General features: G+C 46.1%; 2 protein-coding genes across 4 annotated transcripts in view; both read left to right on the forward strand.

Moving 5' to 3' along the window:
- The first annotated feature begins 8,363 nt into the window (after positions 1–8,363).
- On the forward strand, positions 8,364–110,595 carry LOC123757996 (partner of Y14 and mago). 2 transcript variants are annotated; one of them, XM_045742099.2, is made up of 6 exons: positions 8,401–8,454; positions 41,699–41,806; positions 67,714–67,810; positions 76,293–76,435; positions 87,228–87,338; positions 98,966–110,595. In XM_045742099.2, the coding sequence occupies exons 1-6, from the start codon at positions 8,421–8,423 to the stop codon at positions 99,169–99,171; spliced, it is 699 nt and encodes a 232-aa protein (XP_045598055.1). In that variant the 5' UTR covers positions 8,401–8,420; the 3' UTR covers positions 99,172–110,595. The 2 variants fall into 2 exon arrangements, with proteins under 2 accessions (XP_069195019.1, XP_045598055.1); XM_069338918.1 differs by lacking the exon at positions 41,699–41,806 and having other exon boundaries at positions 8,364–8,454.
- A 9,186-nt stretch (positions 110,596–119,781) lies between these two features.
- Positions 119,782–144,179, forward strand: part of LOC123757995 (uncharacterized) — a 208,387-nt gene continuing 183,989 nt past the window's right edge. For both annotated transcript variants that reach the window (XM_069338920.1, XM_069338921.1), the window contains exon 1: positions 119,782–119,908. The gene's annotated coding sequence lies outside the window, so the exon portion shown is untranslated. The remainder of the gene's footprint in view (positions 119,909–144,179) is intronic.

Genomic DNA, 144,179 nt, shown 5'->3' on the forward strand with positions numbered 1-144,179 from the left:
CTTGAGAAAAAGTATAGGTTAGCGATTGTCTCCAAAGAATTCTCAAAGAATTACTCATTATTGCTATCTAAGATAATTAGACGAGCCAAAACTAAATACTACGAAGATAAATTTACCCAAATAAAGAGCAACATTAAACAAACTTGGAGAACAATTTCACAAATATTGGGATCAAAGAAGTCTTTAAATAACAAACCGACTCTCCTGTCTAATAACGATGGTCAGCTTTCAGCCTCTGATTCTGCTATTGAGTTCAATAGGTTCTTCTCTTCCATTGGTTCATCCCTTGCTAATGATATTCCATCTTCCAGTACTGACATTAAGGACTATCTTACAGGGAACTATCCCCAGTCTCTGTACCTAAAGTCTATTAATTCCATTGACGTCAATGAGATAATCCTTTCCCTTAAAACCAAGTCTGGTGCCCTTGAGGAGATACCAACTTTAATCTACAAAAAAGCCTCCAGATCTTTAGCCCCTGCTATTGCTTTGCTCTTCAACAAGTCACTTGAACTCCAAACCTTTCCAGATATTCTAAAAAAAAGCGAGAGTAACGCCTGTCCACAAATGTGGTGATCTCACAGATGTTAACAACTACAGACCTATATCAATCCTGCCAAACTTGTCAAAAATTTTTGAAAAACTAATCTATAAGCAGCTTTACTCATATCTAGCCAAACTCAATATACTTAGCCCTTGCCAATATGGCTTCAGGCCCAAAAAAAGCACTAACGATGCACTTATTAGTATGCTTAACTCGATTCATACAGCTCTTGATAAAAATGAGTTCCCTGTTGGGTTATTTGTGGACCTGCGTAAAGCTTTCGATACTGTCAACCACCAAAACCTTCTTCTTAAATTACATCATTATGGTGTCAGAGGACACTCCCTACAATACCTCAAATCCTACCTTACTGACAGGCTCCAATGTGTTTCTGTGAATAATACAATTTCTCCCACCCTACCCATCAACATTGGTGTTCCCCAGGGCAGCATACTTGGCCCTCTCCTCTTTCTCATCTACATTAATGACCTTCCAAATGCCTCCCAACACCTCAAACCAATCCTATTTGCTGACGACACAACCTTCATTTACTCCAGTCCTGATCCCCTTGCTCTAAATGCCACAGTAAATACTGAGCTAAATAAAGTCCATCTGTGGCTAACTGCCAACAAACTCACCCTTAACATTGACAAAACTTTCTATATTCTGTTTGGCAATAAATCCTCTAATCAAATAAATCTCAAAATAAACAATACCCAAATTTGTAACAAATTAGATGGCAAATTCCTTGGCATTCTCATTGACCACAAGCTGAATTTCCAGGGACACATTCTAAACATATCAAAAAAAGTTTCAAAAACTGTGGGCATTCTTTCTAAGATCAGATATTATGTACCACGCCCTGCCCTGCATGGTGACTCTCTATTACTCCCTTATCTATCCACATCTCAACTATGGTATTTGTGCTTGGGGCTCTACTACCCAAAATCACTTACGTCCTCTAATTACTCAACACAAAGCTGCTATTAGGACAATATCCAATTCTGGCCCCAGACATCACTCGGTACCCCTACTCAAATCCCTGAATATGTTAGACATTAAGTCACTGCACATTCTCTCATGTGTACTATACATATACAAAACGCTAAATTGTAATGCCAATCCTGATCTCAAAAGCTTCATAGAAGGTTGTAACAGAACCCATGAGCACCACACCAGAAATAAATACAGAAATAAATACAGTTTTGATATTCCTAGAGTACGACTTAATCAAACCAGAAATGCTCTACAAATCAAGGGGCCCAGTGTAACAAACTAGGCTGTTGTAAGAATTATCCAGAGTGGTTTATCGACAAAAGAGAATGGGAAGCTGAGCCGCATGGTGACCTGACCCCCAGGGGAATTCGCGGTGGAAATAACCGACGCTTTGTTCAAAGCTGCGTATAATGACTCATCCTATAGTATTCAGTAATTTAGAGAAAATTAGCCTTTATTCATTTTGCATTAAAATTGTATTGTATAATAGTACCGGATACAATATCAAGAGTATTCTAATTATTGAGTTTAAGTCACCATCAGTGACGTCACGAATCAGATCTAACTTTTGAGGCGGAGTGACCGGCGGTCATAGGTCATCAGGGGTTGACAGGTCTACTATTTCTCAAAGTTTTAATAACCATTTTTGTGATCGGGAACAGCTCTGCCGTTAGATGTTTGTAATTTAATTCAGTAAAATAATTCAACCAGTCTGGATCAATTAAGTACAACAGAGGTTAATTGTTATAACTTAAACCTTGCTAGTAACTGGGTAGAACTTTGACTAGGCGGAAGGATACAATGTTCTGTCTGGGGGAGACCAGACAAGGAAGAGATCAGTGTGGTCACGGAAGCAGCTAGGAGAGGTCAAACATCTTACCTCTCCCCTAGACCAGCCAAGACATCTAGCTGGTCGCCCAAGGTATAGTTGCTATTGTTAATTATAGAAATAGTCTTCTCATTTGCCACTCAGGTCAAGTAGGGAGTGTTAAAGTAATAGGGAGTGAACATATTTAGATTTTGTTTTAGTTTTCTTTTAATAAATTAAATTTGTTATTAATTTGCATTTTATTGTTTCCATGTGTTTTATGTGTATACTTGTCCTGGTCACGTGGTCCACACGAGGCAGAGTTGCATTGGGCGCCGATTCTAACATCGAATCGGAATGATCATTACCGTGTAATTTATTCCACACTCAAGGTCATCGTTTATAGTGGGGATCAAGCCCCTAGGTTGATTAATTAGCGTGATCGATCCAGACCTCGATCATTGCTCTTGTATTACTGGTCTGGTGGTGGCAGCAGAGGTGACTCTAGGGTTTTGTTCAGAGCTTAGGTCACGTCATACTGGGTGTAGAATCCTAAGTCGGTCAATCGTCTTAGGACCACGTGGCGTGGAGTTGGCTTTGGTAAAAGTTTTGGAGTCCCTTGGTAGAGAATAATAAGTAAGAATACGGGTAGAGGGAGTAGAAAGAAGGAAGTAAAGAGAGAGGAACCGAACCCGTGTTACACCAGAATGTGGAATGACCTTCCCAACCATGTTAAAGACAGTACCTCTCTCAACCAGAAGTTAAAAACGAAGCTATACCTAATAAATTCCCTGTAACCTACCTTACCTCTCTATTGTCAACCCATGTATGTTTTTTTTTTTTTCAAATCAACGCTGTTTTAATGTAATTTTCTGTAATAATTTGTAATTGTATTTGTGCTGTTTTTTCAACAATGTTCCCCCCTCTTTTACCTCTATTTTTATTTGTACTCAACGCATTTTTTTCTTTTTACCCATTAGTTTTAAGCTTTAGTCAGTAGTGTTTTTTCCTGCCCGAAACGCTTTGCGTAAACGCTTTGCGGCTTTAGGCATTGTATGTACTAGCTTTTATCTATAAAGCCAACAAACTTTGTAAAATCTCTTTATGTATGTACCTTTGCCTAAATAAAAATTATTATTATTATTATTATTATTATTATTATTAGATTTCTAAGGGCAGGGAGCACCAGTGAAATTCTGTTCATTGTATACAAGAGCGCCTCCCATGCCCTTGCGCCACCCATAGCTCTACTGTTCAACAAATCTATAGAGTGTCACACCTTCCCTGATATCCTTAAAAAAGCAAGAGTAACGCCAGTCCATAAAGGAGGCAATCCGGCGGACATATAGACACTGCTGCTCAAGCTAGCGGTGATGTTTCTGTGGGGAAGAAAGCGTATTACCATAAGTTTGTGTCTAAGATGACTTATATTGATGACTTATATTGAATTTTGTAACTAGCTCATCAAGATTGTAACTTGCTTAGCTAAATGAATTGTGGGGTTCAGTCCCTGAGCCCATTATGTGCCTCTGTAACCCTTTCCACTACCGCCCACAAGATGGGTATGGGGTGCATAATAAATGAACTAAACTAAAAAAAAACTAACCGACTAAAGTTGTGCGCGCATCAAGCGGGGTACTTAAAGCGTGCCCGGGGACTCTGCGACCTCTTGACCGCCTCCTCCCCAGACGACACACTACAAAACGCTCCGCCGCCTACAAGCCACGGGACTCCTGTTTGAGTGAAGTCGTTGTTAGCCCATGGCGTTTCAGAGCAGCCTGCACATCGCAATTACCCTAAGGTACAGTCCTGCCAGTGTTTCCCCACCACGCTCTGCGTGGAGGGCGCCCTTGTTAGTTAGGGACGTCCCCAGTGATCGGCCTGTGCCCAGCGCCGTGCCCCTTGTCGTGCGTGTTGCGACACAGTAGCTAGCTGCTTGTCAGGTTTACTTGCCCTCTCTAGGGAGCTAGCCATGCGGGCTGTCCCTTCACGCCTCCGCGCCGTGCCCGGGCGTGCGTGTCGTGCCGCCTTCGCCTTAGTGGGCGCCTGGGCCTTGTGGCCTGCACGTGCGGGCTCCTCTACGCACGTGGGCCGGGGCGCCCACGCCTGGTGGCGTGGCCCATGCGGTCAGCCTTACTGGGTTCCATTCCCTAGGGGGCGCCCCTAGGGGCTCGGAGGTGCACGGCGTGCCCTGGTGCCCGTGCCCGGGGTACGGCGTGGGCCACATGGCCAGGCTCCTTACAGCTTTCTTCCCTCTGGAGGCTACCCTGGGGGCCTTGGCTCGCCTCGCGCCCGGGCTGAGAGCCGCATGGTGTGGGCGTGAGTTTCGTGCCATGCATGTGTGGGTCTCCCAGCCGCGCGAGGGCGGCCGGGCGGCCAGGCTAGGCGTGGTCCCTGGGGCCACTGCCTCGCCCGTGGCCCTAGTGGGCACCTGGGCCACGAGGCGTGCACGTGCGGGCTCCTTAATGCCCGGGGGCTGGCGGCGCCCACGCCCACGGTGTTGCCGCGTGGCCAGGCTCAGTTTATTTATTTCGTTATTCATTTATTTTATTTATACATATACAAGAAGGTACTTTGGGATTGTGAGGATACTTAGCTTAGTAATAACATTCTAGTAAAGCCACTATGTATGCGCAGCGCTGCTGGCTAGCTTGCCCTAGGCGTGCCGAATACCCCGGCACCGTGAAGGAAAGATATCGCTTGTTAGCCAAGTCTCACAGAGTCCCACGATCAACGGTGGTGCGCTGGCGATAAAATTGCGTAGATATTGCGTCTTCTTAAAAAGGGAGCGGGCATTCCAAAACACCACAGTATTCTCAGGATGGGGCGCCATTATCCCTGAAATACAACAGCTAACTTTTTAACCACCAGTGCACAGACGTCTCCAAAGGGGGAACCACTAGAAAAAGCCATAAAACCCTCATACAAAGTAAGTAAAATGTGTGGTATCAATGACTACCAGTCCAGAGGATGTTGATCTATGCTTCTCTCTGCCTGACGGAAGCGGTGATCGGCTCACAAACTCTCTTGACGGCGTCTGCGACTGGTGGGAGCCTCACTCTGGGCCTCATGTTTCCCCGGTGTCACAATTCCTTGGGAAAGTGCCTGGGGGACCAGAGGACCATCAGGACTGTCTGTTAGAGCAGTACCTCCTGATCGATGGGTGTGTCGACGACGCCGGTGTTGGCTTCTTTGAGGAGAGGCAGGAGGGTGACGAGTGCCAGGCTCCGGCCGAGACTGAGCGTCCATGTCTGTATCCGTGGATGAGTTTCCGTCAATGTGAAGGCTATACCCAGGAGGGAAAATCGATTAGCAACCTGGGCGTATGAGGCATGTGACTGGGACAGGCAAGAGCGTCTGCTAGTTCCTACTTGTGAAGAGGCCCGACCAGGGGGAACCTGGAGGCGAGAAGAAGCGATAGGCTGATTGAGGGCGCGCAACTTCTGGAACAGCTCATGTCGAGGTGTCCCCGCTGTTTTATGATCGATGTCCAACTGGAGGGCCTCAAGATATACAGGGCAACTCTTGGACGTAACCTTATGATGGCCATGGCATAAAACTTACCACTACACCAGTCTCCGTGGTGTAGTGGTAAGACACTCACCTGGCGTTCCGCGAGCGCTTTGTCATGGGTTCGTATCCTGGCAGGGGAGGATTTACTGGGCGCAAATCCTTAACTGTAGCCTCTGTTTAACTCAACAGTAAAATGGGTACTTGGTTGTAAAAACGATTCTTCGCGGTGGGGATCGTATTCCAGGGACCTGCCTGAAACGCTATGCGTACTAGTGGCTGTACAAGAATGTAACAACTTTTGTATATATATCTCAAAAAAGCAGCGAGGTGCAGCAGAGCACCCACCGTTATCTCTGTCTGTATGGTCTGTTTTGCCGCAGTTTGCACAACGTGCTGCATTACGGCAGGTCAGGCGACTGTGGCCCAGTAGATGACAAGCGTAACATCGTAACACAGGGAAATTGTAGGGCTGAACCTGATACGAGGTCCTGTGTAGTGCTACTCGGTCAGGGAGGTGCCCATCGAACTTTACACGGACCATGGATGTCGGCCCTGCTGCTCCGCGAATCCTGGTAACTTCCAATAATCTCGCTGATGCACCCCCTAATACCTGCAGAGCGGCCTGGATGTCATCTACATCTACACTCTGGTCAATTGGGCCAATCTTCCCATACCGGGCTCGAGACTCCTCCTCCTGCGACAATACCTGTCGGCACCTGACAGGCCAGTCCCCCAACTTAATAATGTCAGATACACAGATGTGTGATAGAGCCTCCTTTCTGATATGTAGCTTCAGTGCTGCACCCCTACCCAGGGTACGTATGGTCTCAGGCAGGCAATGTGGCCACAATACGGAAGCCTCGATTGTTGCACCTAAGGTACGAGGATTTGCAAAGAGGCACTGACCTGATTCTGACTGGATTAGGACTACCACAAACGAGGAACGGGGTACCACAAGACTAAGGTCTTCTGAAGGGGAAGACATCCTCTTAGCATCTCACTCTGGGGCAGCATCAGCCGACTCATTTTCCAGCAGACGTTTTCCTCTCTGGGACTTGATGTCAACATCCATGGCGCCCCCGCTCAGGGAGGCGTCCATTAGGGAGGCTCCGGCCTCCTCCGGTCCTGTGAGCCCCTGGGTAGCTGCAGTGAGCACACACTGGCCCAAAGAAGCCAGCTGAATTCAAAGATGAGTTCCAGGTAAGGTGTGGAAAGAAAGTCCAGCCAAGAGCGTTCAATCCGCGCGCCAAGATGGCCGACCTTCGGGCGGGAATCGGACGGCAAGGGAGTTAATATTTAGCAAGTTTAGGGATTTAAACAAGGGAGCTGATTGATTGATGAAGATTAAGCCACCCAAAAGGTGGCACGGGCATGAATAGCCCGTAAGTGGTGGCCCTTTTGAGCCATTACCAGTATCAAGAGCTGATACTGGAGATCTGTGGAGGTGCGAATGCACCCTGCATGACGGGAGATGTCTCCTTTGTGAATGTGTTAAGATGAAGATGAAGCCACCCAAGAGGTGGCACGGGCATGAATAGCCCGTAAGTGGTAGCCCTTTTGAGCCATTACCAGTATCAAGAGCTGATACTGGAGATCTGTGGAGGTGCGACTGCACCCTGCGTGACGGGAGATGTCTCCCGTGACAAGGGAGCTGAGTTTGTGTAGCGAGTTAATCTTATACACGCTTCATTATCTCATTATCTTAATAGCATAACTAATTACAGAAGCTACAATCCTTTCCCCAATTACAGGTAATACTCTTCTCACCTTGTTGAAGGAAGCTGAGGTGTAATCACCATATAAGCAACGATTTGATGAATAGAAGACAGTTCAATTTCCACAGTCAACAATGTAGCACTTGGCGTGTACAGTCCTAATCGACCCAAGACGCTACAGCTTCGACACAGAGCAGACAGCAGACTACGACCGCATCGAGCCGCCACGCTCTCGCCCCCCGAGTTCAGACACTCACAATTCTCAATCGAGCCGCCACGCTCTCCCACATAGAGCTCCACGACTCCGGCCTCACTCAGCTCTCTCCTCTGCTCCAGGCTTCGTCTCAACGTCTACGACACTGCTGTATCCAGGACTACTAAATAAATATGAAACTCACTAAACACTATGTATCTAATCAACCCAACAACATAACATAAACGTACGTTACAGTTGTCTGAAAACAGAGTTAGTTATTATTCTATTATGCTTTATTATGCTACAAATGTTGATAACCCTCAAATTTGAGATTAATGTACCAATTGATCTTTGTCAAATTTTCTTACTATGTACCTGTAAGCATTTTTTAAATTTTGCTAGAAATTACCTTCTTAAAATTGTTAGATTAAGGACCTGCCCGAAACGGTATGCATGCTAGTGGCTTTACAAGAATGTAATAACATTTAATGTTATATACTCTCATAAACCCAATCTTGTATATATATAGATAAATAAATAAATAAATAAATAAGGTTTCAGAGCCACGCATTGCGAGAGTCACCTCGGCAGGGAACGACCTGGACGACCACCGGGGTGTAAACGACCCCTAGGCCATGGTAAACAAAAATGTCTACTGCAGAGTACGTGAAGGATGAGTCGGGCAAGTTATCATTTAATAATGGCATTCCAAGTAGTGAGAAAGTGTCGGTGTTATCGTAATGGTTATTGGAGGAGGATGACTGGTGTTGTTAAGTTGTTATTTATATATATTTATGGTATGAGTAAAGTGCCGTTGACGTGCTGTGGGCATGCTGCCGTAAACGGGTGCTGTGAGCAGGCTGCAGTAGATATAAGGTAAGGTAATTATCGTGGTAGCATATTGCTATTGACATATTGTTGGCATGATGCCATAAGCATGGTGATGTGGGCAAGCTGCCATAAACATGGTAGTATTGAGCAAGGTATCCTAGACATAATGGCATGGGTAAGCTACTTTAGATATGGTGTGAGCACTGTATACACTCACCATTCAACATGTGAATTTTTCCACCTAATATTTTATTCCATTTTTAAATGTTTGCCATATTGAAGAAGAGCAAAACACTTTTTGAGCAACTTGAGAATCGTCTAAATGGGCAACTCGACTCCCCTGAGAAAGGATATGTCTATGTTGAATACAGATCAATAGAGACATAGCTTGTTTGGTTACAGGCTCATTGGGTGCTGTGATACTTGGATATAGAAAGAACATTTATTAGTGTCCCCCTGCTTGCATAATGCTATATTCAAATAGTAATTATTGAAGTGTAATTACAGAATGAGAGCTATGCTCGTGGTGTCCCATCTTCCCAGTACCCTGTCATATGATGCTTCAAAAATATTGATGGTTTTGGCCTACACCACCACCTCACTTGTTCCAACTGTCTACTACTCTGTCTGGAAACAAACTTTCTAATTTAATTTTTTTGGTAGCTTTATTTCCTTAGTTTGAACCTATGTCCTCTTGTTCTTGAAATTGCAGTTTTCAAAATTTGTGTCAATTTTGTCGATTTCTGTTTTCTATTTTGTATGTAGCGATCATATCATCTCTTTCTCTTCTATATTATAGCTTTGGTATATTTAATGCCACTAATGTCTCTTGCAGTTCTTGTTTTTCAGTTCTGGAAGCCATTTAGTTGCATGTCTGCACCTTTTCCATTTAACTGATGTGTTTCTTAAGATGCGGGCACCATACAACTGCTATATATTCCAACTTTGGTTTCACAAAGGTTGTGAATAATTTCTTTAATATTTCTTTATCCATGTATGTATGTAAAAGTAATTTTTTCTAAAGTTGAAAAGTGCAGTATACACACCTTGAACAATGTTGTTAATGTGTTCCTCAGGTGACAGTTTTCTATCCATAACCATCCCTAGATCTCTCTCTTTATCAGAATTCTTTAAATCTTTTTCACATAAGTTCTAGGTTGTATGTGGCTGATTTTCTCCTATTCAACATTCCATAATGTGATATTTATCCACATTAAATTCCATTTGCCAAGTGTTGTTCCATACACTTATTTTGTTCATCTTCTTACAGGGCAAGACAATCGTTTAAATTTCTTATTTTCTTTAGTAACTTGGCACCACCAGCAAACATGTTCATATAATTTTGCATTCCTTCTAGTTGAACGTTTATATAGACAATGGACATTACTGGTACTAGAACTGAACCCTGTCTTCTCCACTAGTAACATTTCTCTAGTTTGATATATTGCCTCTGATTTCTGCCCTCATTTTTCTGTCAGAAAATTTTTCATCCATGGCAAATGTTCCCCATAGTGTCCTCTCCTGAAATCAGATTTTTCAAGGGTTCATTTTCCTCATTTTCTTCTAGATTTTAATGTATTGCATAGTTTATTTCCAAGAGGATATGGTCACTTATCCAAGGGAGGAAGGTACTGAATGTCAAAATCTCCTCCTCTTTCCTGGGGAATATCAAATCCAGCATTGATGAAACATCACTTCCTCATTCTCATATCCTTATTAATGTATTGATACATAAATATCTCCAGGATGAGGTTTATGAATCCGTCAGTCCAAAAGCCCTCTGTTCTTGCTTCGTAGACCTCCCAGTCTATTGATTTCAAGTTGAAGTCACCAAGTGTTAACAATTGTGATTTATTTTTATCTGCTCTTTCGTACTATAATTTCTCACATGATCATTATGAGGCCCTCTCGTTTGTCATCCTGTTCCTCCTATGTCCGTGTGTGTTTTTGCTGGTGAATTGTAGGCATTTATGATTACTGTATTAGTTTTAGTGCTGTTCCCCATTGGCTAGTATCCAACACATCTACAATCCTTCAATTTCGGTTTAAGTTCATAACCCTTAACCCGCACATATTTAGAGCCCAGAAGCAAAAAATATTCAAATTGTGTAAAAAAAAAAAGTTAAACTCCAATTTATTGGCTTCAGCGTCGTGAAACTTTCATCAAAATATTTTCAGAAATTGATTTTAGGCAATTTTTTTTTAAAAGAAGAATGTTTTGTTGATAAGGAGAACAGTTCCTATTAACTGGAACTAAGAGTTAATGCAATAATAGAGAGATTCAAGCATCTGTCTGACGCTCAGAGAAGAATAGTAGTAAGAAGTGTCCACAAAATGGATATGCAGCTGGTGCGTTTATAGCATTGCTGAATAATACATAATACCACAAATAATAATGAGTAAGTATGCTATTATGCTCTATTTTGTTATATATCATATAAATACATTGCCCAATGTTAATATATGTTACTTTCATTGATGTCCAAAAAATATTTTTTCTTAGGGGATTTTTTTTTTATGATTTTAGTTTTTTCTCCTTTGTTTATTATCTGATTTTCTTGTAACCTTTACATTCTGGAGAGTACATACCCGTCCCTAACTATGTGAAGATAGAATGAAATTGATCAGCAAATAAATCAATCACAACACTCAGAACTTGGGATTTAGAATTTTTTTGGCTAATTTTTTCACAGATTTCAAACTCTATTTTCTTTGTCTCTTTAGGTTGTTTTGATGATTAGGAACCAGATTAGGGCTTTTTCACTTATATAAACTATACCTTAAATATATCCCCTAAATCATTATAATTATCCCCATATTTAGTTTTTTTGGGGGGTTATTTTTTCCTGACTTCATTTCAACACATATTGACCTACAACTTTCATATATTCAAGTACGAATGCCAAACAATGTTAACTAAATTGTATAATTAACTTAACGAATTAGAACTACCTCTATTCATTGTCGAGAACTTCAACTTCAATTATCTCTGAAACTAGAGTTTCAACTTTGAGTGGCTTCTAAAATTCTAGTTTCTGACCGATTCTCACCATTTTGACATATTGTGTGCTCAGCTGTCTGTTTTACAATCATTTCAGAATGGATTTTTCATAAACCCTATAAGTTTGGAGTTATAATTTATTTTTGTCTAAATTTGCCGCATATTTCAAATGCCATATTGACGATTTTTTTTACAGTAAACTATACTGAAGACCTATATTCTAAGTGGATAAAAAAGAAAATCATACACTATTCTGAGAGCATAAATAACACCAAATGAACAATTGGTGATAGCTTATATTTTTTAATCTGATTTGAAAATCTGAAGTTTTCGATATTCAATTTTAAATTTTTTTTATTTTCTTGTTTTTCAAGTTACACTGTGATCATTTAGACAAAGTTGGAGCATTTGTCTAGTTGATTATGCACAAAAAATTGGAAAGTGTTTGTGCAAGTTTGAAAAACTTATGTCAAATCGTATATGTATGTTTTGTGCGGTTTAAGGGTTAAGCAGGCACCTCTTCTGTTGCTTCTTGGAAAGCACTGCATATTTTCCAATAATAACCTGTTTAGTGTTAAGTTGCCCCACTTCCAAATCATTCTGCAATTAATACTTTTTTCCTACCTTACTCTATCCTTCCCTTCCATACCTACCCTCAGGCAAAATTTTACTCCAAATTAAAAACAGAATATGTACAATACAACCTCCAAGTAGATTGGATTGTCCTAAATCCACAATTTGAGTTTGGGAGGAATTTGAGCTTTGGAATATTTTAGTTTTTGGCTATTTAGGTCTACAGTACAGTATCTGTATCACTAAATATTTGAACAATTTTGTATAGCAAATTATAGAACACATCTCTATGCATATAGTAGTGTATATGTAAACAATTATTTTATTATATACAATTATTTATTATATTCAGTATGATAAAAACTTGCTTTTCTGGAGGGACCCTTCAGTAGGTCCTCGACCTTAACTGGTTTCACCAAGCTTTGGCTCAAGACACTAGGCCACTCATACCCAATTATCACATACTGGAAGCCAATACCTGAGTTTAACTTGAACTGAGGTAAGGGAAACTATGTATCAGTGGCAGGCTGGCTGGATCTCAGGTGACTTGGCCTGCCATCTGGTGGCAGATGGGTGAATCAGGATTAGGATAGTTACCCTGCAGCAATAATAATTTGCAAATTGTGTAAACCCCACCAGAAACCAGAAACTTGGCAAAACAAATGACTGCTTGGAAGAAATGAGGCACACTAAGGGAAACAATTATCAAAAGAAAGCACCAAGCCAGGAAGACTGTAGCAATTGCTTCATTTGAAGAATTTGTGCTGCCAGGTACATTTTCCCTAGTTTGCAAATGATTATTGCTGCAGGGTAACAACCCCATTCCTGATTCACCCATCTGCCACCATATGGCAGCCCAAGTCACCTGAGGATCCAGCCAGCTAACCACTGCACTCGTCTGCCCTGTGTCACTGGCCTAATGTTGGTAGTCTCTCTTGGTCACTTTGTCTACTGCTTGCTTTATAACTAAGTGGTGCTTGTTTTTCCTGTAACATTAGTTCTGTTGGGAGCTATTGCCTTGTTTCATTTTATTGCTTCTTAATTATGTATATGTCACCCACATTGAGTGTGACGTAGCATTTCATTTCACTCCCTCCATGGCCAAGGATCTTCTTTGGGATCATCTTATTTTCCTATTTCTCACTGGGGTTACTTGCTTTGAGGGATTCCTGTGTTTCCTCTATGAATTCCTGCCTCTCGAGGCCCCTTATTTCTTGGCAGTGCATGGAACGTGTGCTCATCTGTTAATCCTGTTAATAGAGACAGTCTTTTGACTGTGTACTGGATGCTTATTCTTCACAAGCCTAACAGGCTGGCCCTGCTCCTGTGGGTATTAGGAGCTTTGCACTTTAACTGAAGGTGCACTTGAATTGTGTATTATATGTGCCTCTTTTGGATCTGTGGCTGCTTATGGCATCCATTGTCAAGAGTCTGAGGTTAGGATTTGGTGTTTTGCTTTATGCAGATGCTTTCCCTGTGCCTGGCTCACCAGAGTGTGGTGGTCCTGGTGGCCATTGTCCCTCGTACCTGTTGAGTTTATTGTCTTGTATGGTTTTAGCTGTTTTTCTTTACAGCCTCCCTATCTCATTCTAGTCCTGATTGTTGTTTGCAGTTTCTCAGGTGATTGATTGATAAAGATTAAGCCACCCAAGAGGTGGCACGGGCATGAATAGCCCGTAAGTGGTACAGTTTCTCAGGGTGTGCCTTTGTTTTTTTTTAAATTCCAATGGTTATTCCTATTGCTTCTGCAGTGTGACTGCTGGGATCAGGGGTACTTTCACCCATGGTTATGTGCCATTTATTTTAAATGTATAACTAGATAAGGCAAAAGTAAACAAAATATAATCAGTTTACAGTACAGTGTATTTTAATCAGTCTCATCCTTATGACTCGGTGCATACGTAATGTGATTACATAGTACTGTGCATTACACAGATTTTCATACAGTGCTGTAGTTGATACTTGTCAATATTTAAAGAATGTACCTTTAACCCTTTAACTGCGCGACTTATAAATATGACACCCCCTCCCCCCCAGTGCGCAAGAAATAAGTTCTTGGGAAAAAATTCTGTTTAGTTCTGAAAGTGTCAAAAACCCCTCCCTGTATATGGGTATAGCAACGGAATTTCGAAATTGTACTTACTTTGGCTGCTGTGGGGTCCATAAGGTGGCGCTTGATGTCATCATTCCCCGTGCGCCCGTGCCGTAAGCTCCCGGGGCCGGTGGGGCGTGTGAGTTGCTGCGAATATATTTTTGTTCATTTTTTGCGCACAGTTCCAAATACATTTTATTTGTTTTTATGCGCTAATCCTATGTATAATGAACACGTACACTATATTATGGCAGTAAAACATCCGTACTGTCCAAGGACACTGTGTTACGTGCATGACACTTGTGTACACACACGTTGCACATATTTACCATGTATCATGCTAATTTATGTATATATACAATCTATTTACACACTATACACTGTCACACACTATATACATTCACCATCATCACATTCAGAACACCGCGAGTGAGAGCTGTCACACCCAGCCAGCCCTCCCTCACTTCTCCAACACTGTATTCGCCAACTTTGCCCCTCCCATCATACAGTTATTCACACCAATGTTTCATGTTCATTTATGTATATTTACAACATATGTACACACTATACACTGTCACACACTATATACATTTACCATCAACACATTCAGAACATCGCGTAGCAGCTGCCTCGTATGGGCCAATAGCAGCTGCCTCGTATGGGCCAATAGCAACTGCCTCGTATGGACCAATAGGAGCTGCCTCGTATGGACCAGACAGAACACGAAACAATGGGTATAAATTGGATAAGTTTAGATTTAGGAAAGACTTGGGTAAATACTGGTTCAGTAACAGGGTTGTTGATTTGAGGAACCAATTGCCACGTAACGTGGTGGAGGTGGGGTCCCTTGATTGTTTCAAGCGTGGGTTGGACATGTATATGAGTGGGATTGGGTGGTTAAAATAGGAGATGCCTCGTACGGCCAATAGGCCTTCTGCAGTTACCTTTGTTCTTATGTTCTTAGCTCCTCTCAACGTACTCCTGTTGCTGTTATTACACTATATACATACACACACTGTATATACCCATGTACATGTGTGTTCCCCATAGCGAACCATGAGGCTAGTATGGTGAGCAAAACAAGAGTGGCTGCCACACAGTGAGGGTACCTCAATTCTCTCCCTCCCTCACCAAAATTCCTCCTTCCACAATACTACGCTCAACGCTAATTATAATCACAATCCTGATAACTAATTCCTGTAAATGAATAATTGACCACAAGTTTATTTTGAAAAGGAACCTAAAAAGTCGTTTGAAGATTCCTAGATGGACAAAATAATGCTGTGGTGCTGTGGCTAGCACTGTGAACATCATGAACAGCATTGAATCACTGATATTTGAACATTGTACCCCCAGTCATTATCACACTCAGGCTCTTCTATAATACTATCATGGCTAAATAATACAAGTTATATATATATAGTATGACATTATTAGGAGATGCTGTGGTCACACGCTGAACAGCAGTGCTGTGCGCTCATGCTGCGAGCGCCAGCGTTGGTTGCTCACTACTGAGGCTCCCACACCCGGGAATGTAGACCATGATTTTTTTTAAAGATGGCGTCTGTTTACAAGAGCCCTGAGGAAGCTGATGTGAACCCCATGTAGCCGCGGGAGTTTTGAATGGAACGTGAAAAATACAAATACCCGGAGGCGCGTTACGCACCTGAAGCCTGGGCCTGTAGGCGAGTTGCGCAGTTAAAGGGTTAACAGTTTTTTTTTACATTGATACATAACATTTGATTTATAAAAAAGAAAAAACTTAGCAGTGTAATCAGACTAACTATTACTGTACATTTTAGAATTTATACAGTGTTATTGATGTGAACTGAGAGAATCTGTATACAGTATCCACTCAATTTAACGACCTATATGGGGCTGTACCCTAGTCGTTATTTCCGGAGCTCCGTTATTTCCGAAGTTAAGTCGGGTCAGGTAATTTTTCAAGTAACATTCAGGTAGGATATATTTTATACTGTATAACTAAAATTAAGTAAAGTTCATTGTGTAATTGCATTCCAATTTAGTGCCACGCCGACGATTAAGCCAGTTGTTGGCTGCTGCATGGATGATGTGTGAACACGGTCTGATCAAGTCCAGATGGGTGGGAAAAAATTGATTCATTCCTTTGTATTGCAAAATATTTCATGTATCAATCAGTGATTGTTAATATTTTCTCAATAAAATTTTAGAGATGTGTTTTGATTTACCCTGAACAGTGCAGGTAATGTATTTTTAATGTTACGACACAGGCTGTGGCGGCCATGCCATAACAATGGCGATCGAGCCTTGTCACTGAGAGCTAGCCAAGACGAAATATTTTGAGCTCACCTTTTCTCTGCTAACGATAGAATATACATTTGCAGAGACTAATATGTAGCTTTTTTTGAAAAAAAAAAACAATTATCTTGTAATACTATAATAAAATTGGTAAATTGACTTACTTTTAACCCTTAACATGCTCGGGGTTTAATATCCTGTCATCCCCACAGGCGCATGTCATTTTGAAAAAAAATAATTTTTTTTTTTCTTTCTAACCTGTTAATTTGTGTTCACTGATCATGGGAAAAATAATAAAAAAATCGTAAGTGGCATATATTGCCCGCTATAGGGCGGGGAAGTCTGGCAAATTATAGGCGCTGACTCAGCGTGCGTCCCAGGCGGTCTGTTGCTCGCAAGCTGTCAGGCCGGAGTTGCCACAAAGAGATAATTACCGAATTATTTCAATGTCTCTGATTGATTTTTCATACTTTTTTTGCTGTAATATTATTCAATAGTGTGTACAGTGGTACCTCGGAATGCGATTGTCCCTGTATGCGAGGTTTTCGGAAGGCGAGGTGTATTTACTCCAAAAATTTGTCTCGGAAGGCGATGGTTACTTCGGGAGGCGAGTTTGGACGCGAGTTTGTTGATACGCGTACAGCCGACCTAGTGCGTGGTGGTTCGGCAATCGTCGCCCCTCCGCCCCGCCGCCCCTCAGTTTATTATTGTCTCGCGCTCAGTGACTACCCCCACATCAATTCTTCTCGCGGATTTTCAGTGTTTTGTTGGATTTTTGGTGATTTGTCTATACAATTTGTTATTATATATCTCACCATGGGTCCCAAGAAAGCCAGTGGTAAGGATAAAGGCCAGAAAGCTCATGTGAGGATGACAATAGAGGAGAAACAAGAGATCATTCGGAAGCATGAGAACGGTACACGTGTTGTTGAACTTTGTAGGCAGTACAACAAAGCCACATCAACAATATGCACTATACTTAAGAAGAAAAATAAGATTATGGGTGCTAAAGTGGCAAAAGGAGTAAGAACATTAACGGCACAAAGACCACAAATACTTGAAGTGGAAAAGTTGTTATTAATTTGGATACACGACAAGGAGTTGAGGGGTGATAGTGTTTCGGAGGCCATTATTTGTGAGAAAGCCAGGGTGTTGCACGAAGACCTTCTAAAGAATACCCCTGCAACGAGTGATGCAGATAAGAAAGAGTTTAAGGCAAGCAGGGGCTGGTTTGAAAAATTTAGAAAGAGAAGTGGTATCCATAGTGTTACAAGGCATGGGGTTATGTGATGTGATTATGGAAGGGGACTCCCCTTCCAAACAGTAACTCCTCTCCTCCTCCCCCCTCCTCACCATCTTCCATACGCCTACAGCACTCGACAGCAAGGTAAGTAATAACTGGAACACAGTTTTGTAGGTTTATTTAGATGAATTAGGTAAATTAGGTATAAAAATTTAGTTTGATGTGGGGTTTTTGGGGTAGTCAGGAACGGATTAATTCATTTCCCTTTATTTCTTATGGGGAAATTAACTTCGGAATGCGAGTTTTCGGAAGGCGAGGCGTCTCCAGGAACGGATTAAACTCTTATTCTTAGGTATGCCTGTAGTTTGATATATAATAAAATGAGTGAATCATTGCTGTACTCAAAAATATGGTGTGCATATTGTTGATTCAATTATGTTCATCAATCAGTGAACAAATACTTTGTCGGTTATTACATTATAAGCACAAGTTATATATAAGTATCTGCATGTTTTGTTCACTATAACGAACCACTAAGTAGCTATTATGAGTCAAAAAGTAACGAGGAGTGACCGCCGTTTACCAGCCAGCCACTCCCGCCCTCCCTCCAGTCATCTGACTCACCCACATTCTCCTCCCACAATAATGTTTTTGCTATAATTCACTATATACAGACGTTATATATAAGTATCTACATGTTTTGTTCACCATAACTGTACATCTAAGCTTGTTTGGTGAGTAAAGGCACAGAGATGTGGCTACTCACACAGTCAGCTGATCGGCGGCTGCCCTCAAGGCCAGACGCACTAATATTTCTCCTCCAACAATACTGTGTGGTGTTATTACGCTATATACACACATTATATATAAATATCTACCTGTTTTATTCATCATACTTGTACAAATAAACTGGTATGGTGCCCAAAGACCATCGTGGTAACCAGTAAACAACACCGTCGTCGCCACCGTGCAGACGACGCCACCGCCCTCACCAAAATGGCGGCTCTAAACCTTCTCTTGCTGTTTATACCCTCTATACGCACGTTATATATAAGTATCTACATTTGTGTTCACCATAGCGAACCACTAAGCTGGTATGCTGAGTGCAGTCAATAAAAGGTGGCCACACACAGTCAAAAGACATCGCCACCACCCTCTCTCCCACAGCATTACACCTCCTTCCATGGCGCACAGCGCTAAATATCACCACAATCCTGCTATTATCAGAACCCTGGTCAGTTTGATCACAGTCAGGGGTCTTCTGTAATAATATCGCTACATAATAGCATGAACAAGTATAATTTGGCATTTTTAGGCGATGCTGTGGTCACAAGCTGAACAGCAGTGCTGTTAGCTCATGCTGCGTGCATCAGGCTTGGTTGCTCACTCAATACTGAGGCCAATAACACCCGGGAGTTTGGCCCACGATTTTTTAAAAAAATGGCGTCTGTTTACAAGAGCCCTGGTGAAGGTGTGGTGAACCCCGTGTATCCGCGGGCTGTTTAAATCTTGCTTAGTACTCCAACACATCATATGACGTGATGCGCAGTTGACTGGAACAACGTCCAGCACGTCATATGACGTGATGCGCACTTTAAGGGTTAATGAAGCTGAAGATTACGAAGCTGTGAAGATTACGTCATCCTCTGCAGCGCTTGTTTTATATTGTTTATATTGTATACAGGGTACATACTGTATGTACACTTATTTTCAGGCACTCACTTCACACAACAGTTAGGCTTACTACTAATTCACATGAGTTCTAATTCTACTTCACTATTGACAATTATTTCTACTGTATATTTACACTGTACAGTATCTTTTTGTCTAGGCTTAATTAATCATTAACACTTACAATACTGTACTCTATCAACACTTTTTACACTAATTTATATGCCTTTCAATCATATTTTATATCGTCAGTGGATGACTTGTCACAACTTGTTGGTGGGAATTCAGCATCGGCGGGTGCAACATGGCTTGTAGAGCATTCGTTGCCGGCGGATGCTCCACGACTTGTTGGTGGGAATTCAGCATCGGCGGGTGCAACATGGCTTGCAGAGCATTCGTTGCCGGCGGATGCTCCACGACTTGTCGATGGTAATTCTGCATCGGCGGGTGCAGCAGGGCTTGTCGACGAAGATTTTTCACGAACCGTTAAAATCATGAATTTATCTACTTTTGTCTGAATCTGATTTTCTCTGGCTAACGTTCTGAGACATTGCTTTAAGGCTGTAAGGTGTACATAAAAATTTCCAACAACCTCATGTTTACTTTTTCTTGAATATTCAATGAGTTCCTCAACTTGTTCCAATCTTTTCTGATATCCGACACCTCTCGGCAGAGCCTCACCAACATCGTCCGAGTCATCATCAGAGTCATCAGTCATTTCTGAGAACACTTTGCGCAATCTGTTCTTCAGTTAACAATTCATAACCAGGATCATAATCATTTTCTAACCATTCATTGATATCATTCACTTGTACACCCTGACCAGCTTGGAGCAACATTGTTCGGAATCGTTTCTTCAAACCCTTCAAAATCATTGGCTTCATTTTCAAAACCTTCGAATTCACTATCAGATACTGCTGCATCACATCTAGGCCTCTCTGTTAACAGTTTCTTCCATGAATTTGTTAGTGTGGTTTCTTTCACTTTATTCCAAAGCCTAGCCCAGTGGAATATTGCTTCCCTGATTGTGTACTTTTTTAGGTTTTCTAGTGTTTTTTGAGCCCTTGTATCCTTTCCTGTCAATTCATCTTCCTCGCTAGATAAAACAACTAAAACATCTTCAAGCATTGCTGTTTGGTACATACGTTTAGCAGCAAGGATAACACCTTGGTCCATGGGCTGGATCAAGGATGTTGTGTTTGGTGGAAGTGCCATGCATTTTATTCTGCAATCCCTCGAAATTAACTTGCTAATGGGATGAGCAGGGGCATTATCTAGCAACAACAATGCCTTAACCTCACTGGCCTTTATTCCACATTTGTTGATCTGGAATTCTCTGACTTCTTTGCAAAAGTGGTTTTCAAACCAGTCCGTAAATATTGTTTGATTAAACCATGATTTCTTAGAACTGTAATATATTACGGGTAATGCCTGCATTATATTTTTTAAGGCTCGAGGATTTTTAGACTTGCCTACCACGGCACATTTTGTCCTGTGAGAGGCATCAGCATTAGCACAGAGCAAGACTGAGTCGTTCCTTGCTTATCTTTCGTCCAGGAATATTTTCCTGCATCCTACTGGTTAAGGATGTACTTGGTACAGCTCGCCACATAAACCCAGTTTCATCAGCATTATATACTTGATATTTGCTTAAATTATTACTGACAATGTACTCGTTTAATTTAGCCTTGAATGAATCAACATTAGTGGGATGAGCACTTGACACCTCACCAGAAATTTTTTTGGTGTTTGAAATGTTATGCTGAGCCTTAAATCTTCCAACCCACCCATCACTTGCATTGAAATCTTTTATACCTAATTGAATGGCAAGTTTACTTGTTGCAACTTTAAGCTCTTCAAATCTTATTGCCATGCCAATTGTGCGGTGCTGAATAAACCACTTATACACTGCAGCATCCAATTGTGGATACTGACCAGACTTTACTGTTTTTCTCGAACATGCAGCACCAGAAGTAGCACACTCTAGCACACACAGAAGTAGCACACACCAGGAAGGAGGAAGAGATATTTGACATTCAGTACCTTCCTCCCTTGGGTAAAAGTGACCATGTCTTTTTGGGAATAAAGTATGCAATGCATTATAAGCTGGAAGAAAATAAGGAGGTTGAAGCAGTTGAAAAACCAGACTTCAGGAGAGGACATTATGGTGACCTTAGAAATTTTTTTAGTGAGTATAATTGGACAGACTTGATGCTAGGCAAGGAAGTGAATGAGATGTATGGCAAGTTTTGTGAAATATATGATAAAGGCACAAAAAAATTTATACCAAAACAGAGATGCAGAACTAGGAAACAGGATTGGTTCAATAGAAATTGCGAGAGGGCTAGAGACCGAAAGACACAAAAATGGAATCAATACAGGAAGAGGCCGAACCCCCAAACATACCAGCGATACAAAGATGCGAGAAACAACTACACGGCAGTGAGGAGAGAGGCAGAAAGAAATTTTGAAAAAGGGATTGCGGACAAATGTAAAACAGAACCAGGTCTATTCTATAAATTCATAAACAACAAATTGCAGGTAAAGGATAATATTCAGAGGTTGAAAATGGGAAATAGATTCACGGAAGATGAAAAGGAAATGTGTGAAACACTAAACGAAAAGTTCCAAAGTGTGTTTGTACAAAATGAAATCTTTAGGGAACCAGATACAATAAGAATTCCAGAGAACAACATAGAACACATAGAGGTGTCTAGAGACGAAGTGGAAAAAATGCTCAAGGAGCTCGGTAAGAACAAAGCAGCTGGCCCAGATGGCGTTTCACCATGGGTTCTGAGAGAATGTGCATCTGAGCTCAGCATTCCACTTCACCTGATCTTTCAGGCATCCCTGTGTACAGGAATCGTAGCAGACGGGTGGAAACAGGCTAACATAGTTCCAATCTACAAAAGTGGCAGCAGGGAAGACCCCCTCAATTATAGACCTGTATCATTGACAAGTGTAATAGTGAAAGTATTGGAAAAACTAATCAAAACTAAATGGGTAGAACACCTAGAGAGAAATGATATAATATCAGACAGACAGTATGGTTTTCGATCTGGAAGATCCTGTGTATCGAATTTACTCAGTTTCTATGATCGAGCCACAGAGATATTACAGGAAAGAGATGGTTGGGTTGACTGCATCTATCTGGACCTAAAAAAGGCTTTCGACAGAGTTCCACATAAGAGGTTGTTCTGGAAACTGGAAAATATTGGAGGGGTGACAGGTAAGCTTCTATCATGGATGAAAAATTTTCTGACTGATAGAAAAATGAGGGCAGTAATCAGAGGCAATGTATCAGAATGGAGAAATGTCACAAGTGGAGTACCACAGGGTTCAGTTCTTGCACCAGTGATGTTTATTGTGTACATAAATGATCTACCAGTTGGTATACAGAATTATATGAACATGTTTGCTGATGATGCTAAGATAATAGGAAGGATAAGAAATTTAGATGACTGTCATGCCCTTCAAGAAGACCTGGACAAAATAAGTATATGGAGCACCACTTGGCAAATGGAATTTAATGTTAATAAATGTCATGTTATGGAATGTGGAATAGGAGAACATAGACCCCACACAACCTATATATTATGTGAGAAATCTTTAAAGAATTCTGATAAAGAAAGAGATCTAGGAGTGGTTCTAGATAGAAAACTATCACCTGAGGACCACATAAAGAATATTGTGCAAGGAGCCTATGCTATGCTTTCTAACTTCAGAATTGCATTTAAATACATGGATGGCGATATACTAAAGAAATTGTTCATGACTTTTGTTAGGCCAAAGCTAGAATATGCAGCTGTTGTGTGGTGCCCATATCTTAAGAAGCACATCAACAAACTGGAAAAGGTGCAAAGACATGCTACTAAGTGGCTCCCAGAACTGAAGGGCAAGAGCTACGAGGAGAGGTTAGAAGCATTAAATATGCCAAAACTAGAAGACAGAAGAAAAAGAGGTGATATGATCACTACATACAAAATAGTTACAGGAATTGATAAAATCGACAGGGAAGACTTCCTGAGACCTGGAATTTCAAGAACAAGAGGTCATAGATTTAAACTAGCTAAACACAGATGCCGAAGAAATATAAGAAAATTCACCTTCGCAAATAGAGTGGTAGACGGTTGGAACAAGTTAAGTGAGAAGGTGGTGGAGGCCAAGACCGTCAGTAGTTTCAAAGCGTTATATGACAAAGAGTGCTGGGAAGACGGGACACCACGAGCGTAGCTCTCATCCTGTAACTACACTTAGGTAATTACACTTAGGTAATTACTCTGTTGTGCTCACATATTTTAATAGAGTATCCTTCTGTTTCTTGATGTCACTTACTGTACTTTTCCCGATGTTAAACTCTGCTGCTGCTCGTGCATGAGAATATCCTTTATCGAGTTTCTTAATTAACTCCAGCTTCTGTGCAACTGTCAGGCGCTTCCTTTGGGTAACTTTTGGCATTTTGTAAATTAAAAAGAAGATCACAATTAACAGTACAGTACTACTGTAATATCCTTCACAATTGAAGCTAGCCGCGCGAGTTCACAGTAAACAATGGGAACACATGGCCCGGCGGAGTACATTCTAGGTCCGTGGGAAAAAAAATATCTAGTGCCTATACTGTACTATAAAAGGTATTTAATAAGAAAACAAAGACTTTTGCTTAATAAAAACTGTTTCAATATATTTTATTAATAATAATTTAGAATTTTCTTCATTAAACTGAATCATTTTAAAAGAAAATTAAGATGTAATATATGACTGGACGATCCAGGTCGGTGGCCTGGTCGCCATGTGAGGGGACGCCGATGCCACAATAAGCCCAGTACCGACCATCGGTAATATCGACCGCCAGACCGGTATAGCAGGCTCCAGATACCGGTCTCCCAAACCGGTCGTTAATACCGGCAGATCGGTATAAAAGAGGCCGTTAAATTGAGTGGATACTGTACATGGCATAAGGACTGGGAAAGCTGTACAGTACCTGTCTTGATTTACTATTATCAAAACATTGTTAATTTAGCTGTACATTATTATTATTATCATTATTATTATTATTATTATTATTCACAGAGATAAATCACATTAACACGATGTATCAATGAGAAAATCCATAGGAGCCATGATGGAAATTGGAACTTATGCGCTGGGTATTCCCAGGCACACGCCCTAGTCAACTAGTAGATCACGGCTCCTACGGATTGTTTCATTGATGTGATTTCTTTCTGTGTATTGAAAAAGGAGCATAAGAGATAGATTTCCAGAGATTAGATTTACATTTCTAGATGACCGAGCCAGAGGGCACAGGGTAACTGTGTGAAATCCTGGCTGGTTCAGCTTCAATGGAAGCTTCAGTAACCCTCATGGGTTCAGTAGATCAAAAGGTTACAATCCTTTTGACCATGTCATGGCCTAGTTGTCGGGTGTGTGCCATGGAATACCTAGTGCATAGGTTCGAATCCTCATCACGGCTCCTACGGAATTTCTCATTATTATTATTATTACAGGTACAGTATTACAGTATTATTACAGTATTATCATTGTTATTATTATTATTATTATTATTATTATTATTATTATTATTATTATTATTATTATTGCACAAAAAAATCACATTAACGTGATGTATCAGTGAGAAAATCAGTAGGAGCCATGAGGAGGATTTGCACTTATGATCTGGTACTGGAGGACCAAGTACAGTATCAAATCTACACAGTAAAATAACAACGTACTGGAGTGAGCGATATGGAAGAAAAATGCAGAATAGAACCAGTGAAGAGCAGAGGTGCCATAGGCACAATCAGAGAACACTGTATAAACATCAGAGGTCCACGGTTGTTCAACACCCTCTCAGCGAGCATAAGAAATATTGTCGGGACAACCGTGGACATCTTCAAGAGGAAACTAGATTGTTTCCTCCAAGGAGTGCCGGACCAACCGGGCCGTGGTGGGTATGTGGGCCTGCGGGCTGCTGCAAGCAACAGCCTAGTGAACCAAGCTCTCACAAGTCAAGCCTGGCCTCGGGCCGGGCTTGGGGAGTACAGTGTAGAAGAACTCCCAGAACTCCATCAACCAGGTATCAACCAGGTACTTGCAACCACATGCCTTTGACCACTACACCATGATATGGTCAGTTGAATCCCAGGTTGCATTGCTTTTGGCAAGTCATGGTATAGTGTGTTATGAGTGTGCTTGGGGGTACCCTGAGCATAGATACAAATTATCCTCATGGCTCCTACTGATTTTCTCATTATTATTATTATTATTATTATTATTATCACATATGCTATTATTATTATTATTATCACATATGCTATTATTATTATTTTTAATTACTAATACAATATTTTTGTTTGTTTACAATTCACATAAAAGATCCTTGCATTGTTATACACTTCATTCACATATTGTACTGTATTTATATATTTGGTATGAGGCATGTTCCTAATTGTTTTAGTAAAGCTAGGTGAGGTTAAATGACAAGAGCACATTATTATTGTCCCACATCCCTCATATGAATGGAGCCACTCACTTGGAAAAGATGGTTAAAAGAAATAGAAACCATTCAATAAATAATATATGACAGCAATAACATGATATTTTATACTGTAGAACATTAAGAGGAGAGAGAATTTTTTTTTTTTTTACCAGGAATGTTAAAGAATTAACAAGTTTGAGTTTATTCAGGTTTTCTTTTGGCAAAAATCTCAATAACTAATTTCTGTTAAAGATGAAAAGTCATGAACTTGAATTTATTCAGGTTTTCATTCAGCAGAAATCTTGGTAATCTGAATACCATAATCATTCAGGCTAAAAGGTTAAAAAAAGGTAAAAAACTCAAATAGGAATTCATTTGGATTACCTGTATTTGAATTACTAAACTCTTACAGTACCTGTACAGTACTTAACCCTTAAACTGCGCATGGCGTATATATACGCCCTGAGTAACATGTCCCATGGTGCGCATGGCGTATATATACGCCATAGGGTGCCAGGCCTGATTCAAATGGCCCGCGGCTACACGGGGTTCACAGTAGCTTCCTCAGGGCTCTTGTAAACAGATGCCATTTTAAAAAAAAATCGTGGGCAATATTCTCAGGTGTGAGAGGCACAGTACTGTTGGAGCAACCAAGGCCGGCGCACGCAGCATGAGCGAACAGCATTGATGTTCAGCTTGTGACCACAGCATCGCCGAAAAATGTCAAAATAAATATATAATTGTTATTATTTAGCGATGACAATATTACAGATGACCAATGACTGTGATATAAATAACCAGGGTTGTGATAATAGCAGGATTGTTGTAATAATTAGCGCTGTGGGAGGAGTGATGCTGAGAGACGGAGGAAGACAGCATCGTTTACTGACTGTGTGGCCACCTGTTATTGTTTGCGTTCACCATACCAGGTCAGTGGTTCTCTATGGTGAACACAAATGTAGATACTTATATATAATGTGTGTATTAGTGTAATAACAGCAAAAGGATTATGCTGGGAGGAGCCATATGGGTGACGGAGGTGACGTCGTCTGCACGATTTGTCTAGCTGTTTAGAGGGTGGCCACTATGCTCTTTGGGCGCACTACAAGCTTAGGTGTACAGTTACGGTGCATACAACATGTAGATATTTATATATAATATGTGTATATAGGGTAATAACACTGCAAAAGGTATTGTTGGGGGAGAAAGTTTAGTGCGTGTGACCTTGAAAGAGTGAGGGAGCCGCCATCTGTGAATAGCGACGACTCTTAGTGCCTGAACTAACTATATCAGCTTAGCTGTACAGTTGTGGTGAACAAAATATACACATACTTATATATAACGTCTGTATATAGTGTAATAACACCACAACTGGTATTGTTGGGGGAGATAGTTTAGTGCGTGTGTTGAGGGAGTGGCAGCGAGTGGCTGGCTGGTGTGTGGCGGTAACTCCTCGTTGCTTTTCGACTCTCAATACCAACTTAGTGGTTCGTTATGGTGACCAAAACATGCCAATACTTATATATAACCTGTGTATAGAGTGTAATAGCAGCAAAACTATTTGTTCATTGTTTTATAAACATAATAATTGAATCACTAATATGCACATCATACTTTTGAGTATAGCGATTATTAACCACTTTTATTATATAAATATATTACAATACACACTATTGAATAATATTACTGCAAAAAAAACTAAGAAAAAATAAATCGGAGACATTGAAACAATTAGGTAATAATATCTTTGTGGCAACTCCCATCTGTCAACGCGGGTGACGCTGACCGGGTCTGACGACCGCTCCGTCAACGCCCACTTTTTGCCAGACTTCCTCGGTCAATTGCGCCCAAAATATGTCACCTACGATTTTTTCTTTATTTTTTCCGTGCTCAGGTGGACACAAATTAACATGTTTAGAAGACGAAAAAAAAATTTTGAATTTTTTTTTTTCTTGCGCACAGGGGTGTAAATGTCCATATGACCCCTGAGCAGTGTAAGGGTTAATAATTCCCATTGTCAGTGACAAAGCCTGTGACGTCACCTCAATAAGCTTCGGTGACGAAGCTTATTGAGGTCCCCCTAGGCCAGCTACTGATCCCTCCCAGGATGCAACACACAACAGTCACCTGACCCTCGGGCATCTATTTTACTGCTAAGCGAACAGTGGCATCAGGTTAAAGGAAGCGTACCCAACTATTTCTGTCCCACCCTGGGACTGAATCGAGGATGTAGATTAATGCACTACAGGACCCCCATGTAATATTGAACAAGGTTATATGGGTCCAGAAGATAACCATACTAGGAAGGCAACCTTCCACAAACAGTTTCCAGATATGTTTAGGTTGACCTTGAAAAGCATCATACAGACAAGATTTCAAATTATTGTTAAATTAGTCACTGATTATACAAAAACAAGTCATATCCAGTACAGTGGTACCTCGGAACACGAGTGTCCCTGTATGCGAGTTTTTCAGAATACGAGCAGGATTTCCTCGGAAAATATGTCTCGGAAGGCAAGGGTTACCTCGGAACGCGAGTTTGTTGATACGCGTTCAGGGCGACCTAGCTCGTGGTGGTACGGCGATCGTCGCCCCTCCGCCCCTCAGTTTACCATTGTCTCCCGCCCAGTGACTATCCCTCCTGAATTCTTCACAAGGATTTACAGTTTTGTCGTTTTTTTGGCCATTTGAGCATAAAAGTTATTATATATCTCGCCATGGGTCTCAAGAAAGCCATTGATAAGGTTCAACCTAAGAAAATAGCTGTGAGTAGAGGTAGTAGAGGATGTCCCTTCTTGATTAACCACTGCACTGCGCAAAGCGCCTTTAGGCGCTCAGAGAGTTGTGCTTTTTGTTTTTTAATTTGGCTATATTTTAATGTTTTTTAATGTTTTCATTACTATTTGTGTTTTGAAATGGAAATAGTTGACTTTGGAAACATTTTGACATTAAATTTACCTGAACATTTGTAAAAATAACAAAAATATGTCCTTGACAATTGCACCAAGACGTTTTTGCCAAAAGTAGGTGAGCAGTGCAAGGGTTAAGAAAATGTGTGAATTATGGGAAGAACTACAAAGTTGAAAATCGAGCAGTGAGCCTCAACCAGGACCTAGTGGCACTCAGATAAAACGTGCCAGGGAGAGCACACCAGAAAGGTCCTCACTGCCTGATGTGATAATGGAAGGGGACTCCCCTTCCAAACAGAAACTCCTCTCCTCTTCCCCCCTCCTCACCATCTTCCATACGCCTACAGCATTCAACAGCAAGTTAAGTAATAACTTGAACATAGTTTTGTAGGTTTATTTAGATGAATTAGGTATAAAAATTTAGTTTGATGTGGGGTTTTTGGGGTAGTTAGGAACGGATTAATTCATTTCCCATTATTTCTTATGGGGAAATTAGCTTTGGAATACGAGTTTTTGGAATACGAGCCGTCTCCAGGAACGAATTAAGCTCTTAAACTGAGGTACCCCTGTACTACTATTCAGTAGTATACTATATAATGCAGTAAAATTATTATTTCAGGCTTAAGTTATGAGACTTTAGCCATATTTGGCTTAAGTCTCATGTTTGTGACCTGATTGGTTTGATTTATGGGTACGATCAACCTGATCATGCACATGATCTGCATCTATAAAGTTGATGTTGACCTTACAATGTGACATTTCCCCCCTACTATTCAATTTCTCAGTTAGGTTTGCATTCTTTCAATCATTCATGCCATGCACTATACTTATGGCACAACCATGTGTTGATATTATAAGTCAAGTCTCAACAAGTGATGAGGCTTGAGGCATTATAGAAAAGTTCCAAGATTTAATATGCTGTACTCATATTGTACAAACTAAATGTAAAATGCATTCTATTAATGCATGCCCAGTGTCTCGAATCTTGGACCCCTTCCCCCTCAGATGGCATTGAATCATATATCTCATTCCAGTGCTGCATAGTAGGCAGGAAAGTGTAGCTATTCCTATGATGTCTGACATATAAGGTCTAACAGTTAATCTGAGTTTGCACAATGAAATCATAAGAGCGTGAGATGTGTGTGAGAAAATATTGAAGTCGTATGATGGGACCACTCCTGTATTCCTGAACTCCTCAGGTACATACACTCTTGGGAAGTTATGTGGGTCTGATCCCATCATGCAGTTTCAATATAATCTGGGCTCCTTCACTTTACTTCTCTGAAACACTGCAAAAGAATTGCATAAAAAACCTTGGTATTTTTCTGGGGGGGAGCCCCAGCAAGCCCCAGCGAGCCCCAGCGGCTCCCTGAAGCTATCCAGGCTGATATGGAAATATTAGACTTTGGCATTAGTCAATGTGCATGAAGTTCTAGGCCTACCGGGTACCACAAGCCAGATCCTGGCCCCTCTCAGAGAGGCACAAGGAGCAATGGTCTATAAAAAAAAACGTGTAGTTGGAAGCATACTATGTCTGCCATCGACCGGGTCAGGCACCCAGAAAGGTAAGCGTCCCAAAACAAACCTGTATTCTGGTTAAAATATTGCTACCGAAAGCCGAACTAGTGTACAGAACTCCCCAAAAGAAAACTAGCAACTAGCATGATGTTACCACGCCGTTGTCTGCGCAACCCTCCCCGCCTCCCCAGGAGGGGGAAGGGGGGAGCCCCAGACCCTCACGCCAGCTATCCACCCTGCAGTTCTTCAGCTGATGTGCTTGGCACCAGTCGTGTGTCTCTGGCTCCAGTATTGTTCCAGTTCTGTGCCCTTGGGGTGTGGTGCTGTCTTTATGGGGGGGGGGGAGGGTGGTGAACCAGGAGTATATTTCTTCAGTACTCGGGCTGCATGCATCTAGGATTACCTTCCCTAGTTGCCCTATAAGTACTGTCCTTGGAGCTTAGGGCTACCTACCACAAGTCACTTTGGGGTCTACCTCTGCTGTGTCTTTTACTGCTTGGTTATTGACCGCCCTTGGAATCAGCTGAGGTTCCTGTGTTACCTTATTTGCTCTGGGTAGGGGTTAGTTTTCGTCACTGGTTGGAACACAAGGTACTGGGCAGCTAGTTATCACCTCTCATAGCGGCTGGCTCTGTTCTGCCTGAGTGTGTTGTCCTCTTGTGGGGTATTATTTTCTTTTGCTGCTTGCCTGGTGGGGGGTCTGCTTTAGATTGGTTACACCTATTGTAATTTGGTGGTCTTCCACTAAACCCCCATGAGTGTACACGCCCTGGGGGTTCAGCTTTAGCAGTTTCTTCAGTAGTTTTGGGTGCCAGTTAGCAGTACTCTGCCTGGCCTTTCCTTCACCCAGATCACCCAGACCGATGATCATGATGTGCAGGTGCAGGCAACTTCTGCGTTGCATGCTCAATTTAGGTTGCTGCAACGCACTAGATTGGTTGCTATCCCGGATGCCCCAAGACTGCCCCGTTTTGGTTATAGGTACCCTGAACTTGAGGGTGTTAGTCACCCCGACTTTGGTTCTGTCCACACCCCCCCATGTCCTTGCCCTTCTGTTGTGCGTCCTGGTCCTCACTCCTTGCTTCTGGTTTTGAAGCTTCTGAGGGCTTCGAAGTTGAGGCAGGATTTAGTTGGTGTTAAGACTTGTGCAGTTTCGGGGGAGTCCCCTTCCAGTGTGGTGATGGAGGCATTCGAGCCTAGTCCTCAGGCCGGAGCTTCTGGGTCTGACCACTGGACCCCCCTTTGTTCCTGCATTTTTGGCTGCTCCTGCCTTTTCTTTAGAGCTGGGGGTTTGGAGGATGACTCGGCTCCGGGTCCTCATGGGGAGGTTCCTGGGGCGGAGGAGGGGTTAGCTTGGGGGCCTTGGGCCCTGTTGGACCCAGCTTGGGTTTTTGTACCCTCGGAGCAGAGCTTGGTGTTACAGGGAGCGGGGTTCTCTTTTTCCCCTCCTCATACGGGTTGGATTTGGTGTCTACCCCTCCCCTTGTTCGGTTCCGTGATCAAGAGGGTTCTTCGGTCCCGTCTTTCCGGAGGTTTTCGGCCTCCTGCATCCCGCCCCATGTGGTGCAGAAAGCCATTGCAGCTTTCCTCCTACATGACCTGGATTATGCCTTCGTAAGGAATCCTACTTTTTTTCGTGTATGGAGCTTCCTGTCCCTACCACTGTCACGGAAACTCATACGAAAGATTACATGGATAGTGAAATCTGGATTCCAAATCATAATTTATATAGATGTGATAGATAAACTAGGTCAAATGGAGGAGAAGGTCTGTATATTAAAGAGGACCTTGTATGAACAGAGCTACTAAACTCAACTAATGAGGTGGTAGTGGTACTTGGAATTAAGGTAGAAAAAATAAACCTAATTATTATTCTAATATATAAACTACCAGATACTATGGATGAGGAATTCACAGAGCAGATGCACAAAATAGAAAACATCCTTGATAATCTAGCAAACCCAGCTCCAGATATTATCTTCCTTGGAGATTTCAATTTACCAAGTCTAAGATGGAGAATGGCAAACACAAATATTATAGCAAGGAATGACCTGGGAAATAACCAACCACAGGTCAGAGAGCTTTTGAGATTCTATTACAAATTCTTGCTCAATCAACAGATCACAGAACCAACTAGGAACGAAACACACTAAACTTGTTATTCACAAACAATGATGAACTAATCAGAGACATTACAATCTCAGATACTATTTACTGTACTCAGACCATAAGCTCATTGAAGTGCGAACTAGCATAAATAACGGTAGTAGGTCTAAGAGACCCAACAAGCGAGAAGTAGTATTCAATCAATTCAATTTCAACAATAAGAGAATCGACTGGGGAAAAAGTAAATGTAGACCTTGCAAACATTCAATGGGAGACAGTCTTAAGCGACAAAACTCCCACACAGGGAATAACTCAACTGACAGCTGAAGCATACAAGGTATGCTTGATGCACATGCCTGTGAGGAGGGTCAGAAAGAGGACTACTCTAGAAAGAGAATGCAGACGACTGTACAGAAGAAGGAATAAAATAACGGAAATGCTTAGGCAGACACGACTATCACAAGAAAGGAAAATAAACCTAAATAAGCAGATCGAAGAAATAGAACAAACATTGAAGCAATCATACGAGCCTGAGGAAATGGAATTGGAACAGAAAGTTATACAAGAGATAAAGAAAAATCCACTTTTTTCACATAAAATCAAAATCAAAAACCTCGACCAGTATTGGACCATTAATTACACCTGAAGGTATGTACACAGAGGACAACAAAGAAATTAGTGAAATTCTAAGAAGCCAGTACAGTGGTACCTCGCATAACGAATTTAATCCGTTCCATGTTCGTCATGCGAAACGGACGTCATACAAAACGAGTGTCTCCCATGTAACCAGTGTGATGCACTGTGTTTATTGTGAAATTTCCCTAGTGTGCATGACATCAAATGTTCCCCAAAATATAATTTTTCTTTGTAAAATGATAAATTACCGTCCCTGAACATGTCTATGTAAAGATAATTACCAAATTCCACTTACTTTGGCTGTGAGGGCGTGGACAAGGTGCGCTGTGACGTCATCAGGGGCTGGTCGCCTGTGTGTGAAGCTCCCAGACACGGTCGCGCAGGCCATTCAAGCACCGCGTGTTGCCACAAATATATTTTCAAATATTTTTCCTATGCATTTCCAATGCGGTTTTATTTGTTTCTTTTATCGTATATGATGCATATTTGTGACCTTTACAATATGTATACAGTAGAATGTTCATAATTTTCCATGAAACTGTGATACATGTGTCAGTAATGTGTCCACAATAAATGTTTATTGTCACAATATTACGTGGTAAAAATTCACTAATATTACAATATGTACAGTTTCACATACTATTTACACAGTAACACACTGTATTACACACTCAGTACTTTGGAGGTGCATAATAGTCAACGAAGTAGTCCATGGTACACAGCGCGACTTTGCTCTCCTTGCCCCAGCTACAGATAGATTTTTGTTTCCTGTTTCATCGTTCTGTGTGCTTGCAAATAATGCACTCGCGTGCACCCTTGGCTTTAGTACTTGTAGGTGGTATGTAGCCAAGCTTGTAAAGCATAAAGTAGTATTGAAACGATTATAGGAAAAGCTCAATTTGTAAGGTAGTCTTGAAAAGATCGCTTTGTAAGGTCCCACACAGGAAGAGATTCAGCTAGCCTCAAAGAGTGTCCATCAGTCAGGAAGAGATTCAGCTAGCCTCAAAGAGTGTCCATCAGTCAGGAAAAGATTTAGGTATTCTTAAAAATATCAATGAACACCACCACCATGGAAGCCGCTAACACTGTTCATCTATGCTACTTGTATCAGATGCATCATCACTGAACGCAGAAAACGATTCATCTATGTATCATCTATATACATTAGAGATGGCAAGGGTGGGGCTCAGAGCTACACCTGGATACGCTCGCTGTATCATCCTCATAGGTGCTGTATCACAGGCATCCGACCGTTGTGTTAAGCCCTTATTGCGCCTAGCTTCACCAATGTTATGACCCTTATGTTCTTCAAACAATAGGGTCTGAATTGCACTGACTGAGTACAGTCTTTCAACACCGTGTGGGACAGGTGTTTGAGAGCCAGAGGCACGTGTGCTACAAATGGTTGCTCACGCACTACTAACCCAGCCAGCAGCCCTTGTCTTTCATATTCGTTATAGCAAAAGGTTCGTTCAGTGTTTGTTGGGTAGGCTGCTCCATTATGACAATCTTTCTTTGTTTCAAATGTGTTCCATTTGTTTTGTATTTATCACTTACGTCTCAATAATGGAGCAGCCTACCCGACAAACACTGAACGAACCTTTATGACATTTGTCCATTTTCCAAATTGTTTCAACAGTTCTTTTATTTTTTTTTTTTTTTTTTTTTTTTTTTAAGAAACATGGAGCAGTCGACCTGTAGACCACCGAACGAACCTTTTTGACATTTGTACTGGTTTTCAAAATTCTTCATTTTTTTTATTATTTACATTTTTTGTATGTAAGAAACATGGAGCAGCCTACCTGCCGACCACCGAACGAACCTTTTGCTATAAGACAAATGAAAAATAAATATTGAACACATTTGAAGAAAGGAAAATGTCATAATGGTTTATTCAGTGTATGTAAGGTAGGCTTCTCCATTATTGAGACATAAATGACAAATAAAAAACAAATGGAACACATTTGAAACAAAGAAAGATTGTTATAATGGAGCAGCCTACCTGCCGAACACCGAACGAACTTTTTTGACATTTGTTGTACAGTATATCAGATATTTCAATTCTTTTTTCCTACAAAAACGTCAATGCTTTCCAACATCTCAGCAGTCACCCTTTTATATCCCAGCATCATTAGCATCTTTAAACAAGAACAACATAATTTATGTGCATCGTCGGAGGCGTCTAAGAATGTGCAAGCAGCAGCGCGACCCCACCATGTGGTGTTGACGTTACTCAAACCAGCGTTCGTCATACGGGACGATTTGACGCCGATCGGGCCGTTCGTTACCCAAAATATTCGTCTTTTGGGGCAATCGTTATGCGAGGTACCACTGTATTAGGCTATGTTTAGCACACCAATAAACATGAAAGTTGATGACCCAGACAGCTTCTTTATGAATGACATTCAAGCTGCAAATAATATAACAGATATTAACATAAACTTGGAAGACTTTGAAAGAGAAATTGACATTATGCCCATGCACTCAGCTCCTGGGCCTGACTCATGGAATTCAATATTAATAAAGAAATGTAAAGTATCAGTAGTGTGAGCACTCAGTGTAATATAGAGAAAGAGCCTGGATACAGGGGAGATACCAGCTGCACTCAAATCTGCAGATATAGCTCCGTTGCACAAGGGTGGTAGTAAAGCCTTGGCAAAAAATTATAGACCAGTTGCACTAACATCACACATAATAAAAGTTTTTGAAAGTGATTAGAAATCAAATTTCTAGTTTTATGTAAAATAATGAGCTACACAACCCAGGACAACATGGATTTAGAGTGGGCAGATCCTGCCTGTCACAGTTACTCAACCACTATGACAAAATCACAGAAGCTCTAGAAGAAAAGCAAAATGCAGATGTTGTATACACAGACTTTGCAAAGGCATTCGACAAATGTGACCATGGAGTGATAGCACACAAAATGAGGTCAATGGGAATAACTGGTAAAGTAGGATGCTGGATACTCAATTTCCTGTCAAACAGAACACAAAGAGTAACAGTCAATCAAATCAAATCGAGTCCAAGTGCAGTTAAAAGCTCTCTACCTCAAGTTACAGCCCTTGTACCACTGCTGTTCCTTATTCTCATATCAGATATAGACAAAAATACAAGTCACAGCTTCGTTTCATCCTTTGCAGATGATTAAAAAATCAGCATGAAAATTACCTCTGTTGGAGACATTGAAAAATTACAAGCAGATATCAACAAAGTTTTCAATTGGGCAGCAGAAAATAACATGATGTTTAACAGTGATAAATGTCAGGTACTCTGGTACAGCAAAAATAAGGATCTGAAACATAATACAGGGTACAAAACACAATCGAATCTGCCTATACATAGTAGAAAAACAGCATGTCAAGGATTTGGGAATAATGATGTCCGACGATCTAACGTTTAGGGAGCATAACCAAGCAAATATTGCGTCAGCCAGAAAAATTATAGGATGGATTACGAGAACGTTCAAATCCAGGGATCCCATCACAATGGTTGTACTCTTCAAGTCACTTGTGTTGCCCCGTCTCGAGTACTGCTCAGTTCTCACTTCCCCCTTCAGAGCAGGAGAGATTGCTGAAATAGAGGGAATACAGAGAACATATATGGCACACACAGACGTGATAAAGCACCTAAATTATTGGGATCGTCTCAAAGCTCTCCAAATGTACTCACTAGAAAGGAGACGAGAGAGATACCAAATAATATACACATGGAAAATACTGGAGGGCCAGGTCCCTAATCTACACAGTAAAATAACAACGTACTGGAGTGAACGATATGGAAGAAAATGCAGAATAGAACCAGTGAAGAGCAGAGGTGTCATAGGCACAATCAGAGAACACTGTATAAACATCAGAGGTCCACGGTTGTTCAACATCCTCTGAGCAACTATAAGAAATGTTGCCGGAACAACCGTGGACATCTTCAAGAGAAAACTAGACTGTTTTCTAAAAGAAGTTCTGGATCAGCTGGGCTGTGGTGGGTATGTGGGCCTGTGGGCCGCTCCAAGCAACAGCCTGGTGGATCAAACTCTCACAAGTCAAGCCTGGCTTCGGGCCGGGCTTGGGGAGAAGAAGAACTCCCAGAACCCCATCAAGCAGGTATCAAGTAGGTACTGGGTTCGTTATGAGGTTCTGGAGTTGTCCTGGCCTGCAGACTGTCCTTTTTTTCTCATTGGAGGCGTGGCATTCGTTCTGTCGGTCCCACGCACTTGAGTGGCGCAAGGCTCATACGGTTGTTCAAGTTTTCCTGGGGGCGAGTTTGAGCACCTCAATGCGTGCTTGTTCACCCCTGCCCTTCCTCAGGATGTCAATGTGGTGCAGCTTCATATGCAGGTCCATTCCCTTTTGGCTGTGTTGGTTGCTGAGGACTTGCGCGCCCATGGCCTGTTGGCTTCGGCCTTGCGATTCTTTTTCCCTTCTCGAGCTGTCCTCGGACTGGCTTGAGAAGGATGTGGAGTTGCTTGGGGCTGCTCATGGGTCTGGTGCATTGGCCTCAGCAGTGCGTGAGTCGTCTGTGCATTTGAAGCTGTTTACGCCAATCCTGCGGGATGTGGTGTCAGTGTTGCTGTTTGCAGAGTCTGCGGTGGTGCAGTATCTGCAGTCAGCTTCGTCTAGTTGTCATCCCATACCGGGGGGGGGGGGAGCATGGAGGGTCTTCCCGGAAGAGTCGTGCCAGGACTCGTGATTCCTCCCGTCATGGTGGGCTAGTGGTGCCAGTTTTGGTGCCGGTACTGCCTCCGGTCCTGTCTTTGTCTGGTCGGCACGGTGATCGCTCTGTGTGAAGGTTGGGTTCCCGTAAGGAGCGTTGACCCTTTCGCGGTTCATCCCATGACCCTTTCGCGGTTCATCCCATTAATGGGGGAGAGGCTTGATCTGTTTGTCCATGACTGGTCCCATGATTCGTGGTCTTTCGGGTCGTTTCACACTGACTGCAGTGGGGTTGAGTGGCCCTTCCTCCTTCAGGGGGTTCGGGGTTGGTGGGGCAGGCCTCTTCTCCCAACCCGTCCTCTTAAAAATAACGTCACTTTTGGCTCGTATGTGCACTCTGGCCAAATTTGGACGTAATTTGAAATGAAATCCACTCACAAAAGTGACGTACTGTTCCGTTTTCTGTTTGAGTCGTCTGGCTTACTCGGCAAGCTTAGAAGAGGAAACTTTTCATTAACGTTTTACATACTGTTTTGAAACTTTATGAGAATTTCCTGCCTACCTAACCTATCAGAGGACCCTTAACTTACTGTTATTGAAAAAAAAATTCCAAATTTCTTTTAATTTTTTTTTTCATTTTCAAATTACGTCCATATTCGGCTATACGGGCAAACGGCCAAAAGCGACGTTCTTTTTAAGAGGACAGGTTGCTTCTCCAGCACTCATTCGGGTCATCTCAGAGTGGGTTTGCTTGGGCATGGTCGAAACGACCTCGTCCCTCAGGTGGGTTTTCCGCCTGTTTCCGGTTTCGAACCGGTACTGCTCGGACCTCCAGTTCATTCTGGACTTGTCCCGTCAATAAATCCCGTCTGGATTTATTGACCCCCCTCCTTTCGGATGACTACTCTGTCCCAGGCTCGTTGTCTGTTGGATCCAGGCGCTTGGATAGTGTCCCCTGTGCACCATCTTGGATGCTTATTGGCACATCCTGATTCATTGTGGGCCCAGGGACTGGCTCGGTTTTGTTGTTGGCATCAGAGTTACCGCTTTTGTTGCTTTCCGTTCAGCTTGAATCTGGCACCTCGCATTTTTACACGCCTTACCCGGGTTGTGGTGGCCTATCTGCATCTTTTAGGTGTTCGGGTTCTGACCAACCTTGACGACTGGCTGGTGTGGGCTCCCAGCCGGTCTGCATGTCTGCTCACCAGGGATTTTCTTTCCCAGCTCGCCGGGTTCGGGTTCCTGGTGAACTGGAGAAGTCCCATCTTGTTCCCTCTCAGGTTCTGTCTTGGCTGGGTCATGTGTGGGACACTCAGATCGCTTCCTTGTCTCTCCCTCCAGAGGCTCTGCTTCGGCTGTGGTCCCACCTTCGCCTGTTTCTGGGGACTTCCGGGTCACAAGACGGTTGCTCGAGGGTTTGTGCGAGAGCCTGAACTTTGCCATGATGGTCTACCCGCTGGGTCGGGTTTGGTTTCGTCGTCTGTTCTGATGTCTCGGGGATGTCCCTTTTGCCTCTCTCACGATAGTTGGGTTCAGCCTCCAGGGGCCTTGCGCCAGTTGCTGCGTCGCTGGTTTCCTATTTGGGGTTTTCGGGGTTCAGTGCCTTGGCACCTTGCTCAATGTGTTCAAGGATGCGTTGTTTCTTGGCTGGGCTCTTCTCCTCAAGTCTTCATGTCTGGGCTTTCTGACTCGGGTTTATCACCACTTGTATGGTGCACAGATGGCTTTGTTGATGGTGTCCCACCTGCGTGTTTCGTCTCAGCAGCAGTATGCAGTTTCTTGGCACTCCTTCCATTATTTCCTGTCAGCGTAAGTGTTCTTAGGTCTCGGATAGGGTTGTCTTGTCCTTCCTTTCGTGGTACTTCCACGACTATCATCTTATGCCGAATACAGTACTGTCTCCTTGTATCATGCAGCATTGGCGGAGCCACTGCATCTTGCATTCGGTGTTGATGATACTTCTGCTCCATTCCACAAGCTGTCTTGTGCATTGTTTCACCTCCGGCCTGCTTCATGTGCTGCCTGAATCGTCCTGGTTGTTGGACCAGTTGCTCTCTTTTCTCTCTTCTCCTAGGTTTATAGTGGACCCTTTGGTTCAGGATTGTTTTTCAAAGGCTCTTTTTTTTTTTTCCTGTTGGCATTGGTCTCTGGAGGGTCGGGTCGGGGAGCTTCATGCTCTCCTCTGGTGCAGGGGTTTCTACTCTTTTGGTCCTGGTGGCAGGTTTGTTCGCTTGCAGCTGTCTCCTTCTTTTCTGGGGAAGAATGAGTCTGCTGCTTTCCGGAGGGGTCCTTGGGTTGTTGATGCTTGGTTGGTTAGGCCGGAGGTGCATCATGTGTCGTCTCCGGCTGCGGCTCTCAACCATTATTTGCGCGCCATGGCTTTGGTGACCGGAAACGTGCTTTAGGTTGACCCGGTTTCCCTTCTTCCCTGTTCCAGGGTGCGGGTCTCTCAGGTCGTCGGCAGGGTTATTCGGCAGCCTGCAGTCTATCCTCGTGCCCATGACCTTTGTAATGTTGTTTTTTGGCTGCCATCTTCGGTAACATGTCTTGGGCTGACATTCTGGCACGGGGTTTTTGCAGGTCGAACAGGGTCCTGGGAGTTTGCTACCTTGTTAATGTTCTGGGAGCCCAGTTGGGCCTGTGTCACATTGGGTCGGCGGTTACAGCCAGTTGTCTCAACTTCGAGTTAAGGGGCAAGAGCCGACCACCTCTTGGGTAAGTCCCTATTGTTTGTTTGTTTTCTTTGGGTAAGTAGCTCCAGGGAGCCGCAGGGGCTCCCCCAGAAAACCAGCGTTGAATGTAATGAAACGCCATTTTCTGGGTGAGACCCGGAGGCTTCCCGGCAACCCTCCCTCCCACCGGTCGGCGTTTTTTCGTGTTTTGACATTGTCTCAGAACTGAGGGGGTGGATAGTCAGCGTGAGGGTGTGGGGCCTTCCCCTTCTCCCTTCCTTTGGGTAGAGGGAGGTGCACAGACAGCTGCGCGGCAATGCGGTGACATCATGCTAGTTGTTAGTTTTGACTTGTGGAGTTCTATCCACTAGATCGGCTTTCGGTAGCAATATTTTAACCCGAATAGGGGTTTGTTTTGGGGCGCTTACCTTTCTGGGTGCCTGACCCAGTCAAGGGCAGACATAGAATTCTTACAACTACACAGGGTTTCTATAGGCTATTGCTCCTCGTGCCTCTCTGAGGAGGGCCAGGTTCTGGCTCATGGTCCCCTGTAGGCCTAGAACTCTATGCACATTGCCTGATGCCAAAGTCTAATACAGTATATCCATATCAACCTGGATAGCTCCGGGAAGTCTCCGGGTCTCGCCTAGAATGGCGTTTCATTACATTCAACCCTTTTTTTTTTTTTTTTTAATTTTTGGAAATAATTCATGGTGCACCAGGCTATCGTTTCAAAATGTATCACATGCCACTCAAATGGTTACATTGTCCTACCCGGTACGCAGCATTGGAAGTAATTATATTATACCCACTACGCTTTGACAGTCCAGAGGTACTTGGCATATACAGTATTTACTGTTGGAACACTTTTAAGTACTGTACTAGTATAATAAAATCACTGTGCTTATTGATTGCTTCATCAGGTAAAATAATATAAGCATATTATGTACTGTACTATGAAACTAAATTTCTTCTAAATATAGCAGAACATGTATCCAGTGAATAAATAATTCTCAGATCTAGTAAACAGACAACTGGCAGTCTATAGTTTACCTGTAGATAAGACTGTTATAGTTTGTAAGCAAACTCATGAATTGCTGTACTGTACTTGGTATTGTGAATTATTTTTTATTTTTTTTAAGGTACTGTACAATATATCACTAAGAATGGAAGGGTAGAAATAGTCATTTCTGCCCCTGCATTTTTTAATGCAGGTAAAGAAGTGATCTGTGCTGATTTTAAAGCGTAACTCTTAACATTTTGTCCCCAGAACATGATATGCCGGGAGATCAATCACAGCCAGATCCCCAATCACTGCTGGATGCACAAAGTGATCCAGCCTGCCCTGGACTTGAATCTGAGGCCTCTCGCTTGCAAGGCGAGTGTGCTCTGTTTGCATTTGCTTATGTTTTTCTGTATACTGTAACTAGTATTCTTTGGCCTAAAACTGATGTGGGAGGCATTTGTTTATCTAACCTTTTTGTTATGTTTTTACATAAACAAGTCAAACATTAAATGATTTATTATGCTTAATATATTGTGCTTTCATGTATGTCACCTGAACACAGCATTTTGATTATTTAAAGTATTCTTTACATGGAGTTGCACTGAGGATGTGTTTTTTTTAACCCCATGCTGAAATAACCCCCTACTGATGACCTCTTGGAAAATTTCAGTTTGATAATTCCACCTATATACTTTAGTTGTGCCCTAAATTTTAGTTTCACTGAAGTAAACATGACTAAATGAATATCCCATTAACTCTCAGCAATGTGAATCCCCCCCTTCCCCCAATGAATCTCTCAGCAACATGAATACCTCATTGAATATTGGCAATGTGATTCCTCATTGAATCTCTCGGCATCATAAATACACCCCGTTGAATCTCGGCAACATGAATACCCCACCGAATCTCTCAGCAACATGAATACCCCATTGAATATCTCGGCAACATGAATACCCCACTGAATCTCAGCAACATGACTGCTTCATTGAATACAGTATCTCAGCAACATTAACGCTTCAATACAGTATATCTCTTGGAATCATAAATAACCCCATTGAATCTGTCACTAACATGAATTCCCCATTGAATCTCTCAGCAACATGAAAGCCTCATTAAATCTCACCAACATTGAATACCTCAGTGATATGAATACCCTATTGAATCTCTCGGTAACATGAACACCCCATTGAATGTCTTGTCAACATATTTATACCATTCAATCTCATGACAACATGAATATGTCTTATATCATTTCCTTTAATAAAAAACCTAATATAATTTGCAGAGCAATAATTGGCTTTCCTTGTGTTTCTGATCATCGCTTGCAAGGGTTGTTTGTCAGCGAGTTGGTCCCTCTGGGAGGCTTGAGGTAGGCTGGCTACTGTTGCTCTTCCGTAATTTCTTTGCCAAAGTTCTTTGCAAAGATCATTGGCTCAGTAGGGAACACAGCCCACTATTTCTATTTGCCACTCTCCAAAAGATAAAACTTTTTGCTTAACCTGAAGCATGTTAACCTAAGCCACTCACACAGCCTATTGAGGATGATGCATAGAAATGTCAGTATGATGGAGATTTAGTTTTTACTAATACTGTACCGCACATTTTTAGCAGATTGGTCGAATCCATAACAAAATTGACATACAGAATTATACGAACGAATGGCTTAAGGAAACAAGGTGTAAAAAGAGTTTTGTGAGTGATACAAGTTCTTGGTGGACTATATGGGCTCTGGCTTTAGGAGCATTAGAGGGATAGGCTCAGAAAGCAATGTTTCTTTGCATGTCATAACTGATATTTTTGTTTGTCGGCACCTCAGATTTTGATTCTCTAGATTATCAGATATATCTGAATGCCTAATCCATTATATTTGACACTAACCAGATCATAACGCATCTGTTATGATACAATAGGATTTGATTTGCTATTGAACTGGGTTTCATTCAAGGGAAATACAGTACTACAACAGTGTTTCTGCATATCACTCTACCTCATGTTTGTGTGTCAGTCAGCTTTTGTTTTGTAATAAGTAAATAGCCAACTGCTCCTCTTTACTAAACCAGTTCTGAAATTCCCACATTACAACCATTGCTACTAATGCATTACCCATATTTCAACTGTTTATTGAGGAGGCGTCCAAGAGAAAATGACTGATAAGAGGAAATGTGTGGATGGTGCACCTTTACCCATCTTTCATCAGCCTTTATCACCACAACCTTCATTAATTAAACCTCTATACCATTTAAAAGGTATCAAATCAGACAAGCAGGGACAGCTCTGTTATTCTAGTTCAATAAAAAGCAGTGTTTATTGAATTATATACTTCACAAAAATGTCAGTTTAGATTAATTAAAGGTTAATGGGGTCTGGGAATATATTCATAATCATATAGCAGTGTGCCTATAGGAAATCTGTTTTTTTGTTGTGAATGGTTGCCCTTCAGATGCCTTTTTGTAAACCAATAATTTCCATTTATAAATTGTGAACTGCTTACTCTGCATTTACACTACTATATGCTATTTATTAGAGTTGAGCTTGAATGTTTGAAATGTTTCCATCTTGATTATTCTCACTGCCATTTAGTGATGGGAATAAAATTGTTCAGTTCAGGTTACTCTTTTGCAATGGCTCCTGATCTATGGTTAACTTAATAAACTTATTTATTTTATTATAACCTAATTTAACTCGGCCTTTACGTAATATAAAAACAATAATAATTTGTACTTATGCAATATATATTTTAGAAGATGTTAGTGATTTATTAGTAGGTATTTGTTATACTGTATATTCTATAAAGCCACTAGTAGGCAAAGCATTTTAGGAATAACTTAAATGTTTTATTTTATTTTATTTGTATAAAATATTTATACATTTATGTACAGGTAAATTTATTGTATTTATTTGGTTAATACTTAACACTTTGGTGTTTTGGGCGCACGAGTGCCACACTACCCCAGGTGGATTTGGGCATTTCACGGGAGTGCACGGTAATTCTGAAAAGTGTATACTCTTTTCAACTTTGTCACCTCAATTCTCGTCCTAAGATATTAAATTTGGTATCAATGTGTTCGCAATAGAATTATTTAGAGGTGTAAATGCATATAAACTCCAAAAGCCTGGCTTACCACCCGCAGCAAACAGAGAACGTGAGAACGAGTTACCCGGGAGCGTGCAAGAGCAATAAAATATGTACACTCTTTTCACTTTGGTTACCTCAATTCTGGTCCTAGGTCTTTTATTTTGGTATCAATGTGTTCGCAAGAGAATTCCCAGCAGGGGTATATACATATAACGTCAAAAACTGTAGCATGCTCCACCCGTCGACATGATGAAAGCAGGCCGCGGTTACCCAGAAGAGAGCTCCAGGCCTTCCATTAGAGAGCGCGGTAATACTGAGAAGTGTATTCTCTTTTCAACTTTGTCACCTCAATTCTCTTCATAGGTTTTTCATTTTAGTATCAATGTGCTCGCAATAGAATTCTCTAGAGGCGTAAATGCATCTAAACTCCAAAAGCCCGGCGTACCGCCTACAGCAAACAGAGAAAGTGACAGCGCGTTACCCCCATGAGGGCTAATCAAGAGCAATAAAATAGTATACTCCTTTCAACTTTGTTACCTCAATTCTGATTCATTTTGGTATCAATGTGTTCACAATTAAATTCTCTACAGGAGTATATGCATATAATGCCCCGCTAGCAAGATGAAAGTGGGCCAAGGTTACCAGAAAGAGAGCACTGCGCCACAGGGCGCCACCCCCAAGGCTACTCTCTTTACATTAGAGAGTGCAGTAATACTGAAAAAGTGTATACTCTTTTCTACTTTGTCATCTCAATTCTCGTCCTAGGGTTTTCAAGTTGATATCAATGCGTTCGCAATAGAATTCTCTACAGAACTAAATGCATATAAAGCCCAAAAGCCCGGCGAGAAAGTGAGAGCTTGTTACCCAGGAACGCGCAAGAGCAATAAAATGTGTACACTCTCTTCACTTTGGACATTTCAATTCTCGACCTAGGTCTTTCATTTTGGCATCGTTGTGTTTGCAATAGAATTCCCTACAGGACTATATGCATATATAAAGTCCAAAAGCCAGGTGTACCACCCACAGCAAACAGAGAAAGTGGTGGAGCATTACCCCAGTGAGCGTTAATAAAGAGCAATAAAATGGTATACTCTTTTCAACTTTGTTATCTCAATTCTGGTCCTAGGTCTTTCATTTTGGTATCATTGTGTTTGCAATGAAATTCCCTACAAGAGTATATGCATATAATGTCCAAAACTGCAGCGCGCCCTTCCCGAAGCCGCCGCCAATTTGCCATCGGAAACGACGCAATGCTTCGTTAGTGGAAGTCCGTCTACTAAACAAGCAACGCAATGCTGCGTCGTTCATGGGCAATAGTGTTATAATTAATCTGTAATTAGACAACATGCAAACCTACCATAATCTCTTCTTGTTGGTTATATTTCTTAAAATTTGGATATATATTGCCTGCATTTGGCTATAGTCCCTATCATTTGTTAATATTCTTCACCACATGGTTACGTTTCCTACCATTTGTTTACATTTCCTTCCATTTGATTGCTTACTTAACAAGAATAATACATAAAGGATTTTGCTTTTATTAGTTTCACTTCATTGTAGAGCTATAGTCACACTGACTTAGCCCCCCCCAGACAAATCTAGGCAAAGGATATCAGTGTAACATTGAATCAACATTGATAATATTGAACCTACTTTGGTTTAATGTAAACATATTTTGCCTGTTTGAAGTACTTTTCTGTGGAGAGCCCCCTTCGGCTACCCGGAGCTTACCGGGCTGATATGCATGTATTAGACCATGATAAAAGTCCTTTGAATCAAGTTCTAATGCCTACCGGGCACCACAAGTCAGAACCCGGCCCCCTCAGAGAGGCACGAGGAGCATTGGCTTTTATAGAACCCCCCCCCCCCTGTGGTTGGAAGCATTCTATGTCTGCAATCGACCGGGTTAGGCACCCAGAAAGTTAGGTGTCCCAAAACAGATCCCAACTGGTGAAACATTGCTAGCGAAAGTTGAACTGCTAAGCAGAACTCACCAATATGAAAACAAGTAAGATGCCACACCTGCCGCTTGTCTGCGCAGCTCCCTCCTTCCCTGGAGGGGAAAGGGGGGGGAGGCTCCAGACCCCTGCATTGGCTATCCAACCTCAGTTCTGGGGCTGTTATGCTTGGTGACAGTCGTTCGATTCTGGCTCCGGACTCAGTGCAGTGCTGTGCCCTTGCAGTGTTGTTCTGCTTTGTGGTGTGGTGTGTGAGCCAGGAGTAATTCACAAAGTACTGGGGCTGCATGCGCTTAGGGCTCCCTTCCCTAGGCGCCCTGTAAGTATGCACTGCCCTTGTGGTTTAGGGTTCTCGTCCATAAGGTGTTCGGGAACTACTGTACCTCCGTAGGGATCTATTGCTGCTCAGTGATTGCCTGCCCTTAGGGTCCGCTGGGGTTTTCATAGCTGCTGTTTAACCTTGGGAAGGAGGTAGTATCGTTGCTGGTACTATAGAACATGTATACAGGTTCGTGGTTTGTTTGTTTACATGTGCCTGGGAGTGTGCGCTCGCGTTCTGGGGGCATTTTTTCGCCTTCTTCAGATATTTTATCCTCCCATTGCCATTTCTCGGTTTTGTTCTTTCTTCTAGGGCATTCTGCCCTTTTCCTGTTCCTCTAAGAACGTTTGGGTGTTGGTTTTTCACCCGTTTTTGTGTTTTCTGTTTGTGTTTAGGTCTGGATCCTAGGGTTTGGGCCCAAACCCACAGTACTGCAAGGTACTGTGCAGCTTGTCTGACATTGATACATAGCGGCCAGTATCAATGTCCAGTATAGTGTCTGTTCCTCCTGGGGATGTTGTGCTTTTGTGAGGGTTTTCTTTTTCTTTTTGTTTCTTTGCCTGGTGGGGGTCTGCCCCTTGGTCATTTTCCACCCTGTTTTTCTGGTGGTTCCCCGCTAGGTCCCCGTGATTGTACATGTCGCGGGGTTCAGCTTTAGTAGTACTCTCGTTAGTTGGGCCAACCGGTTAGCAGTGCCATACCTGCGCTTCCCTTAGCAGTCATCGTAAGTGTCCTGGAAAACCCCATTGGGGCTCATTGATCCGATGGATGGATCCTCTGGGTCACATCTCGCCTTGTGTGAATTTGAGGATTGCTCTGTCCCCTTGTCTCGGGGTGACATTCACCATGTTTGCTTCCATCATGCTGCCTGTTGAGTCTATGACACCTTTGACTCGGAGTCCTGTGAGTGGTGTTCCATGCTGATACTCCAGTTCACCCAGTCCACTGATACTGATAATCGAGTGCAGGCACACGCTTGAATAGCGTGAAATTTCTACGGTGGTTCAGGTTTACCTGAGGGGGCAAGTTGGAGCACCTCATTGTGTGCTTATTTGCTCCTGTTCTTTCTAAGGATATTGGCCAGGTGCATCTTCACATGCAGGTTCTCGTCCTTTCGGCATTCATGGTAGCGGAGAATTTGCGTGCCCAGGGGCATTTGGCTTCGGTTTTACATTTATTTTCCCTGCTCGAGGAAAATAAGACTGGCTTGAGGAGGATATGGGGGGCGCTGGGTACCAGGGTGATGGGGTGGGGGGAACTTGCTCTGTTTGCTCACATCTGGTTCCACTATTTGTGGGTGTTTCTGGTCATTTCCACTGCCTGCGGTGGCGTTGGATGGCTCTTCCTCCTTCGTGGAATTCGGAGTTTGTGGGGCAGGCCTCTTCTCCTGTACTCTTGTCAGGTCATCTTGGAGTGGGCTTGGGCATGGTCGAAACGATTTTGTCCCTCAGGTGGATTTCCTACCTGTTTCCGGTCCCAAAATGGGACTGTGCAGATCAGAGGTTCATTCTGGACTTGTCCCATCTGAACCCCTGGGTCTTTTGCCCCTCCTTTCGGATGACTCCTCTGTTCTAGGTCCGGCTTCTTTTGGAGCCGGATGCTCATGTATTGGCACGTCCCGATTCATCTGGGGTTCAGGGACTGGCTTGATTTTGTTGTGGAGTGACATGCTTACCTCTTTCGTTGCCTTCCATTTGACTTGAATCTGGCACCTTGCATTTTCACATTCCTTACCGGGGTCGTGGTGGCCTGCTTGCATCTGCTAGGGGTTCGGGTTCTGGCCTACCTCGACGACTGGCTGGTGTGGGCTCCCAGCCAGTCCTCATGTCTGCTCACCGGGTTCAGGTTCTTGGTGAACTGGAGGAAGTCCCATCTGGTTCCCTCTCAGGTTTGGACTTGGCTGGGCCTTGTGTGGGACTCACGGACCACTTCCTTCTCTTCCCTCTGGCATCGTTACTTCGGCTGTGGTCCTGCCTTCTGCTACCTGGTTGATACCTGGTTGATGGGGTTCTGGGAGTTCTTTTACTCCCCAAGCCCGGCCCGAGGCCAGGCTTGACTTGTGAGAGTTTGGTCCACTAGGCTGTTGCTTGGAGCGGCCCGCAGGCCCACATACCCACCACAGCCCGGTTGGTCCGGCTGGTTGCTATTTCTGGGGGGTTCCTGGGTCACTCGTCGGCTGCTCGAGCAACTGTGTGGAAGTCTGAACTTATTGACTTACCCACCAGGTCGGGTCTGGCTTCCGTGGCTGTTCTGGTTCCTTTGATGACGTCCCTAATGCCGCTCACTTCAATCGTTGGGTTCGGCCTCCTGGGACCTTGCGTCCGATGCTGCGTCGCCAGCTTCCTCGTCGGATTTTTCATGGTTCAGTGCAGTGGTGCCTACCCAAGCTCTCGCTCGATGTGTTCATGGATGTTTTGTTTAGTGGCTAGGGTTTTGTGACCAGTGCTCATCAGGCTGGCCAGGGTTGGTGGGGTCCGTCCTTCCATCAGACTCACAGCACGGTGCAGGAGTTTGTGGATGTGAGGCTGTCAGTTCGGAGGGTTCGTGTCACTCGCGGATTGACGATCCAGCTCCATTTGGACTGCCCCAGTGGTTCATTGCCTAAACTGACGGGGTTCGATGCGGACCTTGGCTCTTTGGTGCTGGTCGTTTCGGGTGACTCATCTGCAGAGTTATCGGGGTTTGGCTCTTCTGGCGGTTCACATCCAAGGAGATTCCAACATCCTGGCAGACGGCCTGTCCCGGTTCATTCCCCTTTCCACGGACTGGACGGTTGATGCCGACTCATTCAGTTTGCTCTGCTGGATGTAGTTGAGGCATCTCCCAGTATATGTGGCGCCCTTCCTTGACTGCGAAGCCGCCAGGGTCAATGCGTTTCAGCAAGACAGGTGGAGATTTGGTTACCTATACCTCTTTCCGCCAGTTCAGCTGTTGCTACGGGTTCTGGTTCAGTTGGACACTTACCAGGGGAGAGTTGTCCTGTTGGCCCCTTGGTGGCCGGTCCATCCTTGGTTTCTGGCGCTGCTTGCTTGGTGTCTGAACCTGGAGACTTTCCGCGGCTCTGCCTCTTTCAGCAGATCGGTCTGGTCAGTTGGCTTTATTGATGGTGTCCCACCTACGTGTTTCATCTCGGCGGCAGTATGAAGTCTCTTGGCAGTCCTTTCGGCACTTTTTGTCTCTTCACAGGTTGTCATCGGTTTTGGATCAGGTTTTTTGTCCTTTCTCTCTCGGCAGTTTCAGGACCATCATCTTATGCCGAATATTGTCACCTCGTATCGTGTGGTGTTGACAGAGTCGCTCCTGCTTGCATTCAGGGTGGATGTTACTTCCGCTTCATTTTGCAAGCTATCTCGTGCATTGTTACACCTCTGACCTGCTCTTGCAACACCCGAGCCATCCTGGTCGTTGGACCGGGTGCTTTCTCTTCTCTATTCTTGGTTTGTGGTGGCCCCTTCAGTTCGGGATTGTATTGATATGGCTTTTTTCTTGCTGGCATTGACCTCTGGAGGTCGGGTCGGGAAGCTTTATGCTTTCCTCCGGTGCAGGGGATTCTGCTCTTTCAATCCTGGTGGTAGGTGTGTTCTTTTGTAGCCGTCAACTTCTTTTCTGGCGAAGAACGAGACAGCGGCTTTCTGGAGGGGTCCTTGGGTGATTGATGCTTGGTTGGTTCGGGCAGGAGGTGCATCATGTGTTGTGTCCAGTTGTGGCCCTGTGCCGTTATTTGCGCGCCATGGCCTCTGTAATCGGGGATGCGCTTTGGGTTGACCCAGTTTCCCTTCTTCCCTGTTCCAGGGCTCGCATCTCCCAGGTTGTCTGCAGAGTTATTAGGTCTAGCCAGCCTGTGGTCTATCCTCGTGCCCCATGATGTTTACAAATTTTCTGCTTTAGCTGCCATTTTTTTATAATAGTATCCACTCGATTTTTCGGCCTTAAGGGGCTGTACCCAGGTCGTTAAATGTGGGGCTCCAGTATTTCCGAAGTTGTTAACACTTTGGCGTGCCCCGCGCGCCACCCCTCAACTGTGCGATTTGGGTCCCAGCGTTTCAAGGGAGTGCGCGTTAATTCTGAAAAGTGTATACTCTCTTCAACTTTGTCACCTTAATTCTCGTCCTACGAGATTAAATTTGGTATCATTGTGTTCGCAATAGAATTCTCTACAGCACTAAATGCATATAAACTCCAAAAGCCCAGCTAACTACCTGCAGCAAACAGAGAAAGTGCGAACGAGTTACCCAGGAGCGCGCAACAGCGATAAAATGTGTTCACTCTTTTCACTCTGGTCACCTCAATTTTTGTCCTAGGTCTTTAATTTTGGTATCAATGGGTTTGCAATAGAATTCTCTAGAGGAACATTAGCATATAAAATAAAAAACCTGGTCATGCTCCACCCGCCGATGAGTTGAAGATTGGCCATGCGTTAACCGCAAGTGAGCGCCCAGACACCTTCCAGCTACACTCCCAATTCCTGCCCACAAATGTTTAGTATTTAGTATTTTAGTATATGTAGTATTATAGTTTAGTTTTTAGCTACTACACTATAGTTTTTGTGTAGTAGCTGTACATCACATAAGCATTGTAGATAGCCATTTGCACAAAATAGATGGTCATTTTCTTCATCCATTTGTGAGTTTTCCTTATGAAGTGATAATATTTGATCATTTGGTCAAAGTGATCAACACCTTTCATGTTTGTATTGTAGTCACAGATTGCATTCGGCTTGTTGACAGTTACCAAACAGTCCCAAAAAAATAGGATAAAAACCTGATTTTTGGCAATTATTTTAGTGGATGATGCAATGCTGCGTCATCCCCGAGATTACCGACAGTAAACAGATGACGCAATGCTGCGTCATGCCCGGGCGAAAGTGTTAAGTGTCGGTAATATTTCAAGTAACATTCAGGTAAGATATATTTTGTAGAGACAGCCACTTGGTCCACCACTCTAGTGCCTTCTTCCCTGTGATGTCACATATTCACGGCTCATTGTTTTGATTTGTCATGAGGCTGGAGTGCTCATTCTGTGACTTTGTTGGACATATCTGCGCAATCAAGGAACGTCCGTGCACCATGTCAGCTCCAAATGTACTCACTGTGTCAGTGATGGCTGGCTGGTGGGTGGATGGGCAGGGAGGGAGGGAGGCAGGCAGGCAGGCAGGCAGGCAGGCAGGCAGGCAGGCAGGCAGGCAGGCAGGCAGGCAGGCAGGCAGGCAGGAAGGGAGACAGGCAGGCAGGCAGGCAGGCAGGCAGGCAGGCAGGCAGGCAGGCAGGGAGGAAGGGAGACAGGCAGGCAGGCAGGGAGGAAGGGAGACAGGCAGGCAGGCAGGGAGGAAGGGAGACAGGCAGGCAGGCAGGGAGGAAGGGAGGGAGGAAGGGAGGGAGGCAGGCAGGCAGAGAGGAAGGGAGACAGGCAGGCAGGCAGGCAGGCAGGGAGGAAGGGAGACAGGCAGGCAGGCAGGCAGGCAGGCAAGGAGGAAGGGAGACAGGCAGGCAGGCAGGCAGACAGGGAGGGAGGGAGGCAGGCAGGCCAACCTGTCCTCTTAAAAAGAACGTCGCTTTTGGCCGTTTACCCGTATGGCCGAATATGGACGTAATTTGAAAATGAAAAAAAATAAAAAATAAATTTGGGATATTTTTTTCCAACAACAGTAAGTTAAGGGTCCTCTGATAGGATAGGTGGGCAGGAAATTTTCATAAAGTTTCAAAACGTTATGAAAAACGTTAATGGAAAGTTCCTCTTCTAAGCTGTCCGAGGAGGGCCGGACGACTCAAACAGAAAACGGAACAGTACGTCACTTTTGTGAGTCGATTTCATTTCAAACTACGTCCAAATTTGGCCATAGCGCGCATACGAGCCAAAAGTGACGTTATTTTTAAGAGGACGGGTTGGGCAGGCAGGCAGGCAGGCAGGCAGGCAGGCAGGCAGGCAGGCAGGCAGGCAAAGGCTGGGAGGATGGAGATGGATGGATGAAGGGATGGATTGATAGACGGAGGGAGGGATAGATAAATAAATGGATAGAGGGAGGAAGGGAGGGATGGATGGAGAGATGGAAGGATGGATGGATGGAAGGATTGAGGGAGGGATGGAAGGGATAGAGGGATGGATTGATAAGATAGAAGGATGGATGGATTGAGGGATGGATGTAGAGATGGAAGGATGGAAGGATTGAGGGAGGGATGGATTGATAGGATAGAAGGATGGATGGATTGAGGGATGGATGGAGAGATGGATGGATGGATGGATAGAAGGATGGATGGATGGAGGGATGGAGGGATATTGAGTTGAACTACGTGACCGTAGTACATTACGTACTGAAGAGGAGGGGTGCCATAGGCACAATCAGAGAACACTGTATAAACATCAGGGGTCCACGGTTGTTCAACGTCCTCCCAGCGACTATAAGAAATATTGCCGGAACAACTGTGGACATCTTCAAGAGAAAACTGGACTGTTTTCTAAGAGAAGTGCCGGACCAACCGGGCTGTGGTGGGTATGTGGGCCTGCGGGCCGCTCCAAGCAACAGCCTAGTGGACCAAACTCTCACAAGTCGAGCCTGGTCTCGGGCCGGGCTTGGGGAGTAGAAGAACTCCCAGAACCCCATCAAGCAGGTGACCTTGAAGCAGAGAGTGTGTGTGTGTATATGGGATGTAAGAGGGTGGGGAAGGGACTAGCTCACTCCGATAAGCCTAACGCACTCGACCCCGTTAGCCAAATTTGTTTGTTAAATTCTGAGTGTACTTCATCATATATATTTTTAGTTACAGATTTTGTTTAGTAATATTATTAGGATAATAAAAAGTTATAAAAATACTTGTTTCATGAATGCTTTATTGTATTAGATGGAGATTCTCCAGGCTGTCTCTGGCTGACTAGCAATCTACTGAGCCATCTCCCAGAAGGGTCTCTTGGGGGGAGAGAGGCAGGAAGTGAGGGAGTGGGGTAGAGGTGATGTGAGGGTGAGAGAGGGGATGATAGAGGTCGGCGGCCTGCTTGCCATTTGAGGACACCCCCCCCCCTCGATGCCAAAACAAACCCAATACCGACCTACTGTTCTATCGACCGCCAGACCGGTATATAAGGCTCCAGATATCAGTCGTTATTACCTGCAGATCGGAAAATAAGAGGGCTTTAAATCGTGCAGATACTGTATGTCTCGTCCCGACATTCGGGCACGAGGATTTTGGAGGTCGAACAGGGTCCTAGCTGCCCGTTACCTCGTTAATGTTCCTGGCCCTGTCGGGCGTGTGTCGCTTTGGGTCGTAGGTTGCAGCCAGTTGTCTTGACTTCAAGATGAGGTACGAATGGCAGCCGCCTCCTGGGTAAATCCATCTTTTATTTTTCTGTGGTTAGGTAGCTCCGGGGAGCTGGAGGGGCTCTCCACAGAAAACTATCATTAATTGTAATGAAATGCCGGTTTCTGGGTGAGTCCCGGAGGCTCCCTGGCATCCCTTCCTCTCCCCGGTCGGCGCAGTTTCACGTTTTTGACATTCGGCCTCAGAACTAAAGTTGGAAATCCGGCATGGGTGTCTGGAGCCCCCGTTTCCCCTCCAGGGAAGGAGGGAGCTGCGCAGACAGGCGGCGCAGCAGTGGGTGTAACGTCATGCTTGTTGCTGGTTTTCAGATTGGGGAATTCTTCTTAGCAGTTCGATTTTTGGTAGAAATGTTTCACCAGTTGAAGTCTGCTTTGGGGTGCCTAACTTGGACGATGACAGACATAGAATGCTTCCAATCACGGGGGGGGGGGAGGGGGAGTTCTATAAGCCATTGCTCCTCATACCTCTCTGAGGGAGGCCAGGTTCTGGCTTGTGGTCCCCGATAGGCATCAGAACACTCCATTCGAAGGACGGTTCCCATGGGCTAATACATTACAACCTCGACTCAACGAACTATATGGGGACCAACCCCAGTGCGTTGGAGCGTTGGATGTGTTGCAAGAGGTGACCTTTAGGAAGTGTTTGCATCAGTGTCTTTTTTTTCTTGTACACAATAAAAATGCATTATCATATTATATACTGTACCTATATATTATTACCCTATTAAAAAATACTGTATTCCATTTGTTATTTACTTTATTGTTGGAGTTACTGTATGTCCATCTTGAAGTCTCATGGAGTTGTGACTGCTGTACAGTAAATTCGTACTGTAGTGTACAGTATTATACCGTTAACACTGTGTTGATTAAGTAGTTCTGCTGTATGTTGAGGACTACAATATAGTTTATTAAAACTATTGTACACTAAAATTACTGCAACTTTAATTTTACCACTATGTACATACTTAAATTTAACACTTGTTCTAACTGTTCACTCCACACACGATGTTTTTAGATGTTTGCATCAGCTTTGCTGGTGCTCGCTGCTGCTGTGGCTTCAGCTGCTTCTGAGCTGGTGCTGGGTACAACTGTGCTCGTGCTGGGTACAGCTGTTCTCGTGCTGGGTACGGCTGTTCTCCTGCTGGATACGGCTGTGCTCGTGCTGGTTAATTTTCTGCTACTAGTTCTTGCAAAATATTGCTTCATTGTTGGCATTAATAAGGCACTATTAGTAAGCCCCTGAGACATTTTGTTGCATAAGAGTACAGCTGTAGTCAAAAAATGGTAAATTCCACGATTACTCTTCCACCGGCGGATAAATACTGTACGTCAATTGCAGACAAAGCTAAGGGCACTGGGTGCATACTGTACGAACGCTGACTAGGTCTTTACATACACCCTACAGTAGGCTGGTGTTTAAGCCAGATCTAGTAACATAAATTTCTCTCAAATATTTGATTTACATCAAATTATATATTTTTGGATTATATATTTAGTTTAGCAACATTATTATGATTATAAGAGCTATAAAAAATATTTATTTTAGAACTGATTTAATTATTTTATTATTTTGAAGTCGTAGGTCACTGAACTGTGGCAACGAAATCGAACAAAACACACAGGGTGTTGTGTGCACACGGATTAGACCCGTCCACTCGCGCTGGAGTTGTGCCGCCAATAACACGAATAATTTCTCAAATAGCAGATATCTATCATATTACAGTATATTTTTGGTTTTATTTAGTTTAGTTTAATTAGGATAATAAAGAGTTATTAAAACACCAGTTTTAGAAATTATTTATTAACCCTTGGGCCGCTAAGGGTTATAATGGCTCCAACATCCACAGGCGCAACAAAAAAAATCCAAAAAATTCTTTCGTCATATAAAAGTGTTCATTTGTGTTCCCTGATCATGGGGGAAAAAAAAAATATCGTAGGTGGCATATTTTGGGCGCAATAGAGCAGGGAAGTGTGGCAAAAAAGAGGCGTTGACAGAGCAATCACCAGACAGATCTGCTCCGCTCGAGCTGTCAGGCAGAGCTATCAGGCAGGGGTTGCCACAAAGATATTATTACCTAATTATTTCAATGTTTCTGATTGATTTTTTTTTGCAGTAATATTCAATAGTGTGTATTGTGATATATTTATATAATAAAATGTGTGAACCATCACTGTACTCAAAATTATTGTGTTTATTTTAGTGATTCAATTATTATGTTCGTAAAACAATAAACAAATAGTTTTGCTGTTATTACACTATATACACATGCTAAATATACGTATCTGCATGTTTTGTTCACCATAATGAACCACTAAGTTGGTATTGTGAGTCACAAAGCAACGAAGAGTGGGCTTCACTCACCAGCCAGTCAGCCACTCACCATCACTCCCTTACTCGCCTTCTCACTCGCTAACATATTCCTCCCACCTTACTGTTTTTGCTTTTATTCACTATACACAGATGTTAAATATAAGTATCTACATGTTTTGTTCACCATAACTGTACATCTAAGCTTGCATGGTGAGTACAAGAATGTAACAACTCTTGTATATATCTCAAAAGAAAAAAAAGGCAATAAGACGTAGCTACACACACAGTCAGCTGGTGGCGGCCACCCTCAAGGCCAGACGCACTAATATTTCTCCTCCAACAATACTGTTTGTGGTGTTATTACACTATATACACATATATAAGTATCTACATCTTTTATTCACCATAACTGTTCAAATAAGCTGGTATGGTGCCCAAAGATCATAGTGGCCACCAGTAAACAACATGACAAGTCATGCAGACGACGCACCTCCCTCACCAAAATGGTGGCTCCCAACATATTCCTATTGCTATTACTGTATTACACTCTAGACACACGTTATAGTGTGTCTAGCCACACCTAGCCACACACTGTGCTGGCTAGGGTTCAAGTCTTCTGGTGGGGGGGTTGTCTAAAGTTGTTTACACGTTATATATATAAGTATCTACATTTGTGTTCACCATAGCAAACCACCAACCTGGTATGGTGAATGCAGTCAATAAAAGTTGGCCCCACATAGTCAGAAGACGACGCCACCACCCTCCTTCCCACAGCCTTACTCCTCCCTCCATGGAGCACAGCGCTAAATATCACCACAATCCTGCTATTATCAGGATCCTGGTCAGTTTTATCACTGTCAAGAGTCTTCTGTAATACTATCATTGCTAAATAATAGCATGTACATACAGTATATATTTTGACATTTTTAGGTGATGCTGTGGTCACAAGCTGAACAGCAGTGCTGTGCACTCATGCTGCGTGCGTCCGCCTTGGTGACTGGCATTACTGAGGCTCTCACACCCAGGAATGTTGGCCACGATTTTTTTTTCTAGGTGGCGTCTGCCAACTATCGGTTGTGGCTGCACTATAGATGCCCCTATCCCATGCGGGGCGTTTAAATTATAGCGCTAGACACAAAAACAGCTATTAATGTATTGCGCAGTACCGGTTTTGTTACTGAAATCATCTATGTATGTATTGCGCGGTCTAAGGGTTAATCTGAAGCGTTCAAAGTCATGGGTCACTGAACTATGACGACACAGACAAAAATGAGTGAAACCTCACTGTAAAGTGAGGTTTACTGAACAGTATTCCCTTATCTGTCCACCCTCACTCATTTTGTTTCATCACAGAAAATGTATATAAGAAGATTTCAACACATTAGCTAGCTATTCATGCTTCAGCCTTTAAATTAATTTACAAAGATACGTGTGCCACAAATCAGTGGACGAAAATAATTGAAACTCGGTTGTTCTTGTGTGGACCACTCTGGCTGGTGTTTGGTTAATATGCGTCACTTCTTGTGTGGAGCATTCTGGCTGGTGTTTGGTTCATATGGTTCACTTGTTGTGTGGTCCACTTGTGTGATCCAACTTGTCTTATGAAGGAATTCTTAATTGTAATCTGTGATAGAATGAGACAGTTTTCCACCACTCTGTGAACTGTCCCAACATCGTAAGTTTGTGGACCACTTGTGGTCCACTTGTGTGGTCCAACTTGTCATATGAATGAATTATTAATTGTAACCTGTGATGGAATGGGAAAGTTTCTCACTACTCTGTGAACTCTGTCCCAACATTGTAAGCTTATGGACCACTTGTGTGATCAAACTTGTCATATGAGCGAATTATTAATTGTAATCTGTGATAGAATGGGAAAGTTTTCCACCAGTCTGTGAACTCTGTCTCGACATCGTAAGCAAATCCGAAGATCCCCCGCTTTGGCAAACCGTTGTTCGTCGAACCGGGTGAGTAATTCCGGCCTGAAAAGTGTGCGAACTAGCCGGAGATTTGTTGATTCGGGGTACGTTGAATCGAGGTTGTACTGTACAGGCATACCTCAGAATAAGAGTTTAATCCGTTCCTGGAGACGCCTCGCCTTCCGAAAACTCGCATTCCGAAGTTAATTTCCCCATAAGAAATAAAGGGAAATGAATTAATCCGTTCCTGACTACCCCAAAAACCCCACATCAAACTAAATTTTTATACCTAATTTACCTAATTCATCTAAATAAACCTACAAAACTGTGTTCCAGTTATTACTTACCTTGCTGTCGAGTGCTGTAGGCGTATGGAAGATGGTGAGGAGGGGGGAGGAGGAGAGGAGTTACTGTTTGGAAGGGGAGTCCCCTTCCATAATCACATCACATAACCCCATGCCTTGTAACACTATGGATACCACTTCTCTTTCTAAATTTTTCAAACCAGCCCCTGCTTGCCTTAAACTCTTTCTTATCTGCATCACTCGTTGCAGGGGTATTCTTTAGAAGGTCTTCTTGCAACACCCTGGCTTTCTCACAAATAATGGCCTCCGAAACACTATCACCCCTCAACTCCTTGTCGTGTATCCAAATTAATAACAACTTTTCCACTTCTTCAAGTATTTGTGGTCTTTGTGCCGTTAATGTTCTTACTCCTTTTGCCACTTTAGCACCCATAATCTTATTTTTCTTCTTAAGTATAGTGCATATTGTTGATGTGGCTTTGTTGTACTGCCTACAAAGTTCAACAACACGTGTACCGTTCTCATGCTTCCGAATGATCTCTTGTTTCTCCTCTATTGTCATCCTCACATGAGCTTTCTGGCCTTTATCCTTACCACTGGCTTTCTTGGGACCCATGGTGAGATATATAATAACAAATTGTATAGACAAATCACCAAAAATCCAACAAAACACTGAAAATCCGCGAGAAGAATTGATGTGGGGGTAGTCACTGAGCGCGAGACAATAATAAACTGAGGGGCGGAGGGGCGACGATCGCCAAACCACCACGCGCTAGGTCGGCTGTACGCGTATCAACAAACTCGCGTCCAAACTCGCCTCCCGAAGTAACCATCGCCTTCCGAGACAAATTTTTGGAGTAAATACACCTCGCCTTCCGAAAACCTCGCATACAGGGACAATCGCATTCCGAGGTACCACTGTACATGCATATCAGCCCGGTAAACTCTGGGGAGCCTCCATGACTCGCCCAGAAATTGCCATTTCATTACATTCAACGCTGTTTTTTTTATAATTATTTACTGCACTCTGTTAAACTATTGTGCTATAACCCTTAAACCACACAATATGTGGTTTAAGGGTTATAGCACAATAGTTTGACTGATGACTTATTAGTTCTTAGAACCTTAGTTCAGGTGACTTATTCGATTGAGGGGTCTGGCGCACAATTTTAAATGCCCCCGTGAGGGATAGGGGCAGCTATAGTTCAGCCACGACCGATAGTAAACAGACGCCACCTAGGAAAAAAATCGTGGGTAACATATCCGGGTGTGAAAGCCTCAGTTCTGACTGAGCCACCAAGGCTGGCGCATGCAGCATGAGCTCACAGCACTGCTGTTCAGCTTGTGACCATAGCACCGCCTAAAAAGTCAAAATATATATGTACATGCTATTATTTAGCGATGATCGTATTACAGAAGACCCCCGACTGTGATAAAAATGACCAGGATTCTGAAAATAGCAGGATTGTGGTGATAATTACCGCTGAGGTGGAAGGAGTAATCTTGGTGGGGAGGGAGATAGCATTGTCTGCTGACACTGTGTGGCCACCTTTTACTGTCTGGACTCGCTATACCAGCCTAGTGGTTCGCTATGGTGAACACAAATGTGGATACTTATATATGTAACATGTGTATATAGTGTAATAACAGCAAAAGGAGTATGTTGGGATGAGCCATTTTGGCAAGGAAGGTGGTGTCGTATGCATGTCATGTCATGTTGTGTACTGTGGCCACTATGGTCTTTGGGCACCATACCAGCTTATTTGAACAGTTATGGTGAATAAAAGATGTAGATACTTATATATGTGTATATAGTGTAATAACACCACAAACAGTATTGTTGGAGGAGAAATATTAGTGCGTCTGACCTTGAACCAGTGAGGGAGACAGCCGCCAGCTGACTGTGTGTGTAGCTACGTCTCTTATTGCCTGAACTCACCATACAAGCTTAGATGTACAGTTATGGTGAACAAAACGTGTAGATACTATACATAGCATCTGTATATAGTGAATAAAAGCAAAAACAATATGGTGGGAGGAGGAGAATGTTGGCGAGTGAGGAGGTGAGGAAGGGAGTGGCGGCCAGTGGCTGGCTGGCTGGTGTGTGGTGACCACTCTTTGTTGCTTTTTGACTCACAGTACCAACTTAGTGGTTCGTTATGGTGACCAAAACATGCAGATACTTATATATAACCTGTGTATACAGAGTAATAACAGCAAAACTATTTGTTTTATGAACATAATAATTGATTCACTAATATGCACACCATAATTTTGAATATAGCGATGTTTCACACATTTTATTATATAAATATATCACACTACACACTATTGAATAATATTACTGCAAAAAAAAAAATATGAAAAATCAATCCGAGACATTGAAATAATTAGGTAATAATATCTTTGTGGCAACTCCCGCCTGATAGCTGGGGCAGAGCAGACCTCGTCTGGCACCTGCTCTGTCAACGCATCTTTTCTGTGGAGAGCCAATTCAGCTCCCCGGAGCTATACCGGGCTGATGTGTATATATATTAGACCATATCTTGAGGTTATCTTGAGATGATTTCGGGGCTTTAGTGTCCCGCGGCCCGGTCCTCGACCAGGCTTCACCCCCAGGAAGCAGCCCGTGACAGCTGACTAACACCCAGGTACCTATTTTACTGCTAGGTAACAGGGGCATAGGGTGAAAGAAACTCTGCCCATTGTTTCTCGCCGGCGCCTGGGATCGAACCCAGGACCACAGGATCACAAGTCCAGCGTGCTGTCCGCTCGGCCGACCGACTCCCCTGACCATGGCAACAGTCAATCGAAGGAGTTCTAAGCCTACAGGGGACCAGAGCGAGAACCTGGCCCCCTCAAAAGAGGCACGAGGAGCAATGGCCTAAAGACACCCCCGTGTAATTGGAAGCAGTCTTTGTCTGCCATCTACCAGGTCAGGCACCCAAAAAGGTAGGAATTTCAAAACAAACTACTGCTTGTCAAAAAATTGCAAACCGAAAGCCGAACTAGCAAACAAAACTCCCCAATCAAAAACAAAGAAACAAACATGACGTCACCACAACCTCCCCCTCCCTCGGAGGGGGACGTGGGGGGGGGGGGTCCTAGACAACTCTCCTAGACCTGGCAACTCTCCTCAGTTCAAGAGGCTGTTGTGTTGGTGACGGTCGATTGCTCTGGCTCCACTCTTTGCGCAGTGTTGCCGTGCGGTGTTGTTGCTCTGTTTTGGTGGTGTGTGAGCCAGAAGTAACACAAGAGTACTGGGGCTGCATGCACCTAGGGTCATCTTCCCTATGTGCTCCGTAAGTGCTACCTTTGCGGCCTCAGGGTTTCCTTCCACGAGCCATTCAGGAGCAGCTACCTCCGTGTGGTTTTGTATCTGCTCGGTGATTGCCCGCCCTTGGGGGTTCAGCTGAGGAAGGTTGTTACTCCTGTTTGTCCTTGGGTAGGAGGTAGTTTCGTCGCTGGCTGGAGCGCGAGGTACTGTGCAGCTGTTTGATGTATGCATAGCGACCGGTTCTGTTCACCTGGAGACCTTGTGCTTTTGTGGAGTTTTTCTTTTGTTTTTGTTTTGACTTGCCTGGTGGGGGTCTGCCTTGTGTGGTGGTAAGACCACCTGTAGGATTTGGGTGGCCCCCCACTTGGTCCCCGTGCTTGCACACGTCGCAAGGGTTCAGCTTTTAGTTGTTTGCTTTGTAGCTCTGGGATAACTGATTAGCAGCACCTCTCCTGGGCTTCCCTTAGCAGTCAGCCTCAGGGCCCTGGAAACCCCCTTTGGGGCTCAGTTGTCCAATGTAGGAGACCTCCGAGTCCTACCTCGCCTTGTGCGAGTTTGAAGGTTGCTCTGTCCCCTTGTCTCAGGGTGACACTCACCGTCTGCCTCCACCTTGCTGCCTGTTGAGGTCAGTGACACCGTTGACCTAGAGTCCTGCGTGTGGTGTTCTTTGTTTGTACTCCATTCTCCCAGTCCACTGAGACTGATATTTAGGTGCAGGCAGCTTTAGTGTTGCATGTGAGATTTAGGTTGCAGCAACATGCGAGGTTGGTTGCCTTTCGGATGCCCCACAGCTGCCCCGCTGAATTATACTGGTAGCGAGACTCGAGGGGGGAGGCTTCGGGGATTGCCAATTCCTGGTTGGCGGCGGAGGTATTTGAGCCTGGTCCTCCTGCCGGAGCTTTTGACCACGCCAGCGGGCCCCCTTCATCCCTGCTTTTCCGGTGGACTCTGCCTTTTTTCCAGAGGAAGAGGGTTTGGAGGACGGTTCGGCCTCGAATCCTGATGTGGAGGATTCCGGGGCTGGGGAGGAGTTGACTTGGGGGGCCTCGGCCCCACTTGTCCCTGCTTGGGTGTTTGGTACCCTCAGTGCAGGGCTTGTTGTTACAGGGGGAGGGGTTTTCCTGCCCCCCCTCCCTGTACGATTTTTATATGAGTTCGACTTCTTCCCGGATCTGGTTCCGAGTTCCCTTGGGTTCTTCGGTTCCCTCCTTCTGGAGGTTTTTTGGCTTCCTGCATCCCACCGAAGGAGGTGTGGGAGGCCCTTGCGGCTTACCTCCTGCAAGACCCGGATTACGCCTCGATAATGAAGCCTTCTTCTTTTGAGTGTGGCTCCTCTTTTCCTTATTGGGTGCATTATAAGGTGCTGGAGTCTTCCTAGCTGGCAGACTGCCTTTTCTTACGTTGGGGGCTTGGCATTCGTCCTGTCGGACTGCGCACTTGAATGGTGAGAGTTGCCTACGGTCGTTGGTCGGGTAGGGGGAGGGGGTGAGTTGGAGCACCTCAATGGGTGCTTGTTCGCCCCCCATCCTTCCTTATAATATCGGTCAAGTGCGGCTTCACATGCAGGTTCCCTCCCTTTCGGCATCCCTGGTGGCCGAGGATTTGTGCGCCCGTGAGCACTTGGCTTCGGTCTTGCGCTTCTTTTTCCTGCTGGAGCTGTCTTTGGACTGGCTCGTGGTGGGTGTGGAGGAGCTGGGTTCCGGGCCCAGCTCCTGGAATGTGCTGAAAGTTTGCTCCCGGAAAGTTGTGTGCGCCATTTGTGAGGGAGGCGGTGTTTGTTCTTCGCTTCTCACCTCGTGTGCTGACAGGTGGTGCTGGTCCATTTTTTGGAATCGTCTTGGGCCCTGGCTTTTAGATTTTCATCCCCTTTTTGTCCGTTGCTGTTTGCAGAGTCGGCAGTGGTGCTTTTTCTGCAGTGGCTTCGTCTTGTTGACAGCCGATGTCGGACTTGTAGGTTCTTCGGGGGGATGGCTGTGGAAGTCCTGCCTGGAAGGGTCACGCCAGGTCTCGGGGTTCCTTTGGTCGTCATAAGCCAGTAGTGCCAGATTTGGGCCTGGCCCTCATACGGAGTTGTTGGCTCAGTGATCCCTCTGAGCGCCAGTCGGGCTCTCGTACGGGTCATCAGCCCTTTCACGGTTCGCCCTGTTGGTGGGGTGGTAGGGAGGAGGACTGCGCTGCTTGTTCTCGCCTAGTCCCACGATTCGTTGGCAGTTCGGGTCATTTTCCTCTAGCCTGCTGTCGCGTTGCTTCTTTCCTTCTCCTTCGGGGGGATTGGGGCTTGTGGGACGGGCCTCTTCCCCTGCGCTCTGTCAGGTCATCCTGGAGTGGGTTTCCCGCCTGTTTTCAGTTCCGAAACAGGACTGGGCAGATCTGTGATTAAACTGGACTTGTCCCGTCTGATCCCCTAGTTCTTTTGCCCCTCCTTTCAGATGACCACTCTGTCTCGGGTCCAGCTGCTTTTGGCGCCAGGTGCCTGGAGGGTGTCTCTGGACTTCCGGGACGCGTATTAGCACGTCTCGATTCATCCGGTGTTCAGAGACTGGCTCAGTTTTGTCGTGGAGTGATAGACTTACTGCTTTCGTTGCCTTCCTTTCAGTTTGGATCTAGCACCTCGCCGGTCCACATCCCTTAACCAGGTCGTGGTGTCCCGTTTGAGTTCTGGCTTACCTCGACGATTGGCTGGTGTGGGCTCCCAGGCAATCCTCGTGTCTGTTCGCCAGGGATTTGATTCCTTACCAGCTTGCTGGGTTCATGTTCTTGGTGTACTGGAAGAAGTCCCATTTGGTTCCCTCTCAGGTTTGGACTGGGCTGGGTCTTGTGTGGGACTCTCGGACTGCTTCCTTGTCTCTCCCTCTGGCAGCGTTGTTGCAGCTGCGGTCCCGCTTACGACTGTTTCTAGAGGGCACCCGGGTCACACATTGGTTGTTTGAGCGGTGGTGAGGGAGCCTGATCATGGCCGTGCTGGTCTACCTGTCAGGTCGGATGTGACTTCAACAGATGTTCTGGTTTCTTTGGGGGCGTCCCTTCCACCGCTCTCGTGATCACTGTGTTCGGATCCCGGGAGCCTTGTGTCGGCTGCTGTGTCGCCGGCTTCCTCTGAGGGTTTTTTCGGGGTTCTATGCCCTGACGCCTCCCCGAGTCCCCGCTCGATGTGTTCACGGATGCCTCATCTCTCAGCTGGAGTTTTATGACCAGTGCTCACCAGGCCGGCCAGAGTCAGTGGGGTCAGTCCTTCCATCGGGCTCACAGCATGGCTTAGGAGTTTGCGGTGGTGTGGCATTCGCTTCAGAGGGTTCGTGTTGCTCGTGGAGCAATGATCTGACTCCTTTCGGACTGCTCCCCGGTGGTTCATTGTCTGAACCGCGGGGGTTCAATGCAATCCTTGGCTCTGTGGGGCTGGTCGCTTCAGGTGACTCGTTTGCCGAGTTCTTGGGGTTTGGTTCTCCTGGCGGTTCACGTTCAGGGGGTGTCAAATGTCTTGGTGGATGGCCTGTCTCGTTTCATTCCCCTATCCTTGGAATGGACAGTCGACACAGACTTGTTCAGTTGACTCTGCCAGATGTACGGGCACCTAGAGGTGAACCTCTTCGCATCGACTTGGTCGAGGCGTCTTCCAGTGTTTGTGGCACCCTTCCAAGACTGCGAGGCCATCGGGGTCAATGCCTTTCGACTGGACAGGTCGAGTTGGGGTTACCTGTACCTCTTCCCACCGGTTCGGTTGTTGCTCCAGGTCCTGGCTAGCTTAGAGAAACTTACCAGGGATGAGTAGTCCTATTGGCTCTTAGGTGGCCGACCCAGCCCTGGTTCAGGCGTTTCTTGCTTAATGTCCGAACCCGAGGGTCTTCCTGCGGCTCCGCCTCTTTCAGCAGATCGGTCCATTCCAGTACATGGCTGGTTCGATCTTCTCTGTTTCTCGCTTCTGGTCTTTTTGACATGGGTTTATCACCACTTGTATGGTGATCATGGGGCTTAGTTGGTGTCCCCACTGCGAGTTTCGTCTCGACGGCAGTATGAAATTTCCTGGCGGTCTTTTTGGCACTTGTCTCTTCGTAGGTTGTTTTGTTCTTTTTCTCTTGGTTGTTTCAGGACCGTCTTCTTATGCCAGATACTGTCGCCTCATTTCGGGTGGAACTGGTGGAGCCGCTGCAGCTTGCATTTGGGGTGGATGTCACTTCTGCTCTGTTCCACAAGCTTTCTCAGGCATTGTTTTCACCTCTGGCCTGCTCATTCACCGTCTGAGCTGTCCTGGCTGTTGCACCGGGTGCTCTCTTCTCCCTTCTCGGTTTGGGGTGGCCCCCTTGGTTCAGGACTGTTTTTCTACGGTTCTTTTCTTGTTGGCATTGGCCTCTGGGGGTCGGGTCGGAGAGTTTCATGCTCTCCTCTGGTGCAGGCATTTCTGCTCTTTTGTTCCCGGTGGTCATTTCTTCGTTTGCAGCCGTCTCCTTTTTTTCTGGTGAAGAATGAGTCGGCTGCTTTTTGAAGGGGTCCTTGGGTTGTTGATGCTTGGTTGGTTCGGTGGGGGGGGGGGTGCATCATGTTTTGTGCCTGTGACTCTCTGCCGTTATTTGCGCATTAAGGCCTCTGTGGCAGAGGACGGGCTTTGGGTTGATCCAATTTCCCTTCTTCCCTATTCCAGGGCATGGGTCTCCTAGGTTGCTCACAGGTTTATTCGGTCCAGCCAGCCTCCGGTCTTTCCCCGTGCCCACGCCGTTTGTAAGTTTGACTTTTGGCTGCTGTTTTGGTAATGTCTTGGCCTATCGTTTGGGCACTGGGCTTTTGGAGGTCAAACATGGTCCTGGCTGCATGTTACCTTGTTACTGTTCCTAGTCCTTCTCGGGCGTGTATAGCCTTGGGTCGCAGGTTGCGGCCTGTTGTCTTGACTTTGAGTTGAGGAGCGAGTGACGACCACCTCCCGGATGAGTCCCTTTCCTTCTTATCTTTGGTTAGGTAGCTCCGGGGAGCCAAAGGGGCTCTCCACAGAAAACCAGCATTGAATGTGATGAAATGCCATTTTCTGGGTGAGACCCAGAGGCTCCCCGGCATCCCTCCCTCCCTCCGGTCGGCAGTTTTTCATGTTTTTTATACTCAGTCCCTGAACTGAGGAGAGTTGATGGCGCAGAGGTCTGGGACCCACCCATCCCCCTCCCGGGGAGGGGGGGTTGCGCAGACGGATGCTCAGCAATTATGGTGACGTCATGTTTGTTTCCTTGTTTTTGATTGGGCAGTTCTGTTGCTAGTTCGGCTTTGGCGTGCAATTTTTTGACCAGCAGTAGTTAGTTTTGAAATTGCTACATTTCTGGGTGCCTGACCTGGTAGACAGCAGACAAAGTCTGCTTCCAATTGCACGGGGGTGTCTTTAGACCATTGCTCCTCGTGCCTCTCTTGAGGGGGCCAGGTTCGGACTCTAGTCCCCGGTAGGCTTAGAACTCCTTCGATTGACTGTTGCCATGGTCTAATATATACACACATCAGCCAGGTATAGCTCCGGGGAGCCTCCGGGTCTCACCCAGAAAATGGCGTTTCATTACATTCAACGCTGGTTTTTTGTCAGACTTTTGTTGCAGGCCAAAAAGCTCTTAGCGGTTTAAGGGTTAAAATAACCTGAACAAGAACTTTCTTATCTAGTATAACTGACTTGCAGATTTCAATGGCAATTTGGTCCTGGGGGTTTAAATAAAAATATTACAAAATATTGTTGTCATTATTGTTAAATATTTAGTATATACACCTTGTTGAATGTGATTGTTACTTCAGTGCCTATTTGTACTGCTACATATTTTTTTTTGTTTTCAAATTATTTTGCAGGTCAATGCTTTATCCCTGCATCTCAGCGTCCTGACGGAACCTGGAGGAAAGCAAGACGTGTGAAAGATGGTTATGTTCCTCAGGAAGAAATGCCCCTGTGAGTTTCTTTTAAAGTGAAAATATTGAGGATATTGTATATAAATTCAGTTCCAAAATTGTTGTTTTGAACTCTCATTTTCTATAACAGTCTATTTAGTTTACATGTTTTCTGGAAGGGCTCCTATAGTGGCTCCTTGTTACTAGCTACATGGATAGCTCCACCCAATTCAATGCAAGCCAGGGAATCACCTTAGCCTGAAAAGGCCACCAGAAAGCTGGGCAAGTCAAAACAATCAACAAGACAGACAAATCCTAGGAGATAAGGAAACAAGACCCTGAACTGAGTGAATCACTCAGTCTTGAAGCAGTTCACTTGTTAATTACCATTGTGTACATCCAGGTGTCCACAATCCCTCAACTAGATAGTCTTAGTTACTTGTCTTGAGTGCATGGCTTTGCTGTCGTGATTTCACTCCTCATTTCCACCATCTCTTCGAGTCCCAGTTATTCAGGTAAATGTTGGCCATCCTGGACACTACTCTGTCCTACAGGGGCCATTTTCTTGTGTATTTTAGTTTCTTCTTCATACTGTGTGTGTCTTAGCCTCACTTTTTGTGTGTGAGGTTTATTTTCTGTCCCAAATTAAACTAAACATGCCTAAGTGATCATTTTTGGGTATTTCCTAGCAGTGCCCTTGCCCTGCTAGGCTTGCCTTCTCTGGTGGGTTTGAGAGGCTGACTTTTGGTGAAAGGTGCCTTGCCCTTGGCAGTGCACAGGTCTTTGACACCTCTGTGAGACTTGGTGAATGAGAGCGTTCTAAGGTACTGTATTTTGTTTAAAGGTAGCACCAACATTATGTGCTCATTATTTGGTGCACCACCCACACCCTTGACAGTTGCCAATGCCCATAGGGTGTGTTTGGTGTTTGTATTTGGCAAGCAGGCCCCGTGCCTGGTGTTTCCTGCTTGGTCTACCCTTTGTGACCCAACAACCCGTTTATACAGTTATTCTATATGAATTAGCCCTCCGATTCTGGTACGTATTACCGAGTGAGAATTTGTAGGATGGCCATCAGGCTTTTTATATGTTAATGGCAGTCCATTACTACTGTACCTTCATTACACTGTGGCAAAGGTAGCTGAGTTAATATTTCCCGCTGACATTCTGCTACCTTCTCTCTCTGGGAGAAAAAGGGTGTAGTTGAAGGCTAGATTTCCTTCTCTCAGGAAGAGAGACTTCTGTAGACACTTTTCTGTCTACAAAAGTATTTGTTTGTCTGTTCTTTTGTAGTCAGGGAAGGAGCTCCAACTGGGTGCTGGAATGCCGTTCCCATTGCTTGGTCCTTCGTGCATTTGAAGGTTTTTGGTTTGTGCTCTGTTTGTTTTGTCTTTCTTCTCTGGGTTTCACCTGGAACTTGGAAGATATTTTTTATTTTTGTTTTTGTATTTTGGTATCTTGCCTGTAGTTTTCATAATGGCATTTTTTTGTGGTTTTAATGGATTGGCTTCTCATGCCAATTACTGTCACCTCATGTCTTTCGGTCTTGTCAAAGCTGCTGCTCATGGCATTCCACATCGACGGTTCATTGATTCTGTTTTGAAATTTGTCTCAAGCTTTTCTGTGGGGAGGCCCTTTGGCTTCCTGGAGCTATCGGGCTAATGTGTGATATATTAGAAAGGGGCATTAGTCTATGGAGTTCGACCTACTGGGAACCACGAGCCAGAACCTGGCCCCACTCAGAGAGGTTGCAGGGAGCAATGGCCCTGGAAACCCCTCCCTGTGGTTGGGGGTTTTCCTTATATGCCATTGACTGGTGATAGGCACCCAGAAAGGTAGGCATAACAAAACAAACCCACATGGTAAGAAAAGTACAAAGAAAAACCAAACAGGTAGAACTCCCTCCAATCCCAAGCAAACGAGCAAACGTCACACACCACTGCCGCCACCAGAATGTGCACCTGTGCTCAGCATTCCACTTCAACTGATTTTTCAGGCATCCCTGTTTACAGGAGTTGTAGCTGATATGTGGAAAAAGGCTAACATAGTTCCAATCTACAAAAGTGGAAGCAGGGAAGACCCCTTAATTATAGACCTGTATCATTGACAAGTGTAATAGTCAAAATATTGGAAAAAAATAATTAAAACTAAATGGGTAGAACACCTGGAGAGAAATGATATAATATCATACAGGCAGTATGGTTTTCGATCTGGAAGATCCTGTGTATCGAATTTACTCAGTTTCTATGATCGAGCAACAGAGATATTAGAGGAAAGAGATGGTTGGGTTGACTGCATCTATCTGGACCTAAAAAAGGCTTTCAACAGAGTTCCCCATAAGAGGTTGTTCTGGAAACTGGAAAATATTGGAGGGGTGACAGGTAAGCTTCTAACATGGATGAAAAATTTTCTGACATAGAAAAATGAGGGCAGTGATCAGAGGCAATGTATTGGACTGGAGAAATGTCACAAGTGGAGTATCACAGGGTTCAGTTCTTGCACCAGTGATGTTTATTGTCTACATAAATGATCTACCAGTTGGTATACAGAATTATATGAACATGTTTGCTGATGATGCTAAGATAATAGGAAGGATAAGAAACTTAGATGATTGGCATGCCCTTCAAGATGACCTGGACAAAATAAGTATATGGAGCACCACTTGGCAAATGGAATTTAATGTTAATAAATGCCATGTTATGGAATGTGGAATAGGAGAACATAGACCCCACACAACCTATATTTTATGTGAGAAATCTTTAAAGAATTCTGATAAAGAAAGAGATCTAGGGGTGGTTCTAGATAGAAAACTATCACTTGAGGACCACATAAAGAATATTGTGCGAGGAGCCTATGCCACGCTTTCTAACTTCAGAATTGCTTTTAAATACATGGATGGCGATATACTAAAGAAATTGTTCATGACTTGTTAGGCCAAAGCTAGAATATGCAGTGGTTGTGAGGTGCCCATATCTTAAGAAGCACATCAACAAACTGGAAAAGGTGCAAAGACATGCTACTAAGTGGCTCCCAGAACTGAAGGGCAAGAGCTACGAGGAGAGGTTAGTGGCATTAAATATGCCAAAACTAGAAGGCAGAAGAAAAAGAGGTGATATGGTCACTACATACAAAATAGTAACAGGAATTGATAAAATTGATAGGGAAGATTTCCTGAGACCTGGAACTTTAAGAACAAGAGGTCATAAATTTTAACTAGCTAAACACAGATGCCGAAGAAATATAAGAAAATTCACTTTCGCAAACAGAGTGGTAGACGGTTGGAACAAGTTAGGTGAGAAGGTGGTGGAGGCCATGACCGGTCAGTAGTTTCAAAGCGTTATATGACAAAGAGTGCTGGGAAGACGGAACACCACGAGCGTAGCTCTCATCCTGTAACTACACTTAGGTAATTCCACTTAGGTAATTACTCGTCTGTGCAGCCCTTCCCTCCCCAAGAGGGGTGAGGGGGGAGCCTTGGATCTTCTCATGCTGGCTACCCAGCTCTGCAGTTCGTTAGCTAATGTGGTCCGGTGCGGACGTTTTCTCTGGCCTCAATTTCCATAGATTGGATTTTACCTTCGTTTTGACCTCTGCAGTGTTCTTGTGTGCGGTGGCCAGGTGTCCTCATCATTGCTGGGGCTGCATACACTTAAGGGCATCCTTCCCTAGGCACCTTGTGTGTTAGGGTTCCCTTCCCTAGTGCATTCGGGAAATCATTTCCGTAGGGGTTTTTGCTGCTCGGCATTTACCCTTCTCTTGGGTAAATGAGACCACGTACAAAAGCAGTCAAATCATAACATAGAACGAAAAAGCAATGTAAAGGATTTGGGTGTACTCAAGTTGGAAGACCTTACCTTAAACGAACACAATAAAGTAACTCTCAACTGCAAGAAAAATGACAGGTTGGATAACAAGAACTTTTCAAACTAGAGATGCTATACCAATGATGATACTCTTCAAGACGCTAGTGGTCTCTAGAGTGGAATACTGCTGCACAATGACAGCCCCTTTCAAAGCTGGAGAAATTGCTGTTCTGGAAAGAGTGCAGAGACCCTTTACTACTAGAATCCACTCGGTAAAACATCTAAACTATTGGGACAGATTGAAATGCCTAAATCTGTATTCTCTTTAGCGCAGGCGGGAGAGATACATAATAATTTACATGTGGAAAATAGTTGAGGGGGCTGGTCCCAAACCTGCACACAGAAATAACACCACATGAGACCAGGAGGCATGGCAGGATGTGCAGAATAGAACTTTATCAACAACAGAGATCCGAGACTGTTCAACATGCTTCCACTACACATATGAGGCATAACTGGCCAATTCCTCCCTTCCCCCTCACCCCCTCACAGTGTTTAAGAGAGAACTTGAAAAGCACCTCCAAAGGATACCTGATCAATCAGGCTATGACTCATACGTCAGGCTGCGAGCAGCCGCGTCCAACAGCCTGATCGACAACCGGGCTGTGGGGACGCTAAGCCCCGAAAACACCTCAAGGTAATCAAGATTGGGGCCAGCTTGGGTTTCGTGGCCCATGTTTGACCTTGGGTAGGGAATGGTATTTTGCTGGTTGGGGCATCAAGGTGTTGTGCAGCCAGCTTACCTATACAGCGGCCAGTTCCTATTTCCTCTGAGCACGTTGTATTTTTTTTTCTCTCTCTCTCTCTCCTGGTGGGGGTCTGCCTGGTGTGACTATAGTTCCTAGTTCCACTTCTGTTATTTTGGTGGCCCTCAGCTAGGCCCCCGTGATTGTATACGTTGCAGGGGTTTCAGTGTTTTGATATATCCCTTGTTAGCTTTGAATTTAACCAGTTAGCAACACCTTGCCCAGGCATCCCATAGCAGTCAGCCTATGGGTCCTGGAAAACCCTGTAGGGGCTTAGTGGACCTATGGCTGCATCTTCCAAGTTCCAGCCCACCTTGTGTGGATTTGAAGGTTGCTGTGTGCCCTTATCAGGCTGACAGTCACCACTTTTGCCTCTGTCATGCTGCCTGTTGGGTCAACGATACCTTGGACCCTGAAGTCTTGCGAGTCGTGTTCTCTGCTTGTTCTCCAGTACTATTCAGTTGACATTACTTTTAGAGTACAGTCAGCATCCATGTTGCATGATAGGTTGGTTTCCCATCCTGATGCCCCGTTTTGGTTACATGTTGTTCATCCTTCTTCAATAACCAACTGCACCCTCAAGTTGAGATGGGCCTTTGGTGCAGCTTTTGTGCTGGTGTTTCCCAGTTGTCTTCTTTGTCTGGCCGGCGCGATGCTCCCTCTGCTTGCCAGTCGGCTTCTTGCCTTTTTCTTTCAATTTTTTTTTCTGTGGGGTTTTTCTTTTTGTTTTCATTTGTCTGGTGTGCCTAGTGTGGGTATAGTTCCATTGATAATATTTTGGTGGCCCTCTGCTAGGTCCCTGTGATTGTACACATAGCAGGGGTTTCAGTGTTGTACTTCTCCCCTTGTTAGCTTTGGGTTTTAACCGGTCGGCAACATCTTACCCGGGCTTCCCGTAGTAGACACTCTAATGGACCTATGGCTGCATCTTCCGAGTTCCAGCCTACCTTGTGCGGGATTGAAGGTTGCTGTGTGTCCTTGTCTCAGGGGTGACAGTCCCCTCGTTTGCCTCTGTCATGCTGCCTGTTGGGTCGACAACACCTTTGACCCAGAGTCTTGCTAGTTGTGTTCTCTGCTTGTACTCCAATATTATTCTGATGATATTACTGTTAGGATGCAGACAGCATTTGCGTTGCATGCTAGGTTTCGGTTAGTGCAACGCGCTAGGTTGGTTTCCCACCAGGATGTCCCGCGGCTGCCTTGCTTTGGTTATACGGACCCGGACCTGGGGGCATTAGTCGCTTCGACTTTGATTCAGTCCGCGCTCCCTTGTCTTTCACCTGTTGTTCGTCCTGCACCTCCCTCCCTTCTTCTGGCTCCCCTAACATTTGAGGGTTTTGGAGTCGGGGCAGGGTTTAGTTGGTCCCTGGGATTGGGATTAGTTGCTGTCTGCTAGGGATTCAGGTTCTGACCTATCTCGACGACTGACTGGTGTAGGCTCCAAGTCGGTCCACTTATCTGCTCGCCATGCCGTGTGATTATTTCCCAGCTCGTCAAGTTCGGGTTCCTGGTGAACTGAAGGAAGTCCCATCTGGTTCCATCCCAGGTTCAGACCTGGCTGGGTCTTGTTTGGGACTCTCGAACCGCTTCTTTGTCTCCCCCTTCAGCAGCGTTACTGCAGGTGCAGTCCCACCTTCGGCTGTTTCTGGGAGGATCCTGGGTCACTCGGCGGTTGCTCGATTAGTTGTATGGGAGTCTGAACTTCGCCGTGTCGATCTACCCGCCAGGTCGGGTTTGGCTTCGGGATCTGTTTTGGTTTCTTTGGGGATGCCCCTTCCGCCTCTCTCGCTGGATTCGTCCTCCTGGTGCCCTTCAGCTGGAGATTGTTTAAGAATAACGTGTATTGGAATAGCAATATGTGAAGGAAAAATGGACTTAATCAAAAAACCTGTATGGGGAATATGGTAAATGAAGTCAATAAAGGGTTTGATTGGTAATGTTTAAGAATAGAGGATTAATGGGCGATGATGCGCCCGTTACCACCTGCACCCGTTACGATGATGCACCTGGTTCATCAACCAGGTATCAACCAGATGTAAGAGGGACGGACGCCATCTTGACCTGACACAAGGAGGAACATTGACAACCAGTCCTTGTTTTCTGAGGGATTTCTCCGGCTGTTCAGTCAGATAAGCCATTGTATAATAGTAACAGGGTTGTAAGGAAGGGTAGAGTACACTGACAGTCTTCTGAGCAGTATTTTTGAAAGAGTGTCCAGGTTTCCTAAGGGTTTATATGCGTATGTCACCAGTTGACAAGTGTGGTAGCTGTGAGCCCAGTTCCAGCTTGAGACTAAAAACCATAGGGAGCCCAGAGCAGGTTTGGGCAATTATTATTATATGTTGTTTCCTTCAGAATAACCTTGAGTTGTAAGGAGTGAATTTATGCGATGTAATATATAGTGTGTCTTGTACATATCTTTGTCACATATCTACTTGGCTGCTTTTCCTAATCCTTGAATTTCCCTTAGCTCAAGTAAAAGCCTTTATTTCCCTTAGACAACATTAAAATACAATGGTACTTCAGCTTATGAATTTAATCTGTTCCCAGAGATGGTTCGTAACCCAAAAATTTGTTAACCGAAGTGAATTTTCCCATAAGAAATAATGTAAATTGAATTAATCCATTCTACACTCCCAAAAATATTGAATTCAAAGTAAATTTTATACCTAATTCATCCAAATCTTTAGTACTAAAGTATGTACAAGTTATTGCTTACCTTTATTGTTGACTCTTGTTGGCGTATGGAAGACGGTGAGGAGGGGGTGGGGGGAGGAGAGGTGTTTGGAAGGGAAGTTCCCTTCCATTATAACATCCGGCAGTGATGACTTCTTTGCGGTACTCTCTTCCATACGTTTTGCAGGAGTACCGCTAGGACCTGGTTATGGCTCACCGCTTGCTTGTCTTACTAAGAATCTGTCTAAAGACACTTGTTTTTTCCCTACATTTAACATTTTTCTGTAGTGAGACATCACATTGTCATTTAAAAAGTCAATGCAATGGCCTGATATAGCTTTATCTGGGTGAGTATTTTATAACAAACTTTGCAGTTCTTCCTGTGCTGCACACATTTTCTTAATGAGGACAGGAAATACTCTACTTCCTCTACTCGCAACTATTTTCTTAGGTTGAACCTGTCCACTGACTTTCTTGGGACCAATGGCGAGATATATAATAATTACTCTTACAGTATGTTCAAATACCCCAAAATCCAAAAAAAAACTGATTCTTTACAAAGAATTCAAACACGATTGTCACTAGGCGGGGATGCACTGGTAAACTGAGGTGTGGTCACTATGCCACCACGCACTAGGGGCGCCCATACACATGTCGGCAAACTACGTTACCCGAGGCAAAGTTCGTAACCCGATTCAGATTTTACGAACAAATTGAGCTCATAACCCGAAAAGTTCGTAAGCCGAGGTGTCAATGTACATAACCACCCCACCCCCACACTTGTGACCCTATGTAGTCTGGGCAAGGAGGTCTGGGGCTCCCGCACCCCCCCCCACTCTCCTTCTCCCCCTTCCCCCACGAGAGGGGGGGGGGCTGTGTGGACAAGTAGGGCAACGGTAGAGTGTGACATTTGCTTATTTCCTTGTTTCTATGGGAGCTCTATCTCTGTGTTCGGTTTTTCTTTGTACTTTTCTTTTCTTACCATGTGGGGTATTTGTTATGCCTACCTACCTCTGGGTGCCTAACCTCAGTCAATGGCAAATAAGGAAAACCCCCAACCATGTGGGTTTTCCAGGGCCATTGCTCTCTGCAACCTCTCTGAGGGGCTCAGGTTCTGGCTCGTTGTCCCCGGTAGGTCAAACTCCAGACTAATGCCCCCAGTCTAATATATCACACCGGAGCCCGATAGCTCCAGGGAGCCTCTGGGGCTCACCCAGAAAATGGTGTTTCATTACATTCAATGCTGGCTTTATTTCAGATATGAAAGTAAAGGGAAGCAATGGGCCAAAAATCGACCAGACTACCCAGTAGGTCTTGCCCCAGCTGATGTTGCTACTATGAAAGCTCGTCAGCAAACAGATGATGTAGGCATTCCTGGGTTAACATTACCGACAAAACAAGGTGAGCAAATACCAAGAATTTTTATCTTAGATTGCTGTGGCTCCAATTTGCATGGGATATTCAGACAAATTATGATGGAGTGTAAGATTTTAATCATTTCTGAAGTTTTGATGATAAAAAATATTTACTTTACATACTTTTTAACGATTTTTAAATTAAATTATTATAAGTAGTTAAAAAGGAATAAGTAATAGAAAAGAGTACAGAAAATATCTGTTGGCAAAGAAAGCCAAAAATGTGAGATGTGTAGATAATTACTAGAAATCGGCTTGTAAGGAATGGTCACTTAGAAGTTACCTTGAGTTGGTTCCGGCAATCAATGTCCCTGTGGTCTGGTCTCTAACCTGGTTGATGGTCTGGTCAACACTGGCATTTGTATTTATAAAAAAATAATAATTTACATACAAGTGGTGGCAGCTTCATTATCAGTGACTATTTAAACCGAATGTGCATTTTCTTTGACAAATTTTTCATGTGTCTCTTCAATGTATTTACCATTTGAAGATTGCTGGCATTGTCTGGGAAAGATCCTACATGTGACACTTTATCAAGAATGAGAAGTTTTCAAGTATAATAAGGAATCGAGGATATTAACTGAATAATAACTATTCTGTCATTTTCCCTTTTGTGTAACTTTTGACTTGAAAATGCAGTTTATTATAATTATCATTTATTATCCATTTATTGTGTTCATGAGAATAACATCAGCCCAGGAACAATAGAGAAGCAGTGTGATATTAACAGATTACCCTCATTCAATCACAACACACAACATGGCATTACAAAGAGCCATCATGGATAAATTTCAGTAATTTTCTGGGGGGGAGCCCCTATGGCTCCCTGGAGCTATCCATGGCTGATATGGATACCTAACTATTTTGCATCAGTCGATGTGGGTGGAGTTCTAGGCCTACCGGGAATCACGAGCCAGAACCTGGCCTCCTCACAGAGGCACGGGGAGCAATGGCCCATAGAAATGCACATGTGATTTGGAGCATTCTATATCTGCCATCGACCAGGACAGGCACCCAAAAGGTAAGCGCCACAAAACAAACCCCTATTCTGATTAACAACTAAAATCGACAAACGAGTGGACAGAACTCCCCCAAAATAAAAATGAGCAAACAAGCACGACGCCACACGAGCCGCGCTGCATGTTTGCACAGCGCCCCCCTCCCCAGGAGGGGGAAGGGGGAGCCCCAGACCCCTGAGCCATCGATCCTCGCCCCAGTTCCTCGGCTGATGGGATCATGCACGGTCGTGTGGCTCCAGCTCCAGTCTTGTCTCAGTGCTGTGACTTGTTTTCAGTGCTGCTCTTACGGTGGTCGTGTGAGCTGGGAGTAGTATTCTCAGGTACTCGGGCTGCATGTGCTTAGGGTCACCTTCCCTGAGTGCCCTGTAAGTACTGCCCTTGGGGCTTGGGGTTGCCTTCCACAAGTCACCTTGGGTCTACCTCTGTTGGCTTTTCGCTGCTGCCGTTTGGCCGCCCCGAGTGTTTGGGGGTTTTCCTCCCTTGTTTACCTTGGGGTTAGTGGTAGTTATAGCACTGGTCGGGCGCAGGGTACTGCGTAGCTAGTTTTCACCTATAACAGCGACCGGCTTTGTTCCCTCTGGGTACGTTGTCCACTTGCGTGGTTTTTCTTTTCTTTTTGTTTTTGCCTGGTGGGGGTTCTGCCTTGTGTTTTTCCCTTCCCCTTATATTAGGGTCGTTTGTGTGGTGGCACGCCCTGCTTAGCCCTCGCGAGTGAACACGTCCCGTAGGTTCAGCTTTTAGCAGTTTGCTTGGTAGTTTGGGATGCCGTTTAGCAGTGCCCTGCCTGGGATAACCCTTAGCAGACCCAGTCTAGGGGCCCTAGGTAACCCCGCGGGGGCTCTCGGGTTCGATGGAGGAGACCCTTGCGTCCCGTCTCGCTATGTGCGAGTTTGAGGGTTGCTCTGTCCTCTTGTCTCAGGGTGACTCTCATTGTTTTTGCCTCCGTCATGCTGCCTGTTGGGTCGGCGACACCTTTGCCCCCAAGTCCTGCGAGCTGTGTTGCTTGTTCGTGACTCAATTCACCCAGTCTGCTGATGAATTGCTTCGGGTGCAGGCAGCTCGTGCATTGCAAGGTAGGTTTAGGTTGTTGCAACGTGCTCGGGTTGTCGCTTCCCCGGACGCCCCGAGGCTGCCCCACTGTGTGTATAGGGACCTGGACTTGGGGGTGTTAGTTGCTTCGGTCTTGGTTCCGTCTGCACTCCCTTGTTCTTCCCCTTCAGTGGTTAATTTGGTCCACCCCCCCCCCCCTGCTTCCAGCCCCTAGGCGTCTGAGGGCTTCGGGGTCAGGGTGGGGTGTAGAGGTTTCCGAGACTCGGGCAGTTTCGGGGGTTGCCCCGTCCGGGGTGGCTACGGAGGCATTCGAGTCTGTTCCTCCGGCCGATGCTCCGGGGTCTGACCAGTGGTCCCCTTCTCTTCCTGCTCTTTCGGCTGCCCCGGCTTTTTCTTGTGAGGCCGGGCCTTGGAGGACGGTTTGGCCCCGGGGCCTGGTGTAGAGGCTCCTGGGGTTGGGGAGGAGCTGACTTGGGGGCCTTGGGCTCCATTGGACCCCGCCTGGATTTTCCGTCCTTTTGAGTGGGGCTTACTGTTGCAAGGAGTAGGGTTTTCCTTTTCCCCCTCTGCGTACGATTTGGACTTGGGTTCTGCTCCTTTCCCGGTTCGGTTCCGTGTCCCTGTGAATTCTTCGGTTCCGTCTTTCCGGAGGTTTTCGGCTACCTGCATCTCTCCGCCCGAGGTGCGATCGGCCTTTGTGGCTTACCTCCTGCGTGACCCGGAGTACGCCTCCATAATGGATCCTTCTTCATTCAGGTTTGGATCATTGTGTCCTTACTGGGTGCGTTATGAGGTTCCAGGGTCGTCCTGGCTTGCAGACTATCCCTTGTTTTCGCTGGATGCTTGGGACTCGTTCTGTTGGACCCGCACGTTTGAGTGCCGTGAGGCGTTGACGGTGGTACAGGTTTACCTGGGGAGCGATTTGAGCACCTTAATGAGTGTCTTTTCGCTCCTGCCGTTCTGCGGGATGTTGGTGCGGTGCAGCTCCATGTGCTGGTTCCTTCCCTGTCGGCTGCTCTTGTGGCGGAGGATTTGCGCGCTCGTGGCTTTTTGGCTTCGGTCCTGTCTTTCTTTTCCCTCCTAGAGCTATCTTCAAATTGGCTTGCGGAGGACGTTGAGGAGCTTGGGGCCGTTCCTGGGTCTGACGCCTTGATCTCGGCTGCTCGGGCGTCGTCTGCCATGTTGAAGCTCTTTGTGCCGATCCTGCGGGAGGTGTTGCTGCGGTTTTTCGCTGCGCATTTCGCGTGTCGTCAGGCGGTCCTTGGTTCCTCCTTGGAATCCGCTTGGGCCCTGGTTCTTAGGTTGTCTTCTCCCTTTTGTCCTCTGCTTTTTGAGGCTTCTGTGGTTGAGCGTTATATTCAGGCAGCTTCTTCCTCTTGCCGCCCTATGTCTGAGTTGTTGGTGCTTCAGGGAAACCGGGGGGGTTCCTTCCCGGCGAGGTCGTACCAGGGCTCACGGTTCCGTTCGTCGGGGTGGGCCACAGGTGTCGGGCTCGGTGCCGGTGCCGCCTGCGGTCCCACCTTGTGCCTGGTCGGCGCGGTGTTCCCTCTGCACGCAGGTCGGGTTCTCGTAAGGGGCAGCGGCCCTTTCGCGGTTTGCCCCATTGACGAGGCGTTTGGGGGGGGCAGGCTGACTGTTCGCTCCTGCCTGGTCTCACAATTTATGGGCTTTTCGGGTCGTGTCTCGCGACCTGCGGTGGCGTTGGGTGGCTCCTCCTCCTACGGGGGGGTTCGGGGCTGACGGGGCAGGCTTCCTCTCCTGCGCTCCGTCTGGTCATCTTGGAGTGGGTGCGCTTGGGCGTGGTCGAAACGACGCCGTCCCTCAGGTGGGTTTCCTGCCTGTTTCCAGTTCTGAAACGGGACTGTGCGGACCTGTGGTTCATTCTGGACTTGTCCCGTCTGAACCCTTGGGTTTCTTGCCCCTCGTTACAGATGACCACTCTGTACCAGGTCCAGCTTCTGTTGGAGCCGGGCGCTTGGATGGTGTCCCTGAACCTCAAGGACGCATATTGGCACATCCCTATTCATGTGGGGTTCCGGGACTGGCTTGGTTTTGTTGTGGGGCATCAGTGTTACCCCTTTCGTTGTCTCCCCTTCGGGTTGAATCTGGCACCTCGCATGTTCACACGCCTTACCCGGATCATGGTGGCCCGTCTGCTTCTGTTAGGTGTTCGGGTGTTGGCTTACCTCGACGACTGGCTGGTTTGGGCTCCCAGTCGGTCCGCGTGTCTGCTCGCCAGGGAGTTGGTGCTTTCCCAGCTCGCCGGGTTCGGGTTCCTGGTGAACTGTTGGAAGTCCCGTCTGGTGCCTCCCAGGTTCAGTCCTGGCTGGGTCTTCTTGTGTGGGACTCTCGGACCGCTTCCTTGTCTCTTCCTCCAGAGTCTCTCCTTTGGCTATGGTCTTGCCTGTGTCTGTTTCTAGGGGGCTCCCGGGTCACCCGGCGGTTGCTCGAGGGTTTGTGCGGGAGCCTGAACTTCGCGATGTTGGTCTACCCGCCGGGTCGGGTTTGGCTTCGTTGGCTGTTCTGGTTCCTTTGGGGACATCCCTTCCACCTCTCTCGCGATCGTTGGGTTTGGCCCTCGGGGGCTTTGCGTCGGCTGCTGCGTCGCCGGCTTCCTCTTCGGGTTTTTCGGGGTTCAGTGCCTTGGCGCCTGCCCGAGCCCTCGCTCGATGTGTTCACGGATGCATCATCTCTGGGCTGGGGTTTTGTGACTTGCTCACCAGGCCGGCCAGGGGCGGTGGGGTCTGCCCTTCCGTCGGGTCCACAGCACGGTGCGGGAGTTCGCAGCAGTGGGGTTTGTACTTCGGAGGGATTGGGTCGCCCGCGGATCAACGATTCGGCTCCATTCGGACTGCTCCCCAGTGGTTCATTGCCTGAACTGAAGGGGTTCGATGCGGTCCTTGGCTCTTTGGGATTGGTCGCTTCGGGTGACTCGTCTGCTGAGTTCTCGGGGTTTGGCTCTCCTGGTGGTTCACGTCCGGGGGTGTCCGACATCTTGGCGGACGGCCTGTCCAGGTTCATTCCCCTGTCCACGGAATGAACAGTCGACGCCGACTCCTTCAGTTGGCTCTGCTGGACGTTCGGGCGCCCGGAAGTTGACCTCTTCGCGTCGGCGTGGTTGAGGCGTCTTCCGGTTTACGTGGGGCCCTTCCCCGTCTGCGAGGCTTTTGGGATCGACGCCTTTCGGCAGGACTAGTCGAGGTGGGGGTTCCTGTACCTCTTTCCCCTGGTTCGGCTGCTGCTCCAGGTCCTGGCTCACTTGGAGACTTACCAGGGTTGAGTGGTCCTCTTGGCCTCGTGGTGGCCGGCCGAGCCGTGGTTTCAGGAGCTGCTTGCCCAGTGTCCGAACCTGGAGGTTTTCCTGCGGCTCCACCTCTTTCAGGAGATTGGGCCAGTCCGGTATGTGACTGGCTCGCTCTTCTCCGCGAGTCTTCGCGTTTGGTGTTTTTGACTCATGTTTATCACCATCTTTATGGTGGGTAGGTGGCTTCGTTGTTGGTCTCTCACCTGCGGGGTTCCTTTCGGCGGCAGTATGAAGTTTCTTTGCGGTCCTTCCGGTTCTTTTTGGCCCTTCGTTGTTGTTCCTTGCTTTCGATTCGGGTGGTGTTGTCCTTTCTCTCTTGGTTGTTTCAGGACCGTCATCTGATGCCTAATGCTGTCGCCTCGTATCGTGCGGCGCTGGCGAAGCCGCTGCAGCTTGCTTTCGGTATTAATGTTACTTCTGTGCCGTTTCGCAAGCTGTCTCGGGCATTGTTTCACCTCCGGCTTGCTCATGCGCCGCCTGAGCCGTCCTGGTCTTTGGACAGAGTGCTCTTCTATCTTTTTTCCCTCGGTTTGTTGTTGCCCCTTTGGTTCAAGATTGTTTTGCTAAGGCTCTTTTTCTGTTGGCATTGGCCTCTGGGGGTCGCGTGGTGGAACTTCATGCTCTTCTCCGGCACAGAGGTTTTTGCTCCTTTGGTCGTGGTCTTCGGTATGTTTGTCTGCAACAGTCTCCCTCTTTTCTGGTGAAGAATGAGACCCCTGCTTTCCGGAGGGGTCCTTGGGTTGTTGATGCTTGGTTTGTCAGGCCGGGGGTCCACCATGTGTTGTGTCCGGTTGCGGCCCTCCACCGTTATCTGCGCGCCACGGCTTCTGTGTCCGAGGACGTGCTTTGGGTTGATCCGATTTCCCTTCTTCCCTGTTCGCGGGTTCGGGTCTCTCAGGTCGTCCACAGCATTATTAAATTCAGCCAGCCTGCGGTCTATCCCCGTGCCCATGACGTTCGTAAGTTTGCTGCTCTTGCTGCTGTCTATTCGGGCACGGGGATTTTGGCGGTCGAACATCGTCCTGGCTGCATGCTACCTTATGAACGTTTCTGGGCCCAGTCGGGCCTGTGCTGCTTTAGGTCGGCCCGCTGAGCCCGTTGTCTCGACTTCGCATTGAGGAGTAGAGTGCCGACTGCCTCCCGGGTAAGTCCCCTTGGATTTCTTTGGTAGTCTTTGGTGAAGTAGCTCCGGAGAGCAGTAGGGGCTCCCCCCAGAAAACCAGCATTGAATGTAATGAAACGCCATTTTCTGGGTGAGTCCCGGAGGCTCCCCGGTACCCTCCCACCCTCCAGTCGGCGGTTTTTCGCGGTTTTTGATATCCAGCTCTGAACTGGGGCGAGGATCGCCGGCTCGGGGGTCTAAGGCTCCCCCTTTCCCCTCCCGGGGAGGGGGGAGCTGCACAGACATGCAGCGCGGCTCGTGTGACCTCATGCTTGTTTGCTCATTTTTCTTTTGGGGGAGTTCTGTCCACTCGTTTGTCGATTTTAGTTGTTAACCAGAATAGGGGTTTGTTTTGTGGCGCTTACCTTTTTGGGTGCCTGTCCCAGTCGATGGCAGATATAGAATGCTCCAAATCACATGTGTATTTCCATGGGCCATTGCTCCCCGTGCCTCTGTGAGGGGGGCCAGGTTCTGGCTCATGGTCCCCGGTAGGCCTAGAACTTCACCCACATCGACTGATGCAAAATAGTTAGGGTATCCATATCAGCCATGGATAGCTCCGGGGAGCCTCTGGGACTCACCCAGAAAATGGCGTTTCATTACATTCAACGCTGGGTTTTTTTTTGCAGTGTAGTACTCCACCACTTGATAACACAAATTTTTGTCTTTTTGCTCACATTTGAATATCTTGTGACACAGAAGATGCTAAATAGTCTTTCTGGTTTGGCACCTTCTTTTGATAATTACTGTACTTAATGAGACTGAATGTATAGTGTGCTTTGAGCCTTACCACTGACTTTCCTGGGACTCATTGCATATTATATAATAATTACTTTAATGTTCAAAATGCAAAAAATCACCACAAAAGCAGAATTTCTTATAGGCGCGATCGTCACTAAGCGGGCAGCTGTAGTAAACTGAGGCAGGTCGGACCGCGTGACCGGGAACCACGCACTCGGCCGACCCGAACGTGTACCAACAAATATCGGATGTCGAGTCGCATTTTTCTATGAAATTTATATCGTAACTCGAAATTATCGTAAGTAGGGGCAATCGTATGTCGAGGTGCCACTGTAGTTTATTTACAAACTTACCACTAATACAATGGGTGCTTGATTTACTTTAGATTGGCGTCAGAAAGGCTATGGTTGCATTAGCGAGACTCTTGACGTCTGACTAATCGATTCTGATCCACTCGTGTAGAAACACCTAACTTAACACAATTAACAGCCACTCATTAACATGGCAAACCTAACTGCCGGTGTGCAAAGGGTCACAAGAGTTCCAACCGGATACTCGGGTAATGATTATGCACAATAAATCACAATGGCACTGTCAATGGAACAGGCAATAATCATGCACAATAATAATGTCACACAATAACTAAATGTGTGGTGTATGTGAAACTCACATTCACAGATGAGTGTAATGTCGTGACACTACACAGATAAACACACATACACTGTCGGGTGTCTACCAATACCTGGGTCAGGTATGAGAAGGTGAGAACTGTGGTTGATCCCTCAGATCAACACACAGACAGACACAATAACAAAACACAAGATCTTGTACTTACAGGTAGGCTTCCTCTCCCATTCACTCACTCGTGCACATTTATGCAAGAACTCATAGGTGGCCTGATAGCTGGTTTCGCTCATTACGATGTGAGACCATTGACAACAGGTTTTTTCAACAAACCGTACTTGACACAGAGGGTACTCGCATAGGAGGGTGTGCTGTATGCTTGACAGACAGACACACACCCACTTGATGGCACTGGCGGTGAGTAAAGTGGTGACAGATGATGACATCACGTAGTACAGTGAGGGCAGAGCGAGTGTCGGCGGCTGGCTACACGCTCAGGTCTGAGGGGGGGCTGGCAGCGGCTGATTATATGGTACCATGCGGTACACTGTGACAAAAGTGACACACAGATTACTTAGGTAGCGGCACTGCCTTAGTTCACTCTAGGTCACTCACAGATGATCTCAATTTGTCATCAAGGGTTACCTGATACCAGTCTGTGGTGATTTGTCACACTAGAAGGCTTCTAAACAATATAGTCATGATTGCGTTTCCGGGCGAACGTTAATATATCGAAAAGACGCTGAGTTTAACATGACGGTGAGGAATGGATGGTGTTCTGTCTATTGGCCAAATAGACAGAAGAACACGACCACCATGTACAGACTTCCTCACGTGAATACTATTGCAAGGGATTGCAGAGCTCCTCATGGGCATAAATACAAGCTCTACAATTGACCAATGGTGTTGTTGCCAAGGTACTGGAACCAATGATATTGATCGTTACATGATCAGTAGCAGAGGTGACATCATGAACACGTCACTGTCACTGTTGTTATTTTCCATCGCGCCGGTTGAGGCTGACTCCATAGGTCAGATCTTATCTGTCGCCTCGCTGGCGTTCCCTCTCTGCCACGCCTTGCACCTTCCACTGTGTGCTTCCCAACTCTATGGCAAGTATGCTTAATTTCCCTGTATCTAATTTACCCTTGGGCATACGGCGGCCTCCGTATTATATAAGTATTCCTGGTTGTGTGGGCATCCTGGGGACGCCCTGCATGACAGTTTACATCCAGGATTAACAGAGATAGTGCCTTGTGCACGACTAGGTGCACGGTGCACCACAATGAGCCATTCAAGTCAATTGTGGGATATCTTGAGAGACCATACTCTCACACCCACTCTTATTGTTTTGACTCATCATACCAACTTAGTGGTTTGTTATGGTGAACACACATGTAGATAGGTATAAACAATGTGTGTACATAGTGAAATAATAGCAGACACTGTTTGATAGTGAAATAATAGCAGACACTGTTTGATTGATCGTAGAATATAATATATATGTCACATATATGAGCCCCATAATTTTGAGCATAGCGATGTTCCACACATTGCACAATATAAATTCCACATATTACACACATTTGAATAATATTACAGCAAAAAAAGAGAAAAGAAACGAATGAGAAACACCAAAATAATTATGAAACATTATATTCGCGGCAACTGCTGCCCCACGGAGTGGCGCGGCCAAGTGACCTTGAATGCTCCATCGCTTGGCGCCCATAATTTGCTCATATTTCCACCTCCATCACGGCTAAAGTACGTCATTTACATTATTTTTTTTTTTTAGTTTTCCCATGATCAGAGACTGCATTTTAACAATATAAGAAGAGAAAAGAATTTTTTGAAAATAATTTATTTTTGGTGCACCACGGGGTTGTCATACTTTAATGCAAAGCAGTGCAGTGGTTAATTATTTAGTGCATCACATATACTTGAACAGGCTATTCTCCACAAGCTCACAGTCACCATCTACTTTTACCTTTCCATCAAATACCTTGTTCCATGTATACTATATATGTACTGCACTGCTGTACAGCACTATATATTGTTAGGCGTGAAACATGTATAGTATCTACCCGTTGATGATTCTGAGGTTCAATGTCCCTGCGACCTGGTCTCTGATCAAGCCTCCTGCTTCTGATCAACCAGGTTGTTCATTGTGGCTGCTTGCAGCATAATGTATGGGTCACATCCTGGTTGATCAGGTATCCTTTGAGGGTGTCTATTGAGTTATCTTTTGAACACTCAAGAGAGCAGTCAGTTCTGTATGTGAGGGGGAAATGTTGAAAAGTCTTGGGCCTTGGTGGTTTATCACATTCTCTCTCTGTGTGCCTATTGCCTCTGCTTTTCAGTGGGGCTATTTTGCACATCCTGCCATGCCTTCTGGTCTCATGTGGAGTTATTTCTGTGTGCAGATCTGGAACCAGTCCTTCTGATATTTTCCAAATGTAAATTATTATGTATTTCTCCCACCTGCACTCTAGGTAATACAGATTTAAAGATTTTAGATTGTCTAAATAATTTAGATATTTTATTGAGTGGATTTTAGCTGTAAAAGATGTTTTGCATGCTCTCCAGGTCAGCAATTTTTCCTCCTCAGAATGGGGCTGTTAGTGTGTCAAAGTATTTCACTATAGAGAACATCTTGTGTACTAGTAATACAGTACATAACTTGTACTGCACGTTTGTTTCCATCTACGATTACGAGTATAGATTTTAATACCTAGCGAACCTTTTATTCATCACATATACTAAAGCTGTATATATGCTTTTTTCACTTGATTTTCCATTTGTTAGCCTTTAATGTAATGAGAAATATTAAATTTTATTGAATTGATTTCACTATACATATTGAGTGTTCTCTTCACAGGTGGCATGTCCAAGTCACAAAAAAAGAAAGCAGCAGCAGCAAAAAAGAAAGCTGCAGCAGCAGACTCGGATATAACGAAAGATTTAGAAAATGTGCACATTTCAAATACAGGTAATTTGCAATATTTTGTACTTTTTGATGTGTTATTTTATGATTTTGCAATGTATTTATTTGTATTTCTGGGAAGAGCCCTGTCGGCTCCCGGAGCTATCCAGGCTAATATTGCTAATGTCAGACTTTGGCATCAGTCATGTGTATGGAGTTCTTAGGCCTACTGGGGGACCACGAGCCAGAACCTTGCCCCCCTCCCTTCAGAGAGGCACGAGGAGCAGTGGCCTATAGAAACCCCCGTGAGGTTGGAAGCATTCTATGTCTGCCATCGACCGGGTTAGACACCCCAGAAAGGTAAGCATCCCAAAACAAACCCCTATTCTAGTTAAGAAATTGCTACTGAGAGCCGAACTAGTGGACAGAATTCCCAAAATAAAAACAAGCTAACGAGCATGACATCACCATGTTGCCGCGGTCTGCGCAGCTCCCCCTTCCCCGGGAGGGGGAAGGGGGAGCCCCAGACCCCAGTTTTGAGGCTGATACGCTAAGCAGAAGTCGTGTGCTCTGGCTCCAGTCTTAGTCTCAGCTCTGTGCCTTGTGGCGTGGTGGCTGTTTTATAGGGGGGTGTGCAGGCCAGGAGTGATTCTTCAGTACTCGGGCTCCATGCGCCTAGCGTTTCCTTTCCTAAGTGCCCAGTAAGTACTGCTGAAGGTGGCTTGGGGCCACCTTCCACAGGTTCCTTGGGTTCTGCCTCTGCTTGGCCGTTTACTGCTCGGTTTTCGGCAGCCCTTTGTGTGCTAGGGTGTTCTGTCTCCCTTGTTCGCCTTAGGGCCTTAGGGTCTCCCAACAGGGTAGTTTTCAATGGTAAGGGGCGCAGGGTACTGCGCAGCTTGTTTTCACCAATCATAGCGGCCAGCTCTGCTCCGCCTGGGTACACTGTCCTCTTGCGGGGTTTCCTTTTTCTTTTTGTTTGCCTGCCTGGTGGGGGGATCTGCCTTGGTTATTGCCCCCCGTGTCCTGAGTACTCTTCTCTATTCTGGTGGTGCCCTCTGCTTGGTCCCTGTGAGTGTACACTTTCCGGGGGTTCAGTTCTTAGAAAGTTGTTTGTTAGACTTAGATGCCGGTTAACAGTACCTTGCCTTGGCTTCCTTGAGCATGAGTTCCGCCTCAGGACCCTGGGAATCCCCACGAGGGACGCATGGGTTCGATGAATGTCACCCTTGAGTTCCCCCTCGCTTTGTGCGAGTTTGAGGGTTGCTCTGTCCCCCTTGTCTCAGGATGACTCTCATTGTTTTTGCCTCCGTCTGCTTCCTGTTGGGTCGGTGGCACCTTCGACCCGGAGTCCTGCGAGTTTTGTTGCTTGTTTGTGATTCAGTTACCCAGTCCTTTGCTGACTTTGTGGGTTCAGGTGGTTGCAACGAGCTAGGTTGTTTGCTCCCCGGAAGCCCCAAGGTTGCCCCATTTTGGTTGTTGTGACGGAGCTTGGGGGTGTTGGTCGCTTTGGTTTTGTTTTAGTCTGCGCCCCCTTGTTTTTTTGCTGTTGTGGTTTAGTCTGGCCCCCTTTCCTCTCTGCATCCGGATTCTCACCGTCTGTGGGTTCAGGCTCGGGGCGGGGTTTCAATGGTCTTGAGACTCGGGCGGTCTCGGGGATTTCCCCTTCTGGGGTACCGACAGAGCCTGTTCCTCCAGCTGTGATGTATGCTTCTGCCAGTGGGCTTCCTTTCTAGACCCCGTTAGACCCTGGGGTTTTCTACCCCTCTGAGCGTGGCTTGCGTTTACAGGGAGTGGGTTTTTTTTTCCTTTTCCCCCCCTCTGCGTACAAGTTGTTGGGCATCGGCTCCTCCCTGGGTTCGGTTCCTTATCCCTTCAGGTCCGTCGGTTCCGTCCTGTCGGTGGGTATTCTCCATTTTCTCACCCTTCTTCTCTGAGACAGGAATTCTCTGTCATGTCGAGGTAGTGTTCCCCTCGTATCGGGGTTCTGCATGACCTTTGGTCTCGGGTGCGACTATGCCTTTATGAGCCCTCGTGATTTTGTGCTTGCTTCTGTCGGATTTCGAAGGTTTGGGAAGGTCTTCGAGTCTTCTCATATTATTTGAACGTCTGTCGTCTTCCGGTGAGGTTTCCTCCAGTCTTTTTTAGGACTCGTTGGTCATCTTCCGTGCTTCTTGGTTTCCGGTACTCTCTCGTTCTTTCATTATATTTTCTTTCCATGCTCTGTCTCGGCACTGCTAATATTCCTTCAATGCTGCGAAGGAAGCATTGCCAACATTCCTTCAATGTTGGCGCCCTTCCTGCCGGGCGGGTTGTGCGGTTCGGACCTCATGCGTCCTGCGTATGCACCGTGGGAGTTTTTGTTCATGGACGGTGTACACAGGTGTTGGTGTTCCGTGTCCTTTTTTTCTCGGGTGCTTCGCCTCTCTCGCTCCTCTTATCCCTCCAGTCCGAGCCCCGTAGATACTTGGGGTGTTCTGGATTACCAATATGGGGATATGGGGAGAACGCCTAGTTTTTCTCTGCATATGGGTTTGGGGCACCGCATTCACCTCTACCCTCCTGCTCCTGGAATATTCTTGGCTCAAATGTGTGGTGACACATTAGTGCCTACACTCTGCAGGTGAGTTTATGCGATCGGCATCTCTTTCGGCCAGGTGCTAGTTCACGGGTTTTGGATGAGTGTTGGAGATTAGTTGTGGCGTTTTGTTTGGTCCACTGCGTGCTTCTTCCTGTGGCCTTCCTTGTTCGTCTGTGTCATTTGTTACATGGTGGGGCACGGCCCCGTCTTTCAGGGTCTTATCTTGACACTCATTCCTTGACCATCATGCAGTTCCTGGCTGAGCCCTTCCATATACATTGGATTCTTTGTGTAAAGTAGGTCGTGACTCTTTCGTTCCCGATTGCTGCCCGTCGTCTTCGTTCCTCATATTTCTTCTACACTCTTGTCCCTAGCTGCTGGTGCTTGGACTGTTTTTCTGGTCTTTTTCTTGTATTTTTCCATTTTTCTCTCTCTCTCCTACACATTGTTGTGTGTTTTTGTATGTGCTTTTTGACTCTACTAATGCTTGGTTGGACTTTGTCCATGTTCAGTTCCCTGCTTTTGCACCGTCCCTGTGTTCGGTTATGGTTCTGAGTTTTCATCTTCTCCTTGTTTGGCACTAACAGTTTCTGGGTTGCCCTGTACAGTGGGGCCTCGACTTACGATGGTAATCCGTTCCCAAAAACGGGTCGTAAGACGAAATATCGTAAGTCGAAGCGATTTTTCCCATAAGAAATAAAGGGAAATGAATTAATCCGTTCCCCACCCTCCAAAATATTAACTTACAAATACATTTTATACTAAATACAATGTTTTTTTCTAACTACAATACAGTGCATATGTTTATCTTACCTTTATGGAGGACTCATGATACGTATGGAAGATGGTGAGGAGGGGGGAGGAGGAGAGGAGTTACTGTTTGGAAGGGGAGTCCCTTTCCATTATAACATCAGGCAGTGATGAGTTCTCTGGGGTACACTCTCTCCTACGGTTTGCCTGCATACCACTAGGACCTGGTTGTAATTCACTGCTTGTTTGTCTCACTAAAAACGTTTCCAGAGATTTTTGTTTTTCCATGTGTTTTAATTTTTGTAGTGAGGCATCACAGTGTCATTAAAAAGGTTAAGGCAACGGCCTACTGCACTGTGATTTGGGTGAGTCGTTTCAGCAAAAGTTTGCAATTCTTCCCATGCTGCACACATTTTCTTAATTAATGAGGAAGGGACATTCTGTACTGTCTCCTCCTCCCCTGAAGAAATTTCCTCAGCTGTCTCTTGTTGCTGCTCCTTGTAAAGTTCTTCGGTGGTCAGTTCTTCGCTGTGTTTCTCCACCAGCTCGCAACACATAACACTCACAACACTATGAATGACACTTCTTTTTCTAAATTTCTCAAACCATCCCCTGTTCGCCTTAAACTCTTTCGCATTTGCATTACAGTACTCGTTTCAGGGGTTTTGTTTAAAAGGTCTTCATGCAATTTCCTTGCTTTTTCACAAATGATGGCCTCTGAAACTCTATCACCAGCTAACTCCTTGTTGTGTATCCAAATTAATAATAACTGTTCAAAATCCTCAAGTGTTTGTGTTCTATGTTTCGTGATTATTGATATGCCTTTTGCCACTTTAGCACTCATAATGTTCTTTTTCTTAGCCAGTATGATTGATATCGTTGACTGAGATTTGTTGTACTGCCTAGCTAGTTCAACAACCCGCACACCATCTTCATATTTATTAATGATCTCTTTTTTTGCTCTATGGTCATCCTTACATGGGTTTTCATATGTTGAACCTTACCACTGACTTTCTTGGGACCCATGGCATGATATATAATAATTACTCCTATGTTCAAAAAGCAAAAAATCACCACAAAAACGAAATTTCTTATAGGCGTGATCGTCACTAAGCGGGCAGCTGTAGTAAACTGAGGCAGGTCGGCCCGTGTGGCCCGAAACGTGTACCAACAAATATCGTTAGTCTACGACAACATCGTATGTCGAGTCGCATTTTTCGATCAAATTTACATCGTAACTCGAAATTATCGTAAGTCGGGGCAATCGTAAGTCGAGGTGCCACTGTATGCAGGTGGATGTCGCTTCCATTCTTCCTCTCCTGCCCCTGCAGTTTCTTTTCGTTGGGCCGGGAGGTGCTTGGTTTCAGGCCCTGGCTCTGGCCTTTTTCTTTGTGTTCCCTTTCGGGCGGTGTGTTTTTGTTTTCGTACTGTTCACGTCCTGGTTTGTTCTTCTCATACCTTACTCGGTATTGCGTGCTTTGTTCTGCCCTGCTGGGGCTGCGTTCGCATCTCCTGTGTGATGCAGTGTTCTGGTTTTTTGCTTTGCGTTTCCTCTCGTTGTGGTGGGCCAGTGGTGCCACGGCAGCCTTCAGTCCCATCTTCGTCTGGTCGGCGCGGTGATTGCTCTGCGAAGGTTAGGTTTCTGTAAGGGGCGTCGTCCTTTTGCAATTCGTTCCATTGACGGGGCGATGAGGTGGAGGCTTGCTCTGTATGCCCCCACCTGGTCCCACAATTTATGGGCTTTTTGGGTCGTTTCGTGCGGCAAGCGGTGGCATTGGATGGCCCTTCCTCCTTTGGGGGGTTCGGAGTTGGGGGGGGCAGGCCTCTTCTCCTGAGCTCGGTTCGGGTCATCTCGGAAGTGAGTTTGCTTGGATGTGGTCAAAACGACCTCATCCCTCAGGTGGGTTTCCCTCCTGTTTCCGGGTCCGAAATGGAACTGCGTGGATCTCAGGGTCATTCTGGACTTGACCCATCTGAACCCATGGGTTTATTGCCCCTCCTTTCGGATGACTACTCTCTCCCAGGTTCGTCTTCTGTTGGAGCCGGGTATCTGGGATGCTCCCGGACGCAGGCTCGAATCCTCGTCACGGCCCTTGTGGATTTGTTCATTTGATGCATCACGTTAGTGTGATCTCTGTGTGTAGTGTTTGGATGGTGTCCCTGGACCTCAAGGACGCATATTGGCACGTCCCGATTCATCCAGGGTTCAGGGAATGGCTCGGTTTTGTTGTGGGGCATCAGGGTTACTGCTTTTGTTGCCTTCTGTTCGGTTTGAATCTGGCACCTCTCGTTTTCACACGCCTTACCCGGGTTGTGGTGGCCGGTCTGAGTCTTTTAGGTGTTCAGGTTCTGGCCTACCTCGACGACTTGCTGGTGTGGGCTTCCAGCCGATCCGTGTGTCTACTCGCTATGGATTTGGTTTTTTCCCAGCTCGCCAATTTTGGGTTCCTAGTGAACTGGAGGAAGACCTCCCATCAGGTTTGGTCTTGGCTGGGTCTTGTGTTGGACGCTCGGACCGCTTCCTTGTCTCTCCCTCCAGAGGCTTTGGTTCGGCTGCGGTCCCGCCTTCGCCTGTTTCCTGGGGCTCCCGGGTCACGAGACAGTTACTCAAGGGTTTGTGTGAGAACTTGAACTTTGCCATGATGGTCTAACTGCCTGGTCAGGTTTGGCTTTGTCGGCTATTCTGGTTCCTTCGGGGACGTCTCTTCTGCCTCTCTTGCGATCGTTGGGTTTGGCCTCCGGGGGCCTTGTGCTGGTTGCTGTATCGCCGGCTTTCTCTTTTGGTTTTTTCGGGGTTCAATGCCTTGGCAGGCGCCAAGACACTGAATCACGAAAAATCCGAGCCCTTGCTTGATGTGTTCATGGATGCGTCGTTTCTTGGTTAGGGTTTTGTGACCAGTGCTCACCAGGATGGCCAGGGAGGGTGGGTGTCTGTCCTTCTGTCAGGCTCACAGTATTTCATGGCTGTGTGGATGTCGCTCCGAAGGGTGCGCATCGCTCACGGATCAAAGCTCCAGCTCCATTCGGACTGCCTCCCAGTGGTTCCATTGCCTGAACCACGGGAGTTTGATACGGTCCTTGGCTCTTTGGGGCTGGTCGCTTCGTGGGACTTGTCTACCGAGTTCTCAGGGTTTGGCTCTCCTGGCCTTTCACTTTTGAGGGGGGCGTCCAATGTCCTGGCAGATGGCCTGTCTCGGTTTATTCCACTGTTCACAGAATGGACGGTCGACGCCAACTCATTCGGTTAGCTCTGCTGGACGTACCAGTCTCCTGAAGTGGACCTCTTCGTGTCGGTGTGGTCGAGGCGTCTCCCAGGATATGTGGTGCCTTTCCCCGACTGCAAGGCCGTCACGGTCGGTGCCTTCAGGCAGGACTGGGGCAAGGAGGTGTTTCCTGTACAGTACCTCTTTTCCCCGGTTCAGCTGTTCTCCAGGTTCTGGCTCGCTTGGAGAATTACCAGGGGCAAGTTTTCCTTTTGACTGGTGGCCAGCCCAGCCTTAGTTTCAATCACTGCTTGCTCGGTGTCCGAACCCGAGGGTCTTCCCGCGGCTCCGTCTCTTTCGACAGATCAGTCGAGCCCGGTACAAGGCCGCTCTCCTCCTCGATTCTTCCCGTTTGGGTTTTCTAACTTGAGTTTATCATCACTTGTATGGTGTGCAGGTGGCTTCGTTGATGGTGTCACACCTGTGTGCTTAGTCTCAGAGGCAATATAAAGTTTTCTGGCAGTCCTTCCATTATTTCTTGTCCCTGCGCTGGTTTACTACTGTCTCTGATAAGGTTGTCTTGTCCTTCCTTTTGTGATTGTTCCAAAACCGTCATCTTATACCAAATACTGTTGCCTCGTATCATGCGGTGCTGGCGGAGCCACTGCAGCTTGCGTTTGGTATTGATGTTACTTCTTGGGAGCCGGTCGGCCGAGCGGACAGCACGCTGGACTTGTGATCCTGTGGTCCTGGGTTCGATCCCAGGCGCCGGCAAGAAACAATGGGCAGAGTTTCTTTCACCCTATGCCCCTGTTACCTAGCAGTAAAATAGGTACCTGGGTGTTAGTCAGCTGTCACAGGCTGCTTCCTGGGGGTGGAGGCCTGGTCGAAGACCGGGCCGCGGGGACACTAAAGCCCCGAAATCATCTCAAGATAACCTCAAGATAACCTGCTCCGTTCCGCAAGCTATCTCATGCATTGTTTCACATCCGGTCTGCTCATGCGCCCCCTGAGCCGTCCTGGTCGTTGGACTGAGTGCTCTCCTTTCTCTCGTCTCTTCGGTTTGTGGTGCCCCCTTCAGTTCAGGATTGTTTTTCCAAAGCTCTTTTCCTATTGGCATTGGCCTCTGAGGGCGTACGGTCGGAGTGTTTCATGCTCTCCTACGGTGCAGGGATTTCTGCCTTTTTGGTCCTGGTGGTAGGTTTGTTCGGTTGCAGCTGTCACCTTCTTTTATGGCGGAGAATGAGACTGCTGCTTTCCGGAGGGGTCCTTGGGTTGTTGATGGTTAGTTTGTTAGGCCATGGGTGCTTTATATGTTGTGTCCGGTTGCGGCTCTCTGCCATTACCTGTGCACCTCTGCTTCTCTGGCCGGGGATGTGCTTTGGGTTGATCCGGTTTTCCTCGTTCCTTGTTCCAGGGCTCAGATCTCCCAGGTCATTCTTAATCTTCTTAAGTCTAGCCAGTGTGTGGTCTATCCTCGGGCCCATGACGTTCAGAAGTTTGCTGCTTTGGCTGCCGTCTTTGGCAACGTGTCTTGGACTAACATTCAGGTGTGGGGGTTTTTGGGGTCGAACTGGGTCCTGGCTGCCCATTATTTGATCAACATTCCTGGTCCTGGGCATTTGTGTGTGGCTTTGGGTCGCAACCAGTTATCTCGACTTCTAGTTGACGGAAGTGTGGCGGCTGCCTCCTGAGTTAGTCTCTCTTTTTTCCTTATCTTTGGTTATGTAGCTCCAGGGAGCTAGAGTGGCTCTCACAGAAAACCAGTGTTGAATGTAATGAAACGCTATTTTCTGAGTGAGCCCCGGAGGTTCCCTGGCACCCTCCCTCCCTCCGGTCGGCGGTTTTTGCATTGTTTTCTGGGGGGAGCCCCTACGGCTCCCCGGAGCTATCCATGGCTGATATGGATACCCTAACTATTTTGCATCAGTCGATGTAAGTGGAGTTCTAGGCCTACCGGGGACCACGAGCCAGAACCTGGACCCCTCAGAGAGGCACGGGGGAGCAATGGCCCATAGAAATGTACATGTGATTTGGAGCATTCTATATCTGCCATCGACTGGGACAGGCACCCAGAAAGGTAAGCGCCACAAAACAAACCCTATTTTGGTTAACAACAAAAATCGACAAACGAGTGGACAGAACTCCCCAGGAAAACGAACTAACAAGCATGACATCACACGAGCCGAGCCGCATGTCTGCGCAGCTCCCCCCTCCCCGGGAGGGGGAAGGGGGAGCCCCAGACCCCCGCGCCGGCGATCCCCGCCCCAGTTCCTCGGCTGATGGGATAATGCACGGTCGTGTGGCTCCAGCTCCTGTCTTGTCTCAGTGCTGTGACTTGTTTGCAGTGCTGCTCTTGCGGTGGTGACGTTTTGCTGCGGTTTTGGTGCTGCAGCTGCGTGTCGGGGTTGGTTGTGGCATTATGTTCGGCCCTTCCGTGCTCCCTCTGGGGCCCTCCTTCCTTGCCGGTCTTGCTGTGCCGGGCCTGGTTTTTTCATGTTCCTTGGATTCTTTGTCTTGTCCTCGCCTCGTTGTGCTGGCTGAGGGCTGGCTTGGGGTCTTCCTCTCCCCCCTCTCGCCTCTCCTCCGGTTTCGGTTCAAGTTCCAGAGCCTAGTGAGCTCCCTTCCTTAGTGTTTTTAGCTGCCCCGGGGTTTTTCTTGACGCTGGGGCTTTGAGGGGACAGCTCGGCCCCGGGGCCTGCAGGGTGGGTTCCCGGGGCTGGGGTGGGGCTAACGTAAGGGGCCTCAGGCCCCGTTGGCCCCGCCGGGGTATTTCTACCCCTCTGGGCGGGGCTTGCGGTTTGGTGGTGTGGGGTTTTTCCATTCCCCCTCTCCGCACGTGCTTTGTGGGCATCGGCCCCTCTCTGGGCTCGGTTTCCTTGTCCATTGTGCCCGTTGTTTCCGTCCTGTCGGTGGGTGCTTTTCTACGGTCTTCACCCCTTTTTTCCGGGACGGGCCTTCTCTGTCATGTCCCCCTCTTCTTGGGGTTTCTGCATGACTTTTGGTCTCGAGTGCGACGGGGTTTTTGTGCCTTCGTCCTTTGAGTTTGCTTCTTTTTGTTCTCGACGGTTTGGGACGGTTTTGCTCCTTCACGTTTTCTGGTATGTCTGTCATCATTCGGTTGAGCTTCCCTCCGGTCCTTTCTAGGGCTTGTGGGTCCTATTCCCGGCAGCTTCTGGGTGTTTGGCCTTCTTGTTTTTTTGTGCATATCTCTTCTCTTTGCGCTGTCTTAGCGCTACTCGTTTTCCCGGGGGCGATTTTGCTTCTCCTAATGAGTCTTTTCGCTCCTGCCCTTCTGCGGGATGTTGGTGCGGGGTGGCTCCATATGCGGGTTCCTTCCCTGTCGGCTGCACTTGTGGCGGTGGACTTGCATGCTTGTGGCATTTTGGTTTTGGTCCTGCATTTTCTTTTCCCTCCTGGGGCTGTCATAGGATTGGCTTGCGGAGGATGTAGAGGCGCTTGGGGTCGTTCCTGGGTCTGGCACCTTGGTTTCTGCTGCTAGCTTTCGGTATCGATGTTCCTTCTGTGCCGTTCGCAGGCTGTCTCGTGCATTGTTTCACCTCCGGCCTGCTTATGCACTGCCTGTGCCGTCCTGGTCTTTGGACAGGGTGCTCTCCTGTTTTTCTTCTCCTTGGTGGTTGTGGCTCCTTGGGGTCAGGTTTGCTTTGCCTCGGCTCTCTTTTTATGTTGCCATTGGCCTCTGGGGGTCGTGTGGCGGAGCTTCATGCTCTTCTCAGGCGCAGTGGTTTTTGGCTCCTATGGTCGTGGTCATAGGTTTCTTCGTCTGCGGCCGTTCTCCCTTTTTCTGGCGAATGATGTGCCTGCTGCTTTCCGGATGGGTCCTTGTGTTGTTGTCTCGGCTTCGTGTTGAGGAGTGGTTCACCGACCGCCTCCCGGGTATGTCCCCTTGTTTTCTTAGGTAGTCTTTGGTGAAGTAGCTCCGGGGAGCCGTAGGGGCTCCCCCCAGAAAACCAGCATTGAATGTAATGAAACTCCATTTTCTGGGCGAGTCCCAGAGGCTCCCCGGCACCCTCCCGCCCTCCGGTCGGCGTTTTTTTCGCGGTTTTGATATCCAGCCTCAGAACTGGGACGGGGATCGCCGGCGCGGGGGACTGGGACTCCCCTTTCCCCCTCCCGGGGAGGGGGGAGCTGCACAGACATGCGGCGCGGCTCGTGTGACGTCATGCTTGTTAGTTCGTTTTCCTGGGGGAGTTCTGTCCACTCATTTGTCGATTTTTGTTGTTAACCAGAATAGGGGTTTGTTTTGTGGCGCTTACCTTTCTGGGTTCCTGTCCCGGTCGATGGCAGATATAGAATGCTCCAAATCACATGGGCATTTCTATGGTCCATTGCTCCCCGTGCCTCTCTGAGGGGGCCAGGTTCTGGCTCATGGTCCCCGGTAGGCCTAGAACTCCACCCACATCGACTGATGCAAAATAGTTAGGATATCCATATCAGCCATGGATAGCTCCGGGGAGCCTCTGGGACTCACCCAGAAAATGGCGTTTCATTACATTCAACTCTGTTTTTTTTTATTCTTTGCATCCGAACTGAGGTTGGGTAGCTGGCGAGGTGGGTCCGGGTCTCTCCCCTCTCCCCCTTCCAATTGGGGGAGGGGGGGGGGTGCATGGAAGAGCGGCACAGTGGCGTGGTGTGCTGTTTGCTTGTTTCCTTTGGAATTGAGGGAGTTCTGCCTTTCTGTTTGGTTTACGGTTGCAGTTTTCTTACCATGTGGGGTCTGTTTTGTAATGCATACCTTTCTGGGTGTCTAACCCCGGTCAATGGCAGATAAGGAAAACCCTCCAACCACAAGGGGGGTTTTCCTGGGCTATTCCTCCCTGTGCCTCTCTAAGGGGGCCAGGTTCTGGCTCATGATCCTTGGTAAGTTGAACTCCTTTGACCAGTGCCCTAGTCCAGTTGTGGCATTGGGCTCACAACTGCATATTTTTTATTGCATATTAGAATTTAGCCCGATAGCTTTAGGGTTCACCCAAGAAATGACCTTTCATTATATTCAACGCTGGGTAAAATCTTCAATTTGTTCGCCACCATTGTAAATAAAAACAATTTCACACATACTGTATCTTAAAATTTCCTCCTCACATTTGTATTTAAAAAATTTCCTGACACATGTATCTTAATTTTTGTTCTTTGTACCTCAGGAGGGAAGCAGCCATCTGCTTCTGATCCCACAAAACGATTACGCAATCTTAAGAAAAAGTTACGTGATATTGAAAAGTTGGAAAAACAGATTGCTAGTGGTGAACTTAAGAATCCAGAACCTGAACAACTAGAGAAGGTGAAAAAGAAAGATGAGGTAATACAGCAAATTGATGACTTAGAGGATGAACTTGGTGACTCACATTAGTGAAACATAAAACCTAGATTTGCAGACATAAACAGTAATTAATTACCACTAAAAATTATTACAGTACTGACATAAGTGGGATACTTGGTAATAGGGGTTAAAAAAAAGCTCATCACCTGATTTTTAAACTACTCAAAACACAAAATGGGAAAGTAGCTAGTGTTAGTAAATGATGATGTTTTATCTCATTAACCCCATAGCTGCGTGTTTTGATGGGTCAGTTACCATATAACAAAGCATTCTTCATTAAGACACAATTTCACCACACTACGCAAAATATTTTCTCTTATTATTTGTCCATTTTTACCATGATGGCTACTGTATATACTCATAAGTAAATTTTATTACATTAGAAAACGGTACTATCATGACATGAATTCCGTTATTCAAAATTATATCACTAGTACAGTGTTACACAATTAATTGTTTGAGTTAGGAGAGACATAACTAATGCTCAAGCTAAGCTTTTTCCCATGGAACATTGGAGTTCTGCTTTATAATTGACAATACTTGTCTAAAAATGTTCATACATTATTGAAATCAGCAGAGGCAGCTAGGGGGTTAATTTTTTCTGTGTTTGAAAGTTACTTTTTGTGCATTTAAGAAGATTAAACTAAAGAGCAAGGTTGTTTTGATAGGTGTGGCTGAGCAAGTGTAGCATGTTAATTAGTATGGCAGTGATGTAACCATATGCAAAAGATAGCATAATATTTCTATTAAAGTGAATCTGTATCACTTACTTTTTATAGGAAAGTCCAATAGTCTTTTAGCAAGTGGTCAAGAAGTTCATTTTGGAGCTTAGTATTCAAAGAAGAGTCGGACAATTTATAGACATCACATACTTTGTATGGTGAAGGGTGCAATTTTAATGAAGACTTTTTTTCTGCAAATGTCATATTGAGTTCACCTTCTGACAAATGCAGTTTGTTAGGCTTTAGACGGATTCTTTGTGTCTACCATTCTGTGTTGCTTAAAATATGTTGAAAATAGAAGTCGGCATTTTTTCTTAAATCCTTTACTATTTTTAATGAAATGGTTACCGGGCATAATTAAAATTCCAACCCATCCTCCTGTTTAGATTATAAGATTTGTAACTATGTGGACCATCATAAATACAGACATAATGACCAATTAGATGGTAGAAATTGGTACTGCTGTATGGAGCCGGTCGGCCGAGCGGACAGCACGCGGGACTTGTGATCCTGTGGTCCTGGGTTCGATCCCAGGCGCCGGCGAGAAACATTGGGCAGAGTTTCTTTCACCCTATGCCCCTGTTACCTAGCAGTAAATAGGTACCTGGGTGTTAGTCAGCTGTCATGGGCTGCTTCCTGGGGGTGGAGGCCTGGTCGAAGACCGGGCCGCGGGGACACTAAAGCCCCGAAATCATCTCAAGATAATCTCAAGATATTCACTTTTTAGAGTCTGAAAAAAAATAAAGCTAAAACCAAATATTTATAGGCCTAGTATAGAACATATATGTACTATATTAGACCAAGGAAGGTTAAGTTAGAGTAAGTTTTCTTTGCAACATCAATACAAAAAACACTTCCGGTTTGTCCAAATTTAGTACTGCAGTATCGATTTATACTTTATAATTGCCTTTTATGTCAATATATATGTATAGTGGCCCTCATCATTACTATAAATACTACCTAAACAGGAGGATAGTCTAAAAAATTCAGTGCCTTAATATGGCTCAATAAATGGATATTTTACCAATTAGAACAATTATTCTTGGTTTTATAATAAAGGTTATAAAGATGTGTATCACCAGCAGTACTATTATTAAATCTGATCTGAATTGTGGCTGTAGCAGCAGACTCTGGGCTTTTGATTTATAGATAAAAAGTTAGTACACGTACTTATGTTTATTCATTGATTGATAAAATTATTTTTTTTTATTGTAATATATTTATTGAGCCTAAGGAATATTAAGCAAATTATTATTTTATTGTCATATTTAGTAATATCAAGTTAGATGCAATGTACTATGTGTGTGTATATTTAAAGGTGTGCCCCCATCCTTCCCCCCCCCCCCTGCCCTCACACACACACACACACACACACACACTGTACTCACCTAGTTGTGCTTGCGGGGGATGAGCTTTGTCTCTTTGGTCCTGCCTATCAACTGTCAATCAACTGGTGTACAGATTCCTGAGCCTACTGGGCTCTATCATATCTACATTTGAAACTGTGTATGGAGTCAGCTTTCACCACATCACTTCCTAGTGCATTCCATTTACTAACTACTCTAACACTGAAAAAATTCTTTCTAATGTCTCTGTGGCTCATCTGGGTACTAAATTTTCACCTGTGTTCCCTTGTTTGTGTTCCATCCGTGCTGAAGAGTTTGTCTTTGTCCACCCTGTCAATTCCCCTGAGAATTTTGTAGGTGGTTATCATGTCTCTCCCTCACTCTTCTGTCTTCCAGGGACATGAGGTTTAACTCCTCCAGTCTTTCCTCTTAGCTCATACCTCTCAGTTATGGGACAAGTCGGGTGGCATACCTCTGAATCTTCTCTAACTTTGACTTGTGTTTAACTAGATATGAACTCCAGGCAGGAGCTGCATATTCCACGATTGGTCTGACATAAGTGGTATACAGGGTCCTGAACGATTCCTTACACAAGTTTCTAAAGGCAGTTCTTATGTTGGCCAACCTAGCATATGCCGCTGATGATATCCTTTTGATGTGGACCTCTGGGGACAGGTTCGGTGTGATATCAACCCCCAGATCTTTCTCTCTTCTTGACTCATGCAGGATTTTGCCTCTCAGGTGGTACCTTGTGTTCAGCCTTCTGCTCCCTTCACCTAATTTCATTACTTTACACTTTCCTGAGTTGAACTTTAGCAGCCATTAGTGCAGCAGTACTGTGGTAGACAGTTGGAACCAGTTAAGTGAGCAGGTGCTGAAGGCCAAAATCGTCAGTAGTTTAAAAGTGTTATACAATACAACAAAAAGTACTGGGAAGATGGGACACCATGAGCGTAGCTCTTATCTTGCAACTACACTTAGGTAATACCCAAGCGCTATACAGCTTGATCCTGCAGGCACAAATAGTAAATACACACACATATATACACACTGTGTTTGTGTGTGTAATTATACAGGCATACACCTTCTGTCTTACATTTGGTTTCATTGTAAAACTTTCTAACTTTTGTTTTCTTAGTAACTGCATTTTATACAAGCCTACTCACAAATATTTTTATATTATGTAAACTGAAAACTGAATTATGTAAAATATTTCAGTGTTAATGAAATATATGTACTTGTACATATGCATTAAACGTTTATGATACCATAGTGTGCTTGTATTTTGATTGGGGAAAATTTTGTATTCATGAAAATCAAAATTTAGTAATGTTTAATGTTTTATCTAACATTATGGCTAAATACTATAGTTAACAAAGTGAACCTTTATTGATGACATCTCCCTGAGCCATAGCAAGTCTGACTTACCAAGGTCACGCAAGTGAAATGTCAAATAATTTCTCACTTTGCTAGATGATCTGGTTCACCCTTCTATTTTCCTGTCATTGAACTATTATATTTTATTTATTTTATATGTTTTACAAAAACATTGACTTAGTTTGGAGCTCACATGATGTATGTTAATTATTTCATGTTTTAATTATTTTGGTTGAGTATGACACCCAATAATTACAGTAATAGTGCAGAGAATGTCACAAATAACGTGGTTGAAAGAAATAACCCCAACCAATTCATGATAGGAAATGAAAGTGACTGCATTTTGGTCAATCCTGTCACAACGTGATCAAAACTTTGGCACTTTAATTTCATTTGTGTTTGGGTTAGCATAAGAGAGTGATGGTGTGTGTTGAGTTGTAAAGAACAAAGTGTAATTACTGTATAATGTTCAGTGTGTGTGATAACGAAGAACATAATAAATTAACTGCATATTACATTTTGATGTCATTCTGGATTCAGTGGTATTAATTAGTAGATGTTTTCAAGCATGGCTATTCCTTTTTTCATAATTCTTGCTATTGTCTGTATTAAGTATCTCCATATTAGATATCTGGTCATTAACCTCAAATTTCTCTACATATAAGTTGATTGAGGTTTTATAAATTGGCAACACTTTAATAATTTATTAATTTTAAGAATTAATACAAACTTGGGGCCATATTTGAGCTCTCCAGCCGGGGTCCTCCCACCTAGAGTATTGTTTCTTATACAGTCCATCAGAACAGCAGCTACAATGTTTGTTGAGTCAGGTCAGAACAGAAGCCACAATGTTTGTTGAGTCAGGTCAGAACAGCAGCTACAATGTTTGTTGAGTCAGGTCAGAATAGAAGCCACAATGTTTGTTGAGTCAGGTCAGAACAGCAGCCACAATGTTTGTTGAGTCAGATCAGAACAGCAGGCACAATGTTTGTTGAGTGAGGTCAGAACAGCAGCCACAATGTTGAGTCAGATCAGAACAGCAGGCACAATGTTTGTTGAGTGAGGTCAGAACAGCAGCCACAATGTTGAGTCAGATCAGAACAGCAGGCACAATGTTTGTTGAGTCAGATCAGAACAGCAGGCACAATGTTTGTTGAGTCAGGTCAGAACAGCAGCCACAATGTTTGTTGAGTCAGGTCAGAACAGCAGCCACAATGTTTGTTGAGTCAGGTCAGAACAGCAGCCACAATGTTTGTTGAGTCAGGTCAGAACAGCAGCCACAATGTTTGTTGAGTCAGATCAGAACAGCAGCCACAATGTTTGTTGAGTCAGGTCAGAACAGCAGCCACAATGTTTGTTGAGTCAGGTCAGAACAGCAGCCTCAATGTTTGTTGAGTCAGGTCAGAACAGCAGCCACAATGTTTGTTGAGTCAGATCAGAACAGCAGGCACAATGTTGAGTCAGGTCAGAACAGCAGTCACAATGTTTGTTGAGTCAGGTCAGAACAGCAGCCTCAATGTTTGTTGAGTCAGGTCAGAACAGCAGCCACAATGTTTGTTGAGTCAGATCAGAACAGCAGGCACAATGTTGAGTCAGGTCAGAACAGCAGGCACAATGTTTGTTGAGTCAGGTCAGAACAGCAGCCACAATGTTTGTTGAGTCAGGTCAGAACAGCAGCCACAATGTTTGTTGAGTCAGGTCAGAACAGCAGCCTCAATGTTTGTTGAGTCAGATCAGAACAGCAGCCACAATGTTTGTTGAGTCAGGTCAGAACAGCAGCCACAATGTTTGCCGAGTCAGATCAGAACAGCAGGCACAATGTTGAGTCAGGTCAGAACAGCAGCCACAATGTTTGTTGAGTCAGGTCAGAACAGCAGCCTCAATGTTTGTTGAGTCAGATCAGAACAGCAGCCACAATGTTTGTTGAGTCATGTCAGAACAGCAGCCACAATGTTTGTTGAGTCAAGCGATGAGTCACAATAACGTGGCTGAAGTATACGTGGCTTGGCTTGGTTTTCCTTTGCATTTCATTAACTGTGCCTACTCTCAAGCTAAACGAAATTTCTTTCATCCTAAACCTGCTTCCAACACTAGTAGCACTGTACTATGCCTTTCCTTCATATCTGACCTCAAAACTTTTACCAATACCTTTCGTCCTCTTGACATTAAACTCGCCTTTCGACAAACTAACGCACTTCGTAGTAATCTAGTTCACACTGCTCCTCCTGCTTCTAATGCTGCTGGTGTCTACTCTATTTCCTGTTCATCTTGTCCTCTCCAATACTTTGGCGAAACTGGCCGTACACTGAATGACAGACTTAAAGAACACAAGAGAAGTGTTAAGTCTGCAGACACTAACAATGCTCTCTTCTGCCATGTGAGGGATTCTAATCATCCCATTGATTGGTCTTCCTCCAAAATAATCTTTCCTGCCTCTACTCTACACAGACGCCGTCTTGTAGAATCGGCTCTTATAAACAATGTACCCAACATGAACTTGAGTCCTGGCTTTGTTGCTGTGGACTCTTCCCTTTCACAGTATATACTCAAATGCTCTAATCTTTCTAACAAACGTGACTTAACATAAGCTTACCCCTTCCATTTATCTTTCTTTTTCTCTTTCTTTCTCTCTTCTCCCTTTTTCTGTGCATTGTCTTCTCCTACACTCCCTTGCTATCCTCTTCTTATTCCTATTACTATCTCCTTCGGTGGTTATAATGGGAGCTGCCTCGTATGGGCCAATATGCCTTCTGCAGTTCTCATTATTACTACTATCCCCTACACCTTACTTTCCTCCTCAGCTCTCTCTTGCCTATTTATTGCCTGTCCCTACCTGTCCTCATCACAATCGACTTGAGAATGGTCCAGGATGGACCGAAACGTCGTCGTCCCTTCAACTTTTAGTGTGTGGTCTGGTCAACACTTTGTTGAGTCAGGTCAGAACAGCAGGCACAATGTTTGTTGAGTCAGGTCAGAACAGCAGCCACAATGTTTGTTGAGTCAGATCAGAACAGCAGGCACAATGTTGAGTCAGATCAGAACAGCAGGCACAATGTTTGTTGAGTCAGGTCAGAACAGCAGCCTCAATGTTCAGTTGACGTGTATAAACTTGTGGGTTATTTTTTGGCCATCATAGACATTTTGTGTTCTATACCAAAAAGCATTGTAACTTCATTTTAAAGCTAACTTTAGTTATAAAATGTCTGAAAGTTTATAAAAATAGATTTTTTAAATTCTCTGTTTTAGTGAGATTTGTTTAGCTTTGTCTTGACAGGCAAAAAATTATTTTAATCAGTAGCAAATTTACTAAAACTATACCTTTAATGCTAGCGTTAAATATGGAGTTCAATAAACTACCATTTCTCAAGAAAACTGTTAACATAAAAGCCTGGACTTTGGAACCAAATATATCTTTGTGTTATAAACTATCTCCATTTTGATTCTGATGCAAGTTTGGAAGTGTGGCCTGGAATCTATGGAGAGTGATCATTTGTGCAAATTCATCAACTTGTAGATTGAAACACACACACTAGACAGTGAAGGGACGACGACGTTTCGGTCCGTCCTGGACCATTCTCAAGTCGATTCTGAGAGTGGTCCAGGACAGACCGAAACGTCGTCGTCCCTTCACTTTCTAGTGTGTGGTCTGGTCAACATACTTTAGCCACGTTATTGTGACTCATCGCCTTCATCAACTTGTATGCATGAAACATTACACCACAATGGTACCTTGGGAGGTGTATATATTCTAGTAAACTCTTAGCAAACCATTACAAGTCTATTAAGCTTACCCCCATATATGGCATTTAAACACAAAAGTTTAGTCAAGACATTTATGTTTTGCTATAAATTTTAATATTCTGTACATATATATTGTCTGGCAGATGTCATTCATGAAATCCCAGTAATAAATTTGTTTTGAACTCTTCCCCGCTTTCTCTTTCTGTCTGTCTCGCACTTATGGTTTGAAACCATTACTGCCTTATACTTGTACTTTGACTTAGTCCGTTTGAACCTTAGACAAACTGTATTAAGCTAAAAGAAAAATAGTCAAACCTTGTTAATTATATTATTTTATGTGACATCCAATACTGTATTAACAGGCCCGGTATGTTTACATTTGGGAATGTGTGGAGAGGGCCATAATCTTCTATAAATACACTTTTGTTCTGCATCTGTTTTGTAGACAATTCATTTGCAAATATTTTGAAACCAATTTTATAGTTATAACCCAACAAATAACTTAGAAATCATAAAATAATTGTTCAAATTTTTTGCATCGATTTATGGCCTGTGGAGACCAGAACATTTACAGTCGGGAATGTGTGATGAGGCTGGATAAGCAAAGTATTAACAAAAAAAATCCTGCCAAGTTAAACTTTGTATCTTTTCATCCATTACGTACATTATGACTTACACTGTGCTTAACTTCTAATACGTTAATGCTCAATAATTTGAATGATAATGAATTAACCCAACCCACATATATGAAGAGAAATAAAAGTGACATCATGGCCTTGGGTTGATTCTGAAGGTCAATGCCCCCGTGGGCCAATCTCTGACCAGGCCTCTTCTGATCGGGTTATTAATTCTTGGCCACATTATTGTGACTCATTCCCTGCAAACTTTGAATGTTTTCCAAGTATAGCAAAGACCCTTACAAGTTAGTTACTGATGAATTTCAGTAACTAACTTGTAAGGACCTTACTGCGTGTTTAATTCTGTATCTAGAAAATATTCATATTTGAAAATGCATTTCATTAGTGAGGTTGCCCTCCCTCCCCCCCAAAATCCCATCTAGTTTACATGCTTCCTTCTTGTATCACTGACTCTAGACATTGTTCAGAGCATTCTTCCCTAACCTGCTTTGTTAAATATACAGATTTGATATTCAGTTTATCTCATTTAGTTATGCACATCAGAGAATATCCTGATTTTCAGTTTTGTCCTGCTTATTCACACACCTCATATAATGTCCTAATTTTTATGAGGATTGAAAATTTGACTTTTCCAATATACCTTTGTGTTCTTTGTCCCTTGGTAAAACTGTCAGTGTATTTTTATTTTTTTTTTATATGACTCTTCTTGTGTGTATTTGCTCTCATATTGATGTCTTGAGTGATAGCTTTGAATTTTGTATTGTTCTGTGCCACAGATGGTGCTAAATATATTTCCAGGATTGGTACTTTCAATGATTGCATTCTTGATGTTATGTTAACAAAAGAGATGTTTTACCTGGCTACATCAATCACACAAGTGCAGTATGTGAAACATTTTTTCATACATAATACGTATCAATATGAAGTCTTTTAACTATGTTAACTTGCTTTTAGAACATAGTCTAGAAGTATTTTAGATTTAAAGTGTTGATTTGAATTGCAAAACAAGTTTGTAGCTTAATAATTTACAGTTTTATTATGTTTATGAGATTGGGGCTATCTACATTGTGGATAAACAATTTAGTATGAAATTATATAAAGTTTTAAGATTGACCGACCAGCCCTAAAATTAAAATACAATAATTTTTTAATAAAAATATAGTTCTTTGGTATTCAGTAGTGCTATTATCATCATACATCATTACTTTTTCACTGTATATACTGTATCTGTCAAATAGCAGATACATGGTGACAAAGTAATATTGGCCTCTGGGACTGTGTGTAAACTGGATCATAATGAATTACGGTATATTGTGTTGTCCCTGTGACTTTCTTCCTCCAGGGACGGTTTATTTGGTATGTCCACAGTATTCTATACTCCCACTTTTAGCATTTTGATGTGTGTCCTATCGTAGTAATTAAATTTTTATTAAGTTGTTCTCTTATTCCTCTTTCAGGCTAGTATTTACTTAACATACCTGCATTGTTATCTCGTTTGCCAGAGGTGCGTCAATTTAACTGGTTATACTGTATTTGTGACTGCAAGCAGAGGTAACCCTTTTTTATCTTGTTACGGCATTCTTTTGGTAAATGATTGTAAATTTTTTAATGCTTAATATCTAATATAAACTGATCATCAACTATTACTCTCAGACGAATACCTTTTAGACACCATCGTATATGCAGAAACAAATGTAGCATTGAATGTAATGAAATACCTCTTTCTGGTGGGTCCCCTGGGTAGCTGTCTGAAGCTTCAGGAGGCCATTGATAGGACCTTCCTAGAAATATTTGATAAATAAATTCAAAAGTTTAATTGGAAGTAATTTCGGTTAATGCTTAGGAAACTGATAATGTGAGTAACTTCATTATGTGAAGGCTTGGAAAGTGACTCAAGGTCATTGTAGGTCTGTTTGTGTTTTATTATTAATATTGTTGTGATTAGTATTATCTCTTATTTTGTGTGCATATGCTTCCATTAAAGACCCCTTTCTCTGATCCAGTGTTTATCATTGGCACTACAAGCACCCACAAATTGTAGCAGCAGTAAACAAAATGCCATTTGAAGCTAAAGAACATAAGATAATTTTGTTTAAAAATGCCAATACAAAAATCAATAATGTCTTGTTTTGTATTGTTATTTCATTACTCCATTTCCTACGACAAAATTTTTTTGTTTGGTATTTCATTACTCCATTTCCTATGAGAAAAATTAAATTAGTTATGTCAAATAATCAGCTTGCCAGTCTGAAAATGTGCAATTTTTTATATATAAAATAAACACTGGTTTTTAACTCAAAAATATTGTTTGTTATTCAATTTTTTCTCTCTCCAACAAGATTGTGTTCATCATTACCTTCCAGATAAATATAAATTGCCAGCTGTGATTAAGTAAAATGTTACTAGTTTAATTTGAATCATTGCTAAAATATGTTACACATTGCATTTAATTGCAATACATTGCATTCATTTGAAGGGACTGTCCAACTTTACATCCTGTCTTACGGCCTCCTCAGTCACTATTTCAGCCCCTTTGCTCCTCTATATGAATCAATTTTGAAGTACTGTGCTTACATTATTAACAGTGCTCTAATGCACTATTGCAGTTATTTGCTGAGGAAAAAAACCTCAATAATGGCTGATAGGAGGAGGAAGCATGCTGGAGGTGCACTGCCCATGCATTCGTCACCTTTTAATTCTCGTTGTTTGGGACAGGAAGCCTGTTCTTAGACTTACCAAGGTCCCCTCTAGGTCAACTACTGGCTTTTTCCCCAGGATATGACCTGCAACAGTTGCCTGACTCCTCAGATTATCTTGAGATGATTTCATAGCTTAGTGTCCCCGCGGCCCGGTCCTCAACCAGGCCTCCACCCCCAGGAAGCAGCCCGTAGCAGCTGTCTAACTCCCAGGTACCTATTTACTGCTAGGTAACAGGGGCATTAGGGTGAAAGAAACATTTTGCCCATTTGTCTCCACCTCCACCGGCGATCGAACCCGGAACCTCAGGACTACGAATCCGAAGCGCTGTCCACCCAGCTGTTAGGCGCCCCTGGCTACATATTATTACTAGGCCAACAGAGGTGCCAGGTGAGAGGAAACTTGCCCAACCATTTGGGGAAGGGTGTAGACCACTGTGCTACAGGATGAGGGGCTCCAATGCATGTAAATTAACAGTTCCTCCAGAGGTCTTCTAAATTTAGCTAAATACCTGTATGTAAAAAAAAAAAAAATACTAAAACAACAACACCTAAAATTAAAAATGTTAAACCATTTCTTCCTTAAGCATACACACACTCTGGTCTAATGGAAATATCCAGTAGTGCACAAGCTTGTCAGTTTCTTCTGACAGCATTGACCTTACCAGTGTATTAACACACAACTGTGGTGTAAGTAATTATGGAGAGAAGGCACCAAGATGGGAAGACCAATTTTTTTTTTAATCAGTTTTCAACATGTCTTGGTGAACTATTAATGCTAATAAAAAAATTTGTATTTAAACATATTTTGTTGTCATGTTTGTTGTATGTTTTATGCATAAGTTTGTGTGTAAGAATTGTGATACTGTATATTATCATGTGCCTAATGGTAATTTTCAGCAAAATGTTGTCTACAGTAAAGGCTCATCCTTCATTGGTGTTTCTCTACACTTTATTTTCACTTAAAAAAAAAAATGTCCATCCACTTGGACTTGTCGGGACAGCGATGGCCTTGTATCTTGCAAGGGTCAGTGTTCGATCCCCAACCATCCATATATGGTACTGGGTAAAGTGACTTTTCCTGTCTGCTTATCCCAGCTCCTTGTCCTTGTATCCTTTTCCAGTGCTGTATATAGTTGCACAGGCTTAGCACTTCTTGATAATTACCTAACATTACGAAAATACAGTACTGTGTGTATCACTGCAGGTTTTACCACTGTTAGCCAAAATCAGTGGCATAATACAACATTCCTACTGTGAAGACACAGTTCAAAATGTATTATTTGTGTACATCATCATCATCCAATGATCATAAGATCATCTCATCTTGGGATGATCATTTTGATCATCTCAAAAACTTTAACTCCTCCAGAGGAACAATTAAGGAACATAAAAACAGGGCAATGTCATAAACATTAAAAACCAACTGGAAAAAATCGTCAGGGCAAATGCTGGTGACCTTTGACAATCAGCTGGTTTCCTGTCCTTGTTGAGGTCACCTAGAATGTTAGTGGCCCTCAGGTAAACTTAAGTACTAATTAAAATACAGAGCATGTTACAATAATTATTGTGGTTGAAATTAATACCCAGCATATATGTGAAATGACCCATTATGGACTCTTTGGAAGAAAGACAAAACATAATACAATAAATCAATATACAGTATATGTGTTGGGTGTTAATAAACATTTTAAATATAATATACTTCTTGAACAATGTTGCACAGCATAACTATTGCTGGAGATTATGATGTCTCGTCTTGTTATTAAACTGAAGGCATCATTACACCCCAGGATTGGAATTACTGTATTTAGCATACTCTGTACACACTAAAACTAGTGAGTACACTTATAGATTTGATGCACTAATTACAATGGAGACAATGATTCCTAATTGCATTTCCTTAATACAACTTGTATCTGAATTAGGCTAGGAAGAGATTCAGTACAATTCTTGATAATGCATCACGTCTCTTTCCTGTGAAATACACTCTGAATTCGCAATAAGGCCGTCAGATCATTGCTAGAGTTTGCAGGGCCAGTATAGATGGCGTAGATCAACGTTACTGTGTGTGTGGGGGGGGGCCACCACAGAGCCCGTAGATTAGTACTAGTGTGTGGGGCCAGTATAGAGCCCATAGATCCGTACTAGAGGTTGTAGGACCAGCATAGAACTCGAAGATCAGTACTAGAATGTGGGGCCAGCATAGAGCCCGTTGATCAGTACTAGAGTGTGGGGCCACCATAGAGCCCGTAGATCAGTACTAGAGTGTGAGGCCTCCATAGAGCCAGTAGATCAGTAGTAGAGTGCATGGGGCCTCCATAGAGCCCGTAGATCAGTACTATTGTGTGGGACCAGCATAGAGCCCGTAGATCAGTACTAGAGTGTGTAGGGCCACCATAGAGCCCGTAGATCAGTACTAGAGTGTTGGGCTAGCATAGAGCCCGTAGATCAGTACTAGAGTGTGTAGGGCCACCATAGAGCCCGTAGATCAGTACTAGAGTGTTGGGCTAGCATAGAGCCCGTAGACCAGTACTAGATTGTAGTAGGACCATCATAGAGCCCGTAGATCAGTACTAGTGTGTGGGGCCAGCATAGAGCTCGTAGATCAGTACTAGAGTGTGCGGGGCCACCAGAGAGCCCGTAGATCAGTACTAGAGTGTGTGGCCACCATAGAGCCCGTAGATCAGTACAAGAGTGTGTGGCCACCATAGAGCCCGTAGATCAGTACTACAGTGTGTGGCCACCATAGAGCCCGTAGATCAGTACTAGAGTGTGGGGCCAGCATAGAGCCCGTAGATCAGTACTAGTGTGTGGGGCCAGCATAGAGCCCGTAGATCAGTACTAGAGTGTTGAGCCACCATAGAGCCCGTAGATCAGTACTAGAGTGTGTGGGGCCACCATAGAGCCTGTAGATCAGTACTACAATGTGTAGGACCAGCATAGAGCCCGTGGATCAGTACTAGAGTGTGTGGGTCTACCATAGAGCCCGTAGATCAGTACTAGAGTGTGTGGAGCCACCATAGAGCCCGTAGATCAGCACTGGAGTGTGTAAGACCAGCATAAAGCTCGTAGATCAGTACTAGAATGTGGGGCCAGCATAGAACTCGTAGATCAGTACTGGTGTGTGGGGCCACCATAGAGCCCGTAGATCAGTATTATAAAGTGGGGCCTCCATAGAGCCCGTAGATCAGTACTAGTGTGTGGGGGCACCTAGAGCCCGTAGATCAGTACTAGAGTGTGGGGCCACCATAGAGCCCGTAGATCAGTATTATAAAGTGGGGCCTCCATAGAGCCCGTAGATCAGTACTAGTGTGGGGCCTCCATAGAGCCCGTAGATCAGTACTAGAGTGTGGGGCCAGCATAGAGCCCGTAGATCAGTAGTGTGTGGGGCCACCATAGAGCCCGTATATCAGTACTAGAATGTGTAGGACCAGCATAGAGCCCGTGGATCAGTACTAGAGTGTGTGGGGCCACCATAGAGCCCGTAGATCAATACTAGAATGTTTAGGACCAGCATAGAGCCCGTAGATCAGTACTAGTGTATGGGGCCAGCATAGAGCTCGTAGATCAGTACTAGAGTGTGTGGGGCCACCATAGAGCCCGTAGATCAATACTAGAATGTTTAGGAACAGCATAGAGCCCGTAGATCAGTATTAGAGTGTGTGCCCACCATAAAGCCCGTAGATCAGTACTAGAGTGTGGGGCCAGCATAGAGCCCATAGATCAGTGCTTGCGTGTGGGGCCACCATAGAGCCCTTACATCAGCACTAGAGTGTGTGGGGCCACCATAGAGCCAGTAGATCAGTACTAGAGTGTGTGGGACCAGCATAGAGCCCGTAGATCAGTACTAGAGTGTTGGGCCACCATAGAGTCCGTAGATCAGTACTAGAATGTGGGGCCAGCATAGAGCCCGTAGATCAGTACTAGTGTGTGGGGCCTCCATAGAGCCCGTAGATCAGTAGTAGAATGTGTAGGGCCTCCATAGAGCCCGTAGATCAGTACTAGTGTGTGGGGCCACCATAGAGCCCGTAGATCAGTACTAGAGTGTGGGGCCACTATGGAGCCCGTAGATCAGTACTAGACTGTGTAGGACCAGCATAGAGCCCGTAGATCAGTACTAGACTGTGTAGGACCAGCATAGAGCCCGTAGATCAGTACTAGACTGTGTAGGACCAGCATAGAGCCCGTAGATCAGTACTAGAGTGTGGGACCAGCATAGAGCCCGTAGATCAGTACTAGAGTGTGGGGCCACCATAGAGCCCGTAAGTCAGTACTAGAGTGTGGGGCCACCATAGAGCCCGTAAGTCAGTACTAGAGTGTGGGGCCACCATAGAGCCCGTAGATCAGCACTAGAGTGTGTGGGGCCACCATAGAGTCCGTAGATCAGTACTAGTGTGTGGGGCCAGCATAGAGCCCGTAGATCAGTACTAGAGTGTGGGGCCACCATAGAGCCCGCAAGTCAGTACTAGAGTGTGAGGCCACTATAGAGCCCGTAGATCAGTACTAGAGTGTGTAGGACCAGCATAGAGCCCGTAGATCAGTACTAGTGTGTGGGGCCAGCATAGAGCCCGTAGATCAGTACTAGAGTGTGTAGGACCAGCATAGAGCCCGTAGATCAGTACTAGAGTGTGGGACCAGCATAGAGCCCGTAGATCAGTACTAGAGTGTGGGGCCACCATAGAGCCCGTATGTCAGTACTAGAGTGTGGGGCCACCATAGAGCCCGTAGATCAGCACTAGAGTGTGTGGGGCCACCATAGAATCCGTAGATCAGTACTAGAGTCTGGGGCCACCATAGAGCTCGTAAGTCAGTACTAGAGTGTGGGGCCACCATAGAGCCCGTAGATCAGTACTAGAATGTGGGGCCAGCATAGAGCCCGTAAATCAGTACTAGAATGTGGGGCTAGCATAGAGCCCGTAAATCAGTACTAGAGTGTTTGGCCATCATAGAGCCCGTAGATCAGTACTAGTGTGTGGTGGCACCATAGAGCCCGTAGATCAGTACTACAATGTGTAGGACCAGCATAGAGCCCGTAGATCAGTACTAGAGTGCAGGGCCAGCATAGAGCTCATAGATCAGTACTAGAGTGTGTGGGGCCACCATAGAGCCCGTAGATCAATACTAGAATGTTTAGGAACAGCATAGAGCCCGTAGATCAGTATTAGAGTGTGTGCCCACCATAGAGCCCGTAGATCAGTACTAGAGTGTGGGGCCAGCATAGAGCCCATAGATCAGTGCTAGCGACGTGTGGGGCCACCATAGAGCCCGTACATCAGCACTAGAGTGTGTGGGGCCACCATAGAGCCAGTAGATCAGTACTAGAGTGTGTGGGACCAGCATAGAGCCCGTAGATCAGTACTAGAGTGTTGGGCCACCATAGAGCCCGTAGATCAGTACTAGAATGTGGGGCCAGCATAGAGCCCGTAGATCAGTACTAGTGTGTGGGGCCTCCATAGAGCCCGTAGATCAGTAGTAGAATGTGTAGGGCCTCCATAGAGCCCGTAGATCAGTACTAGTGTGTGGGGCCACCATAGAGCCCGTAGATCAGTACTAGAGTGTGGGGCCACTATAGAGCCCGTAGATCAGTACTAGACTGTGTAGGACCAGCATTGAGCCCGTAGATCAGTACTAGACTGTGTAGAACCAGCATAGAGCCCGTAGATCAGTACTAGACATGTGTAGGACCAGCATAGAGCCCGTAGATCAGTACTAGAGTGTGGGACCAGCATAGAGCCCGTAGATCAGTACTAGAGTGTGGGGCCACCATAGAGCCCGTAAGTCAGTACTAGAGTGTGGGGCCACCATAGAGCCCGTAAGTCAGTACTAGAGTGTGGGGCCACCATAGAGCCCGTAGATCAGCACTAGAGTGTGTGGGGCCACCATAGAGTCCGTAGATCAGTACTAGTGTGTGGGGCCAGCATAGAGCCCGTAGATCAGTACTAGAGTGTGGGGCCACCATAGAGCCCGCAAGTCAGTACTAGAGTGTGAGGCCACTATAGAGCCCGTAGATCAGTACTAGAGTGTGTAGGACCAGCATAGAGCCCGTAGATCAGTACTAGATGTGTGGGGCCAGCATAGAGCCCGTAGATCAGTACTAGAGTGTGTAGGACCAGCATAGAGCCCGTAGATCAGTACTAGAGTGTGGGACCAGCATAGAGCCCGTAGATCAGTACTAGAGTGTGAGGCCACCATAGAAGCCCGTAAGTCAGTACTAGAGTGTGGGGCCACCATAGAGCCCGTAGATCAGCACTAGAGTGTGTGGGGCCACCATAGAGCCCGTAGATCAGTACTAGAGTGTTTGGACACCATAGAATCCGTAGATCAGTACTAGAGTCTGGGGCCACCATAGAGCTCGTAAGTCAGTACTAGAGTGTGGGGCCACCATAGAGCCCGTAGATCAGCACTAGAGTGTAGTGGGGCCACCATAGAGCCCGCAGATCAGTACTAGAGTGTTTGGACACCATAGAGCCCGTAGATCAGTACTAGAATGTGGGGCCAGCATAGAGCCCGTAAATCAGTACTAGAATGTGGGGCTAGCATAGAGCCCGTAAATCAGTACTAGAGTGTTTGGCCATCATAGAGCCCGTAGATCAGTACTAGTGTGTGGTGGCACCATAGAGCCCGTAGATCAGTACTACAATGTGTAGGACCAGCATAGAGCCCGTAGATCAGTACTAGAGTGCAGGGCCAGCATAGAGCTCATAGATCAGTACTAGAGTGTGTGGGGCCACCATAGAGCCCGTAGATCAATACTAGAATGTTTAGGAACAGCATAGAGCCCGTAGATCAGTATTAGAGTGTGTGCCCACCATAGAGCCCGTAGATCAGTACTAGAGTGTGGGGCCAGCATAGAGCCCATAGATCAGTGCTAGCGTGTGGGGCCACCATAGAGCCCGTACATCAGCACTAGAGTGTGTGGGGCCACCATAGAGCCAGTAGATCAGTACTAGAGTGTGTGGGACCAGCATAGAGCCCGTAGATCAGTACTAGAGTGTTGGGCCACCATAGAGCCCGTAGATCAGTACTAGAATGTGGGGCCAGCATAGAGCCCGTAGATCAGTACTAGTGTGTGGGGCCTCCATAGAGCCCGTAGATCAGTAGTAGAATGTGTAGGGCCTCCATAGAGCCCGTAGATCAGTACTAGTGTGTGGGGCCACCACAGAGCCCGTAGATCAGTACTAGAGTGTGGGGCCACTATAGAGCCCGTAGATCAGTACTAGACTGTGTAGGACCAGCATAGAGCCCGTAGATCAGTACTAGAAAGTGTAGGACCAGCATAGAGCCCGTAGATCAGTACTAGACTGTGTAGGACCAGCATAGAGCCCGTAGATCAGTACTAGAGTGTGGGACCAGCATAGAGCCCGTAGATCAGTACTAGAGTGTGGGGCCACCATAGAGCCCGTAAGTCAGTACTAGAGTGTGGGGCCACCATAGAGCCCGTAAGTCAGTACTAGAGTGTGGGGCCACCATAGAGCCCGTAGATCAGCACTAGAGTGTGTGGGGCCACCATAGAGTCCGTAGATCAGTACTAGTGTGTGGGGCTAGCATAGAGCCCGTAGATCAGTACTAGAGTGTGGGGCCACCATAGAGCCCGCAAGTCAGTACTAGAGTGTGAGGCCACTATAGTAGCCCGTAGATCAGTACTAGAGTGTGTAGGACCAGCATAGAGCCCGTAGATCAGTACTAGTGTGTGGGGCCAGCATAGAGCCCGTAGATCAGTACTAGAGTGTGTAGGACCAGCATAGAGCCCGTAGATCAGTACTAGAGTGTGGGACCAGCATAGAGCCCGTAGATCAGTACTAGAGTGTGGGGCCACCATAGAGCCCGTAAGTCAGTACTAGAGTGTGGGGCCACCATAGAGCCCGTAGATCAGCACTAGAGTGTGTGGGGCCACCATAGAATCCGTAGATCAGTACTAGAGTCTGGGGCCACCATAGAGCTCGTAAGTCAGTACTAGAGTGTGGGGCCACCATAGAGCCCGTAGATCAGCACTAGAGTGTGTGGGGCCACCATAGAGCGCGTAGATCAGTACTAGAGTGTTTGGACACCATAGAGCCCGTAGATCAGTACTAGAATGTGGGGCTAGCATAGAGCCCGTAAATCAGTACTAGAATGTGGGGCTAGCATAGAGCCCGTAAATCAGTACTAGAGTGTTTGGCCATCATAGAGCCCGTAGATCAGTACTAGTGTGTGGTGGCACCATAGAGCCCGTAGATCAGTACTACAATGTGTAGGACCAGCATAGAGCCCGTAGATCAGTACTAGAGTGCAGGGCCAGCATAGAGCTCATAGATCAGTACTAGAGTGTGTGGAGCCACCATAGAGCCCGTAGATCAGTACTAGAGTGTGTAAGACCAGCATAGAGCCCGTAGATCAGTACTAGAATGTGGGGCCAGCATAGAGCCCGTAGATCAGTACTAGAATGTGGGGCCAGCATAGAGCCCGTAGATCAGTACTAGTGTGTTTGGCCAGCATAGAGCCCGTAGATCAGTACTATAGAGTGTAGGTCCACCACAGAGCCCGTAGATCAGTACTAGAGTGTAGGGCCACCATAGAGCCCGTAGATCAGTACTAGAATGTGTAAGGCCAGCATAGAGCCCGTAGATCAGTACTGGAGTGTGTGGGGCCACCATAGAGCTCGTAGATCAGTACTGGAGTGTGTGGGGCCACCATAGAGCTCGTAGATCAGTACTGGAGTGTGTGGGGCCACCATAGAGCCCGTAGATCAGTACTGGAGTGTGTGGGGCCACCATAGAGCTCGTAGATCAGTACTGGAGTGTGTGGGGCCACCATAGAGCTCGTAGATCAGTACTGGAGTGTGTGGGGCCACCATAGAGCCCGTAGATCAGTACTGGAGTGTGTGGGGCCACCATAGAGCTCGTAGATCAGTACTGGAGTGTGTGGGGCCACCATAGAGCACGTAGATCAGTACTGGAGTGTGTGGGGCCACCATAGAGCTCGTAGATCAGTACTGGAGTGTGTGGGGCCACCATAGAGCTCGTAGATCAGTACTGGAGTGTGTGGGGCCACCATAGAGCCCGTAGATCAGTACTGGAGTGTGTGGGGCCACCATAGAGCTCGTAGATCAGTACTGGAGTGTGTGGGGCCACCATAGAGCTCGTAGATCAGTACTGGAGTGTGTGGGGCCACCATAGAGCTCGTAGATCAGTACTGGAGTGTGTGGGGCCACCATAGAGCTCGTAGATCAGTACTGGAGTGTGTGGGGCCACCATAGAGCTCGTAGATCAGTACTGGAGTGTGTGGGGCCACCATAGAGCCCGTAGATCAGTACTGGAGTGTGTGGGGCCACCATAGAGCTCGTAGATCAGTACTGGAGTGTGTGGGGCCACCATAGAGCTCGTAGATCAGTACTGGAGTGTGTGGGGCCACCATAGAGCCCGTAGATCAGTACTGGAGTGTGTGGGGCCACCATAGAGCTCGTAGATCAGTACTGGAGTGTGTGGGGCCACCATAGAGCCCGTAGATCAGTACTGGAGTGTGTGGGGCCACCATAGAGCTCGTAGATCAGTACTGGAGTGTGTGGGGCCACCATAGAGCCCGTAGATCAGTACTGGAGTGTGTGGGGCCACCATAGAGCTCGTAGATCAGTACTGGAGTGTGTGGGGCCACCATAGAGCCCGTAGATCAGTACTAGAATGTGTAAGGCCAGCATAGAGCTCGTAGATCAGTATTGTAGAGTGTAGGGCTTCCATAGAGCTCGTAGATCAGTACTGAAGTGTGTGGGGCCACTATAGAGCTCGTAGATAAGTACTAGAATGTGTAGGGCCAGCATAGAGCCCGTAGATCAGTACTGTAGAGTGTAGGAAAACCATAGAGCTCGTAGATTAGTACTGGAGTGTGTGGGGCTACCATAGAGCTCGTAGATCAGTACTACGAGAACCACCCACATAATGTGTGTGATCACTGGCAGAAATGGTAGTCATGCAAAATAGTTTCTTAAAAGATTACTCAGCTCTGTTACTCTAAATACCATTGATTCTTCTGAAACATAAACAAATAAAAATATAAATACAGAGCTGTGTTAAATAGATTTCTTTATTTTCTGAAGTACATAAGGGAAAAAGAAATACCAGACATCAGTATATATACACATACACTTGTGTCCTGTGTACTGTGTATATGGTGAGGTAAGCGTAGGGCGGCACCTCAGTTACCGCGGAGCTGTCAGCGGGGGAGCACTGCGCCGCTCGTCCCAGGGATTCTTGCACTGCTCCAGGGGTCAGGTGAGTTAGTGTGGCTGCACACTGGAGGGAAATATAGTTGCAGGGGTGATCGACGTTACTTAGTGTGGTCTCTCACGGGAGGGTGTCAGGTAAGCCAGTGTGGCTACACACTGGAGGAAAACATTGCTACCGGCCCACCTGCAGTCTCGCAGCCAGTAGTTACATTGTAAATGGTATGTAGAAAGCAGTAATGACAGGCTAGTAGAATTGAATACAAACTGTCAACATTTGTAACATATACCACCACAAGCGACCCGTCCTTTCATCCAAATAGGTAAGAGTTTTTAACGGACTTGATTCTGTTAAGAACTACATTTTGACCTGCGTTTGACCTGGTCAAACTAGATCAAGGACCTGCCTGAAACGCTGCGCGTACTAGTGGCTTTACAAAATTGTAATTACTATGCTATGTATCCTCACAATCCCAATGTACCTTGTGTATATATATACATAAATAAATACCTATTACTGAAGTGTAAAGCTCTTTAACGTTTTCTGCTTATAGGCCGTAAGTTAGGTGGGTTGTATAGGTTCGTGCGTTTGTGGTATTCAAAACGGTTGCATTTTTAACGGAAGTGGCAACTGTAGAGAATTAAAGAGCTGGATTACCACATCATCCGAACTACTTTCACTATTCCTATACACCACACCACCTCTAAAACATCCAAATCGCCTCCAAAACTACCACAACTGTAACTCCAAAACATCCACCACAATTCCTGGCGGGAAAAGGGTGGAGGGGGGAGTGGTCTGGGGTGTTCGTGTGGGGCCCCAAAATGGGTCGCGATAAATAGAACAAAATCCACAAAAAATATTCAAGTGAGAGCAACTATCTCATCCGCAGCTATTACTCATCATGGCAATTAACGAGAGTGATGGTACGATGTTGTCAGGCGATTAGTGCCGAATTACTGCATCTTGATAGTTCATTTACACTGAAGAATGATTTTGAGCAATTAAATGTCATAATTTTGAACTGAGGTTATAAGAGAATTTCCACCTTCATGTGGAGATTCCGTCTTGAAAAACCTTTTACCACTAATTTGCGTGAACTAGGTTTTTCCCACACATATTCAGTTAAAAAGGAAAGATAGAAAACAGTTGAACACTGTAACAGATGTGCGTGTAGCATTGTCTTCCCGTGTTCCAAATTGTCTTAAACTACATACAAACACGCACATCATTCTCATTAAAGGAAAACTTTTGTAACATTGTTTCATTTTTACTGAAATTTCACGCAAAAATGCTTATTAAGAAATGTACAATTTGAGTAGGCTCCATCGATAAATATTATTACGTGTCGGTAGTAAATAAAGGAACTTAATTCGTAGTATAACTTACTACACAATAGACACACAGACATACTGGGTGGCGACACAAGGTGCAGGTGTGGGTCGCAGGTAATGAAAAACAATAACACTGATCTAGGGGTTTATGGCCTCTTTATGGAGACTGGTCTTGGGGGGGGGGTGGGGATATGAATTTATCTGAGGACCACTTATCTCTAGTGGCCTCGACGAGAACAGGAGGCCGGCGGCTTGTCAAAGGTTCCCCCATTTGTCCTGATTTTTTCAAGCTGGATTTTAAAATTCGGCAGTGTTTTGGCATTTACGGCTTCAGCGGGTAGGCGGTTCCGTGGGTGAAAAGTCTGTGTTCTGTCCTACATTGTGGCTTGTTGAGCTTGAAACCGTTGCTCCTTGTTTGTGTTACACTTCTTATTTTGAAGAAGTTCTGGATTGAAAATAAAATTTTCATTTAATCCTCCAAACTGTTCGGTATTTTACAACTTTCGATCGGGATCATCGTTGTCATGTGTGATTTGTAGAGCTGTTCGCTCCTGTGGCCCTCGTCCGTTCCTGGTATGAGGGGCGACTTAGGTTTGGAATGATTTTACTTGCTTCGGTGTCGAACTTTCTCCAAAGCCGCTGTGTCTTTCTGAAGACGGAGTCCATGCCAGCATGCAATAATCAAAGTGGGAGCGCACCAGAGATTTGTACACTTGAATAACTAATTACCATTTTTTTCCTGGAAGACAAATCTACACTCGACTATTCCTAGAGGTTGTGGTTATTTTTTTTAATACTGCATCTCTCACAGCTCAACCACTTGGGGTGGACGGTAGAGCGATGGTCTCGCGTCATGCAGGTCGGCGTTCAATCCCCGACCGTCCAAGTGATTAGGCACCATTCCCTTCCCTCCCCGTCCCATCCCAAATCCTTATCCTGACCCCCTTCCCAGTGCTATATAGTCGTAATGACTTGGCGCTTTCCCCTGATAGTTCCTTCCCACTTGTGCAACTTTGAGCGGAATGATCCACGCTGACTCTTGGGTCCTTTTCTGTGTCTTCTGCAAGATGATAATGTTAATTTGGTAGTTGTGGCGCGGATTGTTATGCCCCACATGGAAGGTCTTGCATTTTTTGCATATTAAAAAGCTTTGCCGATCTTCAGACTACTTGTGAAGTTTATGTAGATCACTCTGTAAGACCTTAATATCATTTCCGTTACCAACTTTGTCATAAATCTTCATGTCATCTGCGAATTTGATGTAGTTTTTAATATTCTCGTTTGTCATTGATCTAGATAACATAAAGGGTTGGCCCCAAGATGGAACCTTGCGGTACCTCGCTTATCACTCCAGTCATTTATTTATTTCAGATTTATTTCTCCAGTCATTTATTTCCGCTTAGGACTATCATTTGCTTCTTGTTTAACTATTGTTTATCTATTCTAGTATTCTACCATGTGCCTATAATTTCCTTGCTAGTCTTTCATTTGGTATCTTACCCAAAGCCTTAACTTATATGAAGAGTGGTCTGGGGTGCTTGTTTGGGGGGTGGGGGGTGGAATGGGGTGTTCATAATTATCTTTTAAACTTGTTAGTATATCGTTTATTGCATCAGTTGGAGACGGGATGAGCGAGTCAATATTACCTACGTGCTGTGCACCGCTCCACTGTGCCCAAGTTTGTGCTCTACGTGTATGACGGTGTATTGTGTATGATGCTGCTTCCTCGGCGTTGTTAGTGTGGGCGCAGGGGGTGAGGGCCGCGTATCACGTCAACTTTAATATGCATCGAAGTTTTACCAAGTGTTTGGGATCATGTTTGGGGCGACCTTTGCGATATACATTAATGTATTATAACACACAGGAGGTGGTGGAGGCTGACTCCATACACAGTTTCAAGTGTAGATATGATAGAGCCCAATAGGCTCAGGAATCTGTACACCTGTTGATTGACGGTTGAGAGGCGGGACCAAAGAGCCAGAGCTCAACCCCCGCAAGCACAATTAGGTGAGTACAATTAGGCGAGTACACACACACACACACACTCGTAGCAGACGGGTGGAAACAGGCTAACATAGTTCCAATCTACAAAAGTGGCAGCAGGGAAGACCCCCTCAATTATAGACCTGTATCATTGACAAGTGTAATAGTGAAAGTATTGGAAAAACTAATCAAAACTAAATGGGTAGAACACCTAGAGAGAAATGATATAATATCAGACAGACAGTATGGTTTTCGATTTGGAAGATCCTGTGTATCGAATTTACTCAGTTTCTATGATCGAGCCACAGAGATATTACAGGAAAGAGATGGTTGGGTTGACTGCATCTATCTGGACCTAAAAAAGGCTTTCGACAGAGTTCCACATAAGAGGTTGTTCTGGAAACTGGAAAATATTGGAGGGGTGACAGGTAAGCTTCTATCATGGATGAAAAATTTTCTGACTGATAGAAAAATGAGGGCAGTAATCAGAGGCAATGTATCAGAATGGAGAAATGTCACAAGTGGAGTACCACAGGGTTCAGTTCTTGCACCAGTGATGTTTATTGTGTACATAAATGATCTACCAGTTGGTATACAGAATTATATGAACATGTTTGCTGATGATGCTAAGATAATAGGAAGGATAAAAATTTAGATGACTGTCATGCCCTTCAAGAAGACCTGGACAAAATAAGTATATGGAGCACCACTTGGCAAATGGAATTTAATGTTAATAAATGTCATGTTATGGAATGTGGAATAGGAGAACATAGACCCCACACAACCTATATATTATGTGAGAAATCTTTAAAGTAATTCTGATAAAGAAAGAGATCTAGGAGTGGTTCTAGATAGAAAACTATCACCTGAGGACCACATAAAGAATATTGTGCAAGGAGCCTATGCTATGCTTTCTAACTTCAGAATTGCATTTAAATACATGGATGGCGATATACTAAAGAAATTGTTCATGACTTTTGTTAGGCCAAAGCTAGAATATGCAGCTGTTGTGTGGTGCCCATATCTTAAGAAGCACATCAACAAACTGGAAAAGGTGCAAAGACATGCTACTAAGTGGCTCCCAGAACTGAAGGGCAAGAGCTACGAGGAGAGGTTAGAAGCATTAAATATGCCAAAACTAGAAGACAGAAGAAAAGAGGTGATATGATCACTACATACAAAATAGTTACAGGAATTGATAAAATCGACAGGGAAGACTTCCTGAGACCTGGAATTTCAAGAACAAGAGGTCATAGATTTAAACTAGCTAAACACAGATGCCGAAGAAATATAAGAAAATTCACCTTCGCAAATAGTGGTAGACGGTTGGAACAAGTTAAGTGAGAAGGTGGTGGAGGCCAAGACCGTCAGTAGTTTCAAAGCGTTATATGACAAAGAGTGCTGGGAAGACGGGACACCACGAGCGTAGCTCTCATCCTGTAACTACACTTAGGTAATTACACTTAGGTAATTACACACACACACACACACACACACACACACACACACGAGGGCCTGTGGCTGAGTGGACGGCGCTTGGGACTCGTAATCCTAGGATCCGGATTCAATCCCCGGCGATGGCGGAAAACAAATGGGCAGAGTTTTTCACCCTGATGCCCCTGTTACCTAGCAGTAAATAAGTACCTGGGACTTCGTTGTTACGGGCTACTTCCTAGGAATGTATGCGTGTGTGTGGAACAAAAAAAAATTATTGATTGACAGTTGAGAGGCGGGCCGAAAAAGCAGAGCTCAACCCCCGCAAGCACAACTAGGCGAGTACACACACCTTACGGCTTTTCATTTGGCCCCAAAGGTCACCATTGGGGCCTCGCGGCTGAGTGGACTCTAGGGTCGTAGTCCTAAGGGCCTAGGTTCGATCCCTGGCAGAGGCAGAAACAAATGGGCAGTTTTTCTATCACCTTGATGCTCCTATTTACCTAGCAGTAAATATATACCTGGGTGTTAGACAGCTGCTACGGGCTGCTTCCTGGGGATGTGTGCGTGTAAGATAAATACATGTAGTATACATAATAGAAGAAAAATAAATTGGTTAGAAATGCGGGGTTCAAGAAGATGATGAAACTGAGGATAAGGGTAAACAAATTCACTTAAAACCTCAAATGTGTTGGTAAATACACACACATTTATATACAGGTGAGAGGAATATCCGGAGGTCAGAGAATTCCTGGGGCGGACAGAATGGGGAAGAGAACTCGGGGGAAAGTTGAGGGAAAATCAACAAAGGACATGATGGACTTCGTATTGAACAAACTCGAAGATACTGAAGAAAGATTTATACCACCACTAAGGTTGGAAGTCTTATGTTTCCACCATTACGTCCGAAACTCCTCTGCCGCAGATCTGGAAGCTTATCCGCAAGATTGCGGGTAAGTTCGTTCCTGATGTCTCGCCGGTCCTTCACCTCTACTCTTGTGGCACTCTTGCTGGCAGACCCGTTGCAGGTCTCGACCGAACTGGGTTCCCACTTTTGTTAGCTCTGGTTCACATCTTCCTCAATCTTTCCTTCTTCGCAAGCCAGTTCTTGAGTCTCGTCCTTTAGATTTCTGCACCCATCCCCGCCTTCCCTATAACGATCCCTTCTCTCTCTCTCTCTCTCTCTCTCTCTGCCCTTCAGTCTGCGGTTCTACGGCGGCGGGCTCCGATGGCTTTCATTATGTGATGCTTTGCCATCTCCCTCCGTGCACGTCTCAGTATTTACCGAGTCTGTATAATCGGGTCTGGGAGTCATCAGTCCATGAGGACTGGCTCGATGCCGTTGTCCTCCCTGTTCGGAAACCAGGGTCTCTTGGGACATCCCCTAAGGATTTTCGCCCTATTGCCCTCACGAGTTGTCTGCAAACTCTTTGAACGTATAGTAAATGTTCGTCTGATGTGGTTCTTAGAACACCACCCTCCTCTTCCCTTCTCAATTTGGTTTCAGCAAGTGCCGCAGCACGACTGATGTCCTGGTGAACTTGGAGGTCTATATTCGTACTGCTTTTGCTGTGAAGACCTCCGTTGTTGCTGTCCTTTTTGACCTGGAAAAGGCTTAAGACATCGCCTGGAGATACCATATTCTGTCCCAACTACATTCTTTTAGCATTCATGGTCATCTCCCTGTCTTTCTCCAAAGCGTCCTCTCTCGTCGTTCCTTTCGAGTGAGGCTTGGTACCACTCTCTCTCTGCCCCATTTTCGGCAATATGAGGGTGTACCTCAAGGTAGTGTTTTGAGCACTACTCTTTTTCTAGTTGCCCTCAATGGTCTTATTTCCTCCCTTCCTTCTGGCATCTCGCTCTCTATGTCGACGATCTTACCCTTTGCTATCAGGGGTGATGATTCGCTTCTTCAATGGCGGCTTCAACTTGAGATTGTGCCGTGTCGTCTTGGGCCACCGATCATGGCTTCAGGTTCTCTACGTCTAAGACTTGTGCTATGACTTTTACTCGGATGCATGTCTTTCTTCGTCCCTCTTTGTCGCTTTATGGTCATCCCCTTGTGTACAAGGATTCTGCTAAGCTTTTTGGGGGTAATCTTTGACACTCGTTTGTCTTGGTCGCCCCATATCTCTTACCTCCGAGTTAAATGTTCTAAGGCCCTTATCCACCTTCAGGTTTTGTCCCATACTTCATGGGGAGCAGATAGGCGCACTCTCCTCCCTTTACATTCCTCTCTCGTCCTGTCTAAACTCGATTATGGTTGCCCTGCTTACTCGTCTGCTTCTCCTTCTCCGTGATGCCTGCACCATACTGGGTTGCGCTTCAGCTCTGGTGCCTTTCGTTCGACTCCCGTCTTCAGCTTGTATGTTGACACTGGCTTCCTATCTCTCCAGGACCGCCGTGATCACTACTGTCTTCGCTACCTTGCGCGGTCCTTACAACATCCTTCCTCTCGTCTCTGTCGTGCTTTAACTTTTTCCCCTCCAGGTACACCTGTCGTCTACCATTGCCTCCCCCTCCACACCACCCTCCTGTTCCTCTTCACCACCTCCCTCTTTCTGTCCGGTTATCTCGCTTACAGGATTCTTTCGGTTCGTATTTCTAATATTTCTCCTCGTATTGTTCTTCCTTGCCCCCGTGGCAAGTCCCCCTTCCAAAATTTTGTTCTTCCTTGACCTGCATCACTAAAGCTTTTACCCCTCCTACGGTTCTGAAAAACCTTATCCTTGAGCACCTTTCTTCACACTCCCGCTCCGTTTCTATCTTCACCGATGGGTCTAAGTCTGCTGACGGCGTAGGCTATTGTCGTTTTTCCTGATCGCACTTGTACATTTCGCCTACCTCCGGAGACTAATATCTTCATAGCAGAACTTTATGCTATTCTCTATGCTCTTCGTCTCCTGCTTTCTCGTTAATCTTTCTTTGTGGTTGTCGTTGACTCTCGTAGTGCCCTCGTGGCTCTCGGGTCCTTCAATCCTGTCCATCCAGTGGTCGTCGAGATTCAACATTGGACGTTTCTTATTTCTAGTAAATTTAAGTCAGTTGACTCGCGGTCACTTAATGGAGCGCCGCCCTGCCCCTTATTGTCAACCAAACTGTATTGTCCCTCTTACGGTCGTGCATATCCTTGTTGAATGTCCTGACTTCCAGGACGAGTGTGTCTCTTGCTTTCCGACCGTCCCTCACGGTCGCTTGTCCCTCGATGGAATTCTTGGTGAATCAGATACTTTTGATATCGTTCGCCTTGTGCGTTTCTGTTCTCGTATTGGCATCCTTGGTGATATTTAGCGCCCTCTGATTATCCCGCACATTTGATGGTGCTACATAGCCTTCCCGGTTTGGTGCCTTCTTTTGATAATTATTTACCACCATTAAGGGTTCAGGGAAGCAAGAAGAGTATTAGCTCATGGTTCAAGAGGCAAGCATGGTGTCTGCAAGCAAAAAAAAAGCAGAAATACAACATGGAAGAAATAGAGAACAGAAGTTACAATGCATACAAAGAGGCCAGAAATGAGTTCACAGTAATTAGGAGAGTGGCAGAGAAACAGTAAAAGAATATTTTTTGTTTAATTTTCTGTTTAATAACTTCCACCCTGGTAATGAGGGATTAATTATACAGTTTCCCGTGATTTGCATATACGCTCCCTGTGCTTGGTTACGTTAACAAATAACCATCTATAAACAAATCCACAAGGGCCGTGACGTGACGAGGATTTGAACCTGCGTCCGAGAGCATCCCAGACGCTGCCTTTAATCGACTGAGCTACGACATGGTCAAAAGAGTTTGACCATGTTTGGTCATTGTCAATTGGAATTTGTGTGTAATGAAGTAAGGGCGAAGAGGGAGAACGGCCTATTGACATAGCTAGAGTGCAGGGGGGGAGGTGTGTAAAACCCTGGTTTGTGCCTCGGAGAGGCTGCAGGATCCAGTAAGTTCAGTAGAACTTTGGTTTCAACTCTTTTTGACCATGTAGCTCAGTCGATTAAGGCAGCGTCTGGGATGCTCTCGGACGCAGGTTCGAATCCTCGTCACGGCCCTTGTTGATTTATTCATTTGATGCATCGCACAATTGTGATTTCTGTGTGTAACCATCTATAACAACCACCTAAACAAAAACACGATCATTCGAACGACAAGATTAAATTACAACCCAACAGGTATGAGCATGGCTAGTGGGCTGGTATAAAGAACTGGAAATCAATTTCCTGTTGTCAGTAAATGGTGCCAACTGTCACACTTCTCCTTCACCGCGTAATGGCTTGGCGCTGTCTCCTGATAATTACCTTATCGTCACTACCGTCACAGGGCTTTCTCCAGCTGAAGCCCTCTCTGTCCTTTTTCTATTTGCGTCCTATTCTCTTCCTCTCGTAATCTCTATTCTCCCCTCCGCCAATTTTGCTTCCTTATCTCCCTATAGGCTTTTCCTCCCTTTTTTTAAACCATCACTCTCGGATGGCCTCTCCCTCCTCCCTGTTGTGCCACTCTCCCTTCATAAGTCATATTATCCAGACCACCTCTCTCCCTACACCCAGGCTGTTGTATACAGGTTCCAGCGGCTGTCAACTTGTTTATTCACGTAAGTCTGTCTTGCCTCCCCGTCGAGCCCTCGGCCCGTCGAGCCCTCCACCTTCCGAAGGCTCGGTCTATGCATCCTGATGTATGTGTGTGTGTGTGAATGACCTACCGGATGGCGAGTTTGTACAGGTGCATGGTTTACAGATGACACAATGGTGTCAGTAATGCAAAAACTGAGGAGAAGCACAAAACATTACAGGAAGACCTTAAACCCGAGGAGTGTGCATATAAATGGTTGTTAGTGTTTAATCTCAAGTGCATGTTAATGAAGATGTGACAGGGGCGAAGGGAGGACTAGATGGAATGTACACCATAAGGGAAAAACAAGTACAGGAGACGGAAAAAGAAATATTTGGGAGTGAAAATCATTCCAACACCAACACAAGAGACACACACACACAAACAGAATAACGTCCCTAGTACATGGTAAGCTGGCAAAAAATTATAACATTTATATACTTCGACTTCAGAGTTAGAGAATCTATACTGATTGTAAGACCAATGTGCAGCCTTGAATCCTCGCCTTGCAAAGCACAAAAACAAACTTGGGAGTGCAAAAGTTTGCAGCAAGATTAGTGCTAGAAGAGTTAAGAGGATGGGTTGAAGAATCATAATTTTGCAACCATAAAGAAACCGGATACGTGATCACAACATGCAAGATACTGAAGGGAATGGATAAGATTGACAAGGACAGCCTTTTTAAATAGCGGTATAATGAGACGATAGGCATGAGCTGGAGACTGAAATAGTAAAGAAATGTAAGGAAATGTAACTCTTACCCTGTACAGGGAGTCGTGCAACAAGTGACATGCACTGTAAAACATGAAAGCCATATCCATCAAGAACTTTAAGGCCAGGTTTCAACAAAGAATTCAAGCAACATGTCTACTACAATCTACCATCATACTATCTACCGGTTTACTACTATCTATCACTACTATAATTTCCGATCTATTCTTCTGCTACAATCTACCATCTTTTCGCTAACGTTATTGAATAGTTACAGAAAAGACCCTTCAAGCACATAAATTTACACTTTGAGTGGAGATTTGGGCGTCTGTCAGTTTTTAATAATTTACCATCCCACCACTGTTGAGTAACCGCTTACAGGGGAGGCGGGAGGGGGGGAGAATCATTAGACAAAAAGATCATTGAGGAATGTATAAGAGTGGTACTAATAAAGATGCCGGTAGCAGTGTACCGTCATATCTACCCAGCCCGCCTTCTCGAGCCTTCACAACGTCTCTAAACTAATGTACTAAATTGTCCGAACGTAACTAAAGACCCATGAATAGAATATGGGACATTGTCAATTTTGAGGCTTGCTATGTTTTTTAGTACACACGTTTTTGGCCTAAAGACTTGTCTGTCACATTGCGATGTACTATTTGAGAGTATTTTGTTTGCAGAAGGAACATTGGTAACGCAGTTGAACACACAGAGTGGGGGCAGCCTTGCTTGAGCACGGCTTCGCTTTCTGGTCAGTCACCGCACGACGTCGTGTGTGACACACAAATTGCGTAGTCGAAATACACCAATATGATTCGATCTTATTGATTGACGTATTGTTAGTATTTATGCTGCTATGAAGTGTGGATGTATTTCTTAAGTTGGTGGTGGCAGCACCAGAGAAAACGGAAACACAAGCCAGGAAACGATTGCTATCTACCCATCAGCAGGACACAGAGGGTCAGCCCCCACTCCATCCTCCACAGCCACTCACACTGTTACATTAGACCTGATGACCGGATAGCCTCAGGGAAGGAGAGGAAGGTCGGCCGTTATATAAGATATTAGAGAAAATTGCATTTATTTTAACGCAAATTGCTCTTCCTCCGAGGTCCTTGTACCTTTCTCCTGCTTGTTGTTGTAGTTATGTCCTGTTGTTTTGAAGAACTCCACGCCACCTGTCGTCTCTCTCCCCCCCCCCCCGCCCTCCACGCCACCTGTCGTCTCTCTCCCCCCCTCCCCCGCCCTCCACACCACCTGTCGTCTCTCTCTCCCCCCCTCCCCCGCCCTCCACACCACCTGTCGTCTCTCTCCCCCCCCTCCCCCGCCCTCCACACCACCTGTCGTCTCTTCCCCCCCCCGCCCTCCACACCACCTGTCGTCTCTCCCCCCCCGCCCTCCACACCACCTGTCGTCTCTCCCCCCCCGCCCTCCACACCACCTGTCGTGTCTCCCCCCCCCGCCCTCCACACCACCTGTCGTGTCTCCCCCGCCCTCCACACCACCTGTCGTGTCTCCCCCGCCCTCCACACCACCTGTCGTCTCTCTCCCCCCTCCCCCGCCCTCCACACCACCTGTCGTCTCTCTCCCCCCCTCCCCCGCCCTCCACACCACCTGTCGTCTCTCCCCCCCCGCCCTCCACACCACCTGTCGTCTCCCCCCCCCGCCCTCCACACCACCTGTCGTCTCTCCCCCCCGCCCTCCACACCACCTGTCGTCTCCCCCCCCGCCCTCCACACCACCTGTCGTCTCTCCCCCCCCCGCCCTCCACACCACCTGTCGTCTCTCCCCCCCCCCGCCCTCCACACCACCTGTCGTCTCTCCCCCCCCGCCCTCCACACCACCTGTCGTCTCCCCCCCCCCGCCCTCCACACCACCTGTCGTGTCTCCCCCCCCGCCCTCCACACCACCTGTCGTGTCTCCCCCCCCGCCCTCCACACCACCTGTCGTGTCTCCCCCCCCGCCCTCCACACCACCTGTCGTGTCTCCCCCCCCCGCCCTCCACACCACCTGTCGTGTCTCCCCCCCCGCCCTCCACACCACCTGTCGTGTCTCCCCCCCCGCCCTCCACACTACCTGTCGTGTCTCCCCCCCCGCCCTCCACACCACCTGTCGTGTCTCCCCCCCCGCCCTCCACACCACCTGTCGTGTCTCCCCCCCCGCCCTCCACACCACCTGTCGTGTCTCCCCCCCCGCCCTCCACACCACCTGTCGTGTCTCCCCCCCCGCCCTCCACACCACCTGTCGTGTCTCCCCCCCCCGCCCTCCACACCACCTGTCGTGTCTCCCCCCCCCGCCCTCCACACCACCTGTCGTGTCTCCCCCCCCCCCGCCCTCCACACCACCTGTCGTGTCTCCCCCCCCCCCCGCCCTCCACACCACCTGTCGTGTCTCCCCCCCCCCGCCCTCCACACCACCTGTCGTGTCTCCCCCCCCCCGCCCTCCACACCACCTGTCGTGTCTCCCCCCCCGCCCTCCACACCACCTGTCGTGTCTCCCCCCCCGCCCTCCACACCACCTGTCGTGTCTCCCCCCCCCGCCCTCCACACCACCTGTCGTGTCTCCCCCCCCGCCCTCCACACCACCTGTCGTGTCTCCCCCCCCGCCCTCCACACCACCTGTCGTGTCTCCCCCCCCGCCCTCCACACCACCTGTCGTGTCTCCCCCCCCGCCCTCCACACCACCTGTCGTGTCTCCCCCCCCGCCCTCCACACCACCTGTCGTGTCTCCCCCCCCGCCCTCCACACCACCTGTCGTGTCTCCCCCCCCGCCCTCCACACCACCTGTCGTCTCCCCCCCCGCCCTCCACACCACCTGTCGTGTCTCCCCCCCCCCCGCCCTCCACACCACCTGTCGTGTCTCCCCCCCCCGCCCTCCACACCACCTGTCGTGTCTCCCCCCCCCCGCCCTCCACACCACCTGTCGTGTCTCCCCCCCCCCGCCCTCCACACCACCTGTCGTGTCCCCCCCCCCCGCCCTCCACACCACCTGTCGTGTCTCCCCCCCCGCCCTCCACACCACCTGTCGTGTCTCCCCCGCCCTCCACACCAGTAGTAGGGAGTAAGCGCCACAGGGGAATTTATATTTTTCTGGGAAATTCCCCTGTAGCGTGTCAGGGTTTTCAGGTGAATTTTGGGAAATTCCCCTGTGGCGTGTCAGGGTTTTCAGGTGAATTTGGGCAGTCACAGATGTGGAATTAAGGAAATCTTATGAGGAAAATAATTTCTGAGATTTTAGAAGTTCGTTAAGAGATCCTATGATGAAAATGTCATACAAGTTTGTTAAGAGATCTTACGGGAGAAATTAAAATTTCCGTGTGGAGCTTCTGGGTTTCAAGGTGAATTTGGAGAGTCAGATTCGGAATTAAGGAATTCTTATGAGAAAAGTAATTTCTGAGATTTTAGAGGTTTGTTAAGCGTTCTTATGAGGAAAATAAGTAGGAAAATCTTATTGAAATATTTTAGAAAAAAAGGGCCAATATGTCACAGCATTTCCAGGTAAACTCTACGGACAACCTTTGCCTGTTTTCAATAACCGAACTTTGGAAAAAAAGGGCCCCTGGACCGTCAGGGTTTTCATGCGAATTTGGCTAGTCACAGATTTGGAAGTAAGGATTTCTTTGCGAGAAAAAATAATTTCCGAGACTTTAGAAGTTTGTTAAAAGTTCTTATGATGAAAATAAGTGGGAAAATCTTAAATATAATTGTTAGAAAATATCGTGTTTTATAACAATTTATGGCTGTTTCACCTGTAAAGACCAAAATTCTCCAGAGTCTAGTTGTTGACCTAAATTATTTAGAGTCCGCTCTGTGAGCAAATTTCGTCAGAGTCCATTTTCAGATCAATTTTCATTAGTCAAGTTTTATACCGAAAATTCATCAGAGTTCACTTTGTGCCCCAAATATTCAGAGTCCAGTTTATGCCTGAAATAATCAGAGTCAAGTTTACCCGGAAAATTAAGTGTCCAATTATCAACAGAAATTCGTCAGAGTCCTGTAATCTGTGAAAATTTGACAGTCCATTTTCTACCCAGTTTTCATCAGAGTCCAGTTTATACCGAAAATTCGGCAGAGTCCACTTTGTGCCAAATATTCAGAGTCCAGTTCATGATCAAAATTAATCAGAGTCCAATTGAAGACCAAAATTTGTTTGTCCGCATTTATAAGTGTGGTCTTAATATTAACCTATCAATTTCCCTGAAATTTTAAACAGCCATATTTCAGACGTAGTGAAATATATGAAGTCAGTAAGGAAGTTCTAGCTCCTGTCCTCTGCCTTTGTTCCCTCCCGTATCTCCGGTAATACCTAATCAATTTCCCTGAAATTTCATCCCCCTGTATTTCAGACACAGTAAATAAGATCAAGTCAGTTACTGAGCTCCAGCTCTTGTCCCCCTCCCTAGTTCTCTCTCGTATCTTTGTAAATAAACCATCAATTTCCCTGAAATTTAAACCCGCCAAACTTCTAACTGAGTAAGTAAAGAAAAATAGTGTTACCGAACTCTAGCTCTTGTCCTCTGTCCAAGTTCACTCCTGTAAATTCATTACTATCAGTCCAAATCCCCCTGAGATTTAAGATCACCTTACTTCTAACGTAGTAAAATTAATCAGGACATTAGCCAAGCTCCATTTCCTCTGTCTGAGATCGTCGAACGTAAATATATCCGATAAAGTCCCTCTCCAGCCTAACTCTTTATCACAGTAATCACCTTACCCTTTCCCCTCCCTTACCTTCTCATCCCCAACGTATCCAAACCTTCAATAATCATACTGAATTTGCATATTTTCTCTATATTCGCTGTGTTCTTCGTATTCTCATCCATGTTTTCTGTGTTCACTTCATGTTCAGCAAGTATTCGCAGCATGCTCAGTTCATATTTTTTTCACCTATTCTTTCTCAATTTTTCAGTTTTCTACCATTTTCCCCGAATGTTCACTATGTTTTTGTCATGTTTTTCATGTACATCATATGTTCTCTGTACAACTTTTATACTCATTATTCATGTTCTCAATGTTCTTAGCTTATTCTTCACATGTTCAGTGTTCATTCTTTGTATTCCCTATGTTCCTTATCATGTCTTCATATTCTCTGTAAGTTCATATTCCCTACATGTTCACTGTGTTCATCAACTTTTCTTACATGTTTTTTATGTCACTGTGTTCATTCCCTTACTTAGTCTCAATTTTTTATGTTCTTTATATCTTTAAACCAATTTGTTTCTTCCATTCAGTAACTAGTTCTTTGTCAAATAATATCATTGGCAATACAGTTCCCTCAACAAATTTAGTCACCCAGTTTTATTTGCAAAACTATGTCAAAGTAATTCTCGTAGTCAACTTAATAGTTCTACCATCCCTGTTCTTAAACAAATCTACACTTTATTCAGTTCCAAATTTACAAAGACAAACCTTTCTTGTAACTTCTTAACTAAAAATTACTTGTCAATCAACAAATAGTCAGGATTAATCTCATTCAACATTGTATTTAACTAAAACAACCTTTCTCTTGGCTAAAAATAGTCAAAGGAATCTTTCCGACACTGTTCATAACTAACTTTATCCATCGTCAATCAACTAAAAAATAGCAACTTTCACTATTTCTTAACTAAACTTATTCCCTAGGCATCAGAAAATAACCGTGTTCTTCATGTTTCATTGTCATTTCATAACTAAAATTATCCATCAATCAACAGAAAGTCATGTTCATCATGTTTTTGTCTTTTTGTTTTAACTAAAAATATTCATTAGTCAACTAAAAATAGTAATTTTCATCATGTTTCCTTGTCATTTCTTAACTGAAATATCACTTCTCTTAGCTAAAAATAGTCAAAGGAATCTTTCCAACACTATTCTTAACTAAAGTATCCTTTCACTTCGCTAAAAAATAGTCATTCATCATTGTTCCTAACTAAAATTGTCGTCAAGTAAGAAATATAGTCAAAGATATCTATCATCGCCGTTCTTAACTGACATTTATACTTCGTGGAGCACTAAAATAGTCACTGTCATCATATTTTTGTCTTGTCTTTCCTCAACTAAAATAGTCAAATGTAGCTTTTTCAGCACTTTCGTAAAAAATTATGTCGTTTGTGACGGTAACGCGTTGGTGTTCGGCTGTTCAAAGCTAGGGGTATGGCCTCGTCACATAAAATTAAAAAAAAATAGAAAATCTGGAACTTCGTCTGTGGTAAGGTAAGGAGAAGACACACAAAACACAAGTAAATTTTAACAATGCAATTTTAATTACGTTAGATAAACAAAACATGAATAAAATGGACATACAAATTCGTATAATAAAATCAATCAATCAAAATAATAAGAATAATTAAATGGCAAAATGAAAAGTTACGTTAAGACAAGTGAGCAATAACAAGCTGTGCAATATACAATAAAATGAGAGGTGCAGGAATATTGGCTTCAAGCTATCACCTCTCTTAGTACACGTAAGCCAAAGCTTAGTCTACCAGGAAGAAGTGTTAACCGTATGAAAGCACTGAATATTCTGAGGAATGAGGTCGTGGCAGCCCCAGACATCAAGTAGTATGGTGGGTGGAGTGCAGTTGCAGCCAGACCGGCGGCCAATCAGCGAGGAGCCGGCAACAAGACAGGTAGTTTGGCGGTTTGAGGCTGAGCAGGTGTTCCTGGCTGCATACGTTTTGCTCTCTGGCAAACCTTGGAGATGTTGTTGTCGTTGTTGGACATTTCTTCCATAGTAGTTTTATATAGATGTATCGACGTATTTTTGAAGGGAAGAGCAGGCTCAATCTCTTGAAGGAGATTATCATCACACGTTATGTAAGAAATAGTCAAAGTTATTTTTCGAAACATCAAAATTACTCTTCAATACATCAAAGACACAATCAAAATACTACTCATGTCCACAAAAGTTATTCTGAGCTATCAAAAGTTAATCTCAGACATCTTTGGTCATAAAAGTTATTCTCAGAGGCATCTAAAGTTATTCTAAGAGCTATCAAAAGTTATTCTCGGAGTCGCCTTCGTTCATCAGAGAAACTTTCCAAAACATCTTTGTTCATCAAAGTTATTCTCAGTCATCAAAAGGTATTCTCTAACTCACTTTTTGTTCATTAAAGATAATTTCTATGTTATAAAAGTTAATCTCAGAGACATCTAAAGTTAATCTTGGTCATCAATGTTGTTCTCTAAGACATCAAATATGTTCTCTAAATCATAAAAGTTATTCCCCGAGCTATCAAAGTCTTTCTCAAAGTCATCAAAGATATTCTAAGAGCTATCAAAAGTTATTCTGTCACCTTCGCCCATCAGAGAAACTTTCCTAACATCTTTGTTCATCAAAGTTGTTCTCTAAGACATCAAAGTCATTCTCAGTGTCATCAAAGGTAATTTCTATCTCACTTTCGTTCATCAAAGTTATTCTGTCATCAAAAGTGATCTCTAATTCACATTCGTTCATCAATGTTGATCTCTAAGTCACTTTGGTTCATCAAAGAAACTCTTCTTCTTCCATCAAGTTATACTTAAGACAACATTGTTGTTCTCCAAGACATCTTCAGGCATAAAAGTTCTCTCCAAATACAACTAGTTCAGCTTTTCATACCAAACCTGCACTTCTGTTAAAATATATTTTCTTAGTCACTTTACCTTAAAACTATTCTCTGAACTATACTCCTTAAACCTACGTAACCTATCCTCTCCACCCAATGTTTCTTAGTTAACATAACGTTCCTAAACCTAACCTAACTTTACCTATCCTAACTTAACTCGCCTCACCTTACCCTACCTAACATACCTATCCTAACTTAAATAACCCAACTTACCTAACTTAACCCGCTTAACCTAACTTACCTAACCTATCTTACCGAACCTAACTTTCCCAACCTAACCTAACCTAACTTAGCCTAAAATATCATAATCTTACCTAACTTAGCCTAAAATATCATAACCTTTCCTAACTTAGCCTAATTTACCTAACATACCTATCCTAACTTAACTTGCATAACCTAACCAATCCTAACTTACCTAACCTATCCTAACTTACCTAACCTATCCTAACTTAACCTGCTTAACCTAACTTACCTTACCTAACCTAACTTACCTAACTTAACCCAACTTAACCTGCTTAACCTAACTTACGTAACTTATCTTACTTATCCTAACCTAACCTAACTTGCTTTACCTAACTTAACCTTACATTCCCAAACTGATGTATCCTAACTTATCTAGTCCAACCAGACATGACCTAACTTAAATAATTATTCCTGCTTGTCTTTGGGTTTCGTCAATCATTGTCTCATATTCATTTGTTCGTTTCAATAGTTAACTTCTCAAATGGTCACTTATGCATTTCAAGTCCTATTTGTTAAAGATCGTATATTTAAGCATTTCAAAGAATTTTTGTTATGGGAATTTACTCATTTCAAGGGTTAATTTCTCAAATGGTCATTTTTGCAGATCAAGGGTTATTTGTTAGTTCATCAAGTTGCTCATAAGTTGTATTTGTTATGTTTATCATTTGTTCTTATTCCCCAACCCCATTACCTATCCTCTTGTATTCTTAGTGTATTTATTATATTGGTTATCATATGTTCTTATCCCCCCCTCCACGCCACCTGTCGTGTCTCCCCCGTCCTCCACGCCATCTGTCGTGTCGCCCCCGTCCTCCACGCCACCTGTCGTCTCCCCCCCTGCCCTCCACACCACCTGTCGTGTCTCCTTCCCCCCCCCGCCCTCCACACCACCTGTCGTGTCTCCCCCCAACCCCCGCCCTCCACACCACCTGTCGTGTCTCCCTCCCTCTCCCCGCCCTCCACACCCCCTGTCGTGTCTCCCCCCTTCCCCCCCGCCCTCCACACCACCTGTCGTGTCTCCCCCCCCGTCCTCCACACCACCTGTCGTGTCTCCCCCACCCCGTCCTCCACACCACCTGTCGTGTCTCCCCCCCCCCGTCCTCCACACCACCTGTCGTGTCTCCCCCCCCCGCCCTCCACGCCACCTGTCGTGTCTCCCCCTCCCCCCCGCCCTCCACGCCACCTGTCGTGTCTCCCCCTCCCCCCCGCCCTCCACGCCACCTGTCGTGTCTCCCTCCCCCCCCCCGCCCTCCACGCCACCTGTCATGTCTCCCCCTTCCCTCCCCCGAACTCCACGCCACCTGTCGTGTCTCCCTCCCTCTCCCCCGCCCTCCACGCCACCTGTCGTGTCTCCCTCCCTCTCCCCCGCCCTCCACACCACCTGTCGTGTCTCCCTCCCTCTCCCCCGCCCTCCACACCACCTGTCGTGTCTCCCTCCCTCTCCCCCGCCCTCCACACCACCTGTCGTGTCTCCCTCCCTCTCCCCCGCCCTCCACACCACCTGTCGTGTCTCCCTCCCCCCCCCCGCCCTCCACGCCACCTATCGTGACTTCCCCCTCCCCCCCCTGCCCTACACACCACCTGTCGTGTCTCCCCCCCCGCCCTCCACACCTGTCGTGTCTCCCCCCCCCCGTCCTCCACACCACCTGTCGTGTCTCCCCCCCCGTCCTCCACACCACCTGTCGTCGTCTCCCCCCGCCCTCCACACCACCTGTCGTGTCTCCCCCCCCCGTCCTCCACACCACCTGTCGTGTCTCCCCCCCCGCCCTCCACACCACCTGTCGTGTCTCCCTCCACTCCCCCGCCCTCCACACCACCTGTCGTGTCTCCCCCTCCCCTCCCCCCGCCCTCCACGCCACCTGTCGTGTCTCCCTCCCCCCCCCCGCCCTCCACACCACCTGTCGTGTCTCCCTCCCCCCGCCCTCCACACCACCTGTCGTGTCTCCCTCCCCCGCCCTCCACACCACCTGTCGTGTCTCCCTCCCCCCGCCCTCCACACCACCTGTCGTGTCTCCCTACCCCCGCCCTCCACGCCACCTGTCGTGTCTCCCCCCCCGCCCTCTACACCACCTGTCGTGTCTCCCCCCCCCACCCTTCACACCACCTGTCGTGTCTCCCCCCCCGCCCTCCACGCCACCTGTCGTGTCTCCCTCCCCCCGCCCTCCACACCACCTGTCGTGTCTCCCTCCCTCTCCCCCGCCCTCCACACCACCTGTCGTGTCTCCCTCCCTCTCCCCCGCCCTCCACACCACCTGTCGTGTCTCCCTCCCTCTCCCCCGCCCTCCACACCACCTGTCGTGTCTCCCCCCCCCCCGCCCTCCACGCCACCTGTCGTGTCTCCCCCCCCCGCCCTCCACACCACCTGTCGTGTCTCCCCCCCCGCCCTCCACGCCACCTGTCGTGTCTCCCCCCCCGCCCTCCACGCCACCTGTCGTGTCTCCCTCCCCCGCCCTCCACGCCACCTGTTGTGTCTCCCCCCCCCCGCCCTCCACACCACCTGTCGTGTCTCCCTCCCTCTCCCCCGCCCTCCACACCACCTGTCGTGTCTCCCCCCCCCCGCCCTCCACACCACCTGTCGTGTCTCCCTCCCCCCGCCCTCCACGCCACCTGTCGTGTCTCCCTCCCCCCGCCCTCCACACCACCTGTCGTGTCTCCCTCCCTCTCCCCCGCCCTCCACACCACCTGTCGTGTCTCCCTCCCTCTCCCCCGCCCTCCACACCACCTGTCGTGTCTCCCCCCCCCCGCCCTCCACGCCACCTGTCGTGTCTCCCCCCCCCCCCCCGCCCTCCACACCACCTGTCGTGTCTCCCCCCCCCCCGCCCTCAACGCCACCTGTCGTGTCTCCCTCCCCCGCCCTCCACGCCACCTGTTGTCTCCCCCCCCCCCGCCCTCCACACCACCTGTCGTCTCCCTCCCTCTCCCCCGCCCTCCACACCACCTGTCGTGTCTCCCCCCCCCGCCCTCCACACCACCTGTCGTGTCTCCCTCCCCCCGCCCTCCACGCCACCTGTCGTGTCTCCCTCCCCCCGCCCTCCACACCACCTGTCGTGTCTCCCTCCCCCCGCCCTCCACACCACCTGTCGTGTCTCCCCCCCCCGCCCTCCACGCCACCTGTCGTGTCTCCCCCCCCCCCGCCCTCCACGCCACCTGTCGTGTCTCCCCCCCCCCCCGCCCTCCACGCCACCTGTCGTGTCTCCCTCCCCCCGCCCTCCACACCACCTGTCGTGTCTCCCCCCCCCCCCCGCCCTCCACACCACCTGTCGTGTCTCCCTCCCCCCCCGCCCTCCACACCATCTGTCGTGTCTCCCTCCCCCCCCCCCGCCCTCCACGCCACCTGTCGTGTCTCCCTCCCCCCGCCCTCCACACCACCTGTCGTGTCTCCCCCCCCCGCCCTCCACGCCACCTGTCGTGTCTCCCTCCCCCCGCCCTCCACACCACCTGTCGTGTCTCCCTCCCCCCGTCCTCCACACCACCTGTCGTGTCTCCCCCCCCCCGCCCTCCACGCCACCTGTCGTGTCTCCCTCCCCCCGCCCTCCACACCACCTGTCGTGTCTCCCCCCCCCCGCCCTCCACGCCACCTGTCGTGTCTCCCTCCCCCCGCCCTCCACACCACCTGTCGTGTCTCCCCCCCCCGCCCTCTACGCCACCTGTCGTGTCTCCCCCCCGCCCTCCACACCACCTGTCGTGTCTCCCCCCCCCCGCCCTCCACACCACCTGTCGTGTCTCCCCCCCCCGCCCTCCACGCCATCTGTCGTGTCTCCCTCCCCCCGCCCTCCACGCCACCTGTCGTGTCTCCCTCCCTCTCCCCCGCCCTCCACACCACCTGTCGTGTCTCCCTCCCTCTCCCCCGCCCTCCACACCACCTGTCGTGTCTCCCTCCCTCTCCCCCGCCCTCCACACCACCTGTCGTGTCTCCCTCCCTCTCCCCCGCCCTCCACACCACCTGTCGTGTCTCCCCCCCCCCCCGCCCTCCACACCACCTGTCGTGTCTCCCTCCCTCTCCCCCGCCCTCCACACCACCTGTCGTGTCTCCCCCCCCCGCCCTCCACACCACCTGTCGTGTCTCCCTCCCCCCGCCCTCCACGCCACCTGTCGTGTCTCCCTCCCCCCGCCCTCCACGCCACCTGTCGTGTCTCCCTCCCCCCGCCCTCCACGCCACCTGTCGTGTCTCCCCCCCCCGCCCTCTACGCCACCTGTCGTGTCTCCCCCCTCCCCCCCGCCCTCCACACCACCTGTCGTGTCTCCCCCCTCCCCCCCGCCCTCCACACCACCTGTCGTGTCTCCCCCCCCCCCCCGCCCTCCACACTACCTGTCGTGTCTCCCTCCCTCTCCCCCGCCCTCCACGCCACCTGTCGTGTCTCCCCCCCCCGCCCTCCACACTACCTGTCGTGTCTCCCTCCCTCTCCCCCGCCCTCCACGCCACCTGTCGTGTCTCCCTCCCTCTCCCCCCGCCCTCCACGCCACCTGTCGTGTCTCCCCCCCCCCGCCCTCCACACCACCTGTCGTGTCTCCCTCCCCCCCGCCCTCCACACTACCTGTCGTGTCTCCCTCCCTCTCCCCCGCCCTCCACGCCACCTGTCGTGTCTCCCCCCCCCGCCCTCCACACCACCTGTCGTGTCTCCCCCCCCCCGCCCTCCACACCACCTGTCGTGTCTCCCCCCCCGCCCTCCACACCACCTGTCGTGTCTCCCTCCCCCCCCCCCCGCCCTCCACGCCACCTGTCGTGTCTCCCTCCCCCCCCCCCCGCCCTCCACGCCACCTGTCGTGTCTCCCTCCTCCCCCCGCCCTCCACGCCACCTGTCGTGTCTCCCTCCCCCCGCCCTCCACACCACCTGTCGTGTCTCCCTCCCCCCGCCCTCCACACCACCTGTCGTGTCTCCCCCCCCCGCCCTCCACGCCACCTGTCGTGTCTCCCCCCCCCCCCGCCCTCCACGCCACCTGTCGTGTCTCCCCTCCCCCCGCCCTCCACGCCACCTGTCGTGTCTCCCCCCCCCGCCCTCCACACCACCTGTCGTGTCTCCCTCCCCCCCCCGCCCTCCACACCACCTGTCGTGTCTCCCTCCCTCCCCCCGCCCTCCACGCCACCTGTCGTGTCTCCCTCCCCCCGCCCTCACACCACCTGTCGTGTCTCCCTCCCCCCGCCCTCCACACCACCTGTCGTGTCTCCCCCCCCCCCCGCCCTCCACGCCACCTGTCGTGTCTCCCCCCCCCCGCCCTCCACGCCACCTGTCGTGTCTCCCTCCCCCCGCCCTCCACACCACCTGTCGTGTCTCCCTCCCCCCGCCCTCCACACCACCTGTCGTGTCTCCCCCCCCCCGCCCTCCACGCCACCTGTCGTGTCTCCCCCCCCCCCCCCGCCCTCCACGCCACCTGTCGTGTCTCCCCCCCCCCCGCCCTCCACGCCACCTGTCGTGTCTCCCTCCCCCCGCCCTCCACACCACATGTCGTGTCTCCCCCCCCCCCCGCCCTCCACACCACCTGTCGTGTCTCCCTCCCCCCCCGCCCTCCACACCACCTGTCGTGTCTCCCTCCCTCCCCCCGCCCTCCACGCCACCTGTCGTGTCTCCCTCCCCCCGCCCTCCACACCACCTGTCGTGTCTCCCTCCCCCCGCCCTCCACACCACCTGTCGTGTCTCCCCCCCCCCGCCCTCCACGCCACCTGTCGTGTCTCCCCCCCCCGCCCTCCACGCCACCTGTCGTGTCTCCCCCCCCGCCCTCCACACTACCTGTCGTGTCTCCCCCCCCGCCCTCCACACCACCTGTCGTGTCTCCCCCCGCCCTCCACACCACCTGTCGTGTCTCCCCCCGCCCTCCACACCACCTGTCGTGTCTCCCCCCCCCCGTCCTCCACACCACCTGTCGTGTCTCCCCCCCCCCCGCCCTCCACACCACCTGTCGTGTCTCCCTCCACTCCCCCGCCCTCCACACCACCTGTCGTGTCTCCCCCTCCCCTCCCCCGCCCTCCACACCACCTGTCGTGTTTCCCTCCCCCCGCCCTCCACGCCACCTGTCGTGTCTCCCTCCCCCCCCCGCCCTCCACACCACCTGTCGTGTCTCCCTCCCCCGCCCTCCACACCACCTGTCGTGTCTCCCTCCCCCCGCCCTCCACACCACCTGTCGTGTCTCCCTCCCCCCGCCCTCCACACCACCTGTCGTGTCCTCCCTACCCCCGCCCTCCACGCCACCTGTCGTGTCTCCCCCCCCCCCGCCCTCTACACCACCTGTCGCGTCTCCCCCCCCACCCTTCACACCACCTGTCGTGTCTCCCCCCCCGCCCTCCACGCCACCTGTCGTGTCTCCCCCCCCCCCGCCCTCCACGCCACCTGTCGTGTCTCCCTCCCCCCGCCCTCCACACCACCTGTCGTGTCTCCCTCCCTCTCCCCCGCCCTCCACACCACCTGTCGTGTCTCCCCCTCCCCCCCGCCCTCCACG

The sequence above is a fragment of the Procambarus clarkii genome, chromosome 40 (assembly GCF_040958095.1).
Source record: "Procambarus clarkii isolate CNS0578487 chromosome 40, FALCON_Pclarkii_2.0, whole genome shotgun sequence".
Lineage (NCBI taxonomy): Eukaryota > Metazoa > Arthropoda > Malacostraca > Decapoda > Cambaridae > Procambarus > Procambarus clarkii.

Coding starts and splice junctions, on each gene's coding strand:
- LOC123757996 (XM_045742099.2), top strand. CDS start 8,421: ATGTCTACTGCAGAGTACGTGAAGGATGAGTCGG. Junction 41,807..67,713: donor TGAGGCCTCTCGCTTGCAAG/GCGAGTGTGCTC, acceptor ATTATTTTGCAG/GTCAATGCTTTATCCCTGCA. Junction 76,436..87,227: donor AACATTACCGACAAAACAAG/GTGAGCAAATAC, acceptor TTCTCTTCACAG/GTGGCATGTCCAAGTCACAA.